General features: G+C 44.6%; 2 protein-coding genes across 4 annotated transcripts; one reads left to right on the top strand and one right to left on the bottom strand.

The window, feature by feature from the left end:
- Window positions 1-30652: 30652 nt before the first annotated feature.
- UFL1 (UFM1 specific ligase 1) lies at window positions 30653-94460 on the bottom strand. 3 transcript variants are annotated; one of them, XM_040428782.1, is made up of 20 exons: window positions 94348-94460; window positions 84147-84303; window positions 78518-78663; window positions 78401-78429; window positions 75204-75301; window positions 72179-72293; window positions 70576-70706; window positions 69387-69445; window positions 67053-67199; window positions 62255-62430; window positions 56213-56392; window positions 54061-54178; window positions 52809-52931; window positions 52018-52138; window positions 49488-49654; window positions 48753-48883; window positions 40311-40391; window positions 38131-38216; window positions 37108-37288; window positions 30653-31218 (listed from the first exon to the last, which is right to left on the bottom strand). In XM_040428782.1, exons 2-20 carry the CDS (start codon window positions 84221-84223, stop codon window positions 31000-31002), a joined length of 2385 nt encoding a protein of 794 aa, XP_040284716.1. In that variant the 5' UTR covers window positions 84224-84303; window positions 94348-94460; the 3' UTR covers window positions 30653-30999. The 3 variants fall into 3 exon arrangements, with proteins under 3 accessions (XP_040284716.1, XP_040284715.1, XP_040284717.1); XM_040428781.1 differs by lacking the exon at window positions 94348-94460 and adding an exon at window positions 84394-84471; XM_040428783.1 differs by lacking the exons at window positions 37108-37288; window positions 94348-94460 and adding an exon at window positions 84394-84471 and having other exon boundaries at window positions 31025-31218.
- A 137-nt stretch (window positions 94461-94597) lies between these two features.
- On the top strand, window positions 94598-101941 carry LOC120998203 (cystatin-like). The gene is made up of 3 exons (XM_040428784.1): window positions 94598-94839; window positions 96463-96576; window positions 101680-101941. Exons 1-3 carry the CDS (start codon window positions 94633-94635, stop codon window positions 101755-101757), a joined length of 399 nt encoding a protein of 132 aa, XP_040284718.1. The 5' UTR covers window positions 94598-94632; the 3' UTR covers window positions 101758-101941.
- Window positions 101942-144179: the final 42238 nt, after the last annotated feature.

The raw sequence follows: 144179 nt of genomic DNA, 5'->3' as shown, positions 1-144179 counted from the left end.
TTACCTTGGGTAGGGTATGATTTTTGCGGGATGAGATGACTGTTTTATTGGCACTATTTTGGGGTGCGTGTGACTTTTTGATCGCTTGCTATTACACTTTTTGTGATGTAAGGTGACAAAAAATGGTTTATTTAGCACAGTTTTTATTTTTTACGGTGTTCATCTGAGGGGTTAGGTCATGTGATATTTTTATAAAGCCGGTTGATACGAACGCGGCGATACCAAATATGTATACTTTTTTTTTATTTATGTAAGTTTTACACAATAACAGCTTTTTTAAAACAAAAAGTTTTAGTGTTTCCATATTCTGAGCCATATTTTATTAATTTTTTTGGGCGATTGTCTCAGGTAGGGGCTCATTTTTTGCGGGATGAGATGACGGTTAGATTGGTACTATTTTGGTGGACAAACGCCTTTTTGATCACTTGCTGTTGTACTTTTTGTGATGTAAGGTGACAAAAAAATGGTTTATTTAGCACAGTTTTTATTTTTTACGGTGTTCATCTGAGGGGTTAGGTCATGTGATATGTTTATAGAGCCGGTCTATACAGACGCGGCGATACCTAATATGTATACTTTTTTTCCCCCCTATTTGTTACCTTTTTTTTTTTTACTTTATTCGGGGAAAGTGACGTTTTTGTTTATTTTTACTTGAAACTTTTAATTTTTTTTTTCACTTAATTTTTTGTCCCACTTTGGGACTTGAACTTTTGGGGATCTAATCCTTTACAATGCATTCCAATACTTCTGTATTGGAATGCATTGGCTGTATGAGTAATACAGTGAGTATTACTCATACAGCTTCCAGCCTGTGAGATCCAGGGGGCTGGATCTCACAGGCTCGTCACCGGAAGGCAGCGCGATGTCTTCCTTAGGCATCGTGCTGCCTTCCATGCCATCAGGTCCCCCCTACAGCCGCATGGGGACCCGATGGCACCGCCACACGCCGCCGCAAACTGCAGGTAAAGCCGCAAACCGCAGGTCTGAATTGACATGCGGTTTGCGGCGATCACCTGATTTGAGCAGGCACCGGGTTCCAATTACCACCCGCCGGGCGGCGGTGATCGGAAATACACATGCCGTACCGGTACATTATAAGTCCTTAAGGGGCTAAACACTGGAGCAGGATGGCCCCCATTTGCACTAAATTGGAAGCAGTGGAGCCCCCTGGCTCCTGCTCATCGCCCAGGAAAATGGCATCCTCCGTCTAATCCACCCATCCACAGACAACACCAGGGATCCCCGAAAAGTTTAAAGCCTGCTCTTCTTTCTCCCCCTCCTCTGACTCCTCTTCAGACTCCTGCTGACTTGTCTCAGATGGAGTACCCCCCCCTTGAAATTCATTCAGCATTGCGACTTCCTCATCTTCCTGCTCCTACTCCTCGACGGCTTGATCAATGACACAATGCATGCTCCAGAAAGAAGGCGTAAGGTACAATGTCACTGATGGCACCCTGGCTGCGACTGACCAGTTTGGTGATCTCATCAAATGGCCGCAGAAGTCTGCATGCGTCGCGCATGAGCAGCCACTGGCGCGGTGAAAAGAAACCAAGCTCCCAGAACCTGTCCTGCTGCAGAGTTCGTACAGGTAGTCATTAACGGCACATTGCTGCTGGAGCAGCCAATCAAGCATATACAAGTTGTAGTTCCAGTGTGTCGGGCTGTCACAAATCAGACGCCTGACGGACAGGTGGTGTCGCAGCTGAACATCAGCAAGGTGAGCTATGGCCGTGTAAGATCTTCTAACAAATCTCTGAACGATTAAGTTCAGGACGTGTGCCATGCATGGCACGTGTGTCATTTTGCCCTGTTTCAGTCTGCTCAGAAGATTGGCACCGTTGTCGCACACCACTTTACCAACTGTCAAATTGAGCGGGGTTAGCAACTGATTGGCCTGTGACCGCAGACCTGAAAGCAGTGCAGGAGCGGTGTGGCTCTTGGCTTCCAGGCACAACAGCCGCAGCACAGCATGGCAACGTCTCAACTGGCACGTCGAATAGGTTCTGGGGAGCTTGGGGGTGCAGTGGAAGAGGCGGTAGCAGTGGAAAAGGAGGAGTCAGCCGAGGAGGAGACGGAGGATGGAGTAGGAGGAGGAGAAGAAGAGGCAGGCCTGCATGCAATCAGTGGCAGTAACACCAAATCCACACGGGTGCCACGGGTTTCATGCTTGACAGCAGTCAGAAGGTTCACCCAGTGGGCAATAAAAGTGATGTACCTTCCCTGCCCGTGTTTGCTAGACCACGTGTCTGTGGTCAGATGTATCTTGGCACCGACACTGTGTGCCAGAGATACATTCACGTGCCACTGAACGTGGCCATATAGCTCTGGGATGCCCTTCTGGGAGAAATATTTCCTTCCGGGGACCTTCCATTCGCGGTGTACCAAATTTTCTAAAGGCCTCCGAGTCCACCAGTTTATATGGCAGTAGTTGGCGGGCTAGAAGTTCTGACAAGCCAATGGTCAGCCATTGGGCAAGAGAGTTATACGGCATCATCAACATTTTACGTTCGAACATTTGGGCCACGGAAGCCTGCCTTTTGCCAGATGAATGCGACGACGGCACGGTGGAAGGTGGAGGACAAATGGTTGGAGAGAGGAGAAGGAAAAGAGGCAGGACGTTGAGAGCCGGGAGTGTGGCTTTGTGGGTTATGACGGCGTTGCTCCCACTGGGCTCGTTGATGTGAGGCCAGATGCCTTCTTAAGGCGGTCATCCCTAGGTGAATGTTGGGCTTACCGCGACTTATGCGTTGACAGCACAGGCTGCAGATGGTAACACTATTGTCAGCAGCTGACACGTTAAAAAAAAGCCCATACTGCGGAGCCATGTGCCGGCATCCTGGGAGCGCCAGATGTGACCATGCATGGTGGATGGCTCGCTCCAGATACATCTGCAGTCTGCTTTTTGCCTCCTGTGCACTGCGAGTTCTGCCTGCTTCTCCTCCTTCTACCCCCTATCTGCTGCTCTGTCTCTCTTTCTGAACTCCCCTCCTCTTCCTTTCTTGTGGGCACCCACGTGACATCCATCGACACGTCATCATCGTCACCTTCACCACCACTGACATTAGAGATCCCGCAGTAGGCAGCAACAGCGGGGACTTCCGTCCTTGGGCTGATCTGGTTACTGTCGTAAGTCTCCTGGGTGGCGGCCGTTGCTACCTCTCCTCTTCCTGATCCGATGCTAAGAATGGATGCGCATCGGTAAGGTCTGGGAATGGATGGGAAAATAATTCCTCTGACTCGAGTGGAAGGACTATGGTGGTGGTGGTGTCTCTGGAGGTGCACACAGCAGAGAGTAAGGAGGGTGCAGAAGCGGAAGGCTGAGTGAGCCACTCAACCAACTCTGGTGCGTCCTTTGACGTAATTGCACGCACCTTCTCCAACTTCCCACTTAGGCTCCAGCCTGGTGCACCTGCCTGACCCCTACCACCCCTGCGGAATGGCCTGCCTCTTCTTCTGCCTGTCATTTTCGAAAGGACCCTGTGACAAAGTCCCTATAGAAGAGCAGTATTTGTTCAAGCAGGTATATTGCAGGCCTCAATCAATATTTGGTGGAAGCCGGTATATCAATCCCCTCTATCAGTATTTTGTGGAACAGGTATATAGAACCCCTTAATAAGTATTTGCTAGAAGCTGGTATATCAAACCCCTTAATCAATATTTTGTGGAAGCCGGTGTATCGCAGGTCTCAATCAATATTTGGTAGAAGCTGGTATATCAATCCCCTCTATCAGTATTTTGTGGAAACAGGTATATAGAACCCCTTAATGAGTATTTGCTGGAAGCAGGTATATCACACCCCTTAATCAGTTTTTTTGGGGGGCAACAGGTATATCAAAACAGTTGCAATTAGTTATTCCAATTCCGTTTGTCCCTCTGTATAGCTGCGGTATCACAGCAGAACCGCATACAACTGCTGCACAATACAAATGCACTATAATATACTTTCTATGTTAGAAGGTATATTATAGGTATATCACACCCCTCAATCATTTTTTTGGGGAGCAACAGGTATATCACACCAGTTGCAAGTAGTTACTTCAAATAGCGTTTGTCCCTCTATCTAGCTGCGATATCTCAACAGAACCGCACATAGCTGCTGCACAATACAAATGCACTATAATATACTTTCTATGTTATCAAGTATATTATAAGTATATTACACCCCTCAGTATATCACACCTATTGATAGCACACCTATACCAGTCCTTAAAAGGACTTTTGTGTTCCTATTAGCTAGTGTTTGGTGTCTCTAACAGTCTGTCCCTGCTCCACACAGCAACCTCTCCCTACACTGGCAAAAAACTGAATGTAAAATGGCTGCCAGATCGGGTTTATTTATAGGGTAGGGGGTGTGTCCATGTGCTGAAACGTCTCAATTAGCTGTCCTGTCCCACTTGATGGATGTGTCATGGGTCAAAGTTAGGCGCTATGTAAAAAAATATGGTGCGTGCGAATATCGCCATATGTTTGCATGTTTGGTGAATCGTGAACAAGCAAACTTCGCCGAGAAACGACCATCGGGCGAACCGCAAGGCCATCTCTAAGTATGATATCTGGCTTGCATTTGTCATTAACATATTCATGTGTTTTACTTAAAGGGGTATTCCAGTAAAGTTACTTAATTTTTGAAAAACTGAACTACAGCTGCAAGCTGTGACCCAACCAGAACCCATACCCATAAATTTAACCAGAGTTTCAATTTACCTTGCAATCCATTTGTCTAGCTCCTGTGTGAGCCTGCAACACACAGAGTATCATGGTGCCTGATCTTCCCTCACAAAACTTCAAAAGACTACAATATCCAAAATCCCTAGCTTTCCTGTTGTGAGTTTGTGCTTGTTAATAAGCAGTGATGGCCAGTTCGCAGTGTTCGCCGATGAACACATGCGATCTGCCATCTTTATTCCCAAGTCCGGCAATGCAGAGGTAAGTCCTTACCTGTGCCTGCGCCGCGAGCCTCTCTGAAACACATGCGGTCACCGGGAGCAGGCAGTTCCGAGCTGCCTGCTCCCGGTGACCGCATGTGTTTCAGAGCGGCTCGCGGCGCAGGCACAGGTAAGGACTTACCTCTGCATCGCCGGACTTGTGAATAAAGATGGCAGATCGCATGTGTTCGTCGGCGAACACTGCGAACTGGCCATCACTGTTAATAAGTGTTGATGTTTATTGACTAGTGATGAGCGGCAGGGGTCATATTCGAATTCGCGATATTTCGCTAATATTTTGTAGAATATTCGTCAAAAATTCGCAAATTCGAAAATCCACGATTTTTTTTTTTTACTCAAAAAATCGCAAAGGTAATGATTGTGTAATATGCGAATTTTCGGAATTCGAATTTTCGGAATTCAAATTTTTTATTGCGAATTTTTCAATTTACAACTATTAGACAAAGAAGATTATATCACTATATTAGCTAAATTGCTCTATTCGATTTTTTTCGAATATTCTCTATATTGCTATAACTTAGTTTTTTCGAATATTCGTAATATTCTAAAACAAGAATATATAGCAATATAGCGAATATTCAAAAAAAACGAATATAGAGCAAAATTCGCAAACACTACTACTCCTAAAGTCAAGTATATTGCAGCCTTCTTATTGGCCCACAAGTTAGAAGCAGTGAGGAATCATGTGTACTGATTAAAAAAAAAAAAAAAAAGGAAAAAAAAAAAAAAAGGAAAAAAAAATAGGGAAAAATTCGAATATTCGAAATTTCGAATATATATAACTATATTCGAAATTTTCGCGAATTTTCGAAGTACCTATATTCGCGAAAAAAATTCGAAATTTGAATATTCGTGATCAACACTAGTCATCACCAGCACACTGACACTCCCTTTGTTTCACAAGATATTTAGCTACAGAATTGATAGCAGCACACTAAGCATGCTCGACCTAACAAAGGCTCAGAACTACAGGTCGATGCCATGGTAATTTATGAGGAAACAGAGGGTAGCAGAGGAAGAAAACTACTTTTATAACTACTGAACTGTAAATATGTGAAATTTACATTTTATTAGGTACAAACCGGATTCCAAAAAAGTTGGGACACTAAACAAATTGTGAATAAAAACTGAATGCAATGATGTGGAGATGGCAAATGTCAACAATTTATTTGTAATAGAACGTAGATGACAGATCAAACGTTTAATCCGAGTATCATTTTAAAGGAAAAATACGTTGATTCCAATTTTCACGGTGTCAACAAATCCCCAAAAAGTTGGGACAAGTAGCAATAAGAGGCTGGAAAAAGTAAATTTGAGCATAACGAAGAGCTGGAAGACCAATTAACACTAATTAGGTCAATTGGCAACATGATTGGGTATAAAAAGAGCTTCTCAGAGTGGCAGTGTCTCTCAGAAGCCAAGATGGGTAGAGGATCACCAATTCCCACAATGTTGCGCAGAAAGATAGTGGAGCAATATCAGAAAGGTGTTACCCAGCAAAAAATTGCAAAGACTTTGCATCTATCATCATCAACTGTGCATAACATCATCCGAAGATTCAGAGAATCTGGAACAATCTCTGTGCGTAAGGGTCAAGGGTCAAGGCCGTAAAACCATACTGGATGCCCGTGATCTCCGGGCCCTTAAACGACACTGCACCACAAACAGGAATGCTACTGTAAAGGAAATCACAGAATGGGCTCAGGAATACTTCCAGAAACCATTGTCAGTGAACACAATCCACTGTGCCATCCACCGTTGCCAGCTGAAACTCTACAGTGCAAAGAAGAATCTATTTCTAAGCAAGATCCACAAGCTCAGGCGTTTTCACTGGGCCAGGGATCATTTAAAATGGAGTGTGGCAAAATGGAAGACTGTTCTGTGGTCAGACGAGTCACGATTCGAAGTTCTTTTTGGAAATCTGGGACGCCATGTTATCCGGACCAAAGAGGACAAGGACAACCCAAGTTGTTATCAACGCTCAGTTCAGAAGCCTGCATCTCTGATGGTATGGGGTTGCATGAGTGCATGTGGCATGGGCAGCTTGCATGTCTGGAAAGGCACCATCAATGCAGAAAAATATATTCAGGTTCTAGAACAACATATGCTCCCATCCAGACGTCATCTCTTTCAACAAGATAATGCCAGACCACATTCTGCATCAATCACAACATCATGGCTGCGTAGGAGAAGGATCCGGGTACTGAAATGGCCAGTCTGCAGTCCAGATCTTTTACCTATAGAGAACATTTGGCGCATCATAAAGAGGAAGGTGCAACAAAGAAGTCCCAAGACGATTGAACAGTTAGAGGCCTGTATTAGACAAGAATGGGAGAGCATTCCTATTTCTAAACTTGAGAAACTGGTCTCCTCGGTCCCCAGACGTCTGAGTGTTGTAAGAAGAAGGGGAGATGCCACACAGTGGTGAAAATGGCCTTGTCCCAACTTTTTTGGGATTTGTTGACACCATGAAATTCTGATTCAACATATTTTCCCCTTAAAATGGTACATTTTCTCAGTTTAAACTTTTGTTCCGTGATTTATGTTCTATTCTGAATAAAATATTAGAAGTTGGCACCTCCACATCATTGCATTCAGTTTTTATTCACGATTTGTATAGTGTCCCAACTTTTTTGGAATCCGGTTTGTAATTATTGATGATAAATTAATCTAAAACACAAGTTATATTTATGGTAACCGGAATATCCCTTTAAGTTTGATAGTTGATAACGCCCAAACTTCTCCAAACTATTCAAACCATGTACAATCTCATATTAAACCCTCCTATTATGTTGATCCCTTCATTTCCAAAAGAGCCCTGAAAACTGAAAGGTGGAATCCAACTGGTTGTTATGAGCAGTTTCCTTTGCACCAGTTTTTATAAATCTTCCCCAAAGAGTGACAAAAAGTTTGTGAAAAATGCCCTTTGAGCCAAATTATGCGAGTTTTTTGGGCATAAAAAGTTGCACAAAGTCTTAAAGTGTGCATAGAGAATAGAAGAAAAAAAACTACAATCAGAAAATTAAAAAATATGTAGATGACACAGTCCCTTTAAACCTATCAAGATGTTGTGGCATGAGGCTCTTTACTAAAGGCATCCCAAAATCAGTAATTAGACTTACCGGTAATTGTTTTTCCAGGAGTCCAACATGACAGCACATGGGAGGATGTCCATCCCCGTCTCTGTAGGGACAAGAAGTGAGACAAGTTTAAAAGGTCCCCCCCACCCACCCCCATTCATCAGTGTTTTACAAATCACTACACTGGCCACTTAGATTTATTTATTCTTTGTCACATGTTACAATGTTAACTTCACACTGCAAAATCAAATAACATGGGTGGGTAATAGGAGTCCTGTCATGTTTTACTCCTGGAAAAACAATTACCGGTAAGTCTAATTACAGATTTCCAGGACGTCCCCCTATGACAGCACATGGGAGATTTACCAAATTAACCTATTAGGGAGGGACCACAGCTTGAAGGACCTTCCGACCAAAGGTCAATTTATGACTGGTAGGTAAGTCCAACCTGTAGTGTCTACAAAAAGTGCCATAGCTAGAGCAAGTTGCTGCTTGGCAAATTTGGTCTACTGTAGCGCATGCCCTTTCTGCCCAGGAGGTAGATATCGCCCTGGTAGAATGAGCCCTAATAGAGAACGGACAGGGTTTGTTCTGAAGACGATAGGCCTCTTGAATAGTCTGCTTGATCCATCTGGTTAATGTCCTTTTGGTGACTTTTTTCCCTCTACTGCTTTCTCCAAAGTGGACAAAAAGGTTTGAGTCCTTTCTTTCTGTCTCTGTTTCCTGTAGATATTTAAGAACAGTTCTCGATACGACTAGGCAGTGAAACCGCGCCTCTCGTGGATTTCTAGGGGAGACACAGAAAGAGGGCAGTATTATTTCTTGTTCCCTATGAAAATATGTTACCACTTTAGGTAGAAAGGCTGGATCTAGTTTTAAAATTTATCTATCATCCAAAATTCACAAGTATGGTTCTCCTATAGATAGGGCCTGAATCTCCCCTATTCTAAGGGCTGAAGTGATTGATACCAAAAAAGCGGCTTTCCATGATAAGTGTTTTAGGGATATAGAATCTATCGGTTCAAAGGGAGCTTCACAAAGGGCATTTAGTACTAGCGAAAGATCCCAAGGTGGAATAGTCTGTCTCAAGGTGGGCCTCAATCTGCTTATAGCTTTTATGAATCTCTTAATCCACTGATGTTCGGCTAAAGGGTAGTCGAAAAAGGCGGATAAGGCTGAAATCTGTACTTTCAGAGTGCTAGGTCTTAGCTCTAGATCAAATCCCTTCTGTAAAAAGGATCCATGCTTTTAGATTCAATTTCTTCAGATCTGGATGAAGTAGAGGTCCCTGGGAAAGAAGGTTCGGTATCAACGGTAGTGATACTGGCTCCTCTAGGGCCATCTTTTTTAGGAGCGGATACTAACTCCTTTTTGGCCATGCTGGTCCTATGAATATGATTTTCCCTGGGCTCTCGTTGATCTTTCGCAGAACCGCCGGGATGAGAGGAATTGGTGGAAAGGCATATGCTAACTTCATGTTCCATTTTTGAGACATTGCATCCACCCGTAACAGGCTTTCTTTGGGGTTCAGAAAAAAGAAGTTGTCTGTATGAGTATTCTTCCTGGAAGCAAATAGATCCACCTGAGGATATACCCATTTGTGGCACAGCTATAGAAAAACCTGTTTGTTCAACATTCATTCTCCTGGTAAAAATGTTTTCCTGCTTAGGAAATTTGCCGTAATGTTTTCTCTTCAGGTGAGGTAAGGCCGAGAATGATAGTACATTGTTCTGAGCCCAGATGAAAATCTGATTCGCAATCCTTTGAAGCTGAGGGTTTTGTGCTCCTCCTTGGTGTTTGAGGTAACATACTGTGGTCATATTGTCTGACAAGATTTTTAGATGTTTCCCCCTCAGGCTCTGGCTTGCTACTTTTAATGTTTTCAGAACTGGTGTTCGTTCTCTTGCATTCGAGGATCTTTGTTTTCTATCAAGGACCATTCTCCTTGAAATAACTGGTCTTCTACTTAGTCACTACCGTGAAGGGATTTTTGTTCCAGAGTACCCCTTTTTCAAGATTTACTGGATCTATCCACCAGTTTAGAGTATTTTTTTTATTTTCGTTGGTATTTAAATCCTCCTGTCTAAGGACTTTGGGTTTCTGTCCCATCTGGAGAGGATCAGATTTTGTAGAGGTCTGGAACAAAACTGAGCCCAAGGAACCATAGGGATACAGGATGTCATTATTCCTAACACATGCTGTAACAATGGCAGTTGGCAGCCGCCAGTGTGGAGTGCATCCTGCCATGTACCTCAGTCGAACTGCACACAAGGATCCTCCTCTCCGCTGCAGGCCCCGGACCCGCTTTCCTGCACTGTCACAGGCGGTGACAGCTTCAGTTGCACCTTGTAGGAGCCGCATGCGTCCTGTTTCTTTAAGGGTTCGTGCACGCCCCTGATTCCGCCTTCTCTCCAATCCCGGCCAGGCACCAACTTTATAAGGGTGCTTCCCCCTTCCTGTGATGCCTGAGCAATATTGTAGTTTTCTACAGCGAAGGTTCCAGCTCGTAGTTCCTGTGTTATTATCATGCTTCTGACCTTAGCCTGTATCCTGACCTCGTCCCTGCCTGATCCTCCTGTACCTCGCTGCTCTAAAGTGTATGATTTGGATTGTCGACCACGCCTCTGTCTGCTGTTCAGCTTGTTACACCTGCTGCACCTGAGCTATTCAGCTCTACTGTTCTAACAGCTCCAGTTCTGCTTAATCACTAACTCAGCTCTGCTTCATCTGACTCTGCTGCTGCACCTCTTCCATCCAGCGACAGCTCACTCCACCTGCCTGTATCCCCAGTGCTTTCACCGGGGCGTTCTGGCCTGCTTGGCCAGCTGCCACTTAACCGGGACCACTCTTGCGGCAGGCGACCTGGTGTCACCCCTGCAGCTAAGACCAGCTTCCGCATCTTGGAGCGGGATAAAGGGTGAAGACCAGTGGGACACTTAGATTCCGCTCCCAAGTTTGGCCCAAAGCCAAACCGGTAAGTGGCACAGCGGGTTTTTACCCATTGGAGCGTTACAGTTTGCTCAGGCCATGGACCCCACTGGCAAGCCCAAGCCTGTGGTGCAAAATTTATACCAGGAGATACAACGCAAGAGCGAACGCCAAGATGTCCTGCTGCAGTAACTGAACACAATATCCGCCCTTCTGGACGCGCTATGTACACCTGCTCCTGCCATACCACAAGTCCCAGCAACTCCTGTAAATCCTGTTGCATCGTATTCACACCATGGCATAACTGCTGTCCAGCTGCCTTTGCCTCCACGCTACAGTGGCGATCCGAAAGCCTGCAGAGGGTTCCTGAATCAGTGCCTGATCCACTTTGAGCTACATGGAGACAAGTTCCAGTCTGACTGAGCGAAAGTAGCTTTCATAGTCTCTCTGCTCTCTGGAGAAGCTCTAGCCTGGGCTAATCCTATATGGGAGCGAAGCGGACCTGAGACTGCAAACCTCCAGACCTTCCTAACTGTTTTCCGTATGGTGTTTGAGGAACCAGGTCATGCCTCGTCTGCAGCCTCTGCACTCCTTCGTCTGCGTCAAGGCGCAATGACAGTGGGACAATACGCAATTCAGTTCCGTACTCTGTCCGCAGAACTGTCCTGGAATGATGAAGCCCAACAAGCCGTATTCTGGGAGGGTCTTAGTGACCGTATTAAAGATGAACTTGCAGGAAGGGATCTTCCTGTCTCCCTGGATGCTTTGGTCACATTGGCCACACTAATTGACGTGCGATTTTGAGAACGTTTCTCTCAAGTCGCAAGGGTGAGGTGGACATCTAGACTCGCACCTGTCTTCCAGAGGACTGTTCAGACTCCTGCTGTGGTTCTGCCTGAAGAGCCTATGCAGGTGGAACGCCTGAAGCTCTCTGACCAGGAGCTCCAGCGGCAACGAGCAGAAGACTTGTGCCTCTACTGTGGCGGAAAGGGTCACGTTATTCGTACCTGTCCCCAGAAGGCGGAAAACTTCTGCGCCTAGGCTCTATGGGAGAAGTGACCCTAGGTGAAAGAAACAATTCTCCCAAACTTCTTGTTCCTGTTGTCTTGTCCTCTGGGAAAACCAGTATATCTGTACCTGTCTTCCTGGATTCCGGCGCAGCCAGAAATTTTGTTAATCAAGCCCTGGTGACCCAGTACCAGTTATCCACCACTCGTCTGGCGAAGCCTCTGGTGGCAACTATTGTAAATGGACAACCCCTGCCCAGACCTATTCAGTTCATCACTGCTTCTGTTAAACTCCAAGTCGGGGTGCTACATTCTGAAGAAATATCTTTCTCTGTCCTGCCGGATTCCACGGACCCAGTGCTTTTGGGATTGCCCTGGCTACAGCAGCATTCTCCTGTCTTAGACTGGCGTACGGGGAATATTCTCCGCTGGGGTCCTCAGTGCCATTCTTCCTGTCTGTCGGTGGTTCACCCAACGTCTCCTCGTCCGGTCCCTATGAAACTGTCTGGTCTGCCTCCGCAATATGTGGCATATGAGGACGTTTTCTGTAAGAAGATGGCTGAGACTTTACCACCTCATCGGTCTTATGACTGCCCGATCGATCTTCTACCTGGGACTTCTCTACCTCACGGAAGGGTTTATCTATTATCTCTGCCTGAAACTCAGGCTATGGCCGAGTATGTTAAGGAAAACCTCCAGAGGGGATTTATCTGAAAGTCCACTTCTCCGGCGGGAGCAGGTTTCTTCTTCGTGGCCAAGAAAGATGGGTCACTCCGTCCGTGCATAGATTATCGTGGGCTGAACAAGATCACAGTCAACAACAAGTACCCTCTGCCTCTGATTTCTGAACTGTTTGACCGTATCCAAGGCGCACAGATATTTTCTAAGTTGGATCTGCGTGGTGCGTATAACCTGATCCGAATAAGTGAAGGCGACGCGTGGAAGACGCCGTTCAATACCCGTGATGGCCACTATGAGTACCTGGAATTAGTAGAACTACAGGCAACAGCACACTGCTAGTAGATTGCACAAAGATATAAGCAAATACTGAATAAAAAATAGCTGCTTAGTGGCCATACTTACTGCAAGGGCAGTTAGAAGCTCTTTGCGCATATAATTGATCAAAAATATGTCGCGCCCATCTACCGGACGACAAGGTGGGTGGCTTCTAATCAGATGGGGCCTACTCTAACATGCCTCTACTGGGCTTACAGCCTACAATCTGGGCAAAGTAGCACCCAGCTATATCCTACACATGCCTTTCCCAGGCTGTCAGCCTGCAATATGGGCAAAGTAGAATACAACTGTACAATATATCTAATTAAAAGCACATGGTAAATGGGCGGTGGTGCACGATTCAAACTCACCACCAGGGGGCGCCACCCCCCCCCCCCAGTGGCAGTGACAATAGGGAAGAAAAACAAACGAACCAGCACCTCCATAATAAGTAAATTTAAGAACGCAGGTGCACGCTACCTTGGCTGAAACACAATGGAATTAGTAGAACTACAGGTAACTGCACACTGCTAGTCAATTGCACAAAGAATATAAGCAAATACTGAATAAAAAATAGCTGCTTGGTGGCCATACTTACTGCAAGGGCAGTTAGAAGCTCTTTGCGCATATAATTGATAAAAAATATGTTGGGCCCATCTACCGGACGACAAGGTGATTTCTAATCAGATGGGGCCTACTCTAACATGCCTCTCCTGGGCTTACAGCCTACAATCTGGCCACTATGAGTACCTGGAATTAGTAGAACTACAGGTAACAGCACACTGCTATTTAATTGCACAAAGATATAAGCAAATACTGAATAAAAAATAGCTGCTTGGTGGCCATACTTACTGCAAGAGCAGTTAGAAGCTCTTTGCGCATATAATTGATCAAAAATATGTCGGGCCCATCTACCGGACGACAAGGTGGCTTCTAATCCATTGTGTTTCAGCCAAGGTAGCGTGCACCTGCTTTCTCAAATTTACTTATTATGGAGGTGCTGGTTTGTTTGTTTTTCTTCACTATGAGTACCTGGTCATGTCGTTCGGCCTATGCAACGCTCCTGCAGTTTTTCAAGAATTTGTGAACGATATCTTCCGGGACCTGTTTTACAACTGTGTAGTGGTGTATCTCAATGATATTCTCATCTATTCCCCCGACTTGACCACTCACCGGAAGCAAGTGCGCCTGGTTTTGCAGCGATTAAGGGAGTATGGTGTGTGCGCTAAGCTCGAAAAATGTGTCTTTGAGCAGTCCACCTTACCTTTCCTGGGATACATTGTTTCCAGCTCTGGTCTGCAAATGGACCCCGACAAGGTCTCAGCCGTCCTGAACTGGCTTCGTCCTCAAGGTCTCCGTGCCATTCAAAGGTTCCTGGGGTTTGCCAACTTCTATAGACAGTTCATCCCAAACTTCTCTTCCCTTATAGCTCCTATTTCTGCTCTGACGAAGAAAGGGGTGGATGCAAAGAAGTGGATCCCTGAAGCTGAGTCTGCTTCCCTGCATCTCAAAGACTGCTTTGCCGCTTCTCCTGTTCTCCGTCATCCGGATACCTCCAAACAGTTCTCCCTTGAAGTGCATGCTTCCTCTATTGGAACAGGTGCCGTCCTGCTACAGAAGAACTCCAAAGGGAGATTTGTCTTGTGTGGTTTCTTCTCCAAGCTCTTCTCTTCTGCGGAAATAAACTATTCCATCGGCGATAGAGAGCTGCTGGCTATCAAGATGGCCTTGGAAGAATGGAGATACCTTCTGGAGGGGGCTCTGCATCCTGTGGTGATATACACTGACCACAAGAATCTGACATATCTACAGTCTTCACAGCGTCTAAATCCACGTCAGGCTCGATGGGCACTTTTCTTTGCCAGATTCAATTTTCTTCTGCATTTCCAACCGGCTGATACAAATTTAAAGGCTGATGCACTTTCCCGTTCTTTTGACCCAGCGGATCAGATTGAAAAACCTCAATATCATAGAACCGTCTTGTCTGGTTTCTGTGGCGCCAGTCCTTGTGAGAGATATTCCTCCAGGGAAAATCTTCATTCCGCAGGCCAAGAGGAGGAAAATTCTTTCTTGGGGACATTGCTCCAAGTATGCTGGTCACCCTGGGGTGAGTAAGACCCTTGATTTGCTGTCCCGTCACTATTGGTGGCCGACCCTACCCAAAGATGTCCGGGAGTTTGTGTCTGCCTGTACTTCCTGTGCCCGCAACAAGGCTTCCCGAACCAAACCCACGGCCTTGCTACTACCGTTACCCATTCCTGAAGTCCCCTGGCAGCACATCGCTATGGACTTTATCACAGATCTCCTGTCCTCTGCTGGCTGTTCCATAATCTGGGTAGTGGTAGACAGATTTTCCAAGAAGGCACATTTTATTCTGCTTCCTGGATTGCCTTCCATTAATCGATTGGCCTGTCTGTTTATAGAACACATCTTCATCCTTCATGTTCTACCTGTGCACATTGTGTCTCATGGCGGGGTACAATTCACTTCCAAATTCTGGGGAGCGCTCTGTGGGCTACTTGAGGTCAAGTTGGATTTCTCTTCTGGTTACCTCCCTCAGTCTAATGGACAAGTTGAACGAATTAACCAGATCTTGGAGAACTACCTACGTCACTTTGTCTCTGCTCAGCATGATGACTGGGTTCGGCTCCTGCCTTGGGCGGAATTCTCTTACAACAGCCATTCCGGAGAATCTACAGGCTCTTCTCCCTTCTATATAGTGTATGGAATTCATCCCCGTGCTCCTTTACCCCTGTCTGCATCTTCTGAGGTACCAGCTGTTAATTCTTTGTTCAGAGACGTCCTCAGCATCTGGAGACAGACTAAGGACTCTATTTCTTAGGCAGTTACCCATATGAAGAAGAATGCAGATACCAGACGTAGTCCACCTCCTCAGTTCTCTCCTGGCGACAAAGTCTGGCTTTTCTCCCGGAACATCCGTATGAAGGTACCCTGTTACAAATTTGCTCCCCGATTTCTGGCCTTTGAGATCCTAGAGCGCATCAACCCTGTTTCCTACAAACTCCGGTTGCCTCCTACCCTCCGGATTCCAAACTGCTTCCATGTATCTCTCCTGAAACCATTGGTCCTCAACTCCTTTTCCAGACCCCCCTCCACCACTACTTCTGTTCCTACTGGCGAAGAATCTGAATTTGAAGTACAGAACATCCTCGATTTCAAGGTAGTTGGTGGCAAGAGGTATTTCGTTGTAGACTGGAAGAATTATGGTCCTGAGAAACGTTCCTGGGAGCCGGAAGAAAAATGTACATGCTCCGAATCGTCTCAAAAGATTTTTTCAGCACATCAGGACCAAAAAGAAGGGGCGTGAGAGGGGTGATACTGTAACAATGGCAGTTGGCAGCCGCCAGCGTGCAGCGCATCCTGCTATGTACCTCAGTTGAACTGCACACAAGGCTCCTCCTTTTCCTGCACTGTGCAGGCGGCGACAGCTTCAGTTGCACCTTGTAGGAGCCGCAGGCGTCCTGTTTCTTTAAGGGTTCGTGCACGCCCCTGATTCCGCCTTCTCTCCAATTCCAGCCAGGCACCATCTTATAAGGGTGCTTCCCCTTCCTGTGATGCCTGAGCAATATTGTAGTTTTCTACAGCGAAGGTTCCAGCTCGTAGTTCCTGTGTTATTATCCTGCTTCAGACCTTAGCCTGTATCCTGACCTCGTCTCTGCCTGATCCTCCTGTACCTCGCTGCTCTAAAGTGTATGATTTGGATTGTCGACCACACCTCTGTCTGCTGTTCAGCTTGTTACACCTGCTGCACCTGAGCTATTCAGCTCTGCTGTTCTAACAGCTCCAGCTTTGCTTAAACACTAACTCTGCTGCTGTGCTTCTTCTATCCAGCGACAGCTCACTCCACCTGCCTGTATCCCCAGTACTTGCACCGGGGCGTTCTGGCCTGCTCGGCCAGCTGCCACTTAACAGAGACCACTCTTGCGGTAGCGACCTGTTGTCTCCTCTGCAGCTAAGACCAGCTTCCGCATCTTGGAGCGGGATAAAAGGTTGAAGACCAGGGGAACACTTAGATTCCACTCCCGAGTTTGGCTCAAAGCCAAACCAGTAAGTGGCACAGCGGGTCCACACCCGTTGGAGCGTTACACATGCATCGCCTCCCTGATGGAACAACTTCTTTTCTTTTTGAAGTAGGATATTTCTGTTATGAATGCCTCTCGTTTGGGTGATGGAAGGAAGCCTGTTTTACAGAATCCAGAAGCGTCCCCAGAAAAAAAAAATCTGTAATCCATCTGGAGATCTGATTTTTTTAGATTGACCAGCCACCCCAGGTCATAAAGTAAATTCAGAGTTGTCTGAAGATATTCTGTCAAGATTTCCTGCAATTCTGCTGGCAAAAGAAAATTATCTAGAGATAATTATCTAGAGCCGTACATAATTATGTTCAGTTGTCTCAAATAGGCCATTACTATCTTGGTAAAAATTTGTGGGGCTGATGAAATCCCGAAGGGTAGACACTGAAATTGGTAGTGATATGCTAGGTCGTCTATCTTTACTGCAAACCTGAGATATTGATGATAATCCGGATGTATGGGAATGTGGTAGTAAGTGTCCATAAGGTCTATTGTGCCCATTAACGCCCCTGGTGTGATGAGAGGGGCTGCTGTCTGGATTGATTCCATCTTGAACCTGTAGTAACTGATCCACCGGTTTAGAAACGTAAGATTTATGATAGTCCTGAATGATACATTCGTTTATTTTTATTAGAAATAGTTTTGAGTAATGGCCCTTGAACTGTTGGGACTGTGGAACTGGAATTATGGCTTTCATGCTGGATCATTTTTGTATATCCTGTACCATCTGGTATTGCAGCGAGGTTGTTTGAGGTATCGTTACACTAAATTTTTTGAGGAGGAAGTGATCTGAACTCTAACTTGTAGCCCTCTTGAATCGTTTGGATTACCCAGGGGTTTTGTGTGATCAGAGTCCATTTCTGACTAAAGAATTACAGCGTTCCTCCTACTGATCTGGCGTCATTGATTCTCTGTGTTATTGGAGGTACTCAGATTGAGTAGGAACCCTCTGCATTTTCCACCTTTAGGGTAGCTCCATCTTCCGGTCTTACCATTCCCTCGTCCAGAAAAATGTTGCGCTTGTCTTGGCGTTTTCTGAAAAGACTGGGTCTTCCTATTTTTTTTTTCTGGGAAACCTTTTTTCCTGTCGGCCGCCTTTTCTAGAATCGTGTCTAATACTGGCCCGAACACATAGGAACCCAAAAATGGAACATAACTTGTTTTTTGAAGCAATGTCGCCAGACTAGTTTTCTAGCCATAGAGCCCTCCTGGAAGTATATGCTAATGTACCATTTTTGGCTGCGAACTGAATAGACTCGGCTGAGGCATCTGCTAAGAAAGCTGTAGCCATCTTTAAGAGCGGGACAGAGTCAAGAATCTCTTCCCTGGCTGTTTTTAGTCTAAGATGGTCTTCCAACTGATTTAACCACAGCCCCATCGCTCTGGCTACAGATGTAGCCGCAATATTAGTGTTGATCAGAGCTGAAGAACATTCCCAAGCTCCTTTAAAAAGACCTCCGGTTTTCCTATCTATAGGATCCTTTAAATGCGAGGAGTCCTCAAAGGGAATAGACTTTTTGCGACTTTGGCCACCTGAACATCTACTTTTGGGATGTCGTCCCATAGCTTCTTTTTGTATCTTCCCACTCTTTCAAAATCATTTCTTTTAAATTGGAATGAGCAGGGAATAATTTTCTCCTCTTAACCCTCAAGCCCCCGAACATTTCATCTTGTATTGATTTATTTTGCTGCACCTCCATAGTCTCTCTTACTGCTGATAGCAGTCCTCTAAGGAAAATAAATATTTTTTCAAGTCGTCCAAAGCAACTGAAGGCGGACATTCATCATCTACCTCGCCTTCAGAAAATTACAGCCCTTCCAAATGCTCATCTGAATCCGACTCTATTTGAATCCTCCTCTTTTTGGGTGCAGGAGGGGAGACCGGAGGTGGAGGGGTTAGACAAGAAATTGTTGCCTGAACCACTTCTCGAATCATACATCTAAGATCCGATAAAAAAGACTGTTGTTCCTCTTTAAGCAGTTTGGCAATGCAGTTGTGTGTCTCTTGTAATTTTTACCACAAGTCACGCATTTCCTTGGTCTTTTCCTAGGTTCTGGCAGGGATTTATGTCCCGCCTCTTTTTCCACCTATGAAACAACCGAAGAAGCCATCTTTTTAGTTAAAAAGGAACACCTGTCTACTGTTTTAAGAGAAGGGAAGGTAAGAACTTACATGCCCCTGTGCAGAGGTGTCAGAGACTGGCTCAGCCTTAGGAGACATAAGGGCCTCCATGGTAGGGTTTGTAGACCTATCTAAGAGCGGTTTCCCCCTTTTTATGTGGCTTACCTTTCTTGCCCAGCCTCTGCAGCCGTGACGCTTCTACCTCCGTATTCAGGGCACTCAACCCCCCAAGGGGAAAGTCGACCTGTATGAGAGACCGCATCTGTCGTGTCTCCAGTATACTAGCTGGGTGCCACCATCTTGTTTCCATCACTTCCAGTACACGCGTCAACGCCAGAAGTGACTTCAGACGCCTCAGTCACGTGTGCCGCCTGGGTGAAGGAGAAGGCGCCTACCATCTACCATGGCCAAAAAAGGTAAGATGAGGTGTGCTAAAGAACCCCCGGAGGGGTAGCTATATGGGCTCCCTGTTTCCGAGCTGTGAGGGGAGACTCGACATCCCCCGACCAGCTTGAGCTCATATAAGTTTTCTTTATTCTTGTTTTGTTCCCCTGCATGGGAGCTCATTCCCTATCCCTGTAGGGACAGGAAGACACTGGTGAATGGGATGGGGGGACCTTTTAAACTTGTCTCACTTCCTGTCCCTACAGAGATGGGGATGGACATCCTCCCATGTGCTGTCATGGGGGACGTCCTGGAAATATTGATGAATTAAAACAACTTTGCAGGGTGGAATAGTCCAAAATAGAATGTCTAGGGCAAAATGTAAATGCTCACGTGTGAGCATTAGACACTGGGTCTTGGCACAAGAGGACATAAAAGTGCTTCCCAGCTGCCCTAAAAAAAGGCTCTCATGGGCTACTTTTGGGTAGTGTACCTCTTGGTGAGAGATCGTTGACTGGTAGACATGCCTTTACTAAGCACTCAAATACATTTTGCCCACGTCACGCCCTGCCCTGTGAGATGCCTGAGAAGATCTGACAGACTTGCTGCACGTGAGTCTATCTGACAGATTGTTCTGTTTCTCTTCGTTGTGGTTTTGGGCAGGATCCCACCCCCCACAGGTTCTGCTTATTAGCTATTTAGTGGTGCTATATATACCCGCCTCTCACTATAGCCCTTGCGGTTTATATTTGCTTCTGGAGTTCTCAGCTGGTGTTTGGTGGATCTCCTGCTCTCTGTCCGTCTTAGGCTAAGTCCTTCTCCTTCTCTTTTGTTGTGTGTTCTGGCTAGGCCTCAGAAAGATGCTGGTTCCTGCACCTAGCGCTAGGAACCGGTCATCTTATTTCCAGCTCCCTAGCTGAGGGTTTGTTACAGTTTCAGCTAGGCTTAGGTTCCAGTGCATGAGCACTTCCACCTTAAGGATTTGCTCATGTTGTCAGCAGTCAGGGAAAGGCTAAGGGATTGTCAGGTGGTGACCTTTCACTGTTCCCTAGCTTTTGGGCCTAGCCTGGTGATTTGTTGCTTATATTGTATTTGGTTTGCATCCCTTCCCTCACCTACCGTGACATTAAAAACCACCCATGAAGTCATTTTTTTCCCATTGCTCCATGCAAAATGGAAGCTGTTGATGCACTGGTGGATTGCATGCAGGAATTATCTTGGGAGGTAGCTGACCTCCATAATTCTGTTGTACTGTGTCAGAGATTCCTGGCGTCTGGCTCCGCTGGTGGGAACCAGGCCAGCCTTGAACCTAAAGTCGCTCTCCCAGATAGGTTTTCTGGGGGAAGTGATAACTTTGTTCGGTTCAGGGAATCTTGTAGATTGTATTTTTGTCTACGTCGGATCTCATCTGGAGACGAAAATCAAAAAGTGGGGATTATCATTTGTCTGTTAAAAGGTGCCTTTGCTGTGGAGTGACATACTGCTTCAAAAGCGGTCGGTCACCCCTAGTAGTGATACGAAGGAACCCAAAAATGGAACATAACTTGTTTTTTGAAGCAATGTCGCCAGACTAGTTTTCTAGCCATAGAGCCCTCCTGGAAGTATATGCTAATGTACCATTTTTGGCTGCGAACTGAATAGACTCGGCTGAGGCATCTGCTAAGAAAGCTGTAGCCATCTTTAAGAGCGGGACAGAGTCAAGAATCTCTTCCCTGGCTGTTTTTAGTCTAAGATGGTCTTCCAACTGATTTAACCACAGCCCCATCGCTCTGGCTACAGATGTAGCCGCAATATTAGTGTTGATCAGAGCTGAAGAACATTCCCAAGCTCCTTTAAGAAGACCTCCGGTTTTCCTATCTATAGGATCCTTTAAATGCGAGGAGTCCTCAAAGGGAATAGACTTTTTGCGACTTTGGCCACCTGAACATCTACTTTTGGGATGTCGTCCCATAGCTTCTTTTTGTATCTTCCCACTCTTTCAAAATCATTTCTTTTAAATTGGAATGAGCAGGGAATAATTTTCTCCTCTTAACCCTCAAGCCCCCGAACATTTCATCTTGTATTGATTTATTTTGCTGCACCTCCATAGTCTCTCTTACTGCTGATAGCAGTCCTCTAAGGAAAATAAATATTTTTTCAAGTCGTCCAAAGCAACTGAAGGCGGACATTCATCATCTACCTCGCCTTCAGAAAATTACAGCCCTTCCAAATGCTCATCTGAATCCGACTCTATTTGAATCCTCCTCTTTTTGGGTGCAGGAGGGGAGACCGGAGGTGGAGGGGTTAGACAAGAAATTGTTGCCTGAACCACTTCTCGAATCATACATCTAAGATCCGATAAAAAAGACTGTTGTTCCTCTTTAAGCAGTTTGGCAATGCAGTTGTGTGTCTCTTGTAATTTTTACCACAAGTCACGCATTTCCTTGGTCTTTTCCTAGGTTCTGGCAGGGATTTATGTCCCGCCTCTTTTTCCACCTATGAAACAACCGAAGAAGCCATCTTTTTAGTTAAAAAGGAACACCTGTCTACTGTTTTAAGAGAAGGGAAGGTAAGAACTTACATGCCCCTGTGCAGAGGTGTCAGAGACTGGCTCAGCCTTAGGAGACATAAGGGCCTCCATGGTAGGGTTTGTAGACCTATCTAAGAGCGGTTTCCCCCTTTTTATGTGGCTTACCTTTCTTGCCCAGCCTCTGCAGCCGTGACGCTTCTACCTCCGTATTCAGGGCACTCAACCCCCCAAGGGGAAAGTCGACCTGTATGAGAGACCGCATCTGTCGTGTCTCCAGTATACTAGCTGGGTGCCACCATCTTGTTTCCATCACTTCCAGTACACGCGTCAACGCCAGAAGTGACTTCAGACGCCTCAGTCACGTGTGCCGCCTGGGTGAAGGAGAAGGCGCCTACCATCTACCATGGCCAAAAAAGGTAAGATGAGGTGTGCTAAAGAACCCCCGGAGGGGTAGCTATATGGGCTCCCTGTTTCCGAGCTGTGAGGGGAGACTCGACATCCCCCGACCAGCTTGAGCTCATATAAGTTTTCTTTATTCTTGTTTTGTTCCCCTGCATGGGAGCTCATTCCCTATCCCTGTAGGGACAGGAAGACACTGGTGAATGGGATGGGGGGACCTTTTAAACTTGTCTCACTTCCTGTCCCTACAGAGATGGGGATGGACATCCTCCCATGTGCTGTCATGGGGGACGTCCTGGAAATATTGATGAATTAAAACAACTTTGCAGGGTGGAATAGTCCAAAATAGAATGTCTAGGGCAAAATGTAAATGCTCACGTGTGAGCATTAGACACTGGGTCTTGGCACAAGAGGACATAAAAGTGCTTCCCAGCTGCCCTAAAAAAAGGCTCTCATGGGCTACTTTTGGGTAGTGTACCTCTTGGTGAGAGATCGTTGACTGGTAGACATGCCTTTACTAAGCACTCAAATACATTTTGCCCACGTCACGCCCTGCCCTGTGAGATGCCTGAGAAGATCTGACAGACTTGCTGCATGTGAGTCTATCTGACAGATTGTTCTGTTTCTCTTCGTTGTGGTTTTGGGCAGGATCCCACCTCCCCACAGGTTCTGCTTATTAGCTATTTAGTGGTGCTATATATACCCGCCTCTCACTATAGCCCTTGCGGTTTATATTTGCTTCTGGAGTTCTCAGCTGGTGTTTGGTGGATCTCCTGCTCTCTGTCCGTCTTAGGCTAAGTCCTTCTCCTTCTCTTTTGTTGTGTGTTCTGGCTAGGCCTCAGAAAGATGCTGGTTCCTGCACCTAGCGCTAGGAACCGGTCATCTTATTTCCAGCTCCCTAGCTGAGGGTTTGTTACAGTTTCAGCTAGGCTTAGGTTCCAGTGCATGAGCACTTCCACCTTAAGGATTTGCTCATGTTGTCAGCAGTCAGGGAAAGGCTAAGGGATTGTCAGGTGGTGACCTTTCACTGTTCCCTAGCTTTTGGGCCTAGCCTGGTGATTTGTTGCTTATATTGTATTTGGTTTGCATCCCTTCCCTCACCTACCGTGACATTAAAAACCACCCATGAAGTCATTTTTTTCCCATTGCTCCATGCAAAATGGAAGCTGTTGATGCACTGGTGGATTGCATGCAGGAATTATCTTGGGAGGTAGCTGACCTCCATAATTCTGTTGTACTGTGTCAGAGATTCCTGGCGTCTGGCTCCGCTGGTGGGAACCAGGCCAGCCTTGAACCTAAAGTCGCTCTCCCAGATAGGTTTTCTGGGGGAAGTGATAACTTTGTTCGGTTCAGGGAATCTTGTAGATTGTATTTTTGTCTACGTCGGATCTCATCTGGAGACGAAAATCAAAAAGTGGGGATTATCATTTGTCTGTTAAAAGGTGATGCTCAGTCTTGGGCCTTTTCTCTGCCGATCGGTTCTCAGTCCCTCCGATCGGTGGATGAATTTTTGAGAGCCCTGGGCCCGATTTATGATGATCCAGACCGGGTCGCTCTGGCTGAATCTAAGTTGCATAGCTTGAGTCAGGGAGAACGTTCTGCTGAGTCATATTGTGCTGAATTTAGAAGATGGGCGACTGACTCGGAGTGGAATGACCCAGCTCTCCGTAGTCAGTTCTGTCAGGGGCTGTCTGAGAGACTAAAAGACGCCCTTGCATTTCATGAAAACCCTGATTCTTTGGAGGCGACCATGTCCCTAGCCGTACAGATTAATAGACGCCTGAGGGAGAGGTGCAAGGTTCCCCTCAACCAGGATGCACTGTCATGTGGGGAAACTGTTCCTCCTGTCCTTCGGGGCACAGTGACACTTTAACTAGTGCCTGAGGATGAACCTATGCAGTTAGGTCAGGTCTCTTCTTGCCCTGGTAATAGAAACTCTAGAGGTCAGAGAAGATTCAGTTTCTTTTGTGGTAAAGAAGGACATTTCATTAATGTGTGTCCTTTTAGGAAGCCTCAAAGTGGAAAAGAAAAAAAAAAGGGGGTTCTTTCCAATAAAACGAGCTCCATTACCCTTGGTAGCATGAATGGGGATTTTGAAAAGGTATTGTCACGAGGGTGTCAAGAACCACGCCTGACTCCGTTATACCCGGGGTCAGGAAGTCGCAGCGGTTGGCTGCGCGCTCTATGTAAGATAGGGCTGTTTCCTTATGGTAGCTTTCTGGGTTTGCTTTGCAACCCTTTTTGGCTCACTCAGGGATCCGTAGCTCCTTCTCCTCAGCTGTTCCTTGTCCAGCACTCCCAACCTCCTTATATTCCCCTCTCACACTTCTCTGGTTGCCAGATATAGAGCTTCCTGCCTGGACTTCTATACTGACCCTCTGGAGCTGTGTTGCTGCGTTCTCTGGTTGTTGGTCCAGAACGTTACCCTCCGGATCCCTGTTGGACCTTTGGGGTCTGCTTTGGTCACCCACCTGGGGGTATGTGTTTGTCTGTATTGTCTGTCCTCTCCCTGGTGTTTCCCTCTTAGTGTCAGTGGTGCGGACTAGCGATCCCACCGGCCCGTTCACTATCTAGGGCTCATTTTAGGGAAAGCCAGGGTTTAGGCACGTGATCGCCGCACGGGTGAGGAACCCGTCTAGGGACGTCAGGGCAGTCAGGTGCCAGCCGCAAGGTGAGTCAGGGGTCACCACCTTTCCCTCTCCCTTGGGCAGGGCTTTCCCTTTTCCCTCCCTGTGCGTGACGCCGGTCATTACAGGTATATTTGTATTCTACCTGCAGTACCCGATTTATCCTGCCTGCCATGGTAGCGCTAGACTATGAAAATATTGAGTTAGAAGTATTTGTGTACAGTGGTTAACCTTGTTGATTATCAATTTGTTCAGAGTCATGGTTTTATAACAAGCACATTAAGCAAAGGGATATCAGTATTTGCTATTAGCAAATAAGAATAAAGAGTTCTATGTGTAAAGTCGCAGACTAAGCAGCCGTCCTGAGAATAGGAGTCGATCCTTCCTCCTTATAACATACAATAAACAAAACCAAAAGTCCAGGTCCGCGCTTCTAAGGAGATAGAGTTGGAAAAGCCTTGTAAAAGGAAAATGCAGTCCGTTCATATCCCACGCTGAAACTTCCCCACAAGAACACGCCACAATGCCGACCGAAACTTCACAGGGCAAGGTAACCTTCTCACAAAAGTATCTAACTCATATTATGCAGGATATTCATTTGAGGGTGGGTGATTCTCATGTTGACATTTCTTGTTTTGTTCTGAAAGGTTTGCCTGCTCCTCTGGTACTGGGTTTACCATGGTTGATCAAACATATCCCTACCATTGATTGGCAAACTAGACAAATCAGTAATTGGAGTGATTTTTGTATGGACAACTGTCTCGGTGCATCTATTTCTGTGGTTTCTACTAAGGCGTTACCTTAGTTTCTTTGTGATTTTGCTGACGTTTTCTCTGAGTGTGGAGATCAGGAGTTGCCCCCTCACCAAGAGTATGATTGTCCGATCAATCTTATTCCCGGAGCTAAATTGCTAAAATCTTGGCTATATAATCTTTCCCAACCCGAAAGAGTAGCTATGCGGGAGTATATTGCAGAGAGTTTGACAAAAGGGCATATTAGGCCATCTAAGTCACCTATGGCAGCTGGCTTCTTTTTTGTTAAAAAAAAAAAAAGACGGGACCCTTAGACTATGTCTAGATTTCCGGGAACTGAATCTCATTACTGTTCATGATCCTTATCCTCTTCCCTTGATCCCGGATTTATTTGATCAGATTGTCGGAGCCAAGGTGTTTTCTAAATTGGATTTGAGAGGGGCTTATAATCTGATAAGAATCAGGGAAGGGGATGAATGGAAGACAGCCTTCAATACCCCTGAGGGCCACTTCGAGAGCCTGGTCATGCCCTTTGGTTTGACTAATGCCCCAGCAGTCTTCCAGCACTTTATCAAAGACATTTTTCATTATTTGGTGGGGAAGTTTGTTGTTATTTACGTCGATGACATACTAATTTACTCGGCCGGAGAATCAGAAAGCTCTGATGATGTTTTTGGGTTTTATTAATTGCTACAGAAAATGTATCCTGAATTATTCCACTATTGTCAAGCCTTTAACTGATATGACTAGGAAGGGTGTGGACTTCTCAAGCTGGTCGGAAGAAGCATTACAGGCTTTTTCTGCTATAAAGGAATGTTTTGCTTCCGCTCCCATTCTGATGCAACCTGAGGTGTCTCAACCCTTCATTGTGGAGGTTGATGCGTCAGAAGTGGGAGTCAGAGCAGTTTTGTAGCAGGGTCCCTCTCCTAGCAAATGGCGCCCGTGTGCTTTTTTCTCAAAGAAACTTTCTGCACCTGAAAGAAATTATGATGTTGGGAAGAGAGTTGCTGGCCATTAAATTGGCCTTTGAGGAATGGCGTCATTGGCTAGAAGGAGCGATTCATCTGATTACGGTACTTACTGACCATAAGAATCTGGCTTACATGCAATCAGCAAAGCATCTGAACCCAAATCAGGCCAGATGGTCATTGTTTTTTACTAGATTTAATTTTGTGGTCACCTATCGCCCTGGGATCAAAAACGTCAAAGCGTTTGATTTGTCATGTAGCTTTCCTGGGGGGGGGGGGGGGGGGGGGGGATTCGGAGGATCCAGCTCCGATTTTGGCTGATGGGGTGGTTGTATCCGCTCTTTATCCTGAATTGGAGGCGGATGTGTTGGGGGCTCAAGGTGAGGCACCTGATTCCTGTCCTTCAGGGAAGTTGTTTGTTCCTTCTGAACTTCGACACAAGGTGTTTAAGGAACATCGTGATACTGTCCTTGCGGGATACCCTGGGAGTAGAACCACGGTGGATCTTATTTCCCGGAGATTCTGGTGGCCAGGTTTACGTGAATGTGTTGAGGGCTATGTAGCAGCTTGTGAGACCTGTGCACGTGCTAAGGTGGCTCACACTCAGCCTTCAGGATCTCTTCTTCCTTTGCCCATCCCGTCTCGTCCTTGGACGCATTTGTCCATGAACTTCTTCACTGATTTATAGAGTTCCTCTGGGAAAACTGTGATTTTGGTGGTGGAAGACCGCTTCCATAAAATGGCTCACTTTGTACCAGTCGGGTCTGCCCAATGCTAAAACTCTCGCTCAGGTGTTTGTTGATAACATTGTGAAATTACATAGCATCCCCTCTCATGTTGTGTCTGATAAGGGGACGCAATTTGTTTCCAGGTTTTGGAAGGCGTTTTCTACTCGTCTGGGTATTCAGTTGTCTTTCACTTCGGGTTTCCATCCTCAGTCGAATGGACAAACTGAGCGCACTAACCAGAACCTGGAGACTTATTTGAGGTGTTTTGTCGCCGAGAATCAGGAAGAGTGGTCTTCGTTTTTGTCCTTGGCCGAGTTTGCCTTGAATAACCGTAGACAGGAGTCCACTGATAAGTCACCTTTCCCTGTTTCCTAGCTTTGGGATTTGTTGCTTTTGTTGTATTTGGTTTACTTCCATTCCCTCACCTACCGTGACAGCCCAGTTGCCAGATTTTGAGAGGGGCTGTATAAATCATTTCGACAAACTGTCCACCATCTAGACCAGTCTTACTGTTGGGAGGTGTTGGGTGCAGTGGTTACGTGAATATACATGGTGAACAGACTCCAGAAGGCCCAGACACCAATAGAGAAGTTCATTTGATATGTCAAGCATGAGCTGATCCCAAAGTTTAATTGTCCACCATCCAGACACTGGTGAAACCCACATTACACACCTTTGTCTCTTTGCCCGGACCATATGCAAGTGCTTGGCAGAAGGAAATTTGGTGTCATGGTGCCCATTACAGGTTCTGCTATTGACAGCCAGCCACCATCGCCTTCTGGAGGGGTAAGGCATTGTCTTTAGCAACAAATGCAGGTTCGGTTTCGGATCCAACAGTAGAGTAAGGAGGCCTGGTGGTTTGCTCTTGAAATCTGCCTTTGCTGTGGAGTGACATACTGCTTCAAAAGCGGTCGGTCACCCCTAGTAGTGATACGAAGGACATTGAGCACACGTAACAATAAGTACAGGGCATACTGCAACCACAGGTGTTGCCACCCGTGGTAGGGCTTCCAACTAGCATTTTTCAGCCGGATAATGCTCACTCACACAGCAAGGGTTCCCTAGAAATGTCTCCACCAGATTGCAACACTTCTCTGGACTACCAAGTCACCACATTTATTATCAATCAAGCAGATATGGAACCAGATGGGATGCCAGCTTTATCAACCTATGAGTGTGCAGGATCTACAGGCCCAGCTGTAACATCTGGTGGCAAATGTACTGCAGGAAACTATATGGAACCTGTATGCCTGCATGCTCAACTGTATCTCATCTTGTATCCAGGCTAGAGCTGGACCAACATGCTATGGAGTCTAGTTCGAATATTGTAATCACTGATGTATATCATCATTATATTCACACAAATAAAGTTTCATTCGATTCCAATAACTTCTCAATGCATTATTGTTTTGTACCTCCTCAATGTTGTACAATACATATTTGCTGCTAGAGGGGGTGGGGTCTACAATTATTCAGTTCAGGGGTTCAGTAAGTTGTTTTTCCTGCACTGTGGATGTTTACGTGCTCAATACAAGTCATGAATAGTACAACTTTTTGTGTGTTATTAGTTTAGTTAGTTTGTGTTTGTCTATAATTGTGACTGTAATTTTTATTAGCACTGCATCGATATCTTAAGGTGTTTGCAATCCAAGTGACAAAGTATTTCCATTCATCAAAAGATGATATAAGCTTAATTTATTGAAAAATGACCATGGCTAAGAGACAAAAATAAAATACAGAACATGTATTTAGTACTAATTTTTGTAATCATGTTCTACTAAATGGTTTGAAGGGACAACATAATAAAATTTCTTTAATTTGAGAATATATTTTATACAAATATTTTTCTAAATTAAAGCAAGCATTAGCCATCTCTTAGAGATAGTTAAATGAAATATGATGCTTGGTAAAGTCAAGCAAGCACTTTTCAATCTGTAGTAATAAGTAGTCAATAGATGGCAATGGTAGCTTATTATGCTAGTTTCACTTTAGCATTAGACATCTTCGGCAGGCTGTACCGGTAGGGAGCAGCATCCCAGGAATGTCTGGATCCGACATTGCCAGACGCTACCGGATACCCGCTGGGCCCATAAAATATAATTGAGAGCGGCGGAGATCCGGCTGAAACGTGTCAAGTATGCTGAGAATTGGCCAGACGAAAACCGCTGCATGGTATGTAGTGCCGGAATGCAGAGAGATCCTAGAAAGCCCTAGTTTAAAATTAACCTTTTGGATTAAGTGTCATTTCAAACTGACAAATTATAGAAAATTATTCAAATTTTAAACTCAACTTTGGGTAGCATTGGCTAGAATTTTCCAGATAATAAGTATATAGCAGTACTAATTAATACTGCTGTCAGGCAGTTCCTTCAAAACTCGTCAGTGTCAGTATGTGCTTCTTTCAAACTATATGTTGTAGAGAAAGAAGTATTAACCAACCTGTGGCTCTCCAACTGTTGCAAACCTCCAAATCTGAGCCTGCTGAAGTCAAGGGTCTCCATCTGTTGCAAAACATGCTAGTTGTAGCTTTGCAATAGCTTTAGAGCCACAGGTTGCCAAACAAGTGCTGAGGATTATTTAGCATACAGTATACCTATTGTATGTGTTCCAGGGTTGATTCCAGTATAAGGCTCTGTGCACACTGCATCTGAGCACTGTTTGGTGTATACGCCATGAAAAGATTGCAAGATATACATCAAACGTATCTATAAGGCTCCATCCACAGAATACTTTCAGCTGCTATTTGGCCAGCTTCCTGCACAGCAGACTGCACTAGCATATAAAATTGTCTACCACCAAAGAAAATGATATTGCGTCATATACATATTGTTTGAAGCTGACAGACTAGGCTTAAAGACAAAATCAGAAGGGCAGCATTATCCTCTATACATTAGGAAGTATAGCTGTTAAAATTCGGATCAGGATTGAAAACAGCTGAAACCTGCTTTCACTTTCAGTTGCTATCGCTCCTGACCGATTTAAAAAAAAAACTATATCTCCTGATGTAGAAGATATCATACTGTGATTCTGGTCTTATTATAAAGCCTAAAATTTCAAAAACAACCACTCATATCTCTTTCTGTTACCAAGCCTGAGATATATGAGGGGTTAAATTAGCCCCCCCCACCCCTACTGCCTGAGCTCTGAGGAACTGTTAGTATCATTTCTCAAAGCCCAAGCATAGTACTGGCAAAACTATTAAGGGGTTAATTTCTTGCTGGAGCATTTGTTAAAACGATTTTGTAATGTTTCCTTGAACATACAAAACTGCACAGACCCGCTCTGCAAAGAGGGTGGCATATATTCTTATTGTTGTATTTAATTACAGGTAGATTTTTCCCATCATAGCATTTATTTCTTTAGATTCCCATTTGCTGTCATTAAAACCACCTGATAAGTGTTCATTGGAGCTTAGCAGAAATAAAGCTTTTAGATCTAAAAATGATTCAATCAGTCTGGTTACTCTTCTGATGCTGAGGACTTTCTGGGTCGAAGAACAAGATCTTTGATTGCAGCAGACAGGTCTTGAAGTTCTTTTCTAATACTATCTGAAGCTTTTCCAGATTCATCCGCTACATCTCCAGTCATGTCTACATCATCACCATCCTTCTGCTTTGTCTGACCTATTAACTGTTTCACCACAAGGCTTTGGTACTTAACCAACAAGCTGTACTGTTCCTAAGTAAAAGAAAAACAAACACCATGATGAAATTAGTATACACTGCGTGCAGAATTATTAGGCAAATGAGTATTTTGACCACATCATCCTCTTTATGCATGTTGTCTTACTCCAAGCTGTATAGGCTCGAAAGCCTACTACCAATTAAGCATATTTGGTGATGTGCATCTCTGTAATGAGAAGGGGTGTGGTCTAATGACATCAACACCCTATATTAGGTGTGCATAATTATTAGGCAACTTCCTTTCCTTTGGCAAAATGGGTCAAAAGAAGGACTTGACAGGCTCAGAAAAGTCAAAAATAGTGAGATATCTTGCAGAGGGATGCAGCACTCTTAAAATTGCAAAGCTTCTGAAGCGTGATCATCGAACAATCAAGCGTTTCATTCAAAATAGTCAACAGGGTCGCAAGAAGCGTGTGGAAAAACCAAGGCGCAAAATAACTGCCCATGAACTGAGAAAAGTCAAGTGTGCAGCTGCCAAGATGCCACTTGCCACCAGTTTGGCCATATTTCAGAGCTGCAACATCACTGGAGTGCCCAAAAGCACAAGGTGTGCAATACTCAGAGACATGGCCAAGGTAAGAAAGGCTGAAAGACGACCACCACTGAACAAGACACACAAGCTGAAACGTCAAGACTGGGCCAAGAAATATCTCAAGACTGATTTTTCTAAGGTTTTATGGACTGATGAAATGAGAGTGAGTCTTGATGGGCCAGATGGATGGGCCCGTGGCTGGATTGGTAAAGGGCAGAGAGCTCCAGTCCGACTCAGACGCCAGCAAGGTGGAGGTGGAGTACTGGTTTGGGCTGGTATCATCAAAGATGAGCTTGTGGGGCCTTTTCGGGTTGAGGATGGAGTCAAGCTCAACTCCCAGTCCTACTGCCAGTTTCTGGAAGACACCTTCTTCAAGCAGTGGTACAGGAAGAAGTCTGCATCCTTCAAGAAAAACATGATTTTCATGCAGGACAATGCTCCATCACACGAGTCCAAGTACTCCACAGCGTGGCTGGCAAGAAAGGGTATAAAAGAAGAAAATCTAATGACATGGCCTCCTTGTTCACCTGATCTGAACCCCATTGAGAACCTGTGGTCCATCATCAAATGTGAGATTTACAAGGAGGGAAAACAGTACACCTCTCTGAACAGTGTCTGGGAGGCTGTGGTTGCTGCTGCACGCAATGTTGATGGTGAACAGATCAAAACACTGACAGAATCCATGGATTGCAGGCTTTTGAGTGTCCTTGCAAAGAAAGGTGGCTATATTGGTCACTGATTTGTTTTTGTTTTGTTTTTGAATGTCAGAAATGTATATTTGTGAATGTTGAGATGTTATATTGGTTTCACTGGTAAAAATAAATAATTTAAATGGGTATATATTTGTTTTTTGTTAAGTTGCCTAATAATTATGCACAGTAATAGTCACCTGCACACACAGATATCCCCCTAAAATAGCTAAAACTAAAAACAAACTAAAAACTACTTCCAAAAATATTCAGCTTCGATATTAATGAGTTTTTTGGGTTCATTGAGAACATGGTTGTTGTTCAACAATAAAAGTAATCCTCAAAAATACAACTTGCCTAATAATTCTGCACTCCCTGTAAATGTCTTATACAGTGTATGTGTGTGTATATATATATATATATATATATATATATATATATATTTTTTTATTTTTATTTTTTTTTTCACTTTATTTCTGTCCAACTCTGGGACTTTAACATTTGGGGGTCTGATCCCCTCTGCAATGCATTACAATACATATGCATTGTAATTCATTGCCTGTTAGTGTATTACACTAAGTAATATACTGACAGTTGCTTAGGAGATGGATCTCCTTGGTTTCTGTAGAAGGCAGGTCCTGATGCCTCAGCAAGGCATCAGGCTGCCTTCTCACCCATCGGGTCCCCGTCACCGCAAAGCGGGGACCCGATGGGATTACTCACTGACCGCAAACACCTTCTATGCAGCGGTCAGCATAGAAGGGGTTAATCCGCCGGCATCGCTGTAAAAGCGGATTACAGCACGGGCTCAGCTATCAGTGACTGCCGGGCCCTGCAGTGATCGAGCGAGCGCACACCGTTTTGGTGCCCGCCCAATCACCATGACGTAATAGTACGTCAAATTGCATCAAGTTACCTGTCGCCATGACGTACTAGAACGTTATGTGTCAGGAAGGGGTTAAATGAATAGGTCTCAGACACTTCTTTTCAAAACGTGACAAAGGTAGCCATGGCCAGAAAGGTATTTCCCCCTGCAATTTGAAATGGAATATAATGGACACTTGCTTGTCACTTACAAAATGGTGTCTGTCCGAGAGACAACCCCCAGTATGCATTCTATGATTTAAACTGCTGCAGGGAAAAAGTAGTATATGGCGGCTACTCAGATGAATGCCTGTCTTTGTAATAAAAGGATGGCTTGCATCTACCAGAATGTGAGCCTCACATACAGGCCACCTTTTGAATGTGGCTCATAAAGACAGAGGGGGTATCTCACGTCGGGATAGGGGTTGTCTTCATGAGACAATCCCTTTAACTCAAGGGTGCACAACCTATTTTGGTCTGAGGGCTGCATTGTCACATCGCTTTATTTCAAGGGGCAGCAAATAAAATAAAATAAAAGTATTGGTGCTCATTTGCATCAGCCTATTACACAAGCCAATGCAAAGTGACTGGGGAGGAATGATCACTACCACAGTCATTCCTCCTTCATTTAGTTATATTGAGTATCGATAGGACATCCCTGATTAATACCAGTAATGGGTGAACCTAGTCTGGTGGTTCCAAAATAGCTAAAATGGATCCAACCGGACGTGATAAAAAAAAAAAAAAAGAGAGAGAACACTATAGGAGGCGCGACTCCCAAGAGTATGGAGGAGATAGGTGTGGTAAGTAGTACCCCCTTGTACCGGAGGATGGTGGTAATACAGAATAATCTCCTAAAGAGAGTTTATAATTCTGAAAGTTAGAGTATTCACTTCACAGGGGGGTAGTCCCAGGATAAAGCTCAAGACACCCGTGACTAACTGCCCCCCTGGCCAGGATCGCATGTCAGATGGTATCAATTGATGGCAGCCAACGACAATGCTTCTGATCAATGCAGTTTATTGCAGTAGAAAATATAAATAAAAATATAAATTTATATTTTCTACTTCAATAAACTGCATTGATCAGAAGCATTGTCGTTGGCTGCCATCAATTGATACCATCTGACATGCGATCCTGGCCAGGGGGGCAGTTAGTCACGGGTGTCTTGAGCTTTATCCTGGGACTACCCCCCTGTGAAGTGAATACTCTAACTTTCAGAATTATAAACTCTCTTTAGGAGATTATTCTGTATTACCACCATCCTCCGGTACAAGGGGGTACTACTTACCACACCTATCTCCTCCATACTCTTGGGAGTGGCGTCTCCTATAGTGTTCTCTCTTTTTTTTTTATTACGTCCGGTTGGATCCATTTAGCCATTTTGGAACCACCAGACTAGGTTCACCCATTACTGGTATTTGTCTATTGGGAATGAAAAATATATTTTCATCTCCCCATAACAGTTGTGCTGCCTTCCCTAAATAGTTACTGAACGGCACTTAGACTGTGGTGCTATTTTATTTTTCTCTATCTACACTAGCATCTTCTCCATCCCTCTGGCGCCTTTTCCCCAGGGCCTATAACCCTGGTGGAATCACTCAACCTCTTTATTTTCTCCTATTACATCCCTGATTACACAGGGAGATGTGCTGACAATAATTGTACATCTTTCATCCTAATAACATATATAAATCAGCCGACAAACGAGTGATTCCTTGTTTATCGGCTGATCAGCAGCACGATTATACAGGCCAGATATCAGGAATGAGAGCTCCTGTAAACACCTGTTCCCAGTAATTGTCCCGCATGTCATGCAGTGTATTAGAGGCTTAAAGGGATTTCCCAGTAAAAATGATTTTTTTAACAAGTTCCTGCAGCATGGCCTCCCAAAGAGTTAGAAGTACCTGCTCCCGGTCCTCTGCACTGCCCCTACTGCCTCCATCTTCCAGTCGCTGTTTACATCCGGCTGGCTCTGGGCATGGTCACATGTACTGCTCCAGCCAATGACTGGCTTCAGAGGTGATGTGGCAAAAAGAAGCATGTCAACACTGAAGCCAATCATTGACTGCTGAAGCCAATCATTGACTGGTGCGGTGTTTGTGACCATGCCCATGCACTGCCCGGTGTAGGCAGCGGGGGCAGTGCAGAGGACCGAAGCGGCGTGGAGCAGGTAAGTATGAATCATTTTTAATGGAAAAAAACAAGAACAATTGTGACATTTCCTTCCATCCAGCCTCCTATTCATAAATCAGAGCTTTCCTTCAATGCAGAGGACAGTGCTCACTGGTTATTACCACCTCCTGCCAATCCTGTTACAGGCACCTTGCAATAACCAGTGACCACTTTACCTTACTAGCGGGGAAAGCGCTCATTGGTTAACATTTTAATGACCAGACACTTTTTTGTGATTTAGTGCACATGGTGGTTCAAACTTTATTTGTTGGGAGTACCAAAATAATTTTTGCAACAATTTTTCACGTGACACAAAGGGCTTTATAAATGTATTTTTTGGCTTTATTTGGTGGAAATTGTACAAAACATTTTTTAAAAAGTCATTTTTTACAAACTATAGTTCCTTATTCTTTAAATATGCAAACGGATTCCAAAATAAATTATAACTAACTGTTTCCCCATTTTGTGTCGGTCGTTTTGTTATAGAATATGTATAGTTTCACGTGAATGAGGTGATAATGCTGATGGTTTTGTTTGGTGTGTGTGTGTTTTTTTCTTTTGTGTATTTTATTATAACATTTTTTAACTTAATTTTTAATATATTTCTGCTACATAATATGTACCCCAAGAGTTCATAAAAAGACCTTTGGGGGGGGGACGACGACACTGACACTTTTTTATTTTGCCCTATTTCCTTTTATTTGCATTTTATAAATTATTATTTTTTGGCTAGTTTATATATATATATATAAGATACATTTTTTTTGCCACATAACATGTCCCCCAAGAGGTCATAAAAAGACTGTTGGAGGACAGTGAACACTTTCCTTTTTATTTTATTTTTTTATTTGTATTTTATTATTATTTTTTTTTATAATTTTCTATTATTTTTTAAATATATTTTTGCCACATAACGTCTCCCAAGAGATCATGAAAAGACTGTTGCAAGACAGCGAATACTCTTATTTAGCAATTTTTTTTTTATTTCTTTATTTTTTCATAATTTTCAATTCTTTTTTAAATCTATTTTGCCACATGTCCCCAGAGAACTTTATTTATTTATATATATATATATATATATATATATATATATATATATATATATATATATATATATATATATATATATATATATTTTTTTTTTTTTCTCCACCTAATTTGTCCCCGGGAGGACTTTTCTTTTGCACGACTTCCAAAAAGGAGCCCAAGTTACTGGGGAAACCAACCTGCTGTGGGAGCTTTGTACAAGGCAAAGCTGAGCAGGGTCTACTGACGCTACAGCTCTGCGATCCTCTGCCTCCAAGATGACCGCCAATCATGTGATCGCCGGGTCCAAACTGCATAGCGCTCATTGAGAGCTATGCCACCTATCTGAGAAGAAGCAGGTCGGGTCCTTAACTGTCGGTGAGAGCAGGGGAGCTGAGGAGAAGGCAGAAGCGGTTTATCAGTGCTTGTGCCTTCTCCTCAGCTCCCCCGCCGTTACCGACAGTTAAGGACCTGGCCTGCTCCTGATAGAGTACAAGAGCAGGAACTTTAATCCTGCGTTGTGCGGTGCTCGGGGTAGATCTCATGATTTATTGTGTTACTGTGTAATGAAGACAAGAAGGTTCATGTATGACAATACCTCAGGGATCTTTGTGCTTAGGAATGAAATGATCTGTGGGACACATCTTCCTGGCGCATGAAGCATACAATGTGTAGTCAACTGAAACAATAGAACGGACGTCAGATGCAGTACCAGCGCTGCATCTTCTGTGACTTTAAGCTGCTCTATAAGGGCTTGCCTGTGCTGAAACAAAACTTGCCTGAAAACAAAGAAAATACAGCAGCAGTTGTAATTTAATGTGTCAGTGAACTGGTTAAGTTCCAAGGCAAATTTAACAAATTTACACAGTTGTAGCAGGCACCAGCTTGACTGGCGTGGTGTGCTATGTTATCGTTTACAGTAGCACCGGTATCTGAACTGCAGCTCCATCCAATGTGTGCAGTGGATGGAGCTGGTAACTCCTGCAGTGCTGCTCCCATTCACGTCAATGGAAGCGGTGCTACAACCACACACAGTGGACAGCTCGGTAGTTCTGGGGGCCAACTTGCCATGCTGGAGCTAGTGCAGAACAGCTGCTCTGTGGGGTGTCAGACCATCACAGATAGGTCAATGATTAAAAAAAAAAAAAAAAAAAAGACAGGAAAACTCCTTTAGGTTATAAAATATCTGCAGAAGCCACTAGAGGGTGTTTACTATATACTGGGACTGCTCAGGCCTGGATTTCTATTTCCTAACACATTACTGCCTGCCATCAATGGTTTAATTATGTCAGACAATACCTTTCAGTTCTATTTCTATTTAAAGGATTTAGAGCTCTGTATCAGAAAAGCTGAATTTTGGACCTATCTAGATTTAAAATAACAATGGGAAATTTTAGTCTACGTAAACCTTCTTTCCATTCACAACCTAGTGATGTATCCTTAGGAATGCTGGGTTGAAGGTTTAAAAAGGGATCTCCAGGTTATTACTCTTGATGAATGTGGCTTGTATACAGGTTACAACATTCATGTGAGCAGTAGACCATGGACTATACAGCGATGAAGAAACCTAACACCCTACAGCAAATTAAAGTACGATGGAAAAAAAAACAACTGTATGTACCTCTCTTTCTTCTTATCACCTTTTTTAACTAAAATGCTACATGCATCGGCTGCTGCATCCAGGCAGGAAAGAAATTCTTCTATACTCTGTAATAGCAAACACAATTGTAAATTTATGGGGAAAAAAACCCCAAAAAATAGCATTCTGTTCAGTTGTAAAATATGTTATTTTGACAACTAGGAAAGCATCTATCAAACACACTATTAAAGGGAACCTGTCATGTTGAACATGGTGTCTGAGCTGAATGCAGCAGGTTATAGAGCAGGAGGAGCTGAGCAGATTGATGTATAGTTTTATGGGATAGGATTCAGCATAACTTGTAATATAAACATTTATATTCCTGCTCGTTCTGGGCTCCGAAGTCAAGGAGGCGGATCTATCAGTGATTGACAGCTATCTCTGCATACACAGTCACCGAGGGCAGGCTATCAATCACTGATCGAACCGCCTCCAGGACTTCAAAGCCCGAAACGAGCAGGAATATAAATGTAAAAACTACATGTTATACGGAACCTTTTTACACAAAACCATATATCAATCTGTTCATCTCCTCCTGCCCAGAGCTTAAACACCACATTCGTGACAGGTTCCATTTAACCCTTTCAAAACCTGGTGGTTTTCCATTTTTTCACTCCCAGTCCTTCCAAAGCCACAACTTTTTTATTTTTTTCATTCACATAGCCGTGATTTTTGTGGGACAAGATGCGCTTTCTAATGGCACCATTTAGGATTACATAAAATCTTGTGAGAAGCCGGGGAAAAAAATTCCAAATGGAGTGGAGTTATAAAAAAAACTCCATTCCGCCACAGCTTTATCGTCTTTTTTTTTTTTTTTTTTTTTACACAGTTTCCCATGTGGTAAAACTGAGTTGTTACTTTTATTCTTCGGGTCATTATGATTACAATGATACCACATAGTATATAGTTTTTCTTACGTTTTAAAACTATTTTTTTTTTTAAACTTTGGAAAAAAACCTTTTTCTTTGCATTGCCATATTCTGACCCCCATAACTTCGGGGCTGATTTTTTGTGGGTTGATCTGTACTTTTCAGGGATACCATTCTGGGGTGTGTATGAGTTTTTGATCACTTTTTGTGGGAGATAAAGTAATGGAAAAAAAACAGCACATTGGCCATTTTGATTTTTCTCAGTTTCGCCATATGGGATAACTATTTCTATATTTTAACGGGTGCCCATTTGTAAATGACCGACATAAATTTACGTTGGGCCGTCAAAATGGGGTTAAACAAAAGAGGTTTCTTCTGCGCAATACAGGGACATGGGGCATTATCAATGTGGCCTACCTATACTCATGCAGAGAGGCAGAGATACTAACCATCAACAGGAGCAGTCACTTGCTAGACGACTGTCTAGTAAGCTAATGGCATTTGTAGCAGTTGTTAGTGACAGTCTGGACTCCGTTAGTGGGATCCTGACTACACACTGCTAGACATTAGTTTGAGGGGAAAAAGATTCTGAAAACTAAAAAAGGAGGTATTTTATTAGCATTACATTCAAAGTTACCTGAAAAGCTTGCCAACTGGACTGTAGTACACAGATTTGTATCATACTGCAATAAGGCAATTCATTTTTTTCTATTGCTACCAGTCCAATGTCGGACTGGGGTAACTAGGGCCCACCAGTAACATTTATTTTGGGGCCCACCGTACAGATACATTCGAATATAATAAATAATTTAACAAGTTTTTTTATATGAACATAGGCTGGTTGAGGTGCTGTACATTGAACATATGTCCTTAACAATAAATGGATCATAAAGCGTCTCCCAGTGAGCCGAGGTGGGAAAACCTGGCAGTGGTGCTCTGCAGCACTACCACAGGAAAAACGAAGCATTGAACAGTGCCCATACAAATCACCGGGCTGTCTGTGTAATGCAGGACGGGTCCTCCGGAGCCAGAGTTGCTCATTCTAACTGCTCTCAACTTTGGCCAAGAAATGAGGATCCTGAATAGGGCACCCCCACCCCACTCCGACTATTAACCCAGAATTCCATAATAGTCTATATGAAAATGGGTTTTCTAAAATGGATAACCACAATTAAAAAGGATCGCAATGCTTGTAAAATAATTTATGAAAGATACAGATTTGAAAAACAAACTAAATGTGGCAAATTAGGACAGTTCTAAAAGATTCAGGTATAAAAGATTCGCCAGATTTACCTTCCCAGCCAATGAACTGATCAGCTTTGACAGAGGGGCTTTTGCTTCCTCCTGGAACTTATTCAACATCTTTTTCCTTACCTAAAAAAAAATACAAAAAAAAATACATATATAACGTGTATGAAATCTATCTACATATTCAGAGGTCTTCATTCTCACTTTAGATTGCTGTAAATGGATAGGTCCATCACATGGTGGAAAACTGCTGCTCTATTATTTAAAAAGCCAATGTCCTCTCATCTTCCTTAACCATACATGTACGGCATTATGCACCCGCAATTGTATAAAATCAGGCTGCTGCAGTAAGCCCGCTCCATACGCAGCGGGTGTCAGCTCTATATTACAGCAGACCCCCAGCCACAGTGACGGGGAATGGCGATCATGCCGAACCCTGTCATTTAACCACTTTTCCAATACAAAACAGGATAAATGAAATGGAGTTATTAAACAATCAACTTGTCCTGCCAAAAATAAGCCCACATATGGCTATGTGAATGGAAAATGTAAAAAGTTATGACTCTTGGAAAGTGAGGAGGAAAAAACAAAAATGGGCTTGGACTTGATGGAGTGGTGGGAAAAACATCTGCAAATTCCCATTCAGTGCTACCCAATCCTAGGCATGCTTTTTGCCCACACATTAGTCATATTTGAGATGACGGAGAAGTGATTTCATTATAGCCTATAATGGGACAAGGTTTGTACATTTTATCACTCGGATGGGGTAGGATTTGTGCGTGTGAGAAGTCGGGAAAGTGACCATTTTGTCCATGCGTGATGTCGTGTGTTCAGGTAATGTCCATGTAATTGAGGGAGTATTCATCTGTGTGTGGATGACGTTAATGTCCTCAACACTTTCTTCGTACAGTGACACTAGATGTATTGCCTGCTCCATAATAAACTGCTGTAATACTGATAATCGCCCAGAGAAGAATGTATACAGGTAATGTCAGTGCTCAACAGTAGTTATAGAGTGCACTGAACCAGGTCATATAACGGTCAGCAGAACAAGCTGACCGTACACGTGAGGTAGGTCACTTATAATGGTCAGCTCTCTCTCAGTCTCCCCATACACACGTGTGCTCACAATCAGCCGGCAGACACCTATGGTGGGCAGCTTATCTCCCAGAGAACAAAAGGATCCAGCATGTTGAAATCCCTGACATCTGCTGTTAAATGAGTCAAGAGGCCCCCATACACATTAGATGGTCAGTCTATGCTGCTGACATCAGGATATCTTCTAAACTAATTTTTAGCAGCAGGTATGTCAGCAGTCTAATATTCCAGAAAGATTTGACAGGAACCAGACCTTTTATTATACAGCACTGTTTTATAATATTCAAAGTAAGTTACAATATATTAAGGGGCTAAATTAGGATACCAATCCATGGACCCCCTTCCTTTTTCTGCTCTCTCCGACTTGTTATCCTATCCCCCAGTTGGTTTCACTCTTCTGGTATTCATCCAAGCAGCCATACATTCCCTCCTCTCCGCTCTTTTTTATGTCTGGTATCATGTGCCCATCCTTCTTGATGGATTTTACTATATCATTTCATTTTTTGATGCACACAGTATTGGTTCTTTTATATGGACCAGCAATCTGGCCAATTTGAAATTAATCTGGCTCATTCCTGATACCTGCCCTGTGTAAGGCCTTATTCACACAATCAGTGTTCGGTCAGTGATTTTCATCAGTGACTGAGCCAAAACTAACTGCGGGTCTACAGGTGCAAATCTTTCCATTATACCTCATCTCTGTATAGGCTCCACTGCTGGCTTTGGCTCACAATCACTGTTGTAAATCACTGACCAAACACTGACTGTGTGAAGAAGGCCTAAAAGGTGCTGCCTATCACCGGATAAACAAGTAAATACTTGTTCATCAGGTGATCGTGTCTTTTGGCCAACACCTAAATTACTGTTTCTGGGAAGCAGATTGTGCTGTGTAAACTGGTATCTGCTGCCCTGAAACTGTGAATCTCTATGGGGATGAGAGATTACAGTAAAAGCGCTTGTCCCTATACAAAGGAGATGATTACTGCATGTAAATGCAGCTCTCATCTCCCTTATCATCAGGCAATTATCGTGAACGTTTTTGCTTATTTCAGATAATTGCCTAAATCGCTCCTTCAGACCTGGATCACCCTATTTGTTTAAGGGCTCATTCAGACGAACATAAGGGCTCTGTGCCCATGCTGCAGACCTCAAAGGGCAGTCCGCAATGTACAGGCACCAGTCGTGTGCTCTCCGTGATGCGGATGAAGACCCATTGACTTGAATGGGTTTGCGGTCTGCAAGATAGGACATGTAAGATCTTTTGTGATGCAGAAGCACAGACCCGAAAGCCCCTGGAAGTGCTTCAAAGTACTTCCATGGGCTGTTGGGTCCATGCCTCCTGACCGCAAAAGATCGGACATGTCCTATCTTTGCCTGTATCTTGCGGATCGCGGACCCATTGAAGTTAATGGGTTCGCATCCGCACCACGGAGTGCACGCGGCTGTTGTGTGGTTGCTATCCGCAATACAGGCACAGATCCCTTACGGTCTTGTGAATGGGCCCTAATAGTTTTATGCTTGGTTAATTGGCGGTTTTTGTTACTAAGTACAAAAAAAAATAAAAAATAGAGTGTGATTAGGTGAAATAAGGAAAAAATTGGATTTTTTGTACTCACCGTAAAATCCTTTTCTCGTAGTAGGCATTGGGGGACACAGCACCATGGGTATATGTCCAACTACCACTAGGAGGCGACACTAGACATAAAAAAAGTGTTGGCTCCTCCCCGTTGGGCTATACCCTCTCCACAGACACTAGGCAGCTCAGTTTGTACCAAAAGCAGTAGGAGAGAGAAGAAAGGCAAGGAACCAACAACTCCCGTACCGGGAAAGATCAAGAGACCAGCCCGGAGAAGCGGAAGTAAAACAACATAGGGTGGGATCTGTGTCCCCCAATGCCTACTACGAGAAAAGGATTTTACGGTGAGTACAAAAAATCCAATTTTCTCGTGCATGGCATTGGGGGACACAGCACCATGGGACGTCCCAAAGCAGTCCCCGAGGGTGGGAAAAGGACAGCCATGCCACCGGTTGGGCATACAGGTGCGGGAGAACCATGTGACCCAACAGGGGGAAAGCACAGAATAGGCAAGAAGCCTCATAATAATGTAGAAACCCCAATGAAGCAACAGCGAAGACTGCCCGCACCCCAGGACAAATGCCTGGGAGAAGGACCCAAATGCAAGAAGGCGGCAAAAGGGAAGCACCGAGCACAGCCAAAGGCTGGAGAGAGAAAGTAGGACAGCACCACGTAGTGGAGCTACCCAACATTCTAATTGACTGAGGCAAAAGCACAAACACCCTGAGGTCAACCCCTGACAGGCCAGGGGAACAAGGGAAGATGGACTCATTGAAGGCCAAACGAGTGAGGGAAGCCATAGCAAGGCTCACATGAGAAGGGAGCAGGCCTCCCCTCAGCGCAAAACAGGTGATGAAGATAAGCGCCCTATTGAAAGGAAAAAAAAACAAAGACGATAACGGAAACCGACAACCCTTGTAAAGGGAAGGGGTTGTAAGTAAATGCCAGGAAAAGAGAAAAGATGAGGCCGGCATCACAAAATCAGGAGACGAGGAACGAGCCCCTGAAAACAAAATATCGCTGAGAAGCGCAAGACCGGAGAAACTCTGGCCAAAATAAGTATCAGGGAAAAAAGAGGACCAGATGCAGGCCCTGGAAATCAGCAGGGACCCCCTGGAGTGAGAGAAGCCATAGCAAGGCTCACAATGAAGTGAGCCGGACTCCCCCCACCGCAAGGCAGGTGATGAAGTTAAGCGCCCTATTGAAAGGTTGAAACCCCAAAGGCGCCAAGGGAAACCGCCAACCCTTGGAAAGGGAGGGGGTTGCAAGTAAAGGCCAGGAAAAAAAGATAAGATAAGACCTGCATCCCACAACCAGGAGAGGAGGAACGAGCCTCTGAAAACAAAATATCGCTGAAAAGCGCAAGACCGGAGAAACTCCGGCCAAATGAAGTATCAGGGAGATGCAGGCCCAGGAAATCTCAGCAGGGACACACTGGACTGAGAGGCATGGGAGGAGAAGGAGAGTACTCCCAACAATCTAAGGAGGAAGATTCTACAAACAACGATTATCATACAGAATCTGCGTGGTCCCTGAACGGGGACAGGGACTCCAGAAAGGAGTACCCGGTATGGGCTCACAAGGAACCAGGAACTGAACCACCAGAGGACAACGAAAGGCAGAATAACCAAGAAAAAATTAAAAGAACCGCTACATGGGAAGGGATTGGTCATGGACAACTAACCATTCTAAGAATAGTGGCTAGCAATCTATATACATTGCCCCGGAGAGGACAAGTACAGCGGCTTGGGTTGTACCACAAAATCGACAAACACCCATACGCATAAGGAATGGCGAAGTCGTTATAAAGAAGCTGGGAGTGACTACACGAAATGTAGAAACCAGCTGCGACCGACACACAGAAGACTCCCAGGGGTATAAAGTACCTGACAGGCGCAGACAATAGCAAGGTCCAAGGGAACTGCCCTCTGTCATATAGTACAACTAAGCAGAGAATATAAGGGAACACCCGGACCCAGAAGGAACTACGGAACCCTGTCCGATGCCAGAGCAATCAGCAGAAAATTCACCTACCAGGCAGGTGTGTGACGCTCAGTGTTTCCGTCCTTGACCATTAGGAAGGACGTCCAACGAGGAAAAACGGTGACCCCAGAAGGATTCCGTGTGGCGGAGGACATCCAGTGATGGCCGAAAACCGCTGCAGCGGCCGGAGCTCACCAAGCCCGTACCCCAACAAGGAAAAAGATCCAGTGGAGATGACTGTACTCCACCAGGAGTGGTCCGCCCTGTAACAGAAAACAACACGGGTACTCCTTATGATATGGGGTAAAGCGGAGTGCCGCAGACAGAAGTACTTTATAGGGATGGCAAGAGCAACCCTAGCACGAAAGCCAACAACCACCTGGCCATGGTGTAGGGAGCGTGGTTGTATGTGGACCACCCACCAGATCAGAACAGATCAGCCATATACTGGGTACACCAGAAGTAGAAGTAGACCGACAAGGTGGAGGTGGGGGTTGGGCTGGCCCACACCTGCCAGATATGGTTACCGTGTACATGCTGAACCAGGATGGCCTGTAGTAGACAGTGCCTTAAGAAAACACAAGAAGACCATAGAGCACGACAGTAGATGTCTGGAGTATAGAATAGAGTCCAGGGAAAGAAGCACCCCGTAATACAGAAACTGTATGGGCCACAGATTGCACCCTAGGGCCCAGCACGTGGGCTAAAAATACACGCCTAAAACCGAGCTAAAGTGGCAGCATGTTGAACACACAGGAGAGTGGAAACAAAGCCACAGCATCCGGAAATGCAACCGCATTTGGAGGGTACAGGTCTACAACCTGGTAAAGTAGCAATACGGCTGTGTAGTGCAGAGATACAACCAGACAGGTGCAATGGGTACAGCATCTGGAGATGGTAGAGGTACTAGATTTAAAATTAGAGCAATGTGGCCGCATGGTGCCCCCTAGGACCAGAGAAGTCCAGCGGCTACCGCGTTAGCAATGCTACCTAGATTCCGCTCGGGAGGGGGAAAATAGGGCCACACGGTACCACAAAGAACGACAGGTGCACACCACAATTAAGTAAGTGCAATGGCAACTGAAGGAGGCCCTCTATTTCACCAGAGGGAAACAGGGCCGCATAGTACTCCATAGAGCCAGACAGGTGTAACGGTTGCAGGAATCTACCTAAGAAGAGAGTAAGATGGCTGTTTGGTGCACACTATGATGAGGTAGGTGCAATGGCCACGGCAATTGGAGGAGGCCTCAATATCTCGTCCGGTAAGGGAGAGAAAATGCCACATGGTAAACCATAAAGCCAGACAGGAGTAACGGCTACAGCATCCGGAGATGGTGCAGGTACTCTACCTATGAAGGGATCAAGGTGGCAACTTGGTGCCCACTAGACCCAGAGAGGGGCAATTCTATGGCAATTGAAAGTGGCCTCTATATCTCGCCCGTAGGGAGAAATGTTGCCGCATGGAACACAATAGAGCCCGCCAGGGGTATTGGCTACAGCCTCAGGAGATGGTGTAGGAACTCTACCTATGAAGGGAGCAAGGTGGCTGGAAACAGAGCGGGGCAAATTGCTACGGCAATTGAAGGCGGCCTGTATATCTCACCCGGCAGGGGGAAATAGTGCCACGTGGAACACCATAGAGCCAACCAGGGGTAATGGATACAGCATCTGGAGTAAGTGTAGGAATTAATCCACGGCCATAAAAGCCGGCCTGTATTCACTGATACAGGCTACTACAAAATAACCTTTAGAGGCCGAGGAGGGTTACCAACCCTACAAGAGGCGTTTGCCTGAATTATCAGCTTGCCTGGAACATAGCCCCTGGTGAGGGGAACCAGGAAGGTCTGTCGTGTACAGCCTACGAGGGCGCACGTACCAGAGACACCACGTAGGTGTCCCAGTTGCTAAGCACGGAGACGGCTGGCTTACCAGTGCGGTAATTACCTGTGCAGGTAGGAGAGCGCCATCCGAAAGTCCACTAGAGGGACACCGAAACCTGGGTAGGGTAGGTTCCTCCGTGCACATTTGTCTTGACCTCACAGAGGGCTTCTGTATGGTGGAAGACCGCCTGATGCTCTGTTCCGAGAGAATCGGTGCAGAGGTGTCCCCCGAGGCAACTGACAGAGAAGGCTTCGTCACCAGCCTCAGGCCTGTCCTGGGGAGACCCACGGATGCCGAGGAGGGGTGGAAGCTAGTTAAGACCACCAGAGGTTGGTCCGTGGGCTACTCCTTGCGTGACCCTGTATCGACGTGAGCCTAGGGGGGAGAGGAGACCGCAATTCGTAGGTAACGCTCCAGCGACTCCGCCGGGGATTGGGCGAGTCAGGCCAGGTTCCCATGGTTCGAAAAGGAGGGGGGACCTACACAAAAGGGTGGAAAAAGGGGGGGACGACAAGCCGACCACATGGAAACCTCCGTAAGACAACGGACACATGTGAAATACGTGGCGATCCGATGAGGAGGCTGGGAGAGGAGGCCCTCATAGAGCAGCAGGGCTGACCTAACTGTCCCTGGAGCCACTGTTCCTAAGAGGTGCAGCAGCAGCAATAGATCAGGTGGCAGGTCTGCAGGAGAATGCAGAAATTGAGAGGAAGGAGCGGGGGGGAGTGGGGAGCCTGCAGAGCAAATCAGCCAGAGGCTGCCTACCCGACCCCAGGAGCTGTGTCAGCGCGCCCCATGCGGGAGAAGATGGACCCGGTGAAGAGAAAGAAGCCGGCAGCCGGAGGAAGAACCGCCCCTCTGACAGAGCAGGGCAGCTGGAGCTGGATTGGGCAAGGAGCAGAGGCCCCGACCACGGAGGGAGGGAGAATGAGAGAGCCCGGGAAGCCAGGAGTGGGCGGAGAGAAGGCTCCGCCCCACGTGACGCTGGATTGGGCAAGGAGCAGAGGCCCCACCCAGGCTCCTCCCACAGAGGGAGGGAGAATGAGAGAGCCCGGGAAACCAGGAGTGGGCGGAGAGAAGGCTCCGCCCCACGTGACCTGCGGCCTAGTCGGCCGAAAAGCCGGGGCCTAGATTAGGAAAGTGCAGCCGGAAACGGACGCTTGCGATCGCGGAGGCGTCCTGAAGCCGGGAGGAACACAGGGCAGAGGGGAATTGAGGAAGCCCTCTCAGAAAAAACACCCGAAAATGACCCCCATTAATGCTGCGACTTCGTGGAAGTGCCGGACCCAGAAGAGACATGGGCCTCTCTGCAGGTATCTTGGCCCCAAAATAACCCCCTTCATGGTGATAGGGGAGATAAAGTGGGTGGACCACCCAGCAAAGTGCCCCAGACCCTAAGAGGCCATGGGAGGGAGCTGGGGAAGGAGGGAGGGAGAAGGGGACTACAGGGCCCCCACAATGGATCCGGATATCTACTTACCTTCCGATGTCTTCAGGCGCAGCAATGACCACCCCCTCGGCGGACTCAACACGGGAGCCGTGGGTCTACCGGAATTCCACTGCGGAAGCAGTTACCAGTGGGGACTGGGTGGCTGCCAGGTACCTGAGTACGCGCCCGCAGGGGGGCAACTAAAGTGGAACACGATGGAGCCACCCCTGCCGCAGGCCGAAACCTGCAGAGAAAGAAAAAATGATTGAAGAAAAAATTAAATAAAAAAGTAGCAGGATGACCTGCACAAAAAAGCAGGTCAGGTCTGCCTCCTATGGACACTAGAACAAGACTGAGCTGCCTAGTGTCTGTGGAGAGGGTATAGCCCAACGGGGAGGAGCCAACACTTTTTTTATGTCTAGTGTCGCCTCCTAGTGGTAGTTGGACATATACCCATGGTGCTGTGTCCCCCAATGCCATGCACGAGAAACAAGCAAGATCTCAAACTAAGACGTAGTACCTCACTGGTAATTGCTGAATAGTCTTCCACTGCCATCATTATATCGCCAGCCAGGAAATTGAAGATGAGATTGGTAATATCTGTACACACGGTCTTCAGCAAATGCTTGGCAAGATTACTTTGAGTTTCATCTGCACAACACAGAAATCCAATTTATCTGGCAAGCAATTTAAGAATACAAGACAAATTTACGTTAAGCACAGGCTGTACCAGGCGGGTGACACATCAATCCTCACACTCTTGAAGTTATGGGGTTACCCACATTCACTGCTTTCTGTCAAGTGAAGTGTTTAAAATACTTAGAGGATTTTTACCTATAATACAAAAATTGTCAAAGTAGAATTCAAAGCTAAAACCAAAAGTTTGTAAAATTGGCTTACAGATATGTACCCATTTTTGGCACAACTTTGTTACTCTTGCAGAAAACAGCTACTGCAACTTAACAGGAAAAGGTCAATTTTTCGGTAACTTGGAAAAAGACGCAACATACTTTGGCTGTGTTTTGGTTGAAAATCCTCTAAGTGAGCTAGGATGTAGATATTGTCATTGAATTCAATGAACCTAGCCTAAAGATCTGCTGACTCAACATGCCACTGTTTAGTTGTGGGTGCACTCATGAGAGTAGATGCGCCCTCTAGTGGTCATATTTTCCATGGGTGACTCAACAATGTTAAGACGATTGAAAACACATTCAATTCAAATAAAAATAAATTTGAATGAAAATATCTGACAGACCTGTAAAACTTTTTATCCCCTTTTCAAACAGCCGAATATTGTTATAAAGGGCGGACACTTCTTCTTGGAAGTCTTTCATAGTCTGCTTCCTGCTGGCTCCGGATGAGGATGATGTGGACGACATGAAAACAGACCGCACCACCTCTTGGTAATTTTTAGTAAGGGGTCTGCAACACATTACATTTCCTATTGAAGCTTATGACATTTCACATCAGATCCTGTATTACATTAAAATCAAAACATTTGCTCTGCACCTTTAATCAGCAGATTATGGCTGCATACAAAAATACCAACGGTCAAATACTAATTTCTAAAGTGTTGCGCTTATGGTATAGCCAACCATATGGCATTTCCATTGTGTAGATTACTCAAATCTACCAGACACCGCAAACTGCTCACAGGGACTGACACTGGACTATCATATCTCATGACTATTGGGGGCTACTTATAAAAACAATCAACAGAGTTTTCTGTATTATCTCTTGTGCTTTATAATGTGAGCAGTAGAGATGAGCGATTTTCCGCTAATCTCTACTCCCCTGCATAACGGGAACGGGACGGCTCTGTTTTGCAGCTCATAGGCTTCTATTATGACAGAATGAATAACGGAATGCCTATGCATTCCGTCATAGAATTGCGTTATGGTCCGTGGTAACGGAATCCTAACGCAATTCACCATTTACCAACAAACGAAGTGTGAACAAATTTCAAAATATGAAATTCGCTCCTCTCTAGTGAGTAGTAGGACAGATTTTTTTTGTTTAACACTTTTTGATGTGGGCCTGCAGCTTCCAGTGTTATAGCCTTGTACATAGAAGCAAGAGTGCCCCCTAACAAAGATTAAAATAGGTCCTCTTCTCCTGGCACTTTACACTACCATACCATGACACTGTAACTAGGGGTGGGCGATATGGCCTAAAATCTATATTGCGATATAATTTTAAGCATGTGCGATATGCGATATATATTGCGATATACGATATATATTGCGATATATTGTTTTCTATATTGGGGAGGGGGGGGTTTAAACTTTTTTTTTTTTACTTTTTATTTAATAACTATTAGCCTCCTTAAGGGCTAGAACCCTTGTCATATTCACCCTAATAAGCTCTATTAGGGTGAATAGGACTTTACACTCTCCCTGCTGCCCTGTGCTTTGTGCACACAACAGCAGGGAGCTGACCATGGCAGCCAGCCTCTGATGTGCCCCCCCCAGCCTCTGATGTGGCCCCCCCCCAGCCTCTGTTGTGGCCCCCCCCAGCCTCTGTTGTGGCCCCCCCCAGCCTCTGATGTGGCCCCCCCCCCCAGCCTCTGATGTGGCCCCCCCCCCAGCCTCTGATGTGGCCCCCCCCCCCAGCCTCTGATGTGCCCCTTCCAGCCTCTGATCCGCCCCTTCCAGCCTCTGATCCGCCCCCTCTGGTAACTCAAACCCACCCCCCTCCCTCCCTCCCCAGTATTAATCATTGGTGGCAGTGGCCACAGGGTCCCCCTCCCCCTCCATCATTGTTGGCAGTGGGCAGTTCCGATCGGAGTCCCAGCAGTGTAATGCTGGGGCTCCGATCGGTTACCATGGCAGCCAGGACGCTACTGAAGTCCTGGCTGCGATGGTATGTTAGTGAGCAGCATTATACTCACGTGCGCCGTGGCCGCCGGGCGCTCCTTCTCATAGGTCTGTGCGGCGCATTGCTAATGCTATAAGCATTAGCAATCCGCCGCACAGACAGAAGAAGGAGCGCCCGGCGGCCACGGCGCACGTGAGTATGATGCTGCTCACTAACATACCATCGCAGCCAGGACTTCAGTAGCATGACTCCTGGCTGCCATGGTAACCGATCGGAGCCCCAGCATTACACTGCTGGGACTCCGATCGGAACTGCCCACTGCCACCAATGATGGGGGGGAGGAGGGGGACCCTGTGGGATATGGCCGGCACATTCATTGGTGGTGCAGTGGCCACAGTCCCTCCCCTCCTCCTCCTACTCTGTCCTCATTGGTGTTCAGCGGCAGCCGCGCACAGTGGGGAGGGAGGTACTCCCTCCTTCTCCCTCCACTGTGCCGGCCGGCTCATCAGGAGAAAATGGTGCGCGCAGAGAGCGCGATCATATCGCGGTCCGGCGATATAGGCGATATGGCGGAAATCCATATCGTGGCCCAAATTTATATCGCATATCGCCTATACCGCCCACCCCTAACTGTAACCACCTTTCTGTGATCCGTTCCCTACACTTCTGTTTTTAGCGTAAGGAGCACAGGTTCTCAGGGCCTCTCTACAGTGGCCCCACAGAATCTGCATACATTATATGCACTAGCCACATGTTACCTGAAGTACAAACTACCTAACGATGTATCCCCCTTAGCAATAAGAAGGTGGAGAGGAAGCGGTTATGGGGCTCTGTAATTCTAGTTACACACTGAACAAAGATAAAAAGCAAATGAAATCAGTGTATTACTTATCATACCCACTATGGGTTGTGTTATTCAGTATCTCGCCCTGGTACATAGGCAAATGATGTAAAACAGAATGACTGACCTGATTAAGTTTTCAGAGAGCTCAATGACCAACTCATCTGGAGCATCTGGATCGTGTTTTCTTAAAACATCTTGAATTTCTTCCAGGGACATAAATGGGACCTCTCGTACCCTTGGTTTATCTGATGTAAATCAGCAATAAACACACAAGATACAATATCATTAAGGTGTCACCTCTTACTAGACTAGTACAACCAGGATTTATCAAGTTTATGACTCTCCATATTTAATGACTCCTTATTAAGGAATCATTGGAATCCTGAGCAAAAGAGTTTTTCACACTGACGCTTTGGCTTTCCATTTGTGAGATCCGTTCAGGGCTCTCACAAACGGTCCAAAACGGATCAATTTTGCCCTTAATGCATTCTGAATGGAAAAGGATCCGCTCAGAATGCATCAGTTTGGCTCCATTCCGCTTTGGAGGCGGACACCAAAACGCTGCTTTCAGCATAATGCTGTCCGTCTGACGATACTGAGCCAAGCGGGTCCGTTCTGACACACAATGTAAGTCAATGGGGACAGATCCATTTTTTTTATAACACAATCTGGTACAATAGAAAACGGATCCGTCCTCCACTGACTTTCAATGGTGTTCAAGACACATCCCTCTTGGCTATGTTAAAGATAATACAAAAGGATCCGTTCTGAACGGATGAAGATGGTTGCATTATCTGAACGGATCTGTCTGTGCAGATCCATGACGGATTCACACCAAACGAGAGTGTGAAAGTAGCCTTAGTTTACAGGTTGATTCCTAAGTCTCCATGCCCTGCAAATACACATGAAACCTACTCGTGCTAGCAGTCTGTGACTCATCGTCGCTGTCTTCATCTTTCCTTGATTTTTTCTTTGTCTTTTTTATCTTTATCTCTCTGGCATTGCTGCCACCGCCTCCTCTGGTGCTTCCGCTGCCTTCTGCAGGTCAAAGTTCATTAAAGGAGGTTATGAAATACAGCAGCACAAGGAGTAGTTCACAATGGCACGCCACTATTACCATCCTGTGTAAAATAACTTGATGGTCCATAATATTTAAAGCATAGGTGGCAAATGAGAAATGACTGTTCAGGAAGATAGAAATTGGCTGTATTTCAGCTCTATGCAGGAACTGGATGGGACCAGATCCTGTCCTGTCAGATTTGGATATGGTAGAGAAATTCAAAGGTAGCAAGTTTGACCTTTTTCTAATTTTATCTTTTTTCCACTCCTTGATCGCTCTCCACAATTTTTTCTATGCTCTCCCACCTGAAGTGTAGAACTGTCAGTAGGAGATGCATGGGCAACCATCGGACTCTGCGGCATCACCTGCAAAGCTCCAGTGAAGTGCCAGCATTAGACAATTCAGAAGACAGCCATAAGTGAGACTTTTAAACCGCTACCCTATCCATACAGATTATCCCTTCTGCCGCATCATATTCATCTAGAACAGAGATGCACACAGGAGACCAAAAATGAAATATTTCCAGGGCCTCTGTGGACCGTTAACACTCACTATCCATCTGATCACAAGCTTAGAGACCGTTCTTTACAATCCATTTCATCATAACTGGGAATAGACTTCAATTCAATGAAACAAAACGCCCTATTTTAAGCATATCCATTAAAAGTAAAAGCTTGGCACTAGCAGATGATTCCACATCAGAACCACTTATTTTAATTGGAGTTCTGATTGAATCAGTCTCATGGTAAAATTACTCGAACCTCCTGGAGATACAGAAGAGTCCTACATTTGCATCCAAATTGCACAGGTTATCTTTGGCCTCCAATTTATTCCAGGTCACACCGCTTACGCATCTTCAAAAAAAAATGAACATGGTTATGGACATCTAGGTTTAAACTAGAAGTATCTGACCATCTCAAAGTCTCTCAGAGGAGGCCTTTGGACTCCTGTTGGGTCACACTCATTACGTGATTAGGGAGTATCTCTGAATAAGGGTATCCATATTGTTCTGCTGGAACAATCCACTGTGGAAGAAATCTGGGGCTAACCCTCGGATTTGCATTATGAACTGCCCTAGATCCGCAGTGTAAGAAATGTAATAGTTACCTGTGGCCTTCTTCTTCCTCTCATCCTTTTTCTCCTTCCTGCCTAGTGCGTTCTCCAACAAAGAGGCTTGCTTAAGATCTTCTTCTGTTACCAGAAATACAGGGTTGTGCTTCATTTCCTGGAAAATAAAACATCTGGGTCACTAGTGCATCAGGTTCATGAGTCTGAAAATTACTGTATCCAAGATAGAACTCTACTACACAGACTCTCGTGGTCCATGCTGCAAGGTTTTTAAATCTACTACTCTATATCTTCCACATTGAGGTGAATAACTCCCTACAAAAGGGATCATATCTAGGTTAAAAGTGCTTTAAGGAAAGAATTGTTCCAAATGAATACAGAGGAAAAAATGCAGTCAGAGCCTCTATAAGAATAAACATTTAATACTGCTTAAAGGGGTTCTCCACATTTCTAACCCATTCATGCGGTATTTTAAAATCCCATTACTACTGATTGCATATGCCTGAAAAGGACTCCTCAAAAGGAGCTGGACATGGCTGGGTGGAAACAGATCTACACAGGACTAACAAAAAACCTGTTCCCAGTATATGTTTAAAGGGAACCTGTCACCGGGATTTTGTGTATAGCACTGAGGACATGGGTTGCTAGATGGCCACTAGCACATCCACAATATCCAGTCCCCATAGCTCTGTGTAATTTTATTGTGTAAAAAAACCGATTTGATACATATGCAAATTAACATAAAAGAGTCATATCTTACTTCTGTGACCAGAGAAGAGTCATATTTTCAAGCTCTGACTCATCTCAGGTTCATTTGCATATGTATCAAATCGTTTTTTTTACACAATAAAAGCACCCAGAGCTATGGGGACTGGGTATTGCGGATGTGCTAGCGGCCATCTAGCAACCCATGTCCTCAGCTCTATACACAATCCCGGTGACAGGTTCCCTTTAAAGGGTTGTCTCACTTCAGCGGCATTAAGTGGCATTTATTATGTAGAGAAAGTTAATACAAGACACTTACTAATGTATTGTTATTATCCATATTGCTTCCTTTACTGGCTGGATTCATTTTTTCATCAGATTATACACGGCTCGTTTCCATGGTTACGACCACCCTGCAATCCAGCATCAGTGGCCGTGCTTGCACACTATAGGAGAAAGCACCTGCCTAAGCGTGCTCCCACAGTCAAGGCCACCAGAGAGGCCAGCACTTTTTCCTATAGTGTGCAAGCATGACCAACTCTGTTGGATTGCAAGGTGGTCGTAACCACGGAAACAAGCAGTGTATAATGTGATGGAAAATTAAATCCAGCCAGCAAAGGGAGCAATATGAATAATAATACATTAGTAAGTGACTTCTAGTAACTTTCTCTACATGATAAATGCCAATTGCTAAAGGGAGACAACCTGCTCAAGATCCATTATACCGTAGGTCCAACACGGCACGCTAACTTGTTTTGGTATGATGAAATACTGAATGATAAGCGGCATTGGGTTTAAAGCACTAAAGAGTGATTTGGACGCTTCACAACGTGACTACTTTAGAGAGTTCCTGAAGCTCACAATATTGTACAGGGTGAATTAAAGGGGTTTGTCCTGTGTGATTTTGATGGCATATCACTAGGATATGTCACCAATGTCAGATCGATGCGGGTACTCATTTCTATAGGAGTTCCGGAAATAGCTGAGCCCATACAAATTAATAGAGCCACCGCTCAATTCACTTCTATGGGAATGGTGGAGATAGCCGAGCCAGTGCGAGGAAGGCTGTATAGGCAATGCTGCTCTCTGCTCACTTCAGGAGTCCTGCTTTGGAGACTGATATTGGGGACTATTATTTGACGCTAGTTGTCAGTGATATTTTTCAAATTGCAAAATATGTCAAATATTCACTTATGTATTCAGTGGGCATAATACTACTTAAACATGAAAAGTAGTATGAAAACTAGGAACACCGGGTTCTTGGACTCAAATAATGTACTTCATATCAGTTCTTCACATTTTTCATGATGGGGTCAGTAAACTGGAACCTTTTCTGGTTATGTCCTACCCATGTGATAATCACCCAGGCACGTGGCTCTGCCAAATTACCATGCAGTTTCCATTGCACAACATTAACCAGGACAGATTTACATGGGTTGCCATTCAATGACAGCAAGCAGAGATAAACCACTGAAATCACCCATACCTTCTCAGCTTTGTGTTGCATGAGATCATTAAAGATACCGGTGCATTCATTTATAAACTTTTCACTGACGACAACGTTGTCTCCAAAGATTCGAGCAGAAGAATTTTTATTTAATGTTCTCATAACTTGCTGAAGCAAGATGGAGGCATCTTCCACAGAGAAACAGCTCGGCAACAGAGGCTGGGAAGAGGCAGATCAAGAATAAGACAAGTAAGTATCTGAATGAGCATACAAGTAGGGCTGTTTACATCTCGTCAGGCGGAGGCCATACAGTAAGAAAAACCTACACACACGTATGCAATCTTTTTTTAACGTTATACATTTCATGGATGTGCATACGTTTCAATACATTTCTTTTTTTTTAACAAAATACGTATACTTTTTTTTAACCACTTCATTATCAGAGCGTTTATCCCCCTTCCTTGCCAGGCCAGTTTTTCAGTTGTAGCAATGGGTCTATCTACCTGCAAATAACTGATCAATTTCTGAGCCAGCCTACATGCATTTGGTATTATTATTCACGGGACGCCTTAGACCTCTCTTTTGTGCCATTAGTTGATGGATATATTTTTTTAAAACTGAAAATTATAAAAAAAAATAAAAAAAATTTCCTTTCTTATTACAAAAAGTTTAAAGACAAAACATTTCTAAAAGCATTCCTGTATGCTTGTACCCTGAAAATGGACGCCATTTATGCAATTTATCTGCTGGCTGGGCCTACCGCAAGACTTCTAAAGACTGGAGCGCATTTTGGCAGCTTATTTTTCTATTGCTGGTTCTATGGCACTGTACTGCCAGAAAACTGTTGTACAGCGCCAAAACATTACAAGCTCCTTCAAAGTGACTTTTTTTTAAAAGTTATTCACCTAAGGTAATTATCTTGGGGAAATTTGGACACTAGCGTTTTTGCTGGATCCGGCAGGGTTCAGCAAAACCGATTCAGTTACTGATAATACAACCATCTGCATCTGTTATGAACGGATCCGGTTGTATTATCTTTAACATAGCCAAGACGGATCCGTCTTGAACACCACTGAAAGTCAGTTTTCTATTGTAGATAAAATAATGTTAGTCGGATGCACAGGGTGGTTGATACACCAAAGAAGGGTGCTCTCAGTCTTACAGCGTCACCCCCGCTGGGGGGTTCAACTTTATGCGAGTGCACCACATCGACCCTAATCAGGAACAAGTTCGTACCATTTTTTTACAAAGAAAAGCCGGTCTGAAACTTTCCCCCGGAGGGCTGTGATACTGCAACTGCATTCAAACAAGCAGAACCACGTGCAGCAAGCCAAACGGGCAACAGGCGACCCAGATTACTCACTTATTGCGGGATTCACCTGACCGTAACGAAAAATCCGGGAATAAAGTTCCGAGAGACGGCAGAGGCTTCTTCTACACGAGAGAAACCCTCCAATACCGGTAAGACTGTTCCTTAATATATTACCATCATATTGTCGGATCCTTCTCTGACTGAAAGCGGGACGCCGCTAAGTCAGCTACGGAGTAAGTTAAAACTTACAATTACTGCACTTTTGCCATACCAAGGCTAGTCTACTATTCCCAACTGACATTTGTTTCACCTGGACTCCCATGACTATTCCGGGGCAGTGAATTCCTATGTCAAGTTCATCATCACATTTTATTATCCGATTGCGGTTTATATTTCTACAAAGTTATTCATTAACTAATCACTGCTTGTACTGTACCCTTATTGACATCAGATTGCAGTTTTTACATCAGCTTAATTATCTTGTATTTGTTTCACCTGTCCATTTGTGTCTGAGGTACAGCTATTAGTCACGGCGGTACCGCTACCATCTAGTGACTGGTCTGCACATTAACCACAAATACATAGACTTTTTTATGGATTTCTATATGAACTTTTTTATATGAACTTTTTATGGAATATTGTTCAAAGTGTGTAAGCGTTATAAACTTTTTACTGTCCAATTTTTCTGCATTTATATATCTGATATTTCAATTTCCGCTACTTACTTGTCTTTTTAACTTAATAAATATTGGTCACTAAATATCCATAGGTGTGCCCAGTCATTTTCTCTCCAATTTTCTATTGTGCCAGATTGTGTCAGAGTTAGTGTGAGATGCAGAGCAAGACAGATCCGCCATGACCCACAATGCAAGTCAATGGGGACGGATCTGTCTTGCTCCGCATTTCATGACGGAAAGAAAACTGCAGCTTGCTGCGGTTTGCCCTCCGGTATGGGAACGCAACCAAATGGAATGTATGCATTTTGGAGAATTCAGTTCTGTTCAGTTACGTTTTGTCGCCATTGACAATAAATGGGGACAAAACAGAAGAAGTGTTTTTTTCCGGTATTGAGACCCTATGACGGATCTCAATACCGGAAAATAGAAACGCTAGTGTGAAAGTAGCCTAAAACAAATACCTCGATTTAAATAAACAAATGTGTGTATGTTTGTATATTTTACAGATACAAATTCCACTATACTATTGCTAAAACTAATAGACCTAAATATAATAAAATATATATATATTTTTTAATGAACGAAAAAGGGGCAGGATGTTTGTATGGGTGTGTACGTAGTCTAATTGCCATTGCTAATACTAGTGAACTATTGCTATATCTTTAAAAAAATAAAAAATAAAAATGCATTTTATTTATTTTTTACTTTTTTTTTTTAAAGTAAATTAACCCTTTTCTGCCACAGTCAAGGCAGGAAGAGGTTAATTCCCAGCCTGCAGGCTGACATTTCATTTTAAAGCCAGCAGGTGGCACTCTTACATAAGAACAGGCGCTCGCTGCCGGCTTTCAGCTTCTTCAATGTAATACACGCTGGAAACCACACCGCTCCAGCTGGTCATGGCACATCTTCCTGTCTCATGACAGCGCAGTCATAGCGATCTGCGGCAGCAGGGGCTGCCAGTAGATTGCTTTTATCCGTCGGGTTACAGATAAGAGCCTACTGCTGCGACTTGAAAGTCGTGCAGCGGTAGGCAAGTGGTTAAAAGAAAGATTTGAAGGCATTATGTGAAAAAAAAAAATGATAAACTGAATGGATGGAAAATACATTGTCTTACGTTTTTATCCACCTCCCATTCACTGCAATGTAAAAAAAAACACTATACGATTCTGTTTTTTTGCAGGACAGAAATGCGTGGTATGCCACAGTATTCAGTCCTGCAAAAAAAAAAATCTAAATTTACAGAAAAACTATGTTTACCCAATTATGTTCTATGGATACATAGAGTCATACGTTTCTATACGATTTTCGTTTTTGCAGAACGTATCTACTTGGGTATCAACTAACTTGAGTCCCATAGGCTCTGTTCACAACATGTTTACTTCCTCTGTATGTTAAAAACATGCCTTTGACAGAATGCATACCCAACCCATAGAGTCCCATTGTATATCCTGACGTATACGTCAAAAATTGTATGGCATAGCGTAGTCTAGTGTGCTAGTCCGTAGGGTTGAGCGATATACCGGTATCACGATATACCGCGGTATTAAAAAAACGGCGATATGGCGATATCGCCGTTTTGTAAATACCGCGGTATTTCGTGACGTCATAGGAGCGGTCATGTACGCTGACCGCTTCTAAATCTGCGGCCGCCCGCCCTAGCATGAACCGATACGGGACATTTGCAGAGTACTTCTACTCGTGCAAATGTCCCCGATACCTGCTGGCCGCTTGCTGCGGCGCTCTTAGCAGTTCGGCCGGCGTGGGGGAGGGAAGGAATTCTGTCACTCGCATTTCCTGCACCCGACCTCTGAGAGGACGCTGTGATCCGCGCAATTAACCCCTCAGGTGATCACAGCGTCCTCTCAGAGGTCGGGTGCCGGGAATGTGGGCAGTGCCCCCCTCCTCCCTCCCTCCCCAGTATTAATCATTGAGGCCACAGGGTCGTCCCCCCATCATTGGTGGCAGTGGGCCCCCCCTCCTCTCTCCCTCCCCAGTATTAATCATTGGAGGCCACAGGGTCGTCGTCCTCCTCCTCCCCCCATCATTGGTGGCAGTTTGCAGTTCCGATCGGAGTCCCAGCAGTGTAATGCTGGGGCTCCGATCGGTTACCATGGTAGCCAGGACGCTACTGAAGCCCTGGCTGCCATGGTATGTTAGTGAGCAGCATTATACTCACGTGCGTCGTGGCCGCCGGTCGCTCCTTCTTCTGTCTGTGCGGCGCATTGCTAAGGCTTATAGCATTAGCAATGCGCCGCACAGACCTATGAGAAGAAGGAGCGCCCGGCGGCCACGACGCACGTGAGTATAATGCTGCTCACTAACATACCATGGCAGCCAGGGCTTCAGTAGCGTCCTGGCTACCATGGTAACCGATCGGAGCCCCAGCATTACACTGCTGGGACTCCGATCGGAACTGCAAACTGCCACCAATGATGGGGGGAGGAGGAGGACGACGACCCTGTGGCCTCCAATGATAAATACTGGGGAGGGAGAGAGGAGGGGGGGCCCACTGCCACCAATGATGGGGGGACGACCCTGTGGCCTCAATGATTAATACTGGGGAGGGAGGAGGGGGGCACTGCCCACATCCACCAATGATGGGGGGACGACCCTGTGGCCTCAATGATTAATACTGGGGAGGGAGGGAGGGAGGGAGGGAGGAGGGGGGCACTGCCCACATCCACCAATGATGGGGGGAAGACCCTGTGGCCTCCAATGATTAATACTGGGGAGGGGGGGGGGCCCACTGCCACCAATGATGGGAGGGGCACCCTGTGGCCACTGCCACCAATGATTAATACTGGGGGGGGGGGGGGGGCACTGCCCACTGCCACCAATGATGGGGAGGGGGACCCTGTGGCCACTGCCACCAATGATTAATACTAGGGGGGGGGGGGGGGGGGGGGTTACCAGAGGGGGCTGATAAGAGGGAGAGGCTGGGGGGGCTGATCAGAGGCTGGGGAACTGCCCGTCTGCCCCCATACAGTATAACGTCTCCTTGTGGCTGCCCCCCATACAGTATAACGTTTCCTTGTGGCTGCCCCCATACAGTATAACGTCTCCTTGTGGCTGCCCCCATACAGTATAACGTCTCCTTGTGGCCGCCCCCATACAGTATAACGTCTCCTTGTAGCTGCCCCCATACAGTGTAACGTCTCCTTGTGGCTGCCCCCCATACAGTATAACGTCTCCTTGTGGCTGCCCCATACAGTGTAACGTCTTCTTGTTGCCCCCCATACAGTGTAACGTCTCCTTGTTGCCCCCCATACAGTATAACGTCTCCTTGTGGCTGCCCCCATACAGTATAACGTCTCCTTGTGGCCCCAAGTGTTTTTTTTCTTCTAAATGGGCATTTATCGCGATATATATCGTTATCGCGATAAATTTCTTAATATCGTTATCGTGGGAATATTTTTGATATCGTCCAACCCTACTAGTCCGTACTATTTTTTTTTGCATAATGACATAAACAAGCTAGACAGAGGACAAAAGCCTCCTGGCCTCTGTCAGGCTAATGTAGCCTTATGGATATTAACATCTCTACTCTAATAAATAAGTTGGCAAGTCTAAAGAAAGCTGTAAAAGGGTTTTACTGTATCCGTTTTGCAGTAAAGTTTTGCAACAGTTTTAGTAACCACCCGTCATAAGCTCAGTTCCATTTTCATTAAAAGACAAATATCATTACACACCACTACCCCCAGCAGTTTATACCAGACACATTACTGTTAAACAGCACAGTTTTTAAAATTATTTGGGACTTTATCTTGTTAAAGAAGTCCACTCATGAGACTAATGAAACCATCACCTGATTTGGGGCCAATAAGCCACCACTATAACGTTATGCAGGGTCCCAGAACTGTCCACAGCAAATCCACCAGTCCCTGCAAATGAACTTACATAAAATGCAAACTTACCAGGAGAAGAGTCCAGGACTCCCTTGCCAGTGGCATTGGGTGCATAAGCACTGCGACAATGAAGCTGAGAACAGTACCACCTTGCTTCACTGCGCATGTGCCCAATGTACAGCGCATAATGGCATGCTGGTGGTTTAGTGGTCCCAAACCAGATGGCAGGTTCCCTTTAAACACTTACCTCAATATCCAGCCATGATCCTGAGCTTATAGCTTCTTCAACTGAAGCTTCCACCTGATCCACTATACTCTGACCAACACAAACAGACTTCAAATAAATCAATGGGGCGGACTTGTATTTTTTTCTGATATATCCGATTGGGTCTGGGATCCCCAGCCTTGATAAGGAATCATATTCTTAGAAAATATAAGAAAAAATATGCATGGATTAAAAAAAGAGCGGGAGAAGCAGTGTATTGATAGACAGTACTGTAATGGACAGTTTCAGCAACTCACTACTGATGCCAAGCATGGCCGAATAAACACCTGCATGAACTGTATTATGGCGTACATCCATTCTTTTAAGCCAAAATCAGCAAAAGAAAAGGAAAATCTTCGATTTTTTCTATTAGCTCTGCATGGATACACTTGGTTTTGGCTTAAATTAAAACAGATGAAATACTGAACATATGCCCAAGTGTGAGTGAGAGTGAGACCTTCTATTATATCTTGTACTAATAGCCCTGTACTTTACCCTAGGCAAAGTACAGAAATCTGATGTTGAAGGAACCACCCTACAAAAAAAATCCAATAGCAACTAGCAGAATTGTGATTACAGCTCTGGGTTTTAATTAGGGATGAGCGAATTCGCATAAAGCTTTATTCCAATACTGGATGGAGCAGGAGCTCCGTACAGTATTAGAATGTATTGGCTCCGATGAGCCGGTTATTACTTTGCGAAGTCTCGTGTAATGACTTCATAAATTAATTTGTACTGCAATAAACCATTTCTCGGGTTCAGGAAATGTTTTTTTACAGTACAATTTATGAAGTTATTACGCAAAGTCTCGCGTGACTTTGCGAAATAATAACTTCGGCTCATTGGAGCCAATACATCCTAATACTGTATGGAGCTCCTGCTCCATCCAGTATTGGAACAACGTTTTACGCAAATCGACTTCGGATGTTTCATCTGAAGTCTATTCGCTCATCCCTAACTTTAATAAAGGCTGTAACTCAGGATCAGTACAAGATATTGCAATGCACTTAGAAAGTTACTGAAATGTTCATATAGATTAAATTTAATGTCAAGAAAAATCATGCAGCTCACCAACGTCTATAACCGCGGAGTAGGCCGAGCTCCCTGAGGGATGCAAACCGTAGACTTGGAAATTCAGTAAACAATATTCAAGCTTTACTGAAGATTTAAAATCCACATGAACACTTACACGTTTCACAGCTTAAATGCATCCTTATTCATAGCCATGTCTTCAATAAAGCTTGAATTTCAGTTACCGAGGAGCCGCACTGAATTTCTAACTCTACATCACATTGATGTCTAAACTATGGGGCACATTTCTCAAGTCTAAAACGCTGGTCTTAATAAGGTCCTGCTGAAGTTATGAAGAAACGCTGGCCTCTATATAAATTTGGTGGAGCCACCGCTGCTTCTAAAGCTTCCTAGTCAGCCCGTCCCCTTCCGCGACACGTCTGCTTTTTTAGACCTGGCTTGAGTGGGGAGAAGTTGCAGATTGTGGCGCAAAGGACTTTTACACCGCAATCCGCCTAATATAGGCTTATTTCTGTTTAATAAATGACCCCCTATATATTCCCCTTTTTTAACTCTATTCTTAAACCTATGGTGGGCGGCAGTGCAGGGCAGAGTGAAAGGCGGATGATAACTTCTGAAAGTGTTAGAATGTGGCAATATAAAGTGACCTGAACTAAAAAGGTCTTGAATACACAGAAGTGGAAGGAAAAATTTCAATATTGTACAACAAAGAGCATTACATAAACTACAAGTCATCATAATACCGGAAGGACTGCCACAGCTTGAAAAGTCAAGAAAAAGGACTACAAGGCAATACCATATTCTAACACCCATAGGGGGAGATTTATCAAAACCGTTAAAGGAAAACTGCCTTAGTTTCCCCTAGCAACCAGATTCAACCTTTCATTTTCCAAAGGAGCTCTGAAAAGTGAAAGGTGGGTTCTGATAGGTGGCTATGGCCAACTAGAGTATGAAAGCGGCTTAGGCAGAGTGCTTAATCTCCTTAAGAGACCAGTCCTGAGACTTACTGGAAGTACTCCATGGTATGGAGACTCATCGGTAGTGTTGAGCGAACTTGTGTTTTAAGTTCGGCGTCTAAAGATCGAGTTCAAGTTATCGAAGTATCCCGTTATGGATTCTAAATTCCGTTATGGTCCGTGGTAGCGGAATCCATAACGGGATACTTCGATAACCCGAACTTTAGACGCCGAACATAAAACACAAGTTCGCTCAACACTACTCATCGACAATACTCCTTAGAGGACTGGTCTCTTGAAGGAGATTCAGCACCCTGCCTAAGCTGCCTCCAGCCAGAATCCTTCTCTGTACTGATGAGAGGCAAGCACGCCGAAACAACTGTCTAAGGCCTCATACACACGGCCGTTGTGCGGCCATTCAACTTGAATGTTCTATTTCTTTGCAGTGCAGCTCCGGATTGCGGACTAATTCAAGTGAATGGGTCCGCATCCGTGATGCTGGGAGCACACGGACGGTGCCCGCATATTGCGGACCCGCTGTTTGTGGGCCACAATACGGCCACGGCCGTGTGCATAAGGCCTAAAGATGGATATCTTGGCTATATTGTCTTGTCAAATCCCAAGGCTTGTTAGAAAGTTGGACCTTGACTCAAAGGGAGCCACTACCAATAGGTGGCACTGGCGAGATGGTTCTCTTTCTTAGGAAATACCTCGTGGCATATCGGGGGAGGGGGTAAAGTGACCCAAAAATGGGAAATCATAATTTTTTTTTTTTTACTGTACAGGATAATACTTTTATAATTTAATACCAATTCTGTTTATATTAAATGTTAAAAATGGGAAAGGGAGACGATTAGAATTTAATATTTTGTATTTTTTGTTTCATATTTAAAAAATTTATTTTATTTTTTTTTTTACTTTTGGTCACCCTAGGGTGCTGTCTATAGAAGTTCTCCACTTGGCCTCCGGCTGCCATAGCAATTGATGGGAGCTACTCAATTTTGATACAGTAAATCAGATAGGAGGACAAAACAGAGGCAGACATTTCAGTCTGCCTATCTGCTCAGATATGGTCCCTACGGACCATGGAATAGGAGGGGTTAAATGACAGTGATTGGAGTGGTCTCTGATCCTGGTCATTGCTGGCAAGTGTCAGCTGTGTCATACAGCAGTGTACCAAAGAGGCCAGTGATTGGCTGCAGTGGTCACGTGACATTACCACTACAGCCATGTATACTAAGCCAGACGAGGGATCTGTCAGTTTTTTTTTTGCCGAAGGATCTTAAGTGTTGTCTGGTTTCTTCCTGAAACTGGACAACCTTTTTATCAACAATATGAGGCTACGTTGTTGCTTGGACAACAAAGATGCTTTGCCCTGCACCTGAGTGGTGAAGACACGGGATCAGAAGTACCATGCTGAGCGTCACATCTTCTGTTGGTTGCTATATGAATGAGACACTACACTGTGCTGTGCTGGGATGTAAGGACAATCAGGGTGCCAATTTTATCTTCTAGCGGTGTAAGTTTGGGATTGGAGGTCCCCTACTGTACACTGCTATTTTACATGATTCCAGAGATGCTAATGTAGCAAAATGTTATAGAGGACCTGTAACCACAAAATACAACACAATCTGCAGTCAACATGTTCTAGACGAGGATTTGCTGAGCAGATTGACATATAGTTTTATGGGAAAAAATTCTGTAAAAACTTGTCATTTATACATTTAAATCTCTACTACTTCTGATTTCATTGTCCATGTGGGAAGTGTTATCAGTGACTGACAGCTATACCTGTATACACACACAGAGAATGCTATCAATCACTGCTAACACTTCCACTGTGTACAACTATCAGTGACTGACAGCTATACCTGTATACACACACAGAGAATGCTATCAATCACTGCTAACACTTCCACTGTGTACAACTATCAGTGACTGACAGCTATACCTGTATACACACTTACACAGAGAATGCTATCAATCACTGATAACACTTCCACTGTGTACAACTAGCAATGACTGACCGCTATCTATGAATACACACTTACACAGAGAATGCTATCAATCACTGCTAACACCTCCATTGTGTACAACAGAAGTCAGAAAGAGGAGAGACTTAAATGTCTAAATTACAAATGTTATTGAATCTTCACCCACAAAACTAGATATCAATCTGCTCAGCTCCTCCTGCTCTATAACATGCTGCAGTCAGTTTGCGCTGCATTCTGTGGTGACAGGTTCTCTTTAACAGTATTCTTTTGATTCTTTTAGGGCATCATGTGTATATATTATGTGTGTTTTAACATGTCTTCTCTTTCTTTACAATGTCTCTTCCCCTTTGTCTGAAAGGCAGGGGTTATTGATATAAATATAATTATTTTAGGTGTTAAGGTCATAATCTGACCTGATGAAGGGAGCAGCTCACTCCCAAAACGTGGCTACATTGCCTGGGACTTTGCCTGAGACACCCAGGGCAGCACAGCTCCATTCCATGTGTCATTTGTAGTCACACTGTACATTAATCATTGGGTCTGTTAATTATACATTTCTCCCTGTTGATAGTTAATTAGAAGGTGGTTGGAAAACAGTCCATTTTGTGTGCATTACGGTTGGTCCCAGTAAACCCCCTCCCATTGTTACTTAGTCCCCACACACAAGCCATCGTACAGACGTTGTATTCTACAGAAAATAAAGGACGAAGCTTGCAGATCTGGAGGCAGAAAGTGAAAAGCCAGAAGCTGCCTTCACAAAGAGCTCCTTGTTTCTTGAAAAGAGGAGAAGCGTGTTACCTAGGTAACCGTTTTGCTTGAGAAAGGCGTCTATCCAGTTGCTCTGTGTTCTGGCGTAGATGTCAGGAATAAACACAGCCTTATCCTGTCTTCCGCCGACCACTGTGCCCTTTAAACGTCCACGGTTAACAAGTTCCTCCAACAGTGCTGCAAGAAAGGATTAAAGCAGGCATTTCTTAAAGAATGTCTAAATGGCACGTCTTAATTGTCAGAGGAGCCTGGAATACATGGCGCTGCATACAAATGTAGACTGTACTGCAGAGGTGCCGTATTCCTTCGTATTGTACATCAGGGAAAACCCTGTCCATATGCCTATTACCTCTACAGATAGGGGTCCCCCGCCTGTAACCCCCCCATCCCTCTTTTAGGCAATAGCTTCTGCTCCAGTTTTCTGGTGTAGAAAAGTCACAAGACCTGTTTTTGAGTCAAAATTTCAGATTTTTCACCATTTTATGCCAGGCTCTCTGCGTCTCTGTTTTGGAGGACTCTGCACAGCAATGTATTAGATTATCAAATACTGACTTCAATGGGGGGCCCTTGTAATACTGTTCCCTGACATTCAGCTCAATACATATCCTTTGTGGCTTGGTGGTTAATGTGCATACCACGCTGCGATCTGTTGGGGTTCTTGTAGCTGGGTTGGTGCGAGACAGGTTTATTCATTTCCCACAGATGTATACAGTCAGATAATTGTGGGAAAAATACACCCTGGATCAGTCAGGCCCATGTATTGACTGGTGATCCGAATCTTAACTATTCATCTGGGTCTTAGGGCTCTTTCACACTTGCGTTCTTGTCTTCCGGCATAGAGTTCCGTCGTCGGGGCTCTATGCCGGAAGAATCCTGATCAGGATTATCCTAATGCATTCTGAATGGAGAGAAATCCGTTCAGGATGCATCAGGATGTCTTCAGTTCCGGAACGGAACGTTTTTTGGCCGGAGAAAATACCGCAGCATGCTGCGCTTTTTGCTCCGGCCAAAAATCCGGAACACTTGCCGCAAGGCCGGATCCGGAATTAATGCCCATTGAAAGGCATTGATCCGGATCCGGCCTTAAGCTAAACGTCGTTTCGGCGCATTACCGGATCCGACATTTAGCTTTTTCAGAGTGGTTACCATGGCTGCCGGGACGCTAAAGTCCTGGCAGCCATGGTAAAGTGTAGTGGGGAGCAGGGGAGCAGTATACTTACCGTCTGTGCGGCTCCCGGGGCGCTTCAGAGTGACGTCAGGGCGCCCCGAGCGCATGGATCATGTGATCACATGGATCACGTCATCCATGCGCATGGGGCGCTCTGACGTCACTCTGGAGCGCCCCGGGAGCCGCACGGACTGTAAGTATACCGCTCCCCCGCTCCCCGCTCCTACTATGGCAACCAGGACTTTAATAGCGTCCTGGCTGCCATAGTAACTCTGAACGCATTTGGAAGACGGTTCCGTCTTCAAATGCTTTCAGTACACTTGCGTTTTTCCGGATCCGGCGTGTAATTCCGGCAAGTGGAGTACACGCCGGATCCGGACAACGCAAGTGTGAAAGAGGCCTTATCGAGAAACTTGGATATTTATTCTAGTAGATAACATTTTCTGCTTAAAGGTAATTAAGGTCCTTACAATTTATACATATTCAGATGTAAGGAACCATCCGACCAGGATGGTAAGGTCAGGACTACTTATATTATGGCTTTAGCAGCTGTGTCATACATTATAATAAATGCTTGTTCTTATTATCAACCCATTTAATTTTCACCCTTCTCTCACGTCTACTTAAAGGGGGTTATCCCATGATTAATGTAAAAAAATGAAAATCAGATATTTTGTACAGGACTCTCTCTTTCTAACAAACTTAGAACCAACCCTGTACCTCACATGGGTCCAGAGATCTCCTCATTTATTGCTCCAATTGCTTTGTTAGATTTATTTCAAGGAGGTAGCTTAGGAGGCGTGTCCCTTCTCAGGGGGTGTGTCCTGTCTGCTGCAGCTGAAGGATGGAACTGAGCATGTGCTTCTCTCTCAGTGAGCAGGACAGGAAAAAAAAAAAAAAAAAAAGAGCAATAACCAGGTGGAGCTAAACAGGCAGATTTCAGCAAAAAAATAAAATAAAAGAATCTGTGGCTATTTACTGGCTATTTTCATGGGATAACCCCTTTTATAGTTTGTTTAAAGAAAGGACCCTCATTTATATCATTACTACCTGCGATGTCTTCAGGTTTGTATTACTGCTCAATAGTGATAATTTAGAAAAAATAATACTAAAAATTGCTTGGTTGATCCCTTTTAGTATTTTTTTAATCAATGTAACAGATATAATGAATACATGACTCATGATGAAACACTTACAGTACAGAAGATGCTCAGGAAAACCATACTGAGAAATCAAACCAATTACCGGTATGGGTCTAAAACAGAACAAAAAGAAGAACACCGGTCACTACAGCCACTGCTTGAGACCCATGTTAAGGCCCCTTTACACTGCTTCTCATTTACATGCAGCGATCTCCTCCACAGTATAGGAAGGAGCAATCCCTAATGTTTTCCCCATACGGACTCATTGTTTGCCGTTTGGATGGCACTTTCTACTGCCGGGAAACAATGTTTTAGGTGTCTGCATGAAATATCACATTACCTGATGAACGAGCTGTAAATCAGTAAGGGCTAGTTCCCACTGAATTTTTTGCCTGCGGAATTTAGTGCAGATTCCGTGCCAAAAACGGCCTAAGGCAGTCATGTGAACTGGCCCTTATTCTTTTCCCTATACTCACTCTAGTTCTAATACGTGCCTGCATAGAGCTCTCTCTAGGGTGTGCTCAGGAGTCTTCTCTATGTATTACACGTCTAGTCTGTGAGCTTACAGTGGGAGAACCAGAGAGACTAGAAGAATAAGAGTATAAGAGCGATAAGAACCGACGGTGGCTCAGTGGTTAGCACTGGTACCAAAGGTCACCATCTGCATGGAGTTTGTATGTTCTCCCTGTGCTTGCATGGGTTTCCTCCACTTTCCTCCAGCACTCCAAAGACATACTGATAGGGAACTTAGACTGGGATCCCCTTTGGGGGACCGTCTGATGCTAATGTCTGTAAAGTGTTACAAATATGTGCTCACACAGGGGCAGACAGCAACAAGATGATTGATTACGCGGTCTCTGCAGCGACATGGAGAAGGCAGGTCCCTAATGAAAGAGGATACTCGGCTGAGTAGGCTGGGAGAGATGCTGTCCACTGCCTAGCTATATGTACGGATGTGCCACTGTCAGCCAGTCTGAGTCTGCACAGATCCCTTTTTCCTAATAAAGTACATTAGAAAAGGTCTAACATCCTGGTCCCTACACAATATTAAATCTAGACTGAAACAAAAGTTAACTTTAAGCATTAAAACTGACACTCTCTGCTCTGGACTCTTCATCAGGTCTTCCCTGTACATTATTGCCCCTAGGATCCTGTATACGCTGCTATGTTTATTACAAAGTGGAGAACATGATAGAGTCTCCTAAAATCTTATTATAGGATCAAGTGCGCAAAATAGTCTTACCTCGTAATTGCTGTGAAAAGTCCTCGGATGCGTGCCCTATGGCGGGCTACAAACGCCTCAGTATAAATGACACCCTTGTTGTTCTGATCAATCTCCCCATGAATAATGCTTCCAAGTCTTAGTGCCAATGACTGCAGGTAAACAAGGATTGAAAATGCCTCCAATGAGAAAACGTCACTTCTCAACTGCTGGACCATTACTGACTGAGCAATGCCCCGCCATCACCAGAATCAGACATCTGTAAATCATGCCTCCAGTATTTCCATGTTATTTAGTGAATGGGGGAGAGAACACACACGTTTCCCTTTTTCAAAGAATAGAGAAGGTATTCAGACCAGCAAGAGGAGGAGACCCCCACCAATCTGACCTTGATGGCCTATCATGAGGGCAGGCTTTAGCTTGTAAAATCCTGGACAACCCCTTTAAAGTGCCTTACTGCTCTGAACAGCATCTGTTCACCTGCTATATGAGGAAAGGTGGGGGAAGCGGAGCAGTCATGTAAGCGATTGACATGGCATCTTCACTTCTGGTCTGACAAGGACAGGACCCACAGCACTGGAATGGAAGGACCTTTAGCAGATCAGCTAACATTATTTTCCTTTATAAGCCTGTCTGCTCCACTGAGGATTTTAAAACCTATTAGACAGGAGAATGATACAATGATATCTAATTGATATCCCAGTGCGTGGATGAAAACATCCCGCGTCCAGGGGGAACAGCCAATGGCAGGCGGTGACGAGCCTCCAGCGTCACCCACGATGCTAGGGAGGCACATCCCCATCACCGCCAGCCATTGGCTGTTCCCCCCGACACGGGATGTTTTCATCCGCACACAGGGAGAAGCAGCTGCGGCGGTGCGGGGACCAGGGAACCAGGTAAGTAGACTCAGTGTTAGGGGCTCGGCATAGGGGGGGGGGGGGGGGGGGGGGCATTTGTTAGTCTCGGATAACCCCTTTAAGTCTCATTCAGACAGCAGTAAAGTGGGCGCATTTCAGCATCTGTAATACAAGCTGCAAATCCCAGTCTGACCTGGAGCCTAATGACCCAAACTAAAATGCACACACATTATGGCCATCTGCATGACGGCACTTAGATCAATTTGTGGCACAGGTTATGTGTTAAAGCGGCTCTGTCAAACGGATCAACCCTACCCTACCAGGCATACAGACTGGTAGGGTTGATGACACTGATTAAAACGATACCTGTCTTAGGTCTGTTGGTGGGATTATTCCGGGGAATAATCAACGTTTACTATTATGCAAATGCTTTATTCCATAATGATGCCCCTCTGTTTTTCATCACCCCCCCGCCTTTAGATAGACAGCGACAGACCGCACTTATATTAAGAAGGGCATGTGTGCACAATATCTTCGCTCGTCGGGATGAAGGCGAATAATCCAGATGACAGAGCTGCTTTAAGTACATCTGTACAGACTAGAGACCAACACTGAGGAGGTTAAGAACTGGCTTATGTTTACCCCAAAAAAAGAGATTCCAATAAATGTCAGCAATGAGTAGTATCCGATTTATGCCCTGATGCAGTGGTAATAATATAAGAAATACAGAGCTGGTGAAATACGGCTCTGGCACAGTCCTTTATCACCTCTGTCAGGAAGTCTCCAGGAAGGTCGTATGTCTTGCACAGTTCTGATATAGTCACTTGGCCGGCTTCCTGCAATTTATCATTAACTTCTTCAGCAATCTGGTCCAGATAGTTGCTAATAAAAACAAGAAATATACATAGAGGCATGTCATGCCTAAAAAACGAATAGAAAACACACACACACTTAGGGTCCAGTCACACGTCTGTAGTGTATTGCGGACAAGAATAGGACATGTTCTATTTTTTTCCGGAGCCGCGGACCAGAAATTCGGGGCCGCACTCCGGAAATGCGGATGCGGACAGCACACTGTGTGCTGTCCGCATCCATTCCTGCCCCATAGAGAATGAATGTGTCCGCACCCGTTCCGGATAATTGCGGAACGGATGCAGACACATTCTACGGACGTCTGAATGGAGCCTTATAAACTATTCCAACCTAGGATTTTGAAAGCCAATTAAAATAAATGTAAACCTTTGCAAATGATGGCATTTAGCTCTAGAAAGTATTTTCCATACGAAGAATCCCTATAATACAGCATCATCATCTATTTTCATGGCACTAATTATGTCTTAAAGGCGTTCTCTGGGATTTTTATACTGATGGCCTATCCTGTGCACAGTTAGAAATGTAGAGGAGGCGGCAGGGTGCAGGCCTCCGGAGATCCTGTTTTCTCGATGAAGCCTGGGTTTCCATTAAGTTACAGAAGCTTCTTACCAGCTCTGCCAGGGCTGTGAAAACTAGCTGAACTTATGTATGTGTGTGCAATGCATATATGCATGCGTAAGGGGTGTATGTGTCATATAACAGTACTACAGTATACTGTAACTGCGCTACGTTTAATGGATAATGGTATATGAATGAATGTGGTAGATATGTTATGTTATATTTTACAAGGGAGAGAAACAAGTGACAAGTTGTGGGTGAGTGTGTATGGAGAGAATTTTTATTTTTATTATTGCATTGTAATCATTTTAAGCCAAAAACCATTTTTTCAATTGGTCTTTATTAAAAATTTGGAGCCCTTTTATCTGTACATGGTAACCCTTTGTGTCAGAATGTCTGAATATTTTTAATAAAGAAAAATTGAAAAAAAAAATATATATATAATATTTTTAGCCCAAAATTAGTAAAATGCAATCATAATAAAAACTGACCCTGAAGGTGTACATAGCCTTTGAAGGGTATTCCGTTGCGCCCCCCCCCCCCCTCTTGTGCACTTCATATTGTGCTCCCATGCAGCTGAGCCTCTCACATTAGTTCCCAGTTACAACTTCTTATAACTCCTGGAACTGAACATTTTCAACCAGCAAGCTGAAGCTAAACCCTTGGCAGCATGCTAGAAACATCATCGTTAAAATTGGAAAAACCTTGTCCAAAAAGCAGATGCCCTTCTGTTTTACATAGACTCAAATGTTGTTATTTTTTTGGTAGAATTCATTTGGTGTCTGCAAAACAAACAAACAAAAGGATAGGACAGGGACAGATTTTTTTAATTTTTTTTTTACCATTGAAGTCATTGTAAAAGAGATGCAAATTGCTGAATCCATTTTTTAGGTATTTTTAAATGGGTCTGCAGTGGATAACAGAAACATGAACCCAGCCTTAGCTGGAAGATTTTATTTGTGTGTGTTTTTTGTTTTTATGACTCTAAAAACGGTTACTTAAATTAGGACAGTGATTCCCAACCAGGGATTCCTGGGCTCCATGGAACCTAGTCAAGGGCTTCCCAGAAGACAACGGACAGCAAAGTCAGCCTGCCTGTAGGTGCTTGGCATGGGCAAAAACAAAGCAGTCAACAAACTGCTTTGGGGACAGGCTGAGATCAGGCAACTGCGCGCACTGACTTTAGTCCAGCCGATTCTCAGCATATTTTCTGGGTTGCGGCCGGATCTTCACCAGTCCCCATCATCGTCAATGGAGCCGGCCGGCATTCAGGCAGCTTCGGGCAATACCAGATCCAAAGAGCTCCAGAAGGTTGTTCCCTGCCAGAGTGAGGAACCAACCTTAGGCCTCTATCATACCATTGTGTAAGGAATAAAGACCAGGCGAATATGTTTTCTGCATTTAGTCTCCATAGCTGTGGCTTCATTGTACATAGTCTAGATTACAGATCAAGCAGCTAGAATTCTATTATAGTAAAAGATGGCTGCCCTATCAAATGTGCACCTTTATAAGGCTGTGTTCTCACACATCAGAGGCTGCAGCTAAAATCAATTGCATTGTTAATGGTCAAGCAGTAAATTGCTGTTTAGCTGCAAAATCGATTTAAAAACAGTGTCAGGTCGGTGCGGTTTCAGCCGTGTATAGGGGTCACATTTTTATGTGTGTTTTGTCATACCGTTAAAGGGGTAGGCATCTCGCTAGGATATGCCGACATTGTCTGATAGATGCGGGTCCCACTGCTGGAACCCGCACCTATATCGAGAACGGAGCGGGGAGCGCTGTGGCTGGAGGACCCCAGATTTCCCGGGGTCCATCCAGCACCAAGCGCTAATCCCCGCCTCTCCCATAGAAGTGAATGGGAGCGTGCCGCGCATGCCAGTGCTCTGCTATTTTCGGCGGCCCCATAGAAATGAATGGAGGAGGGCTGCGCATGCACAGTGCGCTCTCCTTCACTTTCGGGGCTCCGTTCTCGATATAGGTGCGGGTCCCAGCAGTGGGACCCGCACCTATAAGACAATGGGGGCATATCCTAGCGATATGCCCCCATTGTCTGAGATGAGAAAACCCCTTTACCAGAACACGTATGAATCTATGATAGTTTAAGGCTGATGTCAGACCTAGAGTTTGTGGCTGCTTTTAGTGCATTTTTTGAGCCAGAAGTGGATCCAGCAGGAAGGAGACGAACAAGTCCTTTTTTTTTCAGATTTCTTATTTCCCTTCCATACTACGCCTGGCTGTGGCTCAAAAAGCTGGGTGTGATACCACTGAAAGTAATAATTTGGGTTCTTCTCTAGGCGACAAACACAAGCCCTTACTCCTATCACACCGTGATCTAGTACTGTGTAGGAAGAAAGTGCTTACTTATCCACAAGCTGTCCGAGCACCAGCTGAACACTCTTATCGACTCTCACCAGTTCATTGGCTCTACTTTCAATGTGAGTCAGGTCGACGTTGACAATCTGTTAATGAGAAAACACAATAGAAATGTGTGTGCCTAAAACGCACAGACTCTATGAACATCTGCCCACAGACCATTATCCGGGATGTAAATGGTTAAAGGGGTTTTCCAGTTACACAAAAAAAAAAAATAACCTCCAGCATTCAATCTTATTGCATTATATAGGTTAGATGATGAATTTTGACCCCTCCAGTGTAACTGCATCACATCTCTGCCTCTCCTTCCCCTCCCAGCTCGACCATCACAGATCCAAGCCTGCTTGAAGACCTGCTGGAGAAACGCTGCCCATTGTTGACATCACATCTACAGGGCAGGGATCCAGGAGAATGAGCAGACCACAGCCCTGAGAGGTCACTGATGATGTTGTGTCGATAGGACAGAGCCTTACAAGCCTTGCCACACCTCAGATGTGACATGAGGTTATCTGGATAGGGAACCAGCACAGCGGAAAATGTCATTTGACTACAAATGAGTGCAGGAAAACGGGCATTACAGATAACCAATCAGTGATCATGTGTTGTTTCCGGTCAACTGATGCCAAGAATTGCAAAACTGGACTACCCCTTTAAATACAAACCTGACATTTTTATTCCAGTAGAAATCATGGCTGCATATAAAAGCCACATGCGTGGTTACAGCAGTAGTCACGGCAACAGATGTCACTATAACACAGTACAACGTCTCTACATAGGATATAGGGAACACATAAGCTACAAGTTATAAAAACTATTTAAAAAAAAGGTAAAGGCAGCAGCAGGTCCTGACAAAACAGGTCCTCTTACCACCTTTAAGAATGGACTGCATTTTTAAGGTTTTTTTTTTTGTTGAAAGAACAATCTTGTTCAAAGCAAAAAGAGTCAGACTGTAGTTGACCCTCATATCTCATTGCACCTATGTCTTAGGTCTCATGCACACAGTCATATTACAGCTACTGTTTGTAAAGAACTGTAAGAAGGCTTGAACTGCACCAGCATGTCTGTCTGTAAGCCTTAAGAATACTAGACAACACAGATCATCTTCACCCGAGAACTGGCCGTCAATTGTGACATTCCTTCTCATAGTAAAACTGTCTCTGCATGACTACAAACTTAAAAACAGAGTTTTGAACCCTGTAGGGCTTTGATAAACGTCTCATCCGCTGTGATTTTGCCGCTGTGCAGCCAAACATGAAGAGAATGGGATTTTATGAAATTTCATTTACATAGTGTGATTGTAAACTGCACTGTCTCTTTTTAAAGGGCATCTGTCAGCAGATTTGTACTTATGAAGCGGACTGACCTGTTACATGTGCGCTTGGCAGCTGAAAGCATCTGTGTTGGTTCCATGTTCATATGTGGCCGCATTGCTCAGAAAAATGAGGTTTTATTATGGGCAAATGAGCCTTTAGGAGCAACGGGGGCATTGCCCTTACTCCTAGAAGCTCTTCTTTCACTTCAACTGCCGCGCCCTCTGCACTCTGACAGGATCAGGTGTGATCACCTAACATGGCAGTTGCAGAGAGAGCAGAGCCTCCAGATGTAACGGTAAAGCCCCCGTTGCTCCTAGAGGCTCATTTGTATATATTAAAACCTCATTTTTCTCAGCAATGCGGACACATATGAACATGGGACCAACACAGATGTCTTCAGCAGCCAAGCGCACGTGTAACAGGTCAGCCGGTGTCATAGGTACAAATCTGCTGACAGATGTTCTTTACCTGCAACAGGATTTATTGGAGGCTTTGACATATTTTCACAATCACTTAATGTACAAAACATGATTGCAGCTTTTTTCTTTTACATGTACGGTATTATTACATTAGCTGTCTTCCATATAACAAGTCTATTTCAGTGATTTTGTGGTGCAGCTCTCTGACACACACAACCCCTGTGTGAATATATCCTCAATCTACTATTGTATTAGTGAGGGAATCGGGCGTAAGGACAAAGAAGATCTGGATCTTAGCTTCTTGGACTCGGATATCACCTCTTCTGTATTCTCTATGTATGAGAGGAGCACTGGAGCAATTCCTTGCTCCAATGCTCCCCTTTGCCTGGCTGCAGCGCGAGCTACTGTTTGTTGAGAACCGGTGACATACCGGGCTAGGTAGAAGCTTCCGTCTAGCAGTGACGTCACCGGCACAGATGGACGGTGCATAGCGCTGCTGTAGGCTCTTTTGAAACCGGATACTATGCTGCTTTGCATAGTACCTGCCTCCAAAAGAGCCTAGGGCAGCACTATACACTGCCCCAAGGAATTGCTCCAGTGCCCCTCTCATACATAGTAAGTGAATACAGAAGAGGTGATATCCGGGTTCAGGACAACCCTTTTAAACTGCAAATATCTCACTTAAAGGACACCTGACAGGTGGGTATTTGATTATTACAACTATAAAAAAGTACCTTAGATTTATTCACTTAATGGTGTGACAACCAGTTAGCCTCATAATATACACGCAAAAAAGCCACGCGCCGCATGCTAATGAGCTGGTTTGAGTCCAGCGTGACGCATAACTTTGCTTGGAGTCCAGTGGTTTTTTTCATTCAGCACTGTAGCCACTCCCCTATTCACTTGTTCAGATGCTCAAAATCCCGCGCATGCGCGCTGTCTGACTAGTGTAATGACGCCCATTCAATCATCATAAAGTAAACTGCGCATGTGTCGGGTATATTTTGGCACAGCCTATCCTCACTTCCGGTAAACCAGTAGAAGCGGGAGTTATTTGGCGTGACGAAACAACAACTTGAAGCTTCTGGAAGGAAAATAACTGGCGCATGCGTGTTGTATAAGAAAGAAGGCTGGGAGAGTGGCGTTACTGCGCGCATGCGCCAGATTTGAAACGAGACTGTAGATAAGAGCGGTAGATAATAAGATGATGAAAAACGGGGCGTGATTTGTGAGGTCATCCGTTCATTTTAATAATTGGCGGGAAAATGAAAAACAAGGAATGCAAAGCTTAAGCTACTATATTACTAATGTGAAAAAAAGGGGGAAATTAGTAATTATAATAAGGGCTAGTTTGTTCATGGGGGGATAAGCACATGACAGGTTCCCTTTAAGACTTGACTTTCTTCAATCTGATACATGATGGGAGTGACAGAAGGTGTAACGCTCAGCTTACCTGTTGAAGGTCAACTATATTCACCCTCCCTAAAAAAGAAAAGAAAAAAAAAGAACAGATTTTCACTATTTGGTCTTATTGGAAAGTAATGTGAATTGCACTGTCCGGCATACTCACCTCCGTGGACATGAAGCTCATCCCTGATCTCCTTGGAGATTTGTGATGGTGTAATGTACTCTTTCCCATCAAGAGTGTGCACTACATCCAACTGTCTCTCAGCAATGAGCTTGGAAACTATCTCAATGCAGTTACGCTCCGATAACCTAAAAAAAGAAAGGCACAAAGCCAATTTTACAAAAGCATCTTATTGCCACAAGTCCCAGCCTGAACATGATTCCCATGAGTCAAACTGAACTGCTGTTGAATCAGGACCTGTGCCTGTACAATAGGTGCAGAAGGGCTCCTGTATTATGGCCTTAAAGGGGTTTTCATACTGATGGCCTATCCCGAGATCGGTGGGGGTCCGACTTCAGGCACCCCACGATTATCTGTATGAAGAGACCAGGCACTCTGAACACATAGGCCATGTGACATCACGTTCATCAGTCACATTCAAGTGAATGGGTGTGAGATGCAATACCAAGCATAACCACTGTGCTTGATAAGCTGCGAGATGGCTGCAGCGCTCACCAGAGCCCCCGCGAGTACCGCGGCTTCCTCGATCAGCTGATCAGTGGGTGTGCCGGGAGTCGGACATAGCTGATCCTGTGATGGCTGCTCACATGTGGCTTCTTTGTCAGAGATAGCTGCATGTAGTGGGGAACAGTGCTTCATGCTAACATGGGCCTTGTGTGGTTGGCACTACCATGGCCAGAGCCCAGTGTGAGGCAGGCATTGTGTGGCTGGCGCTCTTAATGGGGGGCACAGTAAGGACAAATCCAGGCACAACTGTGTGATGTCTGTACAAGCATGAAGGGCTGTGCTTGACATTACATAGCAACCCCCTATAAACCTGTGGGGATCGTGGAGAAAAGTCTGCCACGGGATCCACGGTTTTGCATGCCACGCGTCTGCATCTCCAAGTGGTTTCCGGGCATTTTCCACATGGAAACTGAGCCGAGTAAGGAGAGGTCGCGTCTTGATGCCAATCTGAAATCTACTGACAGATGAAAGAAAAATATAGTTTCCTATTGCAATCTTCAAGAAGATTTCAGTGCGGAATACACGGAAAAATCCACATAAAAAAACCTTTGCGAACAAGCCCTAAGGGTGAATTCACATGCAGCAGATTTGCACAGTTAAACTCTGCAATGAACTGCAGTTCAAAGCAAGCGGCTGTCATGTCACACGAATGATGTATGCTATTGCGGAAATTAGGGCTGCAACGGTTAATCAAAGTAAATCGATAATATTCGATAACAGGATTCGTTGTCAACGAATGCCGTTATCTAATAATTGGCCGATTCATTGCTAAGCGGACGAGCGGTCAGGCGCTATGCCTGCAGGTCCCTAACCGCCAGTAACTTTTAATCAGCGCATCTTTATTACCTTACAATGAAGCTCCGGTAACAGGCAGAGCGGGCGACGGCGTAACGTCACTTACTCAGGTGATGCGCCTGCTCCATTCATAAAGTAGGCGGAGCCGCCGCCCGCTCTGCCTGTTACCAGAGCTTCATTGTAAGGTAATAAAGATGCGCTGATTTAAAGTTGAAGTAAAAGTTTCTGCCGGTTACTGCTGTGAGCGGCGGGGCCGAGGCTGTTATGGGAGGGGGATCTGTGGATGACACTGCTATAGGGGAGATCTGTGGATGACACATATAGCATAAGATGCTATATGTGCCATCCACAGATCCCCCCCCCCCCAATAACAGTGTACCATCCACAGATCCCCCTAACAGTGTACCATCCACAGATCCCCCTAACAGTGTGCCATCCACAGATCCCCCTAACAGTGTGCCATCCACAGATCCCCCTAACAGTGTGCCATCCACAGATTCCCCCCCCCCCAATAACAGTGTACCATCCACAGATCCCCCCCCCCCAATAACAGTGTGCCATCCACAGATCCCCCCCCCCCAATAACAGTGTGCCATCCACAGATCCCCCCCCAATAACAGTGTGCCATCCACAGATCCCCCCCCAATAACAGTGTGCCATCCACAGATCCCCCCCCAATAACAGTGTGCCATCCACAGATCCCCCCCAATAACAGTGTGCCATCCACAGATCCCCCCCAATAACAGTGTGCCATCCACAGATCCCCCCCCCAATAACAGTGTGCCATCCACAGATCCCCCCCCCTATAACAGTGTGCCATCCACAGATCCCCCCCCCAATAACAGTGTGCCATCCACAGATCCCCCCCCCAATAACAGTGTGCCATCCACAGATCCCCCCCCCAATAACAGTGTACCATCCACAGATCCCCCTAACAGTGTACCATCCACAGATCCCCCTAACAGTGTACCATCCACAGATCCCCCTAACAGTGAACCATCCACAGATCCCCCCCCCAATAACAGTGTGCCATCCACAGATCCCCCTAACAGTGTACCATCCACAGATCCCCCCCCCCAATAACAGTGTGCCATCCACAGATCCCCCCCCCCAATAACAGTGTGCCATCCACAGATCCCCCCCCCCAATAACAGTGCGCCATCCACAGATCCCCCCCCCCAATAACAGTGTGCCATCCACAGATCCCCCCCCCCAATAACAGTGTGCCATCCACAGACCCCCCCCCCCAATAACAGTGTGCCATCCACAGATCCCCCCCCCCAATAACAGTGTGCCATCCACAGATCCCCCCCCAATAACAGTGTGCCATCCACAGATCCCCCCCCAATAACAGTGTGCCATCCACAGATCCCCCCCCCAATAACAGTGTGCCATCCACAGATCCCCTCCATAACAGTGTGCCATCCACAGATCCCCTCCATAACAGTGTGTCATCCACAGATCCCCCCCATAACAGTGTGTCATCCACAGATCCCCCCCATAACAGTGTGTCATCCACAGATCCCCCCCATAACAGTGTGTCATCCACAATTTGTTTTAATATGGCCTTTGAACATAATTTTTCAAGTAAAATCATATAAACACCTTTTTTTGTCATTTTGGTGTTTTTTCCCGATTAAATCGATGAAATTATCGACCACTAAACGATTATTCAAATAATCGTTAGCTGCAGCCCTAGCGGAAATGCACAATGCTCTATAAAATCCACAAAAAAACAGGTAAGATCTGCACCAGATGTCCCTAATGGAGCATAGGGGAGGAAATCTGTCTTCTTTGGACCATTATCTACAGTAATACATGAGTAGCACTACCGACCACTACACCGCGGTCAAAATTATTATGCAAATCGGAACAAAGTGTCAAAGATATTTTGTTTTTCAATTAAACTCATGGGTGGTATCGTGTCTCACAGCTCTGAATCGCTGAAGTCAATCTCAAACACCTGTGGTAATTAGTTTGCCAGGTGAGCCCAATTAAAGGGAAACTACTTAAAGGGGTTGTCCGGGCTTTTACTATCGGTGGTGGTCCGACTCCCGACACACCCACCGATCAGCTGTACGAGGAGACGGCGCGCACAGTGCACACGTCCCATCTCTCTTCCTGTTCACCGCTGTCTATGGCAAAGATCATGGACAGGAATAGAGAAGAGAGGCGGCAAGTGCGCGCCGTCTCCTCATACAGCTGATCAGCTTGGCTCCGACACCAGGGAACTGATATTGATTACCTATCCTGAGGATAGGACATCAATAGGAACAACCCCTTTAAGAAGGATGTTCCACATTATTAAGCAGGCCACAGGTTTCAAGCAATTTGAGAAAGAAAAAGGATTTCTCTGCTGCTGAAAAGTGTCAAATAGTGCAATGCCTTGGACAAGGTATGAAAACGTAAGGTATTTCCTAAAAACTTAAAGGGAACCTGTCATCAACTTTATGGTGACCTCACTGAGGGCAGCATAAAGTAGTGACAGAAATGCTGATGTCAGTGGTGTGTCACTCATGAGCTAAAAGTAAGTGGTTGCCGAGAACCAGCATCATAATCATTGCAGCCCGGGCCTTGAAAAGAGTCAAATCTACCTGAGAAGAGTCCTGGTTATTCCTAATCTCCTGCTCTCTCACCCATCTGCTGATGATTGGCAGTTCTCTCCTAGACAGAAAGGGAGAAAACTAGGTAGAAGCCTGTCAGTCATCAGCAGGTGGGCAGGAGATCATGAATAACCAGGACTCTTCTCAGGTGGCCGCGACTCTTCTCAGGTGGCCGGGACTCTTCTCAGGTGGCCGGGACTCTTCTCAGGTGGCCGGGACTCTTCTCAGGTGGCCGGGACTCTTTTCCAGGCCTAGTCTGCAATGATTGTGATGTTTGTTCTCGGAAACCACTTACTTATAACTTATAAATGACAGACCGCTGAAATCAACTAACCTGTGTCTACTTTATTCTGCCGTTAGTATGGACAGCATGAAGTTGATGACAGGTTCTCTTTAAAGGGTTTCTGTCACCAGAATTAACCCTATTAAACTAGCTGACATTAGCGATGTGCTCATGTCAGCTAAACCTAACTAGTCTATTCCTACTTATATCTATGCCTCCGTTACTCCAGAAATCACAAGTTCAACAGATGCAAGACCATTTAGGAAAAATCAGAGAACAATATCATTTGCATAATAATTTGGAAAGCGATGTGCTGTTTATTTTCCTACTGCCCCCATTCCTCCGCTGTCAGTGCTCAGAGCTGCATTGAAATACATTGTCATGAGTCCCCTCCATTGGTCGAACAGCACAGCCGTCCAGACCGTGTATTTCACTGCTGACCACAGGGGAACTGTCCAAAATCGGGGTGACAGATTCCCTTTAAAGGGGTTGTATTAGACTCCATCTATGGCTCACGTCTGGTACTGAAGCTCTGCCCTAACTCCATGCACTAGAATAAGGGCTCATGTACACCACCGGAACGGAACATCTGGCCCCTGATAGAACAGTACTAGCCTTGTCCGTAATGCGGACAATAATAGGACAGGTTCTATTTTTTTGCAGAACAGACATACGGAAACTGAATGCACACCGAGTAACTTTTTTTTACGGACACATTGAAATGAATGGTTCCGCATATGGTCCGCAAAAAATAAAAATAAAAAATAAAAAAATGAACAGACACGGAAAGAAAATACGTGTGTGCATGAGCCCTAAGCCATATGGAAAGGACATTCCTTCAAACCACTTGTTTACCAGGTAAGGCCTCATGAACACAAACGCCTGCCGGCCTTTCCGTACACGCAGTTTACCGTCCCCAATGCACGGCCAACATCCGTGCGGCTGCCGCAGATGGATCCAGAACCATTCAACTTGAATGGGTCCGTGATTTGTCTGCACCGCAAAAAAAATAAAAAATAGAACAAGTTCTATTTTTTTTTCTGATGCAAAGGCACGGAGAGAGACTCCACGGAAGCACTCCGCACCGCATCGTCTGGATGGTTCCGCATCCGCGGATGCCTGTATATTGCGGACCTGCTGTTTGTGAGCTGCAATATGGGCACCGCCGGGTGCATGAGGCCTGAGGTTGTGGATACCACACTGCAGACAGTAAATGGGGCCTGTATTCTGCAGGTAGTGCCCACAGGGCAATGACAAGGGACCTGCATGTATTAGGGGGTTGTTACTTGAGCAATTACCTGCCATACTGAGTAACTTACAGTGTATGCCTCAACTGCAAAGTTCGAGTCCATGCTCAGAAGCTGCAGCACAGCTGACTTCTGTCACATTTGCAGCTGAGCACAGTACACAGGGGGCCACTTACCTCTGCACGCTATCGCTGAGCTGGGCTCTCTGGAAGTCGGCCGCAAGCCGCCGGATCTCTTCCCAGTCGGCAGACATGTCTGTGGTGCTGAAGAGTCACACACACGTCATGCTACGGCGCGCAGAGGAGGCCAAGACAGCACACTTCGCGTTCGGCACTGCAGAGGAAAGAGAAGGAGATATCGGAATTCAGTATCATATTACGTGTCAGCGATTATATCCCGAGTACTACATATACCACGACCTACCGCCAGCGGGACGCGAACACCCCACTATGTGAGCGGCCTATAGACAGGCGCCCCCGCTATACAGCGCTTCTACACTGCGCCCCCTGCTGGCAGCGCTACCGCATTTTTTCTCATCCGAAAAGTTGTACAATTACAAATACATTTATTGATTTATCCTAAAAATATGCACATTATCCAGTTAAAAGAGAGAAGGGTACATTTACTGCAGCAATCCAAGGGTGCCCGCACACCTGGCATAAAACTATGCCATACAATCTGCAACGGTGAGGCATTGGCGTCATTTAACGCCTACAGTACAGACGAGGCCTAGAGCCATGGATGGATTCCGTGGCAAACAACTGGCAGCCACCACGTGGCGTCTGCCTCCCATTGTTTTCGATGGAAGCCAGGCTGCTGTTCTTGTGGCCACTAGTGGACCAAAGCCGCGACTGTGCCAAGGAATGGCACGTCTGTGCATGTGAACGGGGCCTAAAAGTATGCCCACACGTAGTGGATACGATGAGGGTTTGTCACTGTGGTTGTGAGTGCTGCAAATCCACAGCGGTTTACATTGTCAGCAAAATGGACACAAAAAATGAAAAAAAAAAAAAAAACTCCATATGACCTGCAGTGCAGACTAAGGCCTCTTTCCCACGGGCGTGTGCGCCCCGCAAAATGCGGGCCCCAATGCACGAGCACAGTCCGTGGGGCAGCCGCATCGGATCGCGGACCCATTCACTTGAATGGGTCCGCGATCCGGCCATTCCGCAAAAAGATAGGACATGTTCTATCTTTTTGCGGAACGGAAGTACGGGACGAAACCCCACGGAAGTAGTGATCTACCCCATCAGGTGACTGCCATAAAAAAAAAAGAAATTAAAACGGTGCCAAAACAGCCATTTTTTGGTCACCTTGCCTCACAAAATGTGTAATATTAATCAAAAAACGATATGTACCCCAACATAGTACCAATAAAAATATCAACTCTTCCAGCAGAAAAGGAGCCTGCACACAAGACAATCGCCAGAAAAATAAAAAATGAATAAAAGTAAAACGTAAAAAAAAAAACTTTAAAAGATTGGTATCTGAGTAATCGTACTGACCAGTTAAATAAAGATAATTGGGGTCATTTACTAACTAGAAATACACCTATATTAGGCGTATTTCTGGCACAAAGGTCATTTGCACCGCAATCTGTGACTTTTGTTTGCTTATGCCAAAATAAGAATTGCAGCTTCAATGCCCTCAGCCAGGGCCGGACTGGCCTGCCGGGATACCGGGAAAATTCCCGGTAGGCCTGAGTGCCGCAAGGCCGCGGCCCTGGTGACAAGTGGGGGCGGCCGGCAGCAGGGCACAGCAGATGAGCACTTCCATTGTGGAAGCGCTCATCTCCATAGTCATCTGTCCTCAGGACAGCGATACAGATGTCTATGCTACGGCAGGGGAGGGAGAGGTGTGTCCCCTCCTGTTCCTCTGATAGGCTGCGCAATGACGTCATCACGCCGCCTGAGCCATATAACGAGGGACACAGGCCGGAAGATGCCTGCACCGCATCGCTGGAGGTAAGTATAAGTGTTTTTTTATTTTTTATATATAGGTACAATACTGGATCATGATGGGGGGCTACTGGCACATAAGTACGACTACTGGCACATAAGGGGGGCTACAGGCACATGATGGGGGGGCTACTGGCAAATGATAAGGGGACTACTGGCACATGATAAGGGGGCTACTGGCACATATGGGGGCTATTGGCACATGATATGGGGGCTACTGGCACATGATATGGGTGTTACTGGCACATGATAAGGGGGGGCTACTGGCACATGATAAGGGGGGCTACTGGCACATGATAAGGGGGCTACTGGCACATGATAAGGGGGGCTACTGGCACATGATAAGGGGGGCTACTGGCACATGATAAGGGGGGCTACTGGCACATGATAAGGGGGGCTACTGGCACATAATAAGGGGGCTACTGGCACATGATATGGGGGCTACTGGCACATGATATGGGGGCTACTGGCACATGATATGGGGGCTACTGGCACATGATATGGGGGCTTCTGGCACATGGGGGGCTACTGGCACATGATAAGGGGGGCTACTGGCACATAATAAGGGGGCTACTGGCACATGATATGGGGGCTACTGGCACATAATAAGGGGGCTACTGGCACATGATATGGGGGCTACTGGCACATGATATGGGGGCTACTGACACATGATTTGGGGGCTTCTGGCACATGGGGGGCTATTGGCAGATGATAAGGGGCGGCTACTGGCACATAAGAGGGCTACTTGAACATGATAAGGGGGGCTACTGGCACATGATAACGGGGGCTACTGGCACATAATAAGGGGGCTACTGGCACATGATATGGGGGCTACTGGCACATGATATGGGGGCTTCTAGAACATGGGGGGCTATTGGCACATGATAAGGGGGTTACTGGCACATGATAAGGGGGCTACTGGCACATAAGGGGGGCTACTGGCACATGATAAGGGGCGGCTACTTGAACATGATAAGGGGGGCTACTGGCACATAAGGGGGGCTACTGGCACATGATGGGGGCTACTGACCCATGATAAGGGGGGGCTACTGGCACATAAGGGGGGCTATTGGTACATGATAAGGGGGCTACTGGCACATGATAAGGGGTGGCTACTGGCACATAAGGGTGCTACTGGCACATGGTAAGGGCGGCTACTGACACATAAGGGGGACTACTGGCACATAATGGGGACTACTGGAATATAATATGGGGGGGTACTTGCACATGATAGGCGGGCACTCTGGCTACTGGCACATGATATGGAGGGGCTCTGGCTGCTGGCACATGATGGTGGGGGGGCTCTTATTACTGGCACATGATTAGGGGGCATCTATGGGGGCGCATCTTACTGGCACATGATTGGGGGCATCTATGGGGGCACATCTTACTGGCACATGATTGGGGGCATCTATTGGGGCACTTTTTACTGGCAGATTATTGGGTGGCACTATAGGGGCATCTACTGAGGCTAAAAAGAAGAGGTATTTTATATGGGGGGCTCTGTATATGGGCATTTTATACTGGGACACATTATGGTGGGTACTTTGGGGAAGGGGGAGGAGCACTATGGGGTCATCTACGGGGGCACTGAGAAGGGATATTTTATATTGGCACATTATGGGAACATTAGCTCAACTGGGGGCATTACAAAGGGGTATGTTTTGCACATTATAAGGAGAATTATTACTGCTGGGGGGGCATTATGGTGGGCTTTATTACTCCCCCATGGTATGACCCCCTAGTAGCAGCACCATCCTCTCCCTGCTTTGCTATCCCTCTGCCCTTTCTCCAAATCCTTATTATGAAATCTTTCTCATTAGCATAAAGCACAACATCAGCTCCGCCGAGCCCCCGGCCAAAGTGTTGAAGTGGTGTTTGAGATCCCCAAGGGCCAAGTCAAGTAACTGTAAGTTTTTATGTGAAATATGTTTATGTTTGTAGTTGATCTTTATTATTGATTTTACATTGCAGATTTTTTATTTTTCTTGCAGCATATGGGTGAGATTTTATAAATATTTTTATTATTTGGTCGAAAGGCTCATTGGGGGGATTGTAACAGGACTGCCGTAAAATATCTAAAATAGCTGGTCAAGTAAAATGTTGCATGCAACAATCATTAAATAGGTGGCCAACAAAAAAGGGGCGGGTCAAAGGGCGTGGTAAAACACTTTCTGAGCATGCTGAGAGTTGTAGTTTTGCAACAGTTGGAGGCATCCTGGTTGGGAAAACACTGTGATAATATGAACAATGGGGGTTCTACAAAAGATCTATCGTGGGGCAAAGTTCATATTCGTGTTTACACACGTGTTTTAAAATGAATGCTTTCCCCTATTATAAACAAGTAAATAAGAACGCAATGCTGTGGGGCTGGTGTGCAACTTTTTCCAGGGCTGGTTTTTATCCCCAGTCCGGCCCTGACTGTCGGCCTCTTCAGTGAGGCTGAGTGTATTGAAATCAATTACCGGCATCCTCTTCCGCAGAGGATGCCGGTAAGAAGCCCAGTCTTTCACCCTTTAGATGCCGTGATCTTACTTGATCACGGCATCTTAAAGAGGACCTTTCATCCGTTTTGACGTAGGGTAATTATGGTATTACCTTGTAGGGCCCCCTCCCCCCCCGTTCGTCCGCTGTGGCCCCCTGATTATTTGGCACGCTGTATCATAATGAGCAGGGGTGGGGTTGAAAAAAAATATATACACAATAGCATCAGTGGGGGCCGCCCTACAAGGTAATACCATAATTAGCCTATGTCAAAACGGAAGAAAGGTCCTCTTTAAGGCTTTAATTACCGCGATCGGCGTTAGCCACCGGTCTCCGCTGTTTGAAACAGCGGAGACCCACAGGCCATGACACCCCCCGGTGCACATGCAAGTGGGCGCCATGTTTGCCTATCGCTCCAGCGCCGTACATGTAGTAAAAGGGTTAATAAATGACACCCAATGTGTAGTTATTCCAGCATAGTGCACGCTGCAATAACAAAACCCCAAAATCTATGGTAGAACTGCTGCTGTTTCTTTACTCTGCTTCCCAAAAAGCAATCATCAAATAAAAAAGTCATATGTAGCGCAAAATAGAACCGATGATAACGGCAACTCATTCCGCAAAAAATAAGCCGTCACACAGCTCCATCAAGAGAAATATAAACGTGTGAAATGACTGTACTGGTCCCTGGAGGCTGTTCAAAAGCAACATGGCGCCTGTAAACCAATCCATCAAAATCGGCGCTGCAAAAGCCAAATGGTGGTCTTTCCCTTCTAAACCCCGCAGGGTAAACAGCGGCTCACAACCCCCATTTATGTCATTTCAGCATCCAGTAGAACCCGTATAACAATTTAAAGGGTGTGGTTTGTTTCAGATGGCACAAGCTGGGCATAACATATTGGGCACTGAAATGCCATATGTGTGGAAAACTTGCAATTTTAATTTCCCACATTCCCCTGCTCACTCCACCCCGTAAAGGAGTTACTGTACTCCGGTTGTTAGAAGTTTTCCCTTATCCACAGTATAGGGATAACTATTAGATTGGTGGGGACCGTTGGGTCCCCTTCTGATCACGGGAATGGGGGCCACGTATCCCCTGCAGCCCCCCTTAAATGAAGTGGCCGGTTACACATGCGCATGGCCGCTCCATTTATTTGTATGGGAGTACAGCGCTCGGCGATCTCTGGAATTCCCATAGAAATTAATGGAGTGACTGCACTCATACCCAACCGGACACTCAGGGGGGCTGCAGTGGTACGGGACCCAAGTTCTCGTGATCAATGGGGGGTCCCAGAGGTATGACCCCCACCAATTTAGTAGTTAACATCTAACAATCGGAATACCCCTTTAATAAATACCTTGAGGGGTGGAGTTTCCAATATAGGGTCACTTCTCAGGGGTTACATGTATTATTTCACTGAGTCCTATGGTATGTCCAGGAAACAGATTAGAGCCAGATGTAGAGTGTTTAGAAAACCAGAAAGCCCAGCATAATAAGGGTACTTTCACACTTGCGGTTTTCTTTTCCAGCATAGAGTTCCGTCCTAGGGGCTCTATACCGGAAAATAACTGATCAGGCATATCCCCATGCATTCTGAATGTAGAGAAATCCGTTCAGGATGCATCAGGATGTCTTCAGTTCAGTCTTTTTGATCAGGAAAAAGATAAAACATCTTTTTCCATAAAACATTTTTTCCATAGGAATGTATTAGTGCTGGAATCCATCCTTCCGGTGTGTGCATAAAAAAGGTGAAAAAATAAATGCCGGATCCGTTTTTCCGGATGACACCGGAAAGACGGATCCGGCATTTCAATGTATTTTTCTGACTGATCAGGTATTTTTCTGACTGATCAGGATTCTGAGCAGTCTTACAAATGCCATCAGTTGGCGGCGACGGAACTGCTTGCTGGATAACTCTGCCGCAAGTGTGAACGTAGCCTTAGAAGAGGCCTGAGCTTTCACACTGGCATACAATGGGCACAACATATTGGGCACTGAGATGGCATATCTGTGTAAAAATTGCAATTTTCACTTTGCACCACCTACTGTGAATAGATTTTTGCAAAACACATGTTGGGTCAAAATGCTCTCGGCACCCCTTGGTAAAGTCTCTGAGGGGTGTGGTTTCTAAAATGGGCCACTTCTTGGAGTGTCTTTTTTTATTTTCACCTCAGAGCCTCTGCAGTTGTCGACCAGTGCTGTGTAAATCCCCATACTAGGCCTCCAATGCACATGATGCTCTTTCTCTTCTGACCCCTGTGTTGTGCCCATACAGCACTTTACGACCGCATATGGGGTGTTGCTGTACTCAGGAGATAATGGGTAACAAATTGGGGGTGCATTTTCTTCTGTTAACCTTTGTAAAAATGAAAAACGTTGGCATAAAGCAACATTTTCTTGTAAAAAAAAAATGAAATTTTTCATTTTCCCAGCCAAGGGTTTCTAAATTCCATGAAATGTCTGTTGGGCCAAGGTGCTCGCTGCACCCCTTTAAAAAATCCTTGGCGGATGTAGTTTCTGAAATGGGGTAATTTTTGGGGTTTCCGCTGTAGGGCTATCTCATGGTGTCTTCAAATGCGACATGACACCTGAAAATTATTTTAGTGATATTTGCCCTCCAAAACCCATATTGTGTTCCTTCCATTCTGAGCCCTGCTGTGTGCATATATATCAGTGTACGAACACATATAGGTGTTGCCGTATTCAGGAGAAAATGGATGATAAATTGTATACTGCTTTTTCTTCTGTAACCCCTTGTGAAAATAATAAGTTTGGGCCTAAAGCGACATTTTCTTGTAAAAAATGTAACTTTTAATGTTCACAGCCGAGTGTTTCTAAATTCTATGTAATTTAAGTTGGGCCAAAATGCTCACTACACCCCTTTAAAAATTCCATAAGGGGAGTAGTTTCCAAAATGGATCTCTTTTTGGGGGTTTCCACTGTAGGGGTACCTCAGAGTATCTTCAAATGTGACATGGTACCTGATAATTATTCCAGTGAAATCTGCCCTCCCAAACCATATGGTGCCCCTCACCTTCTAAGCCCTGCCTTGTGCCCATAAAGTAGTTTACGAGCACATATGGGGTGTTTCAGTATTCAGGAGCAAATGAGTACCAGAATGTGCGGTGCATTTTCTCCTGTTACCCCCTTGTAGAAATTGAAAATTTGGGCATAAGCGACATTTTCTTGTAAAAAAAAAAAAATGTATTTTTCATTTTCACAATCAAGTGTTTCTAAATTCTATTAAAAGCATGTTGAGTCCAAGTGCTCAGGACACATGAATTCCTTTTTGGGAGTTTCCACTGTAGGGGTGCATCAGGGGGTCTTCAAATGTGACATGGCACCTGAAAATTATCCCAGTAAAATCTGCCCTCCAAAATCCATATGTTGCTTCTTCCCTTCTGAGCCCTGCCATGTGCCTATACAGCAGTTCACAAACATACCCAGGACCCCCGCCGATCAGCTGTTTGAGAAGGCATTGGTGCTCCTGAGGCTGCGGCCTTCTCGAAGCTTACCAAGCACAGTGCCGTACATTGTATAGCGGCTGTGCTTGGTATGGCGCTCAGCCCCATTCACTTCTATGGAGCTAATCTGCACCTAGACCATGTGACTGATTAACGTGAGATTACTGGCCTGGGAAAAGCGGAGAGAAGGCCATGGAGCTACTGCAAGCGCCTCTGCCTTCTCGAACAGCTAATTGGCAGGGGTCTCAGGTGTCAGACTCCCAGCGATCAAATACTGATGACCTTTCCTCTGGTATTAAAAGTCTTGGAAAACCCCTTAACTTCTTGAGAAACATCTACAGGGTTAAAAAAGTTTGTAAAATCGTATTTGAATAACTTGAGGAGTGTAGTTTCTAAAATGTCATTTATGGGTGGTTTCTATTATATAAGCCCCACAAAGTGACTTCATAACCTTAACTGGTCCTTTAAAAAGCGGGTGTTTAAAATCCTAAAAAAACAAAATGACATTTACAAAATGATGGCAAACAGCGGTCCGCAATGCACGGCGCCATCCGTGTGCTCACCGATTGCATATGCGGATCCATTCACTTGAATGGGTCAGTGATTGACAAGATTCAGTCTGCACAGCAAAAAAATAGAACGTTATATTTTATTACAGTGCAGAAACACAGACGGAAATCCTACAGAAGCACTCTGTAGTTCTTTTGTGGGCTTTCGCTCTGTGCCTCCGCTCCGTATGTTTTACGGATTGCGGACCCATTCAACTGAATGGGTCCGCATCCGTGATATGGTGTGCACATGGCTGGTGTTCGTATATTGCGGACCGCGGGCCGCAACACGGGCCAGGCCGCACATGTTTGTGTGCATAAGCCCTTAAAGGCTGAGAAATTCACATTTGGAAAATTGCTAATTTTTCCACATTTTTGGTAAAATTAGGATTTTTTTTTTTAAATAAAAGGTGAAACATATCAACTCAAATTTACCACTGTCATGTACAATGTGTCACGAAGAAACAATCTCAGAATGGCTTGGATAAGTAAAAGTGTTCCAAAGTTACCACATAAAGTGACATGTCAGATTTGCAAAAAATGGTCTGGGCAGGAAGGTGAAAACTGGCCTGGGGTAGAAGGGGTTAATGGTGCCATTAAAATATACAATTTGTCCCGCCAAAAACAGCCACTTATATGGCTATATTGACAAAAGAAATGTAAAAAGTTCTGGTAGGAGACAGGGAGCAAAATACTAAAACATTACTCCCAAAATTGGATTGGGCCTGGTTAAAAAACGCACCCTCACACAGCTCCGTAGACCTTTTATCAGTCTAAGGCTACTTTCACACTAGCGTTCGGAGCGGATCCGTCTGATGTTTCATCAGACGGATCCGCTCCGATAATGCAGACGTTCGCATCCGTTCAGAACGGATGCGTCTGCATTAAAACTTGGAAAATTTTCTAAGTGTGAAAGTTGTCTGAGCGGATCCGTTCAGACTTTACATTGAAAGTCAATGGGGAACGGATCCGCTTGAAGATTGAGCCATATGGTGTCATCTTCAAGCGGATCCGTCCCCATTGACTTACATTGTAAGTCTGGACGGATCCGCTCGCCTCCGCACGGCCAGGCGGACACCGGAACGCTGCAAGCAGCGTTCAGGTGTCCGCTCACTGAGCGGAGCGGAGGCTGAACGCTGGCAGGCGGATGCATTCTGAGCGGATCCGCCTCCACTGAGAATGCATTGGGGCCAGACGGATGCGTTCGGGGCCGCTCGTGAGCCCCTTCAAACGGTGCGCACGAGCGGACACCCGAACGCTAGTGTGAAAGTAGCCTAAGGGCTCCGTGCCCGTGCTGCGGACCGCAAATTGTTGTCCGCAATGCACGGGCACTGATCGTGGGGCAGCCTCATGCGGATCGCGGACCCATTCACTTGAATTGGGTCCGCGATCCGCATCTGACGGTCTGCACCGCAAAATAGTAATTCATGCACTACTTTTTTGCAGTGCGGAGGCACGGCCAGAAACAGTGCTTCCGTGGGGTTCCGATCCGTGCTTCCGCACCGCATCTCCGGATTTGCGTCTGCATCCGTGATGCGGAGTGCACACGGCTGGTGACAAGTGCAGCGCGGGCATGAGCCCAAAAACACAGGAAAGACTACATAAATGTGCTATCACTGTAATTGTACTGACCCAGAGAACGGAGGTAAAATGTCAGTTTTACCGCATAGGGAACGCAGTAAAAACAAAACCCATAAAACTGTGGCAGAATTTCATTTTTTTTTTTTTTTCCATTTCCACCCCATTCGGAATATGTTTTCCAGCTTCTCACTACATCGTATAAAACGTGAAACGGTGCGAACAAAAGGTACAACTTGTGCCCCCAAAAGAAACAAGCCCTCACACCGCTACCTGGACAGAAAAATCCAGAAAGGCAAGGGGTTAAAAACTGAAAACAAAACCCTCCAGGGCTCAACACCGACCAATCCGTCCATGTAGTCCAGTCATGTGACCCTGAATTGGTCTTTTTTTTTTAAAGACATCTTGGATTTGGGCAAAGTGGTTTTCTTGGCTGTCTATAATCCCGGGCTAGAAAGGACCGCTAGGGCAGGTCAGGAATAGATGAGCACTAGGTATGGCAGAAGTAACTGTGTGACCACCGCCTGACTAAAGGAAACCTACCCATTCCCCGTGCGCCCACAGTAAACATGGCGCCTGCTTCCGGTGAGCGCCCCCCTTCCCATTGTAAACAAGCCCCTCTAGTAGTCATGGCGCAGCTGTGGATGATGGCGGCGGCGCTCCTGTGTCTGGCTGCGGTCACCCAGGCGAGCACATTGCTGGGTGGTCGCGAGAAAGCCAGGGCGGATTCTGCAGGGGTGAAGCAGGCTCTGGCGTTCGCCCTATACCAGTACAACAAGGGCAGCAATGACGAGTTCGAGGCCCGGGTGGTGAAGGTGCACAATGTGGAGACGCAGGTGAGCGAGGATGTAGCAGGCTGAAGCGGTGTAGTGCCATCTAGTCCCTGCATAGATCACCATTGTGGGCTTTTACATAGAGCTGACATCTTCCATAGTGCTGTACAAGGACGATCATTCACAGCATCCCATGTCAGCAATGCTGCTTACAATCTGGTAGCCCCCTATGTAAGATAACTGGGGGGCGGACATGGCGCGCCACTGGGTGACGATGGTTCATCATGCATGGCGTCCGTTAGGCTATGCTCACATCACTGCTCCATAACAGCAAGAGAAATGGAAGTGCCATTGCCGTCAGATATCGGGAATGAACGGCGCTCAGCAGACCTCGTTTACTATCAGGGAGCCCAGCCGTACGTATGGCCTCTGTCAGCGGATTTGTACCTATGACGCTGACTGACCTGTAGTGTGTTGCCACCATATCCATAGGGGGTCTACAAGTGAGCCGCTATCTTTTTTCCCATGGCCATATGTGTCTGCATTTCTGAGAAAAATGGTTTTAATATATGCAAATGAGCCTCTAGGAGCAACGGGGGCGTTACCGTTACACCTAGAGGCTCTGCTCTCTCTGCAACTGACGTGTCCTCTGCACTTTGACAGGACCAGACAGTGTAGAAGTGATGATGTTTACACTGTCTGGCCCTGCCAAAGTGGAGGGGACGCGGCAGTTGCAGAGAGAGCAGAGCCTCTAGGTGTAACGGTAACGCCCCCGTTGCTCCTAGAGGCTCATTTGCATATATTAAAACCTCATTTTTCTCAGAAATGCGGACACCTATGAACATGGGACCAACACAGATGTCTTCAGCTGCCAAATGCACATGTAACAGGTCAGCCGGTTTCATAGGTACAAATCTGCTGACAGAGGCCCTTTAAAGGAATCTGTGCTGCCCGTATTGGTATGCCCCATTTACCTATAGGGCCCCTGCACAGCTGTACCAATGATATGTCATTGGTTGTATACAGCATATTTGCCCTATGTACCTTCTGTGGGCCCAACAGGTTACAAAAGTGTTGACGTGACATATGTTCAGTCGTCATGTGTCAGTTTATCTTATTTTAAAGGGTCACTGAGTTTTCTGAAAACTTGATTGCTAGAAGGAGGAGAGAGAAGCTCTTGAATATCATGGAGTAGGGATGGGTCAATTATGACAAATATGGAAATCCTGATTAATTGAACATGTAACTTCGATTTATAGAACGATTATTTTGAGTTCTGCCACCTTCTGGCTATGGTCTTGTGTGAGGGCTTGTTTTTTGCTGGATGTGATGTTTTTTTTATTTTTATAGGTACCATTTTGGGGTACATATTTGATCACTTGATATTATGTTTTTTTTCTTGGGTGAGGTGACACTGTTCATCTGATGGGGTAGATCATGTGATAATTTTATAGCGGCGGTTGTTACAGACGTGGCGATATCGCCAAATATGTCTTTTTTTTCTTTATTTTTTATAATTTTTCAATTACTTAACAAGAAAAAAAAATGTGAAAATGGTCTGATCCTCTAGACCAAAATTAGCCTGGTTCTCATGGGGTTAAAGGAGTGGCCAGCATCTACTGTATGGCTTTTACTATAATGCACACTTCATCTCTCTAACATATATATCTTTTTTTTCTTTAAAAGCTTGTGTCTGGGGTACTGTACTTTATGGATGTCGATATTGGGCGTACACAGTGTAAGAAGCCAACTGCAGATGTAAAGAGCTGTAAACTCCACACAGATCCGGCCTTCGTTAAGGTACTGTCAGTCTCCAGCTTAAAAGTACTGTATTTTTCGCCCTATAAGACGCACCTAGGTTTGAGGCGGACTATAAGAAAAAAATATTTTTCATTAGACCTCAGGTCAGACCACCAATCATACCCCCAATGTTAATCATACCTTAGCTCTGACCTCAGATAAGAGCCCTATATGCCTTATATCAGCCCCCATGCCACAAAACACATAAAATAAAAACCACTTACCTCTCCTTCTCCAGACGCCACCGATTCTAACCTCCAGCGATCCACCTGCTCTTTCTGCCGTCGGCTGTACATTGACCTGACGTGCACAGCGTGAGGACACAAAGCGCCCTCACGCTGTGCACAGCCGACAGCCGAGGACCGCTTCCCGGTTGTCCGGAACTAAGTGCTTCCATAATGGAAGTGCTCGTTAATATTCACCCCATAAGGCCCCTTTCAGACAAGCTAGTGTCTCGCTGTGGACGTGCAGGAAAGCACTTGGCCTGAACTCCCAGTGCTGCCTGGGTGGCATAGCATTATATTGATTTATGATGCTATATAACCCTTACAGTTCAGGAATGTATTAGATGACACTGACCTAATTCTCGTCTGCAAGGGGCCTAAGACTCTTTTGGGGGGGAAAAATGCATCTTATGGGGCAAAAACTGTATGCTTAAACGCTATGTACACCTTTGGGGATAAAATTATTATTATTTTTTTATTATTGTTGCATTGTGCTCGTTTTGAATTAAAAATTACTTTTTCAATCAGTCTTTATTTAAAATGTTGAGCCCTTTTCTCTGTATTGCCTTGAGATTCTCTAGTAGCAGGCGGAGTATCTGATCTCTGACCTCCAACACACCCAAAACAGTAACAATTCTTTATTCCAGGTCTACGCGTTTCAGGGGCGAACAGCCCCCTTCATCAGGTAAATGTTTTATTGTCCTGATGAAGGGGGCTGTTCACCCCCGAAATGCCTAGACCTGGAATAAAGAATTGTTACTGTTTTACCGATACTAATCTGATCGCACGTCTTCTGCGTCAGCGCCGGGAAAAGGTCCTGTTTTTCTTCCTTTCAACTGCTGTTTCTCATCCCTGAAACCGCTGCAGCGGTAAGGGTAAAGACCTTGGCAGCAGAACAGATCCCCCGCAAGCAGGACGGGAAAATAAGTATTTCTCACAGACAAGTATTGCAGTAACACATGTTTTGCCATACACATGTTTATTCCCTTTGTGTGTATTGGAACAAAACCAAAAAAGGAAGGAAAAAAAGCAAATTGGACATAATGTCACATCAAACTCCAAAAATGGGCTAGACAAAATTATTGGCACCCTTTCAAAATTGTGGATAAATAAGATCGTTTCAAGCATGTGATGCTCCTTCAAACTCACCTGGGCCAAGTAACAGGTGTGGGCAATATACAAATCGCACATGAAAGCAGATAAAAAGGAGAAAAGTTCACTTAGTCTTTTGTGCGCCACACTAAGCATGGACAACAGAAAGAGGAGAAGAGAACTGTCTGAGGACTTGAGAACCAAAATTGTGGAAAAATATCAACAATCTCAAGGTTACAAGTCCATCTCCAGAGATCTAGATTTGCCTTTATCCACAGTGTGCATCATTATCAAGAAGTCTGCAACCCATGGCACTGTAGCTAATCTCCCTGGGCGTTGACGGAAGAGAAAAATTGATGAAAGGTGTCAACGCAGGATAGTCCGGTTGATGGATAAGCAGCCCCAAAGAAGTTCCAAAGATATTCAAGCTGTCCTGCAGGCTCAGGGAGCATCAGCGTCAGAGCGAACTATCCGTCGACATTTAAATGAAATGAAACGCTATGGCAGGAGACCCAGGAGGACCCCACTGCTGACACAGACATAAAAAAGCAAGACTACATTTTGCAAAAATGAACTTGAGTAAGCCAAAATCCTTCTGGGAAAGCGTCTTGTGGACAGATGAGACCAAGATAGAGCTTTTTGGTAAAACACATCATTCTACTGTTCACTGGAAATGGAATGAGGCCTACAAAGAAAAGAACACAGTACCTACAGTGAAATATGGTGGAGGTTCATTGATGGTTTTTGGGTTGTTTTGCTGCCTGTGGCACTGGGTGCATTGAATGTGTGCAAGGCATCATGAAATCTGAGGATTACCAACTGATTTTGGGTCGCACTGTAGAGCCCAGTGTCAGAAAGCTGGTCTTCCAGCAGGACAATGACCCCAAACATACGTTAAAAAAAAAAAAAACAGAAAGGGATGGCAACACCGCCCTGGAGAGTTCTGAAGTGGCCAGCAAGGAGTCCAGATCTAAATCCCATTGAACACCTGTGGAGAGATCTTAAAATTGCTGTTGGGAAAAGGCGCCCTTCCAATAAGAGAGACCTGGAGCAGTTTGCTAAGGAAGAGTGGTCCAAAATTCCAGGTGAGAGGTGTCAGAAGCTTATTGATGGTTATAGGAAGCGACTGATTTCAGTTATTTTTTTCCAAAGGGGGTGCAACCAAATATTAAGTTAAGGGGACCAATAAATTTGTCCAGCCCATTTCTGGAGTTTGATGTGACATTATGTCCAATCAGCTTTATTTCCTCCCTTTTTTTGTTTTGTTCCAATACACACAAAGGGAATAAACGTATGTATAGCAAAACGTGTGTTACTGCAATACTTTTCTGTGAGAAATACTTCATTTTCTTGAAAAATTTCAGGGGTGCCAACATTTACCGCCATGACTGTATTATCTATTGCGACTTTGTGGCAAACGTTAACACACACGAGGCGCTGCCTCCGTTCTCTCTTTCTCTCCTATATCTTTTAATAATTTAGAGATAAGGTTTATTAGATGATGACTGCACAAAGTGAAAGTAGGAATCACACCGCTAGACAAACAGTTAACCCTTTATGACAAAGCTGCAGAGTATTTTTAATAAAGACCAATTGAAAAATGTTTATTTTTTTTATTTGGCCCAAATTGAGTAAAATGAAATCATAAATAAATAATTAAGGTTGGCCACTTTCTTACAATTATATTGTGTTAGACATACTGGTCCCAGAATCTAAACAATCAGATTGTGACGTTGTGACCTGGGCATCGCCTGACCAACATAGCCATGACTGTGGGCACGCTCTGGTCCCTCGTTTTCTCTTGCTATTGTATACATGGTCTACGCTCTCCCTGTCCACTGCACTTCCAGTATCTCACAAAAGTGAGTGCCCCCCTCACATTTTTGTAAATATTTTATTGTATCTGTTCCTGGGACAACACTGAAGATCTGACACTTTGATACAATGTAAAGTAGGTAGCTTGTATAACAGGGTAAGTTTGGTGTGCCCTCAAAAACACTCAACACACATCCATTAATGTCTAAGGCTACTTTCACACTGGCGTTTCGGGGTCCGGCTGTGAGATCCATTCAGGTCTCTCACAAGCGGCCCAAAACGGATCAGTTCAGCCCTAATGCATTCTGAATGGATAAGCATCCGCTCAGAATGCATCAGTTTGCCTCCGTTCAGCCTCCATTCCGCTCTGGAGGAGGACACCAAAACGCTTGCAGCGTTTTGATGTCCGCCTGACGATACAGAGCCAAACGGATCAATCCTGACTTACAATGTAAGTCAATTGGGACGGATCCGTTTTCTCACTGACACAATATGGTGCAATTGAAAACGGATCCGCCTCCCATTGACTTTCAGTGTAAGTCAAAACGGATCCGTTTGCATTATCGTGAACAAAAAATGCAAACGGATCCGTTCTGAACGGATACAAGCATTTGCATTATAGGTGCGGATCCGTCTGTGCAGATACCAGACGGATCCGCACCTAACTCAGGTGTGAAAGTAGCCTAAACTGCTGGCAACAAAACTGAGTACACCCCTAAGTGAAAATGGACAAATTGTGCCTAAAGTGTCAATGTTTTGTGTGGCCAGCATTATTTCCCATCACTGCCTTAACTCTTTTGGGCATGGAGTTCACTAGAGCTTCACAGGTTGCCCTAGAATCCTCTCCTCCATGATGACATCACAGAGCTGGTGGATGTTTCAGGATGCCCCACAGATGCTAAATAGGGTTTAGGTCTGGAGACATGCTTGGCCAGTCCAGCACCTTTACCCTCAGTTTCTTTTAGCAAGGCAGTGATCATCTTGGAGGTGTGTCTGGGTCATTATCATGTTGGAATACTGCCTGTGGCCCAATTTCCGAAGGGAGGGGGATCATGCTCGGCTTCAGTATGTCACAGTACATGTTGGCATTCCCTCAATGACCTGTAGCTCCCCACAGCCGGCAGCACTCATGTAGCCCGTACCATGACACTCCCACCCCCATGCTTGACTGTAGGCAAGACACGCTTGTCTTTGTACTCCTCACTTAGTTGCTGCCACACACGCTTGACACCATCTAGACCAAATAAGTTTATCTTGGTCTCATCAGACCACAGGACATGGTTCCAGTAATCCATGTCCTCAGTCTGCTTGTCTTCAGCAAACAGTTTGTGGGCTTTCTTGTGCATCATCTTTAGAAGAGGCTTCCTTCTGGGACGACGGCCATGCAGATACAGTGTGCAGCGTATGGTCTGAGCACTGACAGACTGAACCCCCACCTCTTTAACCTCTGCAGCAATGCTAGCAGCACTCGTAAGTCTATTTGAAAAGACAACCTCTGGATATGACGCTGAGCACATGCACTTAACTTCTTTGGTCGACCATGGCGAGGCCTGTTCTGAGTGGAACCTGAAATAAATTTCAGGATGTTCGCTCATCTCTAGTAATAAATGTATAATCTCTGCAGTTCTAACTGGGACCCTTAGAAAACACGAGAATGGAGTATCTCTGTGAATAAAGCGGTGTATGCATGGATGAGCTCCATTCTCTTCTGAGAAAATTATGGAAACGTCTGAGCATTGGACTCACCAGTTCCATAATCGGTGAATGGAGTGGCAATCTCATATGAGAACTAGTGCCTCACACATTAGGTTCAGAGACCCCTTTCCTCGTAATCGGTGGGGGCCTCAAAGTCTCCCAGTAGTTTGACCTGCTAGTGATCAAAAAATTCTCTTCTATCTTGTGGACAAGTGAAAAACGTTGTTTATGGGAAATGAAAAGTGCTTTTTCTTACCAGTTCTGTTTTTTCTTGTAGGTTTCTACTTGCCACGTTGAAGTATTAAAGGTTCCTTGGAAATCCATCACTGAGGTGAAGAAATTTGAATGCCATTAGTTTTTTTTCTGTTTCGGCATATCCAAGCTTTTAGCAACCGTTTTAACTCGCTTGTTACAGCATAGAGTGTGATAAGAATTAGATGCCTGTAGTTTGTAACTTTTTAGTATTATACACAATGGATAACAGCCGCAAATAAAATGTATTCTTTTTAAGAGTAATAAAGTACATTGTGCAGGTCTCATTTTTTGATTGATTCCAGCATGACCAAAGCTAGACTTGCACAGCAGTAATTATACAGAACAGTGCAAACCCCTAGTGCCCCCACAATGGTACTGACAGGAGAGGAGTCCCCACTTCCCACTGACGGGAAACAACGCGGAAGCACAGAATACAAAGCCTCCTCCCCTTTCCTGCCTCAGTTGTTTCTTGTCTCACGGACACTGTTCTCACACAGCCTTGGCCTACAATCACCCAGGGATAGGAGGGCTGTTCTCGGGGACGTGTCTGCCTCCCTTTTAAGCCCTTCATCTTAAGGCAGCCCCGAGCTTCTCCATGTGGGTCTGGGATGACTGCGCGGGATGGTGAGACTTCAGATGGGATTCTCCTTCAGCAAGAGAATCCCGCCCCATACTTTCAGTTTCGTCACGTACGGAGCATGAGTGGAAGGAGATTGGCTGTTCACTTGTAACGCTGGCATTACACCGATAGAGCTGTGAGTCCATGTCTTCACCTGGACCTTTTCCACAAGTCTGGGGATTCCTGTCTAGCCCTCAGCCCGGTAAGGCTAGTTTCACTCTAGCATGCAGGGAATAGCTTGCAGATGCTCTTAGTCCCTGGCAGTGCCGGACGCTACCAGAATGCCATCCAGCCCCATTAACTATAATGGGGATCGGTGGAGATCCAGCAACCTGGCAAATATGACGAGAATAAGCTGTATTTGGCCAATTCTCTGCATATTTGCCAGATTGTGGCTGGATCTCCACCACTATCGCTTCTGGCAGCACTGGATACAGAGAGATCTAGCAGGCAGTTCCCTGTAGGAACCTCTGATAATCACTTTGCACAAAGTGAAGTCCTTAATGAAATAGTTTAATTTGGAGGAACCTGAGTAGCCTTAACAGAGCCATGACTTTAATCCCATTGAACACCTTTTGAGATGAACTGAAACACTGAGTGTGAATGCTACCTTTTGTCAAATCTATTCAGTGCACTCGTTCTTACAGGCATAGAGTACGCCAGAATCTCGTGGAAAGCCTCAGAAGAGTGGAAGCCACAAAAGTCTATAGTAAAACCCAAGGTTTTAGAATAGGATGTCCATCAAGGTGTGATGGTTAAGTGCCAGCATACTTTTCACCATGCTATATGCCTGTGATGGCTAACCCCTGGCACTTCACCTGTGGTAAAACTACGACTCCCAAGATGTACACTTGCTTGGCTGTTCTCAGAACTAAATAGAAATGAATGGAGCATGCTGGGAGTCGTAGTTTCACCACAGCTGGAGTTCCGGAGGTTAGCCATCACTGATACGCTATGGCAGGGATGGCCAACCTGCGGCTCTCCAGCTGTTGCAAAACTACAACTCCCAGCATGCAAAGACTGCCTACAGCTATCAGCCTACAGCGGGGCATGGTGGGAATTGTAGTTTTACAACAGCTGGAGAGCCTCAGGTTGGCCAGCCCTGCGCTATGGTCACAAACATTAAACACTCTATATTGCATGGCATGTGGCTCCCTAGCTGTTGACAGATCCAGATTCTATTGTTTTCTAGTGTTACTGGGGCGGTGATGGCACTACTAGAAGTATAGTGTCATTTGCACTTAACCCAAGGGTCAGAGCTATATGATCTGTTACCAGCCAATTTAGAAAATTGTCTTGCTGCCTACAAAAAGGATATCTGCTTGAGAATCTACTGCCACCATTAGACCATAAGAAACAAAACAATATATTGCAGACCTTTACCTAAACATTGAAATGGCCATGTTTGGTTAGCAAAAGAAATGGTTGTGTGCTGATTCTTATTGGCTGGTGTGCAAAATAGCAGGAATCGCTATGCTCAATGCAAGAGAATGGTAGGGCTGAGCTACTAAGCATAAGTGATGACAAAGGGTTATTCCCGTCACGCTGTTTCATACTTACCTGCTCCCGGCGCGCTGTCCACTTCCTGGTTTCGGCAGGGGGCGGGCTCCATCATGTTTGAAGTCTTCTCCCGGTCGGACCGCGCGCTGGACTGAACGCCATAGTGCATGCGCAGCGTCGGCGTGCGCTTTCGGGACTGCGCGCGGCTGGCAGGGAGAAAAGTCATCTGCGCAAGTGCGGCCACCGCGATTCTAGAGAAGAGCAGTGGCCGTAACCAGGGGAGACGGAAGACAACAGTCAGGTAAGTATATGTTCATTTTCTTCTAAGGGGTGGGAATTTAGTTAATTAAATATATTTAGAAAAATTATCACTGTTAAATCATTAACAGATTTAACAGTGATCATTAAGATGGGAATACCCCTTTAAGTGATGGTTCTGAGACAAAATTAAAAGAACAGCAGTGTGAACAACTACTGTAACACAACTAACGATATCTGCACATGTAGCCGAATACGTACGGGGAAAGAAAGAAAGCATGTTACAGTACCAGCGAAGTGTTTGAGTTTACGAATGAATTACTATCAGGTTGATATTATGGTCCAGATTAGTGTTACCAGTATAGGGTGTGTTTCTGCATAGTCTGGCACTATCCAATAAGTGTCACACTGTGCAGGGATTCCCCAACTGGTCACAGTCATAACTTCTAGCGGTAATAAAGGTATGGCACCACAAAGAGTCATAAAAATAGAAGCTCCAGAATTGTTATTAAATGGGAATACAAGTAGTTAATAAAACATATACATCAAGAGGTGTGTGTATGTGAAAAAAAAAATAAATATATATATATATATATACACACACTGGTGAAAATAAGTATTTGATACACTGGCAATTTTTCAGGTTTTCCCACCTACAATGAATGGAGAGGTCTGTCATTTTTATCGTAGGTACACTTCAACGGTGAGAGACAAAATTTAAAAATAATCCAGAAAATTACATTGTATGATTTTAAAATAATTAATTTTCATTTTAACCACCTCAGCCCCCATAGCTTAAACACCCTGAAAGACCAGGCCACTTTTTACACTTCTGACCTACACTACTTTCACCGTTTATTGCTCGGTCATGCAACTTACCACCCAAATGAATTTTACCTCCTTTTGTTCTCACTAATAGAGCTTTCATTTGGTGGTATTTCATTGCTGCTGACATTTTTACTTTTTTTGTTATTAATCAAAATTTAACGATTTTTTTGCAAAAAAATGACATTTTTCACTTTCAGTTGTAAAATTTTGCAAAAAAAACGAGATCCATATATAAATTTTGCTCTAAATTTATTGTTCTACATGTCTTTGATAAAAAAAAAATGTTTGGGTAAAAAAAAAAAATGCTTTGGGTAAAAGTTATAGCGTTTACAAACTATGGTACAAAAATGTGAATTTCCGCTTTTTGAAGCAGCTCTGACTTTCTGAGCACCTGTCATGTTTCCTGAGGTTCTACAATGGCCAGACAGTACAAACACCCCACAAATGACCCCATTTCGGAAAGTACACACCCTAAGGTATTCGCTGATGGGCATAGTGAGTTCATAGAACTTTTTATTTTTTGTCACAAGTTAGCGGAAAATGATGATTTTTTTATTTTTTTTTTATTACAAAGTCTCATATTCCACTAACTTGTGACAAAAAATAAAAACTTCTATGAACTCACTATGCCCATCACGAAATACCTTGGGGTCTCTTCTTTCCAAAATGGGGTCACTTGTGGGGTAGTTATACTGCCCTGGCATTCTAGGGGCCCAAATGTGTGGTAAGGAGTTTGAAATTCAGGAGAAGTTGAGGAATGTGTTTTGGGGTGTCATTTTACATATACCCATGCTGGGTGAGATAAATATCTTGGTCAAATGCCAACTTTGTATAAAAAAAATGGGAAAAGTTGTCTTTTGCCAAGATATTTCTCTCACCCAGCATGGGTATATGTAAAATGACACCCCAAAACACATTCCCCAACTTCTCCTGAGTACGGAGATACCAGATGTGTGACACTTTTTTGCAGCCTAGGTGGGCAAAGGGGCCCACATTCCAAAGAGCACCTTTCGGATTTCACAGGTCATTTTTTACAGAATTTGATTTCAAACTCCTTACCACACATTTGGGCCCCTAGAATGCCAGGGCAGTATAACTACCCCACAAGTGACCCCATTTTGGAAAGAAGAGACCCCAAGGTATTCGCTGATGGGCATAGTGAGTTCATGGAAGTTTTTATTTTTTGTCACAAGTTAGTGGAATATGAGACTTTGTATGAAAAAAAAAAAAAATCAGCATTTTCCACTAACTTGTGACAAAAAATTCTAGGAACTCGCCATGCCCCTCACGGAATACCTTGGGGTGTCTTCTTTCCAAAATGGGGTCACTTGTGGGGTAGTTATACTGCCCTGGCATTTTCCAGGGGCCCTAATGTGTGGTAAGTAGGTAAATGACCTGTGAAATCCTAAAGGTGCTCTTTGGAATATGGGCCCCTTTGCCCACCTAGGCTGCAAAAAAGTGTCACACATGTGGTATCGCCGTATTCAGGAGAAGTTGGGGAATGTGTTTTGGGGTGTCATTTTACATATACCCTTGCTGGGTGAGAGAAATATCTTGGCAAAAGACAACTTTTCCCATTTTTTTATACAAAGTTGGCATTTGACCAAGATATTTCTCTCACCCAGCATGGGTATATGTAAAATGACACCCCAAAACACATTCCCCAACTTCTCCTGAGTACAACGATACCAGATGTGTGACACTTTTTTGCAGCCTAGATGCGCAAAGGTGCCCAAATTCCTTTTAGGAGGGCATTTTTAGACATTTGGATACCAGACTTCTTCTCACGCTTTGGGGCCCCTAGAATGCCAGGGCAGTATAAATACCCCACATGTGACCCCATTTTGGAAAGAAGACACCCCAAGGTATTCAATGAGGGGCATGGCGAGTTCATAGAAATTTTTTTTTTTTGGCACAAGTTAGCGGAAATTTATATTTTTTCTTTTTTTCTCACAAAGTCTCCCGTTCCGCTAACGGGACAAAAATTTCAATCTTTCATGGACTCAATATGCCCCTCACGGAATACCTGGGGGTGTCTTCTTTCCGAAAGGGGTCACATGTGGGGTATTTATACTGCCCTGGCATTCTAGGGGCCCTAAAGCGTGAGAAGAAGTCTGGAATATAAATGTCTAAAAAAAAATTCGCATTTGGATTCCGTGAGGGGTATGGTGAGTTCATGTGAGATTTAATTTTTTGACACAAGTTAGTGGAATATGAGACTTTGTAAGAAAAAAAAATAATAATTCCGCTAACTTGGGCCAAAAAAATGTCTGAATGGAGCCTTACAGAGGGTGATCAATGACAGGGGGGTGATCAGGGAGTCTATATGGGGTGATCACCACAGTAATTGATCACCCCCCCCGGAAGGCTCCAGGGAGACGCCTGTATGTGTTTTGCGGATCCGATCCATCTATCAGTGGATCCGTAAAAATCATGCGGACATCTGAATGGAGCTTTACAGGGGGTTGATCAATGACAGGGGTGTAATCAATGACAGGGGGGTGATCAGGGAGTCTATATGGGGTGATAACCACAGTCATTGATCACGCCCCTGTAAGGCTTCATTCAGACGTCCGTATGCGTTTTGCGGATCCGATCCATCTATCAGTGGATCCGTAAAAATCATGCAAACATCTGAATGGAGCTTTACAGGGGGTTGATCAATGACAGGGGTGTAATCAATGACAGGGGGGTGATCAGGGAGTCTATATGGGGTGATAACCACAGTCATTGATCACGCCCCTGTAAGGCTTCATTCAGACGTCCGGATGCGTTTTGCGGATCCGATCCATCTATCAGTGCATCCGTAAAAATCATGCGGACATCTGAATGGAGCTTTACAGGGGGGTAATCAATGACAGGGGGGTGATCAGGGAGTCTATAAGGGGTGATAACCACAGTCATTGATCATGCCCCTGTAAGGCTTCATTCAGACGTCCGGATGCGTTTTGCGGATCTGATCCATCTATCAGTGGATCCGTAAAAATCATGCGGACATCTGAATGGAGCTTTACAGGGGGTTGATCAATGACAGGGGTGTAATCAATGACAGGGGGGTGATCAGGGAGTCTATATGGGGTGATAACCACAGTCATTGATCATGCCCCTGTAAGGCTTCATTCAGACGTCCGTATGCGTTTTGCGGATCCGATCCATCTATCAGTGCATCCGTAAAAATCATGCGGACATCTGAATGGAGCTTTACAGGGGGGTGATCAGGGAGTCTATATGGGGTGATAACCACAGTCATTGATCATGCCCCTGTAAGGCTTCATTCAGACCTCCGGATGCGTTTTGCGGATCCGATCCATCTATCAGTGGATCCGTAAAAATCATGCGGACGTCTGAATGGAGCTTTACAGGGGGGTAATCAATGACAGGGGGGTGATCAGGGAGTCTATATGGGGTGATCACCACAGTCATTGATCACGCCCCTGTACGGCTTCATTCAGATGTCCGGATGCGTTTTGCGGATCCGATCCATCTATCAGTGGATCCGTAAAAATCATGCGGACGTCTGAATGGAGCTTTACAGGGGGTTGATCAATGACAGGGGGGTAATCAATGACAGGGGGGTGATCAGGGAGTCTATATGGAGTGATCAGGGGTTAATAAGTGACAGGGGGGGTGTAGTGTAGTGTAGTGGTGCTTGGTGCTACTTTACTGAGCTACCTGTGTCCTCTGGTGGTCGATCCAAACAAAGGGGACCACCAGAGGACCAGGTAGCAGGTATATTAGACGCTGTTATCAAAACAGCGTCTAATATACCTGTTAGGGGTTAAAAAAAACACATCTCCAGCCTGCCAGCGAACGATCGCCGCTGGCAGGCTGGAGATCAACTCTCTTACCTTCCGTTCCTGTGAGCGCGCGCGCGTTCACAGGAAGTCTCGCGAGATGACGCATATATGCGTGACTGTGCGCAGCGCTGCCACCTCCGGAACGCGATCCTGCGTTAGGCGGTCCGGAGGTGGTTAATGCATGAAGTAAGTATTTAATCACCCACCAACCAGCAAGAATTCTGGCTCTCACAGACCTGTTAGTTTTTCTTTAAGAAGTTCTCCTACCCTGCACTCCTTACCTGTATTAGGTGCACCAGTTTGAGGTTGTTACCTGTATAAAAGACACCTGTCCACACATTCAATCACATTCCAATCTCTCTACCATGGCCAAGACCAAAGAGCTGTCTAAGCACACGAGGGACAAAATTGTAGACCTGCACAAGACTGGGTTGGGCTACAGGACAATAGGCAAGCAGCTTGGTTAGCAAGCAACTGTTATTAGAAAATGGAAGAAACACAGGAGGACTGTCAATCTTCCTTGGTCTGGGGCGCCATTCAAAATCTCGCCTCGTGGGGTAAGGATGATTCTGAAAAAGGTCAGGAATCAGCCCAGAACTACACGGGAGGACCTGTCAGTGACCTGAAGAGAGCTGGGACCACAGTCTTAAAGATTACCATTAGTAACACACTACGCTGTCATAGATTAAAATCCTGCAGGGCATGCAAGGTCACCCTGCTCATGCCAGCACATGTGCAGACCTGTTTGAAGTCTACCAATGACTATCTGGATGATCCAGGGGAGGCATGGGAAAAGGTCATGTGGTCAGATGAGACTAAAATAGAACTTTTTGTTATCAAATTCACTCGCCAAGTTTGTAGGAAGAAGGATGAGTACAACCCTAAGAACACCATCCCAACCATGAAGCATGGGGGTGGAAACATCATACCTTGGGGGGTGCTTTTCTGCAAAGGCAACAGTACAACTGGACCATATTGAAGGGAGAATGGATGGAGCCATGTTTCGCGAGATTTTGGCCAACAACCTCCCCTCAGTTTTTCTGTCTCTCACAGTTGAAGTGTACCTACGATAAAAATTACAGACCTTCCATTCTTTGTAGGTGGGAAAACTTGCAAAATCACCAGTTTGTCAAATACTTATTTTAAGATAATTTTCTGGTGACATATTGTAATTCATGTTAGTGGTAAATATGAGTCGATATGTTTCACCTTTTATTTATAAAAAAAATCACAAATTTTCAGAAAATTTGAATAAATTTGCAATTTTTTTAAATTTGAATTTCTCTACTTTTAAAGCAGATAGTGATATCTCATAAAATAGTTGTTAAATTACATGTCCCATATGTCTACTTTATGTTGGCATCATTTTGAAAATGTCATTTTATTTTTTTAGGATGTTAGAAGGCTTAGAATTTTAGAAGCGATTCTTACATTTTTTTTTAAAATTTCCAAACCCCACTTTTTTAACCACCTCCGGACCGCCTAACGCACGGATGCGTCGGGAAGGTGGTTGATTCATTCCTCCTGGACGCATCCGTGCGCCATCTCGCGAGACGCGAGATTTCGGTCAGAGCCGGCCCGCGCATGCGCATCGTGGGCCGGCAAAAGTTAAAGTACAAGTTCGTCACCAGCCTGCCAGCAACGATCATTGGCTGGCAGGCTGGCGATTTTCAAAAAAACGAATCACAAGCCGTATAACAGATCATATTAGTAAATATGATCTGTTATATGGCTTGTCTGCTCCTCTGCTGGTCCTTTTCGTCGGTTGGATCCAGCAGAGGAGCAGAGATCACAGTGAGTAGCACCAACAGTACACTTTAGCCCCAGATCACCCCCCTGCACCCCAATTAACCCTTTGATCACCCCTTTGATCGCCCCTGTCAATCACTAGTGAAAGGAAAAAAGTGATCAGTGTAAACTGTCACTTTTTTTTTCCACTGGTATTGACTGTTAAGTTTTAGGGATAGTTTAGGCCCCTTGGTTAGGTAGTTTAGGGATCAGTTAGCGCCCAGCCCACCGCACCGCAGTCACTTATTCGCTGTTTAGCGTATCGCTAATCAGCATTTGTACTTTTATAGTATCTGTAAGTGATCAAAACTGATCACGGTCAGATCTATAATAGTATTAGTGTCACCTTAGCTCGCCCTCCACCCAAAACGCAGTGTTTGCCCGATCAGGCCTGATCGGTCGCCCACACGTGCGTTCACCCACGCCCGCCCCACCGCAGTGACAAAAAATATATATTTTATGATCACTGCACATTCACTTTACACGCGCTGCGGCGATAAAAAAAATCAGTTTTGATATTTTTTTTATCAACCGCAGCGGCCTCCGGTACTTCGCTAGCCTCCCATTTGTAAGACAGGCTTGCTTTTTTTCTTGGGTAGTCTCAGGGAATACCCCTAAATTTAGTTGCCCAAATGTCAAACAGGGGGTATTCTTCTGAAGAGGCCTACAGGATTCTGACCCAGTCGGATGAGGAGTGGGAACCCTCATCTGATGAATCTAGCGGGTCAGAATATGAACCTGTAGAAAGCAGTGGCTCTCTGACCGAAAGTTCGGACGAGGAGGCTGAGGTCCCTGATAGCACCAGGCGTACCCGGCCCCGTGTCGCTAGACCACAGGTTGTGCAGGATCCGCTTGAAGAGCAGCAGAGTGGGGCTGGCGCTGCCGGAACATGTGGTGAGGCATACACCAGCAGCGCAGCCCTTCCTGGACCTAGTACCAGCACTGCGGTACAACATGGTGAAGTAGCGAGCACCAGAAGGGCAGTTGAAGCTGGTACGGTGGCACGTGCAGTAGTTACCCCGTCGCAGCCACCGCACAGGCAGGCCCGTAGAGCCCTCTAGAATCCCTGAGGTGCTCGCAAACCCTGATTGGCAGTCACCAACTTCAGCCGCACCATTAGTTCCCCCTTTCACCGCCCAGTCTGGAGTTCGGGTTGAGACGGCTCAGATCGGTTCGGCCCTGGGATTTTTCGAGCTGTTCTTGACTGCGGAGCTCTTAGACTTAGTTGTGGCAGAAACAAATCGGTATGCCACACAATTTATAACCGCCAACCCGGGAAGCTTTTATGCCCAGCCTTTCCGGTGGAAACCAGTCCAAGTTTCCGAAATTAAAATTTTTCTGGGCCTTCTCCTCAACATGGGTCTAACTAAAAAGCATGAATTGCGGTCATATTGGTCCACGAACCCAATTCATCACCTGCCCATGTTCTCTGCTGCTATGTCCAGGACACGATTTCAGACCATCCTGCGTTTCCTGCATTTTAGCGACAACACCACCTCCCGTCCCAGAGGCCACCCAGCTTTTGACCGGCTCCACAAAATTCGGCCCCTCATAGACCATTTCAACCAGAAATTTGCAGATTTGTATACCCCAGAGCAAAACATCTGCATAGACGAGTCCCTAATACATTTTACCGGGCGCCTTGGCTTCAAACAATACATCCCAAGCAAGCGTGCCCGGTATGGGGTCAAATTGTATAAGCTCTGTGAAAGGGCCACAGGCTATACCCACAAATTTTGTGTCTATGAGGGAAAAGATCAGACCCTGGAGCCGGTCGGTTGCCCTGACTACCTGGGGAGCAGTGGGAAGACAGTCTGGGACTTGGTGTCACCCTTATTCGGCAAGGGGTACCATCTTTATGTGGACAATTTCTACACAAGTGTGGCCCTCTTTAGGCATTTGTTTCTAGAACAGATTTGCGCCTGTGGCACCGTGCTTCCCCCAACGGCTCGTTACCACCCGTCTTGCAAGGGGGGAGAGGGCTGCCTTGTGTAACGAAGAACTGCTCGCGGTGAAATAGAGAGACAAGCGTGACGTTTACATGCTCTCCTCCATTCACGCAGACACGACAATCCAAATTGAGAGAGCAACCCGTGTCATTGAAAAGCCCCTCTCAGTCCACGACTATAATGCGCTCATGGGAGGGGTGGACTTCAATGACCAGATGTTGTCTCCGTATTTAGTGTCCCGCAGAACCAGATGCTGGTATAAGAAGGTGTCTGTATATTTGATTCAATTGGCTCTGTATAATAGTTTTGTTCTCTACAGTAAGGCTGGGAGAACACGATCCTTCCTCAAATTTCAGGAAGAGATCATCGAGAACCTCCTGTATCCAGAAGGTTCCGTGGCCCCATCCACCAGTGTAGTTAGCCGTCTACACAAGCGACATTTCCCCAATGTCGTTGCCGGTACCTCAACCCAACCGTCACCCCGAAAAAGATGTCGTGTCTGTAGCAGGAGTGGAATAAGGCGTGACACCCGCTATTTCTGTCCTGACCACCCTGCCCTATGCTTAGGGGAGTGTTTCCGGAAGTACCACACACAGGTACACCTAGCATAGGGATCACATCTCAACAGGACAGGCACACAGGGCTATTAGGGCCCATTCACTCACAGCTGCTGCAAACGTCTCCTTTCACATGGGACAAAGTGCATAACGCACTTCGCCACATCTTTGGGCGATTTGCGCTTTGCACATTGACCCATGGGGAAGGAGAGGTTTGTTCTATAAAGGTAAAAAAAAAAAACACCAGTAAGCAAAAAGGTTAATGTTCAGTTCAAAAAGTTAAAGTTTATATGTTCTGTTCCAAAGTTAATAAAATTATTGCGTTGCGGCCTGTTTTTTTTTTTTTTTTTTACCTTCCAGGTGGACCAACCGATCGACTAGCTGCAGCACTGATGTGCATTCTGACAGAAGCATTGCGCTGCTGTCAGATTACAGGCAAGTCGGTGTATGCGGCGCTGCAAGACGATATTTCTCCTCTGCAGTAAAAGATACGTTTGCCAAGGCATATGAGCTGAGGAGATGGCGGTGTTCCTATGCTTTGGCAAACACTTTGTATATAAAAAAAAATAAAAAATCCTGGCAATGATTTATTCATCCACATCGATTTATGTGGATGGAGAAATCTGGTTTGCCAGGGCATACGAGCTAAGTGGGTATGGATGTTGGGCGGAGCTCCTATGTCCTGGCAGACGCCTTTCCCCTCCTTTTTTTTTTTGGCAGAGATTTTTTCATCCACATTGATCGATGCGAATGAAGAAATCTGTGCCGTTCATTTTTTTCTTTCAGCCCAGAGGCTGAACGAAAAAAAATAATCTCATTACCTGTATGCTCAATATAAGGAGAATAGCAGAAACTCCTAATGCTGGCCATACATGTAATGATTGCGGAGACCCTCAAATGCCAGGGCAGTACAAACACCCCACAACTGACCCCATTTTGGAAAGAAGACACCCCAAGGTATTCGCTGAGGGGCATATTGAGTCCATGAAAGATTTAAATTTTTGTCCCAAGTTAGCGGAAAGTGAGACTTTGTGAGAAAAAAAAAATATCAATTTCCGCTAACTTATGCCAAAAAATTTTTTTCTATAAACTCGCCAGGCCCCTCATTGAATACCTTGGGGTGTCTTCTTTCCAAAATGGGGTCACATGTGGGGTATTTATACTGCCCTGGCTTTTTAGGGGCCCTAAAGTGTGAGAAGAAGTCTGGGATCCAAATGTCTAAAAATGCCCTCCTAAAAGGAATTTGGGCACCTTTGCGCATCTAGGCTGCAAAAAAGTGTCACACATGTGATATCTCCGTACTCAGGAGAAGTTGGGCAATGTGTTTTGGGGTGTCATTTTACATATACCCATGCTGGGTGAGAGAAATATCTTGGTCAAATGCCAACTTTGTATAAAAAAATGGGAAAAGTTGTCTTTTGCCGAGATATTTCTCTCACCCAGCATGGGTATATGTAAAATGACACCCCAAAACACATTGCCCAACTTCTCCTGAGTACGGAGATACCACATGTGTGACACTTTTTTGCAGCCTAGGTGGGCAAAGGGGCCCACATTCCAAAGAGCACCTTTCGGATTTCACCGGTCATTTTTTACACATTTTGATTTCAAACTTCTTACCACACATTTGGGCCCCTAGAATGCCAGGGCAGTATAACTACCCCACAAGTGACCCCATTTTGGAAAGAAGACACCCCAAGGTATTCCGTGAGGGGCATGGCGAGTTCCTACAATTTATTTTTTTTTGTCACAAGTTAGCGGAAAATGATGATTTTTTATTTTTATTTTTTTCTTACAAAGTCTCATATTCCACTAACTTGTGACAAAAAATAAAAACTTCCATGAACTCACTATGCCCATCAGCGAATACCTTGGGGTGTCTTCTTTCCAAAATGGGGTCACTTGTGATGTAGTTATACTGCCCTGGCATTCTAGAGGCCCAAATGTGTGGTAAGAAGTTTGAAATCAAAATATGTAAAAAATGACCGGTGAAATCTGAAAGGTGCTCTTTGGAATGTGGGCCCCTTTGCCCACCTAGGCTGCAAAAAAGTGTCACACATGTGGTATCTCCGTACTCAGGAGAAGTTGGGCAATGTGTTTTGGGGTGTCATTTTACATATACCCATGCTGGGTGAGAGAAATATCTTGGCAAAAGACAACTTTTCCCATTTTTTTATACAAAGTTGGCATTTGACCAAGATATTTATCTGGCCATTGTAGAACCTCAGGAAACATGACAGGTGCTCAGAAAGTCAGAGCTGCTTCAAAAAGCGGAAATTCACATTTTTGTACCATAGTTTGTAAATGCTATAACTTTTACCCAAACCATTTTTTTTTACCCAAACATTTTTTTTTTTTATCAAAGACATGTAGAACAATAAATTTAGAGAAAAATTTATATATGGATGTCGTTTTTTTTGCAAAATTTTACAACTGAAAGTGAAAAATGTCATTTTTTTGCAAAAAAATCGTTAAATTTCGATTAATAACAAAAAAAGTAAAAATGTCAGCAGCAATGAAATACCACCAAATGAAAGCTCTATTAGTGAGAAGAAAAGGAGGTAAAATTCATTTGGGTGGTAAGTTGCATGACCGAGCAATAAACGGTGAAAGTAGGGTAGGTTAGAAGTGTAAAAAGTGGCCTGGTCATTAAGGGTGTTTAAGCTATAGGGGCTGAGGTGGTTAAAGACCGATTCAGTTATGAAGTCACTTTGTGGGGCTTACATAGTAGAAACAACTCATGACCCCATTTTAGAAACTGCACCCTTCAAGTTCAAAACTGATTTTACAAACTTTGTGTTTAGGTGTTCCACAAGAATGAAAGGAAAATAGAGGTGACATTTCAAAATTTCACTTTTTTGTACATTTTCCATTTTAATCTATTTTTTCCTATAAGACAGCAAGGGTTAACAGCCAAACAAAACTCTGTTCATTACCCTGATTCTGTTTACATAAACACCACGCGTGGTCGTAAACTGCTGTATGGGCACACGGCAGGGTGCAGAAGGAAAGGAACAACATATAGATTTTGGAGAGATGTCACTGCCACGTCGCATTAGAAGACCCCTTGATACACCGCTACAGTAGAAACTCCCAAAATGTAACCCCATTTTGGAAACTACAGGATGAGGTGACAGTTTTATTGGTACTATTTTGGGGTACATATGATTTTTGAACGTTTTTTGTGAGACCAGGTAACCAAAAATGGCTGTTCTGGCACAGTTTAAATTTTTTTATTTTTACAGGGTTCATCTGACAGGTTAGCTCATGTGTTATTTTTATAGAGCAGGACTTTACGGACATGATGATACCAAATATGTGTATTTTTATTTTGTTTGTTTCAGTTTTACATATTAAAGCAATCATGTTTTTGTATCTCTATATTCTGAAAGCCATATTTCTTTTAGTGTTCTGCCGATCATCTTGTGTGGGGGCTCATTTTTTACGGGAAGAATAGAGTAGTTTTTATTGGTACGATTTTTTGATTACGATTTTTTGATCATTCATTATTACACTTTTTGGGACAAGGTGACAAAAAATTTCTGTTTTGGTACAGTTATTTATTTTTTGCTTTTTCAATTAAATCACCTGACAGGGTAGATCATGTGATATTTTCATAGAGCACGTTGTTACGGATGCAGTGATACCAAATATGTCTTTTTTTATTTTTTTGGTTAAGTTTTACAAAGTAAAAGCATTTTTGAAAATAAAAGATCTTGTTTTTGTGTTGACATTTTCTGAAAGCCATTTTTTTTTTCTGCCGATTGTCTTGTGTAGGGACCCTTTTTTTTGCGGGATGAGGTGACGGTTTGATTGGTACCATTTTGGGGTACATATGACTTTTTGACCAGCTGTTTTTGCAAATTTTTTATTTTTTTCAAAGGTTCACCTGACGGGGCGGATTAGGTATTTTTATAGAACTTTTTAAAAAACTGTTTTTACTTTTTATATTTGTCCTACTATGGGACTTTTCAGGATTTGATCCCTGTTTCAATGCAATACAACACATGGTGTATTGTACTACATTGAACTATCAGTGTAGTACACTGATAGCTGCCTAGGAGACTCAGCCTTGGGGCAGGATCTACTAGGCTTCCGTAGAAGGCAAGCCCCGATGCCTCTGCAAGGCATCAGACTACTTTTTCAGCCATTGGGTCCATTGTAACATAGTGTCACTGCCTGTCCTGTGAGACATCTGAGAAGATCGGATAGACTTGCAGCACGTGAGTCTGACAGGTCTTTCTGTGTTTCCTTTCTGTTGTTGTGGGCAGGATCCCACCTCTCCACAGGTTCTGCTCGTTAGCTGTTTAGAGGCTCTATTTTAGTCCGCCTCTTACTGATGACTTTGCAGTTGATATTTTCCTTCTGGAGTTCTATACTGGTTGTTTGTGGATCCGCTACTTCCCACTCGTCTCAAGCTAAGTCGTCCTATTTTCTCCTTTGTGCATGTTTTGCCTCTAGGTCTCAGGGAGACGCTGGTCCCTGCTCTGTGGAAGGTATCGGCTGTCTCATTCCCCGCTCCCTAAGTTAGGGTTTGCGACAGTGTCCGCAGAGCTTAGATTCCAGCGTATGAGTTTGTTTACCATCAGGACTTGGTCATACTGTCAGCAGTCAGGGAGAGGCTCAGGGATTGTTAGGAGGTTACCATTCCCTCCTCCCTAGCTTTGGGGCCTAGTCTGTTTACCTGTTGCTGTTTGTTTACTTGGTGTTCCTCTTATCCCCACTTGCCGTGACACATAGTTTATAAGGCTGAAAAAAAGACATCCGTCCATACAGTTCAGCCTGTTATTCTGCAAGTTGTTCCAGAGGAGGGGAAAAAAAAACTGTGAGGTAGAAGCCAATTTTTCTTACTTCAGTTATGTGTCAGCTGTATGTTATAGCTGACTCCAACAGTTGATGGCACAGGCTCAACTCCTGAGCCTATACCATCACTGTGCTACAGATTTATATAGCAGTCCTTGCCCCTCATTGCCCTAGTAGAAATAGGCTATTACTGGAAGGGCAGGGACTGATCCCCCCCTTCAGACCTTGAAGCATATGTGGAAGGATGGGGGGTGATTTGGAAGTGTGTAGAGGGTGCTGTATAAGCTATTATGTATGCATATACAGAGACCCCAGGGGAGTCAGATTGGATGATGGAAGTGTTAATTGTCACAGTCAATCACAAAGTCTTTCCTTACACCGTTGCTCCCTAGGACCATGCAGTGAAAGGAGGGTGCACTTGTTATCCCAGGGCACACCATTGTTCTGGAGCTTCAGCCTGATGTTAGTTGGGGTGCCCTTGATGTTAAGTGTCTGTGCAGTGGTCGAGTTTAGGGTCTGCGGCATCAGGGTCTGCAGTTAACCAGTATGCTTCTTTACTGGAGGAATTCAGGTGCAAAACAATACAGGCAAGGCATAGTACTGGCTTCTCCAGTCCCCTCCCTGGCAGAGGAAAGCGCTGAGATAGCTGTTCCTCTCTCTCTCTCTTCAGAAGGCTGGAACCCTGGGCAAAGGCCCACGGTCAGTAGCTCAGTAGTCGGGTGGCTCCTTAGTCACAGGGTTAGTGACCCATGGCCTGTGGCTTAGCGTCCCCATCTCAGCGTCTTCTTCTGGTCACTCATGCAGACTGGCAGAGTCTTTCTCTCCAAGCACTGGTCCCTAACTGCAGAGCACTAGGGGCTCGAACTGTATTTCTAGCTAGATTGGAACCTTCTAGTGGGAGGGGTGGAGTGGAGAAACTCAGCACAAACAATTACAAAGTTACCGCTCCCGTCTGGCATAGACTTACATTAGAGCTTCAGAGATATTCAATGGCAATGACGCAGCAGTTTTTCCAGACAAAAACAAGTTTCCAGACATAACATAGCTAAAACCAGACATTCAAAAGGTCAGTCTGTCTGTTTTTGGTGGTAAACAAGTCTTTAAACCCTATGGCAGCTGTGGAAAATTACCAGCTTCTTATTCAAAATCCGAAAAGTCTCTCAGTATTCATTAACCCTTTCCACAGAACCTTGCAAATACAGTGCAAATTAACAAAATATATATATATCACAACATACATATAATATGCATTAAACAGTATTAAACAAAGCAAGTTAACCCTTTCAAGTGAAATAAAGTAAGAAGTTTATAACTTTGCATATGGGAAACATGGACAAATGTCTAGACTTCACAGTACCCCTGCTCCAGGGAACTACATCTGTATGGGTGCAAGGCGGATGGTGTACAGTGCAATGACCAGCATATGGTGTAGGAGTCAGAAAATCAAAAGGTACAGAAAACCTCTCTTTACTCAAGTGCAAAATGGGAGTTGTAGTACATCCAGCTATAGTAGCCACATTTCTAACTGTAAATAGTGCAGTTCTCTCCTAGACAGTGATGTATGGATTTAGGCAAGGATGGGAGTTATAGTTCTCTTTGTACACTATCTTGCTAAAGTCTCTCTCAGTAGAATACATGGCAGACAATAGTACTCGTTCAATGATGGCTGTAGTGCCCACTGTGGGATACAAGGTTTGAAGTTACATCTGGCCAGTGTTATGCAAGTGGGTGGGGAACCACTGCGCCACTGACCGGCTATACCCTCGAGGGGCATGTCTAAGTAACTACCTGGTCTTCACTAGAGCCTCTCATGGTGAGGATAGGCTTAGGCTATTAGGGTAGTTACCAGGTACCACTCCAGAGCAGTCCCCAGGTAAGTGACAGGTGACCAGGGGTTCAGAGATACCGGTGAAGCATCGGGGGGAAAGATGTAGTCAGGAAGTCCAGAGTCAGGGCAGGCAGAGATCAAGCAAAGTCTGTAATCAAAGTCTAAGGTCAGAGGCAGGCGGCAAACAAGCAAAATCCGTTAAATCAAGAAGCAGTACATAGAAAAACAGAAGCTTCCAAAACACCTTCACAAAAGGAACTAGACTAGCTAGTGACCAAGATTGCTCACGCACCTTCTTGCAACCCAGCTATAGGCTGGGGAGGTAGAGGGCGTGTACATGCTGCCTCACAAGGGAGGAGAGACACACCTGTGCATTCCCTAACAACAGTACAGCACTGAAGCAGGAAGTAAACTCTGGCACGAAGCACAGATACAACAGTTAAGCTACCTGCTGCCCGTACTTGTCATCACGGCAGCAGGGGGGAATGAGGGAGCCTGGGCCGAGTAGGACCAGCAGCGCAGGTACGGAGCGCTGGGCTAACAGCCAGGACATGTCCAAGTGTGAAGAGTATCTTAATGATGTTCTTCACAGCAGCAAAGTCTGAATCTCTGTAGTAGCAAGTTACCTTGCTGACTCCTGTGCTTGGCTATGTAGTTTAATTTATCCTCCTCTTTCTCTTCTCTTTCTCTCTTTCTGTAGATCAAGCAGAGATCTGTTAGTCTGAAGCTTTCTGGGCCAAATGGAGCATGAGGCAACAGCTTCCTCTCTCTCTCTCTCTCTCTCAACTCACCCTAGAACAACCTCAAGCAAGGGCTGAGCCAGGATTGTTAACCCTGGCTGTGTCATCCATACATAGCTATGCTGGTTTCAATACATAACATAACATTACATAACTTTATACGTAACAATATAATACATTAAATAAGAAATCATTTGCAGATACCCCCTGTTCTGGGGCACTGCACATACACCAGTTCAACCACCAAACCTTTCCATTCCCTAATCACAATTCACACCCTCAGCCAGCATAGATGGAGCAGGCAGTCATTCATTGTGTGAGTGACTGTTAATGTTTTCATACACTGTTTGGCCCCCTCCCCTACACATTGCAGCACAGTGTGTGAGTACATTAACAATAACTCATACAATGAATGACTGTGCCGGCTGAGGCTGGGATTCAGGAATGGGACCTTTACTTTTGCATACTCTCTTTCTGTGCTGTCTCCAGAGTCCAGTTTCCAGGCCAGTGGCTCTCCAGGTCAAAGTGGTCAGAAAGTCAGGAGAAGTGGTCAGACCACGTAAGTGCTGCTGAACTCTCTCCCACAGTGCTCCCCTGCTTGTCTAACTCACTGTAATGGCACCTCTATGGGCGGTGTGCCAGTAGTAGCAGTGACACCTTCATTCCCACAGTGGATGGCATTCAACAAAATGTGATTTCTGTTTGTAAGAAGTAGCAGAAGTGTCATCATTATGACAAATAACCTCATCTAATTACCAGATTGCTGTTGTTCAAACCCCTCTCCTTAAATTCATCTATTTATCTCAACAAAGATATGTCTGTAGTCTCCATAGAAAGGGGTATAATAAAGGTCATACAGTATGTCCCTTCTGTAAATGAAAACGTTTGCTGAGAGATCATGAATAGGTCGGGAGAGAAGACTTCACCTGCATAAAGATCACAGATTGCAGCTTTACTGAATTTAGGAAAAAAGAGCGTGAATCTAGGCTTCCAAACTCAGGGACAGCATATAGGAAAAAGGCTGGAAACATGCAGTGACAAATCAGAAGCACCCCATTAAAAATGTTCTTCTTTAACCTGACACATTATTACTTAAAGGGGTTGCCCAAGGTACCTAAATTAAAAAATCCCCACGGCAACAATAATTTTGATAAGACAACAACAGCAGTAATACTTACCATTTTCCACTCCTGCCACTTTTAGCATCTCCCTCCGATCCTTCAGCGCTGACGTCATGTTCCTGGCTGCAGTGGTGACATCATGTATACACCAGGTCAGCGTGTAGCCAGTCACCGTCCTCAGCAGTATACACCACTTGACTGCTAAAGCAAGTGTTTGGCTGGTGGCATGGTGTGTATGGGACGTTACTATCGCACCAAGGGAAACATCGGCAGGGAAGACTAGAGCATGGCACGGGGGAGAAAAGGGGTAAGTATGACTTCTTTTGTTATTTTTTCACATTAACTGTTGCTATGGGGGTTTAATTTCACTTAGATAACATCTTTAAAGATTACAGTTTTTTCTGTTATATGACACTACTAATGTTTTGGTAATGCACAAAAATGTTGTTATGCTGCAGTTTGCATTATACTGTACAGTCTGGTATACACTCATGTTGGATGGAGGAAGGGCCCTTCTGACTATTCTATAGGGCTCCATTGACTCTAGTTAGACCTCAAAATGCAAAGCCAGGAATTAGCTGAGCTTTAGCCAGTCTAGCACAAATTTTTGTAAGTGAACATCCGACTTGATGTTTTAGGCCTCCTTCCCATGACATCTGTGACAGAAAGGTCAGTGGGTCATCCATAAACATGTACGTGAAGGATCCATGTTTCGTCCATGTGTCTGTTTTTTTTTTGCCCCCTGTGTATTATGTGTATACCATGTTGCGCTGAAATTTAGTTTCCAAAATGGACAGAGAAAATCTCTGACAGGACCTGGCTGCCATCCGATTTGTGTCAGTGATTTTCTCTGACCCATAGACTTTATTGGGCATGCTTGGTCTGCATCACAGACCACAGTACTGCATGTCTCAGTAGTTTTTCCACTGGTGCTTAGTGGAAAATCACTGATGTGTAAATAAACACATCAAAATCAATGGGTATGCGTGCTGTCCGTGGAGAACACATCCTTGATTCACTGACGTGTGAAAGAGACCTAAGTAAATTGTATCAGCTGGCAAAGGGTTGCCTAAATTGGATGAATTTGTGGCAAATTGTTACTTTTGATAAGCATTAGGTCTTTAGTATGTTTGGCCTGAATTGTGCTGATGATCAGTGTTGGACTGGGGTGCCTAGGGTCCACAGTAAAATTCATTTTGGGGGCCCAATGCACAACTAACTTCCCACATAATGGCAGCAGCATCAAGATGCTCAAGATGACTGATTAACCACTACAGGACCGCCGTACGCAGGATTGCGTCTTTGCGGCGGCCCTATTATTCTGACGCGAGATTTCCTGTGAACGCGCGCACACAGGAACCGGAGGTAAACTAGCTGATCTACAGCCTGCCAGCGGCGATCGTTCGCTGGCAGGCTGTAGATGCGATTTTTTAACCCCTAAAAGGTATGTTAGACACTGTTTTGATAACAGCGTCTAATATACCTGCTACCTGGTCCTCTGGTGGTCCCTTTTGCTTGGATCGACCACCAGAGGACACAGGCAGCTCAGTAATAAGTAGCACCAAACACAACTACACTACACCCCCCCCTGTCACTTATTAACCCCTTATTATCCCCTGATCACCCCATATAGACTCCCTGATCACCCCCCTGTCATTGATCACCCCCCTGTCATTGATCACCCCACCTGTAAGGCTCCATTCAGACGTCCGTATGTGTTTTGCGGATCCGATCCATGGATCCGCGGATCCGCAAAACACATACGGACGTCTGAATGGAGCCTTACAGGGGGGTGATCAATGACATATAGCCCAAATAGACTCCCTGATCACCCCCCTGTAAGGCTCCATTCAGAGGTCCATATGTGTTTTGCGGATCCACGGATCCATGGATCGGATCCGCAAAACACATACGGACGTCTGAATGGAGCCTTACAGGGGGGTGATCACCCCATATAGACTCCCTGATCACCCCCCTGTCATTGATCACCCCCTTGTAAGGCTGGCTCCATTCAGAGGTCCGTATGTGTTTTGCGGATCCATGGATCGGATCCGCAAAACACATACGGACGTCTGAATGGAGCCTTACAGGGGGGTGATCACCCCCCTGTCATTGATCACCCCCCTGTAAGGCTCCATTCAGAGGTCCGTATGTGTTTTGCGGATCCACGGATCCATGGATCAGATCCGCAAAACACATACGGACGGAAGTCTGAATGGAGCCTTACAGGGGGGTGATCAATGACAGGGGGTGATCAGGGAGTCTATATGGGGTGATCACCCCCCTGTCATTGATCACCCCCCTGTAAGGCTCCATTCAGACGTCCGTATGTGTTTTGCGGATTCGATCCATGGATCCGCAAATCACATACGGACCTCTGAATGGAGCCTTACAGGGGGGTGATCAATGACAGGGTGGTGATCACCCCATATAGACTCCCTGATCACCCCCCTGTCATTGATCACCCCCCTGTAAGGCTCCATTCAGACATTTTTTTGGCCCAAGTTAGCGGAAATTGATATTATTTTTTTTTTATTTTTTGTTTTTTCTTACAAAGTCTCATATTCCACTAACTTGTGACAAAAAATAAAATCTCACATGAACTCACCATACCCCTCACGGAATCCAAATGCGTAAAATTTTTTAGACATTTATATTCCAGACTTCTCACGCTTTAGGGCCCCTAAAATGCCAGGGCAGTATAAATACCCCACATGTGACCCCATTTTGGAAAGAAGACACCTCAAGGTATTTTGTGAGGGGCATGGCGAGTTCATGTAAAATTTTATTTTTTGTCACAAGTTAGCGGAAAGGGAGACTTTGTGAGAAAAAACAAAAAAAAATCAATTTCCGCTAACTTGTGCCAAAAAGAAAAAACTTCTATGAACGCGCCATGCCCCTCACGGAATACCTTGGGGTGTCTTCTTTCCAAAATGGGGTCACATGTGGGGTATTTATACTGCCCTGGCATTTTAGGGGCCCTAAAGTGTGAGAAGAAGTCTGGAATCCAAATGCCCTCCTAAAAGATACTCATTGGAATTTGGGCCCCTATGCGCACCTAGGCTGCAAAAAAGTGTCACACATGTGGTATCGCTGTACTCAGGAGAAGTTGGGCAATGTGTTTTGGGGTGTCTTTTTACATATACCCATGCTGGGTGAGAGAAATATCTCTCTAAAAGTCAACTTTTCCCATTTTTTTATACAAAGTTGTCATTATAGAGAGATATTTCTCTCACCCAGCATGGATATATGTAAAAAGACACCCCAAAACACATGGCCCTACTTCTCCTGAGTACGGCGATACCGCATGTGTGACACTTTTTTGCAGCCTAGGTGGGCAAAGGGGCCCAAATTCCAATTTTAGGATTTTACAGGGAATTTTTTACACATTTGGATTCCAGACTTCTTCTCACGCATTAGGGCCCCTAAAATGCCAGGGCAGTATAACTACCCCACAAGTGACCCCATTTTGGAAAGAAGATACCCCAAGATATTTCGTGATGGGCATAGTGAGTTCATGGAAGTTTTTATTTTTGTCACAAGTTAGTGGAATATGAGACTTTGTAAGGGGAAAAAAAATCATCATTTTCCGACTTGTGACAAAAAATAAAAACTTGCATGAACTCACTATGCCCATCAGCGAATACCTTAGGGTGTCTACTTTCCGAAATGGGGTCATTTGTGGGGTGTTTGTACTGTCTGGCCATTGTAGAACCTCAGGAAACATGACAGGTGCTCAGAAAGTCAGAGCTGCTTCAAAATGCGGAAATTCACATTTTTGTACCATAGTTTGTAAACGCTATAACTTTTACCCAAACCATTTTTTTTTATCAAAGACATGTAGAACAATAAATTTATAGACCAATTTATATAGAAATGTATTTTTTTTGGAAAATTTTTACAACTGAAAGTGAAAAATGTCATTTTTTTGCAAAAATTTCATTCAATTTCGATTAATAACAAAAAAAGTAAAAATCTCAGCAGCAATGAAATACCACCAAATGAAAGCTCTATTAGTGAGAAGAAAAGGAGGTAAAATTCATTTGGGTGGTAAGTTGTATGACCGAGCAATAAACCGTGAAAGTAGTGTAGTGCAGAATTGTAAAAAGTGGTCTGGTCATTAAGGGTGTTTAACTAGGGGGGCTGAGGTGGTTAAGGTCCCTTGCAGACGAGCATGTCCGGATTAGGTCCGGATGCGTCCCGGTGCATTGCGGCAAACCCGCGCGAGTAGGAACGCAATTGCAGTCAGTTTTGACTGCGATTGCGTTCTGATGTTCAGTTTTTATCGCGCGGGTGCAATGTGTTTAGCACGCGCGTGATAAAAAACTGACTGTGGTACCCAGACCCACAAGTTTAGGTTTGTGTTAGTTGTAGTGTAGATTGTATTATTTCCCCTTATAACATGGTTATAAGGGAAAATAATAGCATTCTGAATACAGAATGCATAGTACAATAGGGCTGGAGGGGTTAAAAAAAAAAATAAAAAAATTTAACTCACCTTAATCCACTTGTTCGCGCAGCCGGCTTCTCTTCTGTCTTGTTCTGTGAGGAATAGGACCTTTGATGACAACACTGCGCTCATCACATGGTCCATCACATGATCCATCACTATGGTGATGGATCATGTGACGGACCATGTGATGAACGTATTGACGTCATCAAAGGTCCTATTCTTCACAAAAGAAGACAGAAGAGATGCTGGCTGCGCGAACAAGAGGATTAGCCGTAATCGTGTGCATTTAGCCATAAGGGTACTTTCACACTAGTGTTTTTCTTTTCCGGCATTGAGTTCCGTCACAGGGGCTCAATAACGGAAAAAAACTGATCAGTTTTATCCTAATGCATTCTGAATGGAGTGCATTCCGTTCAGGAAGCATCAGTTCAGTCCCTCTTACGTTTTTTGGCCGGAGAAAATACTGCAGCATGCTGTATTTTTCTCTCCGACCAAAAATCCTGAACACTTGCCGGAATGCCGCCATTAATTTCCATTGAAATGTATTAGTATTAGCATTAAAATTGCCGCATTGACGAATCCGTTCTTCCGGTTTGTGCATGCGCAGACCTTTAAAAATGCAAAAAAAATTTATACCGGATCCGTTTTCCGGATGACACCAGAGAGACGGATCTGGTATTTCAATGCATTTGTCAGACGGATCCAGGTCCGTCTGACAAATGCCATCCGTTTGCGTCCGGATTGCCGGATCCGGCAGGCAGTTCCGGCGACGGAACTGCCTGCCTGAATCCTCTGCCGCAAGTGTGAAAGTACTGTTATTTATGAGTAACTGTCTCTTCCTGTACCTGTGTCTACATAAAACTGATAACAGAAAAAAGAAATATTTCTAACTTCTAGCTGGATGCACCTAATCTATCACACTCAGGGGCGTAGCTATAGGGGGTGCAGCGGTAGCAGTTGCTACTGGGCCCAGGAGCCTGCGGGGGCCCAAAGACCCTTGTGCCACATAAGAGGACACTGGTATTATTGAAAGTACATGCTGGTCAAGTTACACCTCTGGCTGAAGGGAAGGGGTTAGGTCAAGAATTTGGATTGGGGGGGGGGGGGGGGTGCCGTTTCAATTTTTGCCTCAGGTGGCACGAAGGCTATGTGTTTCCCTGAAAGCACTGAGAAAGGGGGACCCAAGCTGAACTCTTGCTCCAGGGCCCATGAGCCTTAAGCTACGCCCTTGATCACACTGTGTGCACCCCTGTGATAAATCTGTCAGATCGTGCGACTATGGGGTCTCATTTTTAATAGCACTAGACAAAAAGTGAAAGGTCCTTATAAAATAGCATTTCCTTGAGTGAACTATGCACTACTGGACTGTGAATCTTGCAAAAGAAGAAAAACCGTTTTGAAGGTATGACACCAATGGTTTGTCACCTCATCATCTGAAATACTAATGCCCAAATACCGCGTGCTGCTGATGAAAATTATAGCGGCGGTGACACTTTCATTCCCACAGTGGACGACATTCAACAAAATGTGATTCCTGCCTGTAAGAAGAAGCAGAAGTGTCATCACTATGACAGATGACCTCATCTGATTACCAGATTGCTGCTGTTCAAATCGCTTTTTCCTAAATTCATCAATTTATCTCAACAAAGATGTCTGTAGTCTCCATGGAAGGAACTTGTAACTTATGAGTAACTGTCTCTTCCTGTAGCAGTGTCTACGTATCAAAAAATAAAACGGATAATAGATGCAGTACTCTTATTAAAAAAAGGTTTATGGCTATTTCCGCACCAAAATCCACATGTAACATTGTGCATTTTGGTGTGGATTTTTAGCCTGGTGCCACGGTGTTATTTTTATGCCTAATCCTAATAAACGATTGGGAACAGAGGGATGTGAAACCAGTCCACCTGCCGGCCCTGTGTACAGAGGGGAATAAAAGACATACGCAGCGTCGTGCTTTATGCATTGCGCTTATGATTTTTGTTTACTGAACTAAATTGTTTTCTCTGGAACGGAATAAAATCTGAGAAACAAAGCATCACAAGTGCCATAAAATTAATGTACCTGTTGGAAATTGTTTATATAGGCTAATTATAATCAGTTATTGCATGTTTTATGTAAACTAGAACTACAGATGTAAATAGTATCTTGCGTGCGCAGTGAGAATGTAATTGCTCATTTCTATTCACAGGTGTCATTGTAAACCAGCCATGAATAATAACATACTGGTAAAAGTGCACCTCAGACATTGTAGGAAAAATGTCTAAAACACCTATAATAATATTTTTTAAAGTTTTTTTAAATTATTATTGTTATGACAGTAATTATCACAATTAAGTGTATATAAACTGGTGCAAATCTGCAAAAAAAATAAACTTATTTATGTACTCTTTGGTGACGTCCGCCGTATACTGTAGCAGACCTGCGCCTGCAGTGTCCGTGATCAGAGACAACTCTGATCACAGACATTTAACCTCTAAGACGGGGATCAGCAACCTTCGGCACTCCAGCTGCTTAGGAAACTACAACTCCCAGCATGCAAACTTACTCAGCTGCTCTTGTAAGATCCACAAAAGTGGAAGGAGGATTCTGGGAGTTGTAGTTTCAGAACAGCTGGAGTGCCCGGAGGTTGCTGATCCCTGCTCTAAGATCTCATTCAGAGAACCTATGTATGCCCATAACAATTGGGCAGGAAGATAGTGGGAACGACATGTTATATAAAGTGGAACCATATGTCCACACTGTGTAGTAGCGTTGTATGTTCCTTGGCGTTATTTTTAGATTTGACTCTTTCTCTTTTACATCTGAAAAGTTTTGAATGCGTAAGAAATCAAATTGATAGAATAAAGATGTCATGTGACTTTCAAGGGACCGTCACATAAGTGTCAATTATTGGTAACTACCTGGCACCTGTACACTCTTAGCATTTTATGATATGAATTTGAAGCTCAAACGACAGATCAGCTGCCCAGATCTTTTGAGAGAGAGAGAACGACTGCAGCAACCGGACGTATTGATAGTTGTAAGAGCTAAATGAAAACCACAAAATAAATACTGAACGCTGTACTCTACTACATATATGTAGTTACACAAAAACTGTGCAAAGTAGAAGGACTTATTTGAGAATAGCCTGAAGAATGTTATACATTAAACAGGTTATTTTCTGGACTCTGTAGAGGTGCTAGCTTATATGAAAATGCCCTGTATATTGCAGAGGGCAGAACTTTTCATGTAACAGTGGATAATGCAGTTTCTGTTGAGTTATGGTCTCCCTTTATAATATCTAATATATAAAGCTGTGTGTATGTACATTTCAGGTCCATAAATATTGGGACATTGACACAATTGTAACATTTTTGGCTCTTTACACCACCACAATGGATTTGAAATGAAACAAACAAGATGTGCTTTAACTGTAGACTGTCAGCTTTAATGTGAGGGTATTTACATCCAAATCAGGTGAACGGTGTAGGAATTACAACAGTTTGCATATGTGCCTCCCACTTGTTAAGGAACCAAAAGTAATGGGACAATTGGCTTCTCAGCTGTTCCATGGCCAGGTGTATGTTATTCCCTCATTATCCCAATTACAATGAGCAGATAAAAGGTCCAGAGTTCATTTCAAGTGTGCTATTTGCATTTGGAATCTGTTGCTGTCAACTCTCAAGATGAGATCCAAAGAGCTGTCACTATCAGTGAAGCAAGCCATCATTAGGCTGAAAAAACAAAACAAACCCATCAGAGAGATAGCAAAAACATTAGGCGTGGCCAAAACAGCTGTTTGGAACATTCTTAAAAAGAAGGAACGCATCGGTGAGCTCAGCAACACCAAAAGACCCGGAAGACCACAGAAAACAACTGAGGTGGATGACCGAAGAATTATTTTCCTGGTGAAGAAAATACCCTTCACAACAGTTGGCCAGATCAAGAACACTCTCCAGGAGGTAGGTGTATGTGTGTGAAAGTCAACAATCAAGAGAAGACGTCACCAGAGTGAATACAGAGGGTTCACCACAAGATGTAAACCATTGGTGAGCCTCAAAAACAGGAAGGCCAGATTAGAGTTTGCCAAACAACATCTATAAAAGCCTTCACAGTTCTGGAACAACATCCTATGGACAGATGAAACCAAGATAAACTTGTACCAGAGTGATGGGAAGAGAAGAGTATGGAGAAGGAAAGGAACTGCTCATGATCCTAAGCATACCACCTTATCAGTGAAGCATGGTGGTGGTAGTGTCATGGCGTGGGCATGTATGGCTGCCAATGGAACTGGTTCTCTTGTATTTATTGATGATGTGACTGCTGACAAAAGCAGCAGAATGAATTCTGAAGTGTTTCGGGCAATATTATCTGCTAATTTTCAGCCAAATGCTTCAAAACTCATTGGATGGCGCTTCACAGTGCAGATGGACAATGACCCAAAGCATACTGCAAAAGCAACCAAAGAGTTTTTTAAGGGAAAGAAGTGGAATGTTATGCAATGGCCAAGTCAATCACCTGACCTGAATACGATTGAGCATGCATTTCACTTGCTGAAGACAAAACTGAAGGAAAAATGCCCCAAGAACAAGCAGGAACTGAAGACAGTTGCAGTAGAGGCCTGGCAGAGCATCACCAGGGATGAAACCCAGCATCTGGTGATGTCTATGCATTCCAGATTTCAGGATGTAATTGACTGCAAAGGATTTGCAACTAAGTATTAAAAAGTGAAAGTTTGATTTATGATTATTATTCTGTCCATTTATCCATTACTTTTGGTTCCTTAACCCCTTCAACCCCGGGCCTGTTTCCACCTTCCTGCCCAGGCCATTTTTTGCAAATCTGACATGTGTCACTTTATGTGGTGATAACTTTAAAACGCTTTTACTTATACAGGCCATTCTGAGATTGTTTTCTCGTCACATATTGGACTTCATGACAGTCGTAAAAATAAGTTAAAAAAAACATTTTTATTCATAAAAAAATACCAAATTTACCAAAAATTTCGAAAAATTTGCAAATTTCCAAAATTTTTATTTCTCTACTTTTATAATAGATAGTAATACCTTCAAAAATAGTAATTACTTTACATTCCCCATATGTCTACTTCATGTTTGGATCATTTTGAAAATAAAATTTTATTTTTTTGGGGACGTTAGAAGGCTTAGAAGTATGGAAGCAAATTTTGAAATTTTTCGGAAAATTTCCAAAACACACTTTTTAAGGACCAATTCAGGTCTGAAGTCACTTTGTGAGGCTTACATAATAGAAATCACCCAAAAATGACCCCATTTTAGAAACTACACCCCTCAAGGTATACAAAAGTGATTTTACAAACTTTCTTAACCCTTTAGGTGTTCCACAAGAATTGATGGAAAATGGAGATGAAATTTCAGAATTTCACTTTTTTTGGCAGATTTTACATTTTAATCAATTTTTTCCAGTAGTAAAGCAACGGTTAACAGCCAAATAAAACTCAATGTTTATTACCCTGATTCAGCGGTTTACAGAAACACCCCACATGTGATTGTAAACTGCTGTACGGGCACACGGCAAGGCGCAGAAGGAGAGGAACGCCATATGGTTTTTGGAAGGCAAATTTAGCTGAACTGGTTTTTAGATGCTCTGTCCCATTTGAAGCCCCCCTGATGCACCCCTACAGTAGAAACTCAAAAAAGTGACCACATTTTGGAAAATACGGGATAAGGTTCCAGTTTTATTGGTACTATTTTGGGGTAGATATGATTTTTTAATGCTCTATATTACATTTTTTGTGAGGCAAGGTAACAAAAAAATGGATGTTTTGGCACAGTTTTTTTTTTTTTTAACAGCGTTTAACCGAGGGATTAGGTTATGTGACTTTTTTATAGAGCAGATCGTTACGCACGTGCCAATACCTAATATGTATACTTTTTTTATTTTTTTCACTTTAGCACAATAATAGCAGTTTTGAAGAAAATAATTATCATATTTTAGTGTCTCATAGTCTGAGAGCCATAGCTTTTTTATTTTTTGACAGATTCTCTCAGGTATGGTCTAATTTTTTGCGGGATTAGGTGATGGTCTGATTGTTACTATTTTGGGGGGCAAACGCCTTTTTGATCACTTGCTGTTGCAATTTTTGTGATGTAATGTGACAAAAATTGCTTTTTTTTACACAGTTTTTTTTTTTTTTACGGTGTTCATCTGAGTGGTTAGGTCATGTGATATTTTTATAGAGCTGTTTGTTACGGACGTGGCGATACCTAATATGTATACTTTTTTTTTTTTTTCACTTTAGCACAATAATAGCAGTTTTGACACAAAAAAATGATGTTTTAGTGTCTCCATGTTCTGAGAGCTATAGTTTTTTTTAATTTTTTGGGCGATTGTCTTATGTAGAGGCTCATTTTTTGTGGGATGAGGTGACGGTTTTATTGATACCATTTTGGGGGCATACGCCTTTTTGATCGCTTGGTATTGCACTTTTTGTGATGTAAGCTGACAAAAATGTTTTTTTTTTTTACACTGTTTTTATTTTTTTATGGTGTTTATCGGACAGGGTGGATCATGTGATATATTTATAGAGCCGGTCATTACGGACGCGGCAATACCTAATATGTGTGGTGTTTTTTTTTCTTCATTTTTTATTATAAAATAAGTGGAAAGGGGCGTTTTTTTTCTTTTATACTTTATTAATTTTATTACTTTATTAATTTTATTAAAAACAGATTTTTTTTTGCTTTACTTTATTTATGACATTCACTTTTGGGGGTCTGATCCCCTCTGCATTGCATTACAATACATTTGTATTGTAATGCATTGCCTGTTACTGTATGACACTGAGTCATACACTAACAGGTTGCCTAGGAGACCCAGCCTGAGGCTGGATCTCCTCGGCTCCCGTAGAAGGCAGTTCCCGATGCCGTGCAAGGCATTGGGCAGCCTCTGCACGGCATCGGGCTGCCTTGTGTCGCATCAGGTCCCCGCCACAGCAGCGCGGGGACTCGATGCTCTCCCTCACCTGACACAAACCTCTTCTATGTCGCGGTCAGCGTGGACCGCGGCATAGAAGGGGTTAATCCGCCGGCATCGGCTTTTACAGCGATGCTGGCGGATACAGCAGGGGCCCGGCTACCACGGACTGCCGGGCCCCTGCAGTGATCGCGCGCGCACCGCTCCGGTGCCCGTGCGATCACTATGACGCACTATTACGTCAAATTGCGGGAACTCAGTGGTTCACATGACGTAACAGTACGTCAAAGGTCGGGAAGGGGTTAACAAGAGGGAGGCACATATGCAAACTGTTGTAATTCCTACAGCGTTTACCTGATTTGGATGTAACTACCCTCAAATTAAAGCTGACAGTCTGCAGTTGAAGCACATCTTGTTTGTTTCATTTCAAATCCATTGTGGTGGTGTATAGAGCCAAAAATGTTACAATTGTGTCGATGTCCCAATATTTATGGACCTGACTGTATGTCCTCTAATGGAATCCGCACCGTCGCATTTGCAATTCCGAAATTTGGCACACAGCTACATCAGGTGTCCGGGAAGGTTTTAGACCGGGTCTCAGCTCTCTAGGACGTACCGTTCCTGAGATATTCCCAAAAAAAATTCAAATATGGCACATCACATGACCTACATTAGCCAATAGAAGCCTGCAGGTCTTTCTCTTCATATCCCAAATGCCATACACACGGTCACATGACCCTTATAAGCCAATAAAAACTCACAGGTCATTAGTCTCCATATACACCAGGTTTCCATAACAACCCAGCCATTTTTCTTCACTGCTGTAGGTCAGCTTTAAAGGGGCAGGGCGCTGTGGATGACACTGTTAAGGGAGCAGAGTGCTGTGGAGGTCACAGTTAAGGGGGCAGGTAGGGTGGCCATTTAGGCCACCCTCGAAAGACGCCCCTAGGTCCAGGTAAGCCAGTGACCCAGTTAGGCCATGCCCACTCCACAGCTGACGGGGATTGAAAGAATGAAGGTACAAATCAACTTGGGTGACTTTCTCCCTGCAGCTCACGCTCACTGCTCTCTGAGAGTGAGCTGTTCAAAGGGACATCCCTGTGCCCATCCAGGCCCTGCGCCAGACGGAGGACAGGGAGTCTGAAAGTTGGATTTTCCGGCCTAAAACCAGACCTCTGGCCACCCTAGGGGCAGGCTGCTGTGGAGGTCACAGTTAAGGGGACGGTCCGCTATGGAGGTCAGTGTTAAGGGGAAGATTGCTGTAGAGGCCACTGTTAAGGGGGCGAGGTGTTGTGGAAATCACTTTTAAGGAGATGGGGTACTGTGGAGGTCACTAATAAATAGTCAGCTGCTGTGGTGGTCACTGTAAAAGGGGTGGTCCGCAGTGGAGGTCACTGTTAAGAGGGTGGGATGCTGTGGAGGTCTCTGTTAAGGGGACAGGGAACGGTGGAGGTTACGGTTAAGAGGACGGTCCACTATTGAGGTCAGTGTTAAGGGGCGGGGTGCTGTGGAAATCACTGTTAACGAGACAGGGTACTGTGGAGGTCACTAATAAAGGGGTGGCCTCTGTGGAGGTCACTGTTTAAGGGGAGGGCACTGTAGATGTTACTGTTAAGGCAGGAGGGGACTGTGGAGGCCACTATTAAAGGGGCAGCAGGGTACTGTGAGACCACTGTTAAAGGGTCAGTCGCTGAGGAGATCTCTGTTAAGCGCGATGGGAATAGTGGATGTCAGTTAAGGGGACTGTAACCTATGGTCATTGTTAAGGGGCGGGTGCTGTAGAGGTCACTGTTAAGGGGGCGGGCCCCTGTGGAGGTCACTGTCAAGGGGGTGGGATGCTGTCGAACTTACTGTTATAGGGGCAGGCTGCTATGAAGGTCAAAGTTAAGGGGGTGGGCTGCTGTGGAGGTCCCATTTTAAGGAGACAGGGTACTGTAGGGGGGTAGTGTTAAAGGGTGGGGGGCTGTGGAGGTCACTATTAAGGGGGAGGGGTACTGTAGATGTTTCTGTTATAGTGGATACAGTTGATATATTTTAACGACACACACAAACATGAAATAAAATAGATGAAATATACCCGTGCAAAGCCGGGTCCTTCTGCTAGTAATATTATAAAATTAGAGTAGAGTTATTGGAAATTGAGAAGTGACTACATTGGCATGCATTGGTATATGAACCTTTGTTTCTCATATTGTTTCAAATTTTAATAGTTTATCCCTTGCTTTGCTATATAAATCCATATGACTTAGGCCTCATGCACACGACCGTTGTTTGGCTCCGTGTCCGTTGTTCCGTTTTCCGTGTTTTTCTGCGGACCCATTGACTTTCAATGGGTCCGTTGAAAACTCGGATATTGCACCGTTTGTCATCCGCGTCCGTGATCCGTGTTTGCAGTCCGTCAAAAAAATATGACCTGTCCTATTTTTTTCACGGACAACGGTTCGCGGACCCATTCAAATCAATAGGTCCGCGAAAAGCACGGATGCACAACCGTTTGTCATCCGCGTCCGCGTCCGTTTTATTAATCTTTAACATGGCAAAATTGTCTGCCAGATTTGTGCCAAATAAAACAAAAAAAAAATAATTTCAATACAGGAAGGAAGCTGCAGGTCATAGGTTACCTCATAGCAGTTTGCTGGTGACCTGTGGTGATACTGCTTGTGTGGTGTTTGGTGGATCATTTTGCAAACTGTTTTCATCATGCCAAAATGGAATGTGGAAAAATTAATAACTCTGGTCCAGGAGAGGCCAGAGCTTTGGGACAGCAGGCTGAATGTGTACCATGACAAGGTCCGCAAGGAGGTCTCGTGGGAGAAGGTGGCCCGTTCCATGAGGCGGGTGGAATGGCAAAAAGCCGATGCCAGAGTCCGGGCAGATTTAGGTAAGTGCCAGCAATGTTATTGCACTGTCCTGGCCCCAGTCTTGTCACTTTTGAACTTGCTATTAATTCCATGATGTCTTAACAACTGCTTACGAGCGTGGAACACGGAGGTGAGCGCTCTGCCGTATCTCAGCCTGGCATCCTCTTTTATTGCTATGATGCGGTGTGCTTTGGGTCGACAATGAAGTACAGTCAGACACTGGTATAGATCATACGAGTGTATAATGGTACTGCAGTGGCGGGACTAAGCGCACGGCGTCATAGCAACCAATGATGGTGTGAACTCCTGTTCTCAACACGATGCTAGGCCATGTTACGGCGGAACGCTTAGCTCCTTGATCCTAAACTGTATTTTTAAATTGTCTTCTTTACTTTAGAAACGTCTATATTTGGAATTTTGTAAAAAAATGGAAACTAAATACCATATACTACTACCATTGGGTGTATTTTAAATGCCTGGCCCTAGCTAGGATACTGTAAACTGTAGTAATGGATACTATGCATGTGCACCTGCTAGTGGGTGGCACTTGTTTGAGTTTTAATTGAGCATACAATTGTTTGTACTTTACACATATTGTGCCTAAATTTACATACCAATGGCTCGCACAAATTTTCGATGCTTTCATGAATGTATTTCATTAGTATAGCTACACTGGCACTACTGTAGCATGTGGTGTATTTTCTTCCTATTTTTACTTTTAATCAATTTTCTAAATGTTTTTGGGACCCTTTATAATTCTAAACTGGAATTTTGAAATTATCCCAATAGTAAAGCAGACCAAGACCCGTTGGAACAGCTGTCGGGATCAGTTTAGGCGGGAGCTAAATGATCGGGGACGCAGTGGTGAGGGTGGAGCCAGGAAAAGGCCCTATATTTACACGGCCCAGTTGGAATTCCTGAAACCAGTGATGGATTTGAGGACGTAAGTATGGTTATTATGGTGTTTGACTATTGATCATCTCTCACCTCTGGGTCGGTCCAATTTTTGCAAACCCAAATAAACACACCAACGAACACCCACGCTCTTCAGCAGTCTGACGAGTCAACACAACCACATCACACCTGCCCTGCCCTCTGCCGTCTCTCTTCCTCCTGTGTGGCACTTTATGTTAAATGTAGTCACAGATATTTGATGGGATAGAGTACTATCAGTGCTGGAAATGAGAAGGGAGATGCCACTTGTGCACTGCACGTATTTTCTATTCATATGGCTGATTGGCATATATTTTTACCGGAGTTTGTACTTCGTCAATATGATAATGTGTACCTTGACATTGGATATCTTCCAAATATGATAACGTTTGTCCAAGGCCTTAGCAAAACTAGGTGCCTGCATAGTGTTCCCATTTTGGAATTGGTCTCTGTATTCCTTTGTTTTTGGACCTAAATGAATTTGTTTCTGTTCAAATCCAAATGAAAAAAGGACCGCGTTGCAATGTATATTTCATTTTACAGTATTTGCAAGTTTTATTTCTTTGGGAAAATCTATTTGGAAACAGATTATAATAAAAAGGCACAATACTTTGTACTATTATACATAGATTAATGATGCACCAACTGCGTTCCTGCTGCACAATTTGATTATAAACTTCAACCATGGTCTTATGAAGCATTACAAATGTTCAGGAAGTTGTATTTTTTCCACTTTAATATACATAAACGAGTGTGACTGTGTTCAAACACGTCCAATGCAGATGTACTGAATTTCAGCACTTGGTTAGCTCCTCGAATGTGTCCACCAGTTTTCGGCCAGGACATACCCAAACTACTATCATTGAGCTTCGAGTTTGTTTGTAAAATTGTGTTGCTGCTCCAAATAGGAATCCTCTGAGAATTTGTGTTTAGATGGATGTGTTAAATTCTCATCTCACGCTGATTTTGCACATTTTTCCAATTTGGACTGGGAGACACTACGACTAGAGCCCAATTTTTTAATTTAAATAAGTTTTTAACCTAATGTCAAAGCCCAATTTTGGGAATACATAGATTTAATATATGTTTCTTTTGAATGTTTCCATACAGTACAGTAGACAGCTTGGATGATGATCCTGAGGAATCGGATGTGGGTGGCAGCGACACACCAGCTATTTTCTCGCCAGAAAGTAGCCCCACCCATACACAGGCGGAGGAGACAGAGACGCCAACAGTTGCGCCGCCAACCCTTTCCCAGGGGACAATGGACACGACACAGCAGCCTCACCCAAGGCGGCGTCGTAGTGTCCCCCAGGCTTCCGCGGTCCCAGAAACTCGGGAGCAAATTGACGCTAGAGTCATTGAATTTCTGGCCAAGAGGAGGAGTGAGGGACCGGAAGAAGCAGTGGTGAGGGGCCTGGGTCCTTTACTAAGGGGCGTCCCTGCCCACAGATTAAGCCCTTGTGTCGCAGGGCTTGCGATGGTGATAGAATTGTTTTCCTCCCCCTACGAGGAAGACATTGTGGCTGAAATATATAATGTGAGGCGCAACATTCTGGCAGCGCGCTCACACCAGGCTTTGATGCCAAGACATCCACAACCCCCACACCATGGCCCACCTGTACGTGGCCCATCTTACCAGGTGGCACAGGAACCTAGCCAACAGACATCCCATTTTTATCCCCAGGCTGCCACCTATGCCACTGCCCCACAGCAACAGCCTCAGGCTAGGTCAGGTAGTTCGTTCCAGCCTGGTCCCTTTACCAGGGATTTATTTGAACTTTAGAGTTCGATTTATGTTTAAGTTTATATTGTGTTTAATAATGTTTTATTGCCTTTTTAGGACCATACTACATTTGGTCTAATCTCTCTGGAGACCTTGTGTTTCCGAAGTTAAAAAATTACCTCCAACCCAATGTGTCTTGTTTTTTTTTAACAAACATAAACAATTGGGACGGAAAACTAAACTCCAAAAAAATATGTGATGTGGCTTTACAAACAACTTAACCTTGGGATGGTGTAGTAGCCAAACAAATTATATAGGGCAGCGAAGGCAAACCTTGGCACTCCAGCTGTGGTAAAATTACAACACCCAGCATGATCCATTTTGTAGTAGCGGGGTTGTAAAGCAGCGAAGCAAGGGGGGCCTCTTGGGAGTTGTAGTTTTAACACAGCTGGAGTGCCAAGGTTAGCCATCACTGTGATAGACCATTTGAATTGGTGTTCGTCCCAACATCAGTTTGTATGGGGAGCAATGGAAACTAAGAATAGATGAGAGTAGAAGGCACAAATGCACAAACCTCCCTTGGATTTCGATTTGGTTGTTTGAGAAATATAATCTTATTCTAATGGTTGTACTGAAATCCTATTGGATATGTGATTTTGCAATCAAACAACACTTACTATTGAGTGTTTGTGTGCCCCAAAAACACATCATGATTATATACATGGAATACATGTAGAATATGAGAGTGATTGAATTGATAAATTACAGCTTGATATGAAAACTATAACATTCAAATCTAATCAGACACTTCCAAAAGACACCAACAATACTTGTATTAGTAAACAAAGTTTATTTTACATGGTGTGGCCCACTGTCAAAAAGCAAATTATAGAGGTATTAGAAGGTTTTTAGAAACATAGAGCAAATCCTTTAATGATGTTTTAATATTTAAAATAAAAAACATCTTTATTTGGATAAAATCGATTTAATAACTTTTAGTTCGTAAAAACCTCAGCCCGCAAGCCCACGTCAAGGGTCCTCATTGTCTTGCGAGTCCCTACACTCAACTATGTCTGAAATTACAGAAGCTATCTAGAAAACAAATAAAAAACTACCGAGCACAGAAGAAATCAAACACTGCCACGAATCGCGTCCCTCTGCCATGGCAAGGACCCCTCTGGGCTTAAAAAGTAGTCTGCATAGAGTTCTCGAACTGCAATGCCTGCAGTCCCAGGTCGTCTATGCAGGGTCCTTTCCAAACCCAAATCTGATGACGTTGGAAGATCTTCCATGTCAACAGAAGAGGAAGCCTCGTGAATCCTGGTGAAGTTGTGTAGAACAACACAAGCTTGAATCACCAGGGTAGCATTCTCCGGATCCATCTGTATGGATGACAAAAACACCCTCCATTTGCTAGAGAGTATCCCGAAAGCGCACTCAACATACCGACGGGCACGAGTCAACCGGTAGTTGTAAATACGCCTCCTGACATCCAAACCACGCTTTGGAAAGGGCCGCATAACATGGTGAGTCAATGCAAACCCTTCATCCGCCACGATAACAAATGGAGCCGGTGGACCAGCAGATCCGGGCAGTCTTCTGGACTCGGGCAGGGCAAGCTGGTTGGCACGAAGCCGCTCACCCATTCTAGAAGAACTAAAGATGCGAGCATCAGCAGTACTTCCATAGGCCCCGATATCAACCATTATAAACCGGTAGTTACTGTCAGCAACAGCCATCAGCACAAGGAGAGGAACGCCATATGGTTTTTGGAAGGCAAATTTAGCTGAACTGGTTTTTAGATGCTCTGTCCCATTTGAAGCCCCCCTGATGCACCCCTACAGTAGAAACTCAAAAAAGTGACCACATTTTGGAAAATACGGGATAAGGTTCCAGTTTTATTGGTACTATTTTGGGGTAGATATGATTTTTTAATGCTCTATATTACATTTTTTGTGAGGCAAGGTAACAAAAAAATGGATGTTTTGGCACAGTTTTTTTTTTTTTTTAACAGCGTTTAACCGAGGGATTAGGTTATGTGACTTTTTTATAGAGCAGATCGTTACGCACGTGCCAATACCTAATATGTATACTTTTTTTTATTTTTTTCACTTTAGCACAATAATAGCAGTTTTGAAGAAAATAATTATCATATTTTAGTGTCTCATAGTCTGAGAGCCATAGCTTTTTTATTTTTTGACAGATTCTCTCAGGTATGGTCTAATTTTTTGCGGGATTAGGTGATGGTCTGATTGTTACTATTTTGGGGGGCAAACGCCTTTTTGATCACTTGCTGTTGCAATTTTTGTGATGTAATGTGACAAAAATTGCTTTTTTTTACACAGTTTTTTTTTTTTTACGGTGTTCATCTGAGTGGTTAGGTCATGTGATATTTTTATAGAGCTGTTTGTTACGGACGTGGCGATACCTAATATGTATACTTTTTTTTTTTTTTCACAACCGTTTGTCATCTGCGTCCGCGTCCGTTTTATTAATCTTTAACATGGCAAAATTGTCTGCCAGATTTGTGCCAAATAAAACAAAAAAAAAATAATTTCAATACAGGAAGGAAGCTGCAGGTCATAGGTTACCTCATAGCAGTTTGCTGGTGACCTGTGGTGATACTGCTTGTGTGGTGTTTGGTGGATCATTTTGCAAACTGTTTTCATCATGCCAAAATGGAATGTGGAAAAATTAATAACTCTGGTCCAGGAGAGGCCAGAGCTTTGGGACAGCAGGCTGAATGTGTACCATGACAAGGTCCGCAAGGAGGTCTCGTGGGAGAAGGTGGCCCGTTCCATGAGGCGGGTGGAATGGCAAAAAGCCGATGCCAGAGTCCGGGCAGATTTAGGTAAGTGCCAGCAATGTTATTGCACTGTCCTGGCCCCAGTCTTGTCACTTTTGAACTTGCTATTAATTCCATGATGTCTTAACAACTGCTTACGAGCGTGGAACACGGAGGTGAGCGCTCTGCCGTATCTCAGCCTGGCATCCTCTTTTATTGCTATGATGCGGTGTGCTTTGGGTCGACAATGAAGTACAGTCAGACACTGGTATAGATCATACGAGTGTATAATGGTACTGCAGTGGCGGGACTAAGCGCACGGCGTCATAGCAACCAATGATGGTGTGAACTCCTGTTCTCAACACGATGCTAGGCCATGTTACGGCGGAACGCTTAGCTCCTTGATCCTAAACTGTATTTTTAAATTGTCTTCTTTACTTTAGAAACGTCTATATTTGGAATTTTGTAAAAAAATGGAAACTAAATACCATATACTACTACCATTGGGTGTATTTTAAATGCCTGGCCCTAGCTAGGATACTGTAAACTGTAGTAATGGATACTATGCATGTGCACCTGCTAGTGGGTGGCACTTGTTTGAGTTTTAATTGAGCATACAATTGTTTGTACTTTACGCATATTGTGCCTAAATTTACATACCAATGGCTCGCACAAATTTTCGATGCTTTCATGAATGTATTTCATTAGTATAGCTACACTGGCACTACTGTAGCATGTGGTGTATTTTCTTCCTATTTTTACTTTTAATCAATTTTCTAAATGTTTTTGGGACCCTTTATAATTCTAAACTGGAATTTTGAAATTATCCCAATAGTAAAGCAGACCAAGACCCGTTGGAACAGCTGTCGGGATCAGTTTAGGCGGGAGCTAAATGATCGGGGACGCAGTGGTGAGGGTGGAGCCAGGAAAAGGCCCTATATTTACACGGCCCAGTTGGAATTCCTGAAACCAGTGATGGATTTGAGGACGTAAGTATGGTTATTATGGTGTTTGACTATTGATCATCTCTCACCTCTGGGTCGGTCCAATTTTTGCAAACCCAAATAAACACACCAACGAACACCCACGGTCTTCAGCAGTCTGACGAGTCAACACAACCACATCACACCTGCCCTGCCCTCTGCCGTCTCTCTTCCTCCTGTGTGGCACTTTATGTTAAATGTAGTCACAGATATTTGATGGGATAGAGTACTATCAGTGCTGGAAATGAGAAGGGAGATGCCACTTGTGCACTGCACGTATTTTCTATTCATATGGCTGATTGGCATATATTTTTACCGGAGTTTGTACTTCGTCAATATGATAATGTGTACCTTGACATTGGATATCTTCCAAATATGATAACGTTTGTCCAAGGCCTTAGCAAAACTAGGTGCCTGCATAGTGTTCCCATTTTGGAATTGGTCTCTGTATTCCTTTGTTTTTGGACCTAAATGAATTTGTTTCTGTTCAAATCCAAATGAAAAAAGGACCGCGTTGCAATGTATATTTAATTTTACAGTATTTGCAAGTTTTATTTCTTTGGGAAAATCTATTTGGAAACAGATTATAATAAAAAGGCACAATACTTTGTACTATTATACATAGATTAATGATGCACCAACTGCGTTCCTGCTGCACAATTTGATTATAAACTTCAACCATGGTCTTATGAAGCATTACAAATGTTCAGGAAGTTGTATTTTTTCCACTTTAATATACATAAACGAGTGTGACTGTGTTCAAACACGTCCAATGCAGATGTACTGAATTTCAGCACTTGGTTAGCTCCTCGAATGTGTCCACCAGTTTTCGGCCAGGACATACCCAAACTACTATCATTGAGCTTCGAGTTTGTTTGTAAAATTGTGTTGCTGCTCCAAATAGGAATCCTCTGAGAATTTGTGTTTAGATGGATGTGTTAAATTCTCATCTCACGCTGATTTTGCACATTTTTCCAATTTGGACTGGGAGACACTACGACTAGAGCCCAATTTTTTAATTTAAATAAGTTTTTAACCTAATGTCAAAGCCCAATTTTGGGAATACATAGATTTAATATATGTTTCTTTTGAATGTTTCCATACAGTACAGTAGACAGCTTGGATGATGATCCTGAGGAATCGGATGTGGGTGGCAGCGACACACCAGCTATTTTCTCGCCAGAAAGTAGCCCCACCCATACACAGGCGGAGGAGACAGAGACGCCAACAGTTGCGCCGCCAACCCTTTCCCAGGGGACAATGGACACGACACAGCAGCCTCACCCAAGGCGGCGTCGTAGTGTCCCCCAGGCTTCCGCGGTCCCAGAAACTCGGGAGCAAATTGACGCTAGAGTCATTGAATTTCTGGCCAAGAGGAGGAGTGAGGGACCGGAAGAAGCAGTGGTGAGGGGCCTGGGTCCTTTACTAAGGGGCGTCCCTGCCCACAGATTGAGCCCTTGTGTCGCAGGGCTTGCGATGGTGATAGAATTGTTTTCCTCCCCCTACGAGGAAGACATTGTGGCTGAAATATATAATGTGAGGCGCAACATTCTGGCAGCGCGCTCACACCAGGCTTTGATGCCAAGACATCCACAACCCCCACACCATGGCCCACCTGTACGTGGCCCATCTTACCAGGTGGCACAGGAACCTAGCCAACAGACATCCCATTTTTATCCCCAGGCTGCCACCTATGCCACTGCCCCACAGCAACAGCCTCAGGCTAGGTCAGGTAGTTCGTTCCAGCCTGGTCCCTTTACCAGGGATTTATTTGAACTTTAGAGTTCGATTTATGTTTAAGTTTATATTGTGTTTAATAATGTTTTATTGCCTTTTTAGGACCATACTACATTTGGTCTAATCTCTCTGGAGACCTTGTGTTTCCGAAGTTAAAAAATTACCTCCAACCCAATGTGTCTTGTTTTTTTTTAACAAACATAAACAATTGGGACGGAAAACTAAACTCCAAAAAAATATGTGATGTGGCTTTACAAACAACTTAACCTTGGGATGGTGTAGTAGCCAAACAAATTATATAGGGCAGCGAAGGCAAACCT

The sequence above is a fragment of the Bufo bufo genome, chromosome 4 (assembly GCF_905171765.1).
Source record: "Bufo bufo chromosome 4, aBufBuf1.1, whole genome shotgun sequence".
Classification (NCBI taxonomy): Eukaryota; Metazoa; Chordata; class Amphibia; order Anura; family Bufonidae; genus Bufo; species Bufo bufo.
This window is presented reverse-complemented; position numbering and strand designations above follow the sequence as displayed.

Excerpts from the sequence above, each read along its gene's own strand:
- UFL1 (XM_040428782.1), bottom strand. The coding sequence starts at position 84,223 with ATGTCTGCCGACTGGGAAGAGATCCGGCGGCTTGCGGCCGACTTCCAG. Across the intron at positions 40,392-48,752 it reads ATTCAGCAATTACCAGTGAG|GTAAGGAAAAAGATGTTGAA; the intron begins GTACTACGTCTT and ends ATTTTTTTTTAG. Across the intron at positions 31,219-37,107 it reads TAAGCACAAAGATCCCTGAG|GAACAGTACAGCTTGTTGGT; the intron begins GTATTGTCATAC and ends TCTTTTACTTAG.
- LOC120998203 (XM_040428784.1), top strand. The coding sequence starts at position 94,633 with ATGGCGCAGCTGTGGATGATGGCGGCGGCGCTCCTGTGTCTGGCTGCG. Across the intron at positions 94,840-96,462 it reads TGCACAATGTGGAGACGCAG|CTTGTGTCTGGGGTACTGTA; the intron begins GTGAGCGAGGAT and ends TTTCTTTAAAAG. Across the intron at positions 96,577-101,679 it reads CAGATCCGGCCTTCGTTAAG|GTTTCTACTTGCCACGTTGA; the intron begins GTACTGTCAGTC and ends TTTTTCTTGTAG.